The sequence below is a fragment of the Bubalus kerabau genome, chromosome 15 (genome assembly GCF_029407905.1).
Source record: "Bubalus kerabau isolate K-KA32 ecotype Philippines breed swamp buffalo chromosome 15, PCC_UOA_SB_1v2, whole genome shotgun sequence".
Classification (NCBI taxonomy): Eukaryota; Metazoa; Chordata; class Mammalia; order Artiodactyla; family Bovidae; genus Bubalus; species Bubalus kerabau.
Genome location: NC_073638.1, coordinates 81,447,939 through 81,592,117, shown reverse-complemented (window position 1 = coordinate 81,592,117; position 144,179 = coordinate 81,447,939). Strand labels below are relative to the sequence as shown.

Sequence of the window (144,179 nt, the reverse complement as noted above, 5' to 3'; positions counted from 1 at the left end):
GTAGTTGATATCTAATCTCATAGTATTGTGGTTGGGGCAGATGCTTGATGTGATTTTGATTTTCTTAAATTTACTGAGGTTTGCTTTGTGGCCCAGCAGGTGGTGAATCTTGGAGAATGTTCCCTTGTGCACATGAGAAGAATGTATATTCTGCTACTTTTGAGTGGAATGCTCTATAAGTATCAATTAAGTCTATCTGGCTTAACATGTTATTTAAGGTCTGTGTTTCCTTATTTGTTTTCTGGATGATCTGTCCATTAATGTGTTACTGTCATTTTCCCTTCTCCTATTTTGGCTGTATTTGACTTATGTATTGGGATGCTCTTACAGTGGGTGTGTCAGTTCAGTTCAGTTCAGTTGCTCAGTCGTTTCCGACTCTTTGCGGCCCCATGAATTGCAGCATGCCAGGCCTCCCTGTCCATCACCAACTACCGGGGTTCACTGAGACTCACGTCCATCGAGTCAGTGATTGCCACCCAGCCATCTCATCCTCTGTCGTCCCCTTCTCCTCCTGCCCCCAATCCCTCCCAGCATCAGAGTCTTTTCCAATGAGTCAACTCTTCGCATGAGGTGGCCAAAGTACTGGAGTTTCAGCTTTAGCATCATTCCTTCCAAAGAACACCCAGGACTGATCTCCTTCAGAATGGACTGGTTGTATCTCCTTGCAGTCCAAGGGACTCTCAAGAGTCTTCTCCAACACCACAGTTCAAAGGCATCAGTTCTTTGGTGCTCAGCTTTCTTCACAGTCCAACTCTCACGTCCATACATGACCACAGGAAAAACCATAGACTTGACTAGACGGACCTTTGTTGGCAAAGAAATGTCTCTGCTTTTGAATATGCTATCTAGGTTGGTCATAACTTTCCTTCCAAGGAGTAAGCGTCTTTTAATTTCGTGGGTGTGTATATGTTTACAATTATTGTATCTTCTTCTTGGGTTGATCACTTGATCATTATGTAGTGTCCTTCTTTGTCTTTTTTAATGGTCTTTATTCTAAAGTCTTGGAAAAGGCGATGGCACCACCTCCAGTACTCTTGTCTGGAAAGTCCCGTGGACGGAGGAGCCCAGTAGGCTGCAGTCCATGGGGTCGCTCAGAGTCGGACAGGACTGAGCTACTTCACTTTCACTTTTCACCTTCATGCATTGGAGAAGGAAATGGCAACCCACTCCAGTATTCTTGCTTGGAGAATCCCAGGGACAGGGGAGCCTAGTGGGCTGCCGTCTATGGGGTCACACAGAGTTGGACACGACTGAAGGGACTTAGCAGTAGCAGTAGCAGCAACATTCTAAAGTCTATTTTGTCTCACATGAGTATTGCTACTGCACCTTTCCTTTGATTCATATTTGCATGGGATCCCCTTTTCCATTTCTTCACTTGCAGTCTGTATTTGTCCCTAGGACTGAAGTGGATCTCTTAAAGACAACATATATACAGGTCTTGTGTTTTTATCCATTCAGCCAGTCTATGTCTTTTGGTTGGAGCAGTTAATCCACTTATGTTTAAAGTAATTATTGATATCCATGTTCTTATTGCCATTTTTGGTAACTGTTTCAGGTTTGTTTCTGTAGGCCTGTTTTCTTCCTCTTTTGTCCTCTTCTCTTGTGATTTGGTGGCTACATTTAGTGTCATGTTTGTGTTCATTTTTCTTTATCTGTGTGTGTATCTGTTGTATTGGGTTGGCCAAAGTGTTCATTTGGGTTTGTCTGAAGACCTGAATGAACTCTTTGGCCAACCCAATAGATTTTTGATTTCAGGTTGCCATGAGGTTTTGATATAGCAGTCTGCATATAAACAAAGTTGTTTGTCTTTTAATTCTAAATGCATTTCCAATATACTGCATTTCTGCTCTCCTCTATCACAGTTGCTGCTTTTCATATTATATTTGTGTGCAAATGAGTTCACACCTTTCCGGTAGTATGTAGCAATGTGGAGTTTGACCATAATCTAGGTTGAGTGCCGAAGAACTGATGTTTTCAAACTGTGGTGTTGGAGAAGACTCTTGCGAGTCCCTTGGACATCAAGAAGATCAAACCCATCAATCCTAAAGGAAATCAACTCATTGGGAGGGAATGGAGAGGAAATTTTTAAGGAAATCCCTCATTGGAGGGACTGATACTGAAGCCTAAACTCCAATACTTTGGCCCTAATGGAAAGAGCCAAGTTGTTGGAAAAGACCCTGGTGCTGGGAAAGATTGAGGGCAGGAGAAGAAGGGGGAACAGAGGATAAGATGGTTGGATGGCATCATTGACTCAATGGACAGGAGTTTGAACAAACTTTGACAGATAGTGAAGGACAGGGTAGTCTGGCATTCTGCAGTCCATGAGGTCACAAAGAATCAGGCACAACTTGGCAACTAAACAATGGCAACAACTCTGTTTGCCTTTACTGGTGAGCTTTTCCATTTGTAATTTTCTTGTTTCTGGTTGTGATCTTTTGTGTGTGTGTGCTTAGAGAAGTTCCTTTAACATTTGTTTGCAAAGCTGTGATGGTGGTGCTGAATTGCCTTAGTTGTTGCTTGTCTGTAAATCTTTTGATTTCTCCATCAAACTTGAGTGTGAGCCTTGCTGATTAGAGTATTCTTTCTTCTAGGGCCTTTCATTTCATTATTTTAATGTCATGCTGCTCCCTTTTGGCCTATAGTGTTTCTGCTGATAAATCAGCTGATAATCTTATGGCATTTCCCTTGTATATTATCTGTTGCTTTTCCCTTGTTGCTTTTAATAAATTTTCTTTAAATTTGGTCAGTTTGCTTACTATGTGTCTCAGCGTGTTCCTATTTGGGTTTATTCTGCCTGGGACTCTGCTGCCTGGACTTAGGTGAATGTTTCCTTTCTCATGTTAGGGAAGTTTTCAAGTTTTCAAGTTTTCAACTTTCAAGTTTTCAACTTAGGGAAGCTATTATATCTCTTCAAATACTTTTTCAGGTCCTTTCTTAGGTTATTTGTTTAACCTTAACAGCGTGACTTGCCTCATATAGAAAGCATTTTGAGTTGTTGTTCAGTCACATTTGGAGTAAGAATTTAATAAAATTTAAAGACTTTCTCAAAGAAAGGCCACTTTCCTGCTCCCTAGATCAACCTTCTACATTTAAAAAGACTTTCAGTGTTTCCCCTGCCTCTTTGCAATCTCACTCTGGTTTTGTTCCACAACAGACAGAAACCAAAGAACCATGTCCTCTCTAAGACGCAAACTCAGGGGGAGAGCAGCTTTGTAGCTGGTTGCACCTTGGTGTCAGATAATCACTTATAATTCATCTGCATATCTTATCAGAAACGAGTCTAATTATCTTCTCCCTCTACAAATTCTCCAGAGGGAAAACATTTCCCCCCCTCCCTAATAAAAGTAATATATTTGAGCTTAATTTCACCTTGGGGAAGCAGAAGAGAGAGAGACAAAAAATGTATTTTTTCCTTTTTCATGTAATTAGTTTTTTTTTTTTTAAATCCTGGTTTTCTGATTTTATAGAGAAATATTTAAAGTACTTAGACCCTAAACACAATATGCTATCAGGGAACCCCAGTATGTGTGCAGTGGTGTAAACTAAGTTCTAATTCACATATTTCTTCCTTTGAATTCCATTTCTCCCTATCCAAGCTCACTGGGGCCAGAGGGAGGCTTAACTTAAACTGTATATTATGATGTCATATTACATAACGTTTTATGTGTATGTCTGTGTGTGTCTGTGTGTGTGTAGCTTTAGCATAATGAGGTGGAGAGAAGCGTTTTTTCCCAATCATTTTGCCTAATGTCACCAGCTTAGATGAGTAATTCAGGCCTCTCAATGGCAAATTTTCAGGTGTTCATTATCTGGTTGATTACTTCAGTTTCCCACTACACAGATGTAGACTGAATTAATGAGGTGAACAAGATTACAGACATTATCAAGGGAGTCTTTAAAGATTCTGCTTTGCACTTAAGAGATTAGCAGAGATGTCCAAGATGTGAGTTTGGAGAGACATTTGTTTCTGTGAGATCCATTTCCATCGCCCTGCGTGTGTTATATTTCTCACCTACCTGGTGTGCGAGGAAATAGAATTTTGTGCGGGTGCTGCTTTCATGGGTCAGGGAGCTGGAGATGATCAAATGATTCATTTCAAGGTAAGGGACTGAAATCAAACCCTCTGATTGTCCTCAATTGGAATCTTTTTTTCCCCAGCATGAAGAAAACTGATTTCTGCTAAGCCAGAGCAGTAAGCAGAGAGTAAATCAGGTGAACTGTAACAGCATGACTGCACAAGGCAGGCAATGTGCCTTGTTCAGATTTGCACCTTCAGTACCATATAGCGGGCAATCAACTGATGGTATGTTTCAGTATCCATAATAGCAATGGCTTCAGCTTAAAAAGCATTTTGAAATGCACCCGTGTCTTTAATATTTATTACTTAATACAAGTGCCAGTAGAACAAAGTATGAGTATATGATCCTTATTTTGCAAATAAGGAAACAGACACTGATAATTTAAGAAATTGCTCCAAGTCACAGCTCAGTTCAGTTCAGTTGCTCAGTTGTGTCCGACTCTTTGGAACCCAATGGACTGCAGCACCCCAGGCTTCCCTGTCCATCACCAACTCCTAGAGCTTGCTCAAATTCACATTCATCGGGTCAGTGATGCAATCCAACCATCTTATCCACTGTCATCTCCTTCTCTTCCTGCCTCCAACCTTTCCCAGCATCAGGGTATTTTCCAATGACTCAGTTCTTTGCATCAGGTGGTCAAAGTATTGGAGTTTCAGCTTTAGCATCAGTCCTTCTAATTAATATTCAGAACTGATCTCTTTTAGAATGGACTGGTTGGATCTCCTTGCAGTCCAAGGGACTCTCAAGAGTCTTCTCCAGCACCACAGTTCAAAAGCATCAATCTTCAGTGCTCAGCTTTCTTTATACTCCAACTCTAACATCCATATGTGACCACTGGAAAAACCATAGTTTGACTATATGGACCTTTGTTGGCAAAGTAATGTCTCTGCTTTTTAATATGCTGTCTAGGTTGGTCATTGGTCTTCTTCCAAAGAGCAAGCATCTTTTAATTTCATGGCTTCACTCACCATCTGCAGTGGTTTTGGAGCTCCCAAAAGTAAAGTCTCTCACTGTTTCCATTATTTCCCCATCTATTTACCATGAAGTGATGGGACCAGATGCCATAATTTTAGTTTTATGAATATTGAGTTTTAAGACAACTTTTCCACTCTCCTCTTTCACCTTCATCAAGAGGCTCCTTAGCTCTTCTTCGCTTTCTACCATAAGGGTGGTGTTAACTGCATATCTGAGGTTATTAATATTTCTTTTGCCAATCTTGATTCCAGCTTGTGCTTCATCCAGCCTATCATTTCACATGATGTATTCTGCATATAAGTTAAATAAACATGGTGACATAGGTAAATAAGCCACCTTACTGTACTCCTATCCCAATTTGGAACCAGTCTGCTGTTCCATGTCCAGTTCGAACTTGCTTCTTGGCCTGCAAACATTTCCCAGGAAGCAAGTGAAGTGGTCTGGTGTTTCCATCTCTTCAAGAATTTTACACAGTTTAATGTGATCCACACAGTCAAAGACTTTGGCACAGTCAATAAAGCAGAAGTAGATGTTGCTCTGGAACTCTCTTGCTTTTTGATGATCCAACAGATGTTGGCAGTTGGATCTCTGGTTCCTCTCCCATTTTAAATCTAGCTTTCATATCTGGAAGTTCACAGTTCACATACTGTTGAAGCCTCACTTGGAGAGTTTTGAGCATTACTTTACTAGCATGTGAGATGAGTGCAATTGTGCGGTAGTTTGAGCATTCTTTGGCATTGCCTTTCTTTGGGATTGTAATGAAAACAAACCTTTTATAGTCCTGTGGCCACTGCTGAGTTTTGGAGACATACAGCAGGTATTTATTAGTACCTATGAGGGCTGGCAAAAGCTCTTCCATATTTCAGTTGATTCTTCTTGTTCTGCCTCTGCTGCCCTCATTTTTCTGTAAAGTTTGAAAGAAACATGAACGAATGAATGAATGATGGCTGGGGTAATATACCATGGCTCCAGATTGGAGAGATTACCTTGGCAATCTTATTTAACTTTTGCTGAATTAATAGCACCCTGCTTATCTAACTTCTTTGCAGAGTACCTCAAGCAATATGCCAGCATGGATGACTCACAAACTGGAGTCAAGATTGCCAGGAAAGTATTAGCAGCTTCAGATATGCAAATGATATGACTTTAATGACAGAAAGTGAAGAGGAACCAAAGAGCCTCTTGATGAAGGTGAAAGAGGAGCGTGAAAAAGCTGTCTTACAGCAAAAGAGACACTGATGTATAGAACAATCTTATGGACTCTGTGAGAGAGGGAGAGGGTGGGAAGATTTGGGAGAATGGCATTGAAGCATGTAAAGTATCATGTGTGAAACGAGTTGCCAGTCCAGGTTCGATGCACAATGCTGGATGCTTGGGGCTGGTGCAGTGGGACGACCCAGAGGGATGGTGTGGGGAGGGGGGAGGGAGGGGGTTCGGGATGGGGAACACATGTGTGCCTGTGGCGGATTCATTTTGATATTTGGCAAAACTAATACAATTATGTAAAGTTTAAAAATAAAATAAAATTAAAAAAAAAAAAAGAAAAAGCTGTCTTAAAACTCAACGTTGAAAAAATGAAGATCATACCATCTGATCCTATCATTTCATGGCAAATAGATGGGGAAAATGTGGAAATCATGTCAGATTCCATTTTATTGGGTTCCGAAATCCATGTAGACAGTGACTGCAGCCATGAAATTAAAAGATGCTTGCTCCTTGGAAGAATAGCTATGACAAACCTAGACAGTGTATTAAAAAGCAGAGACATCACTTTGCCGACAAAGGTTCATCTAGTCAAAGCTATGGTTTTTCCAATAGTCATATATGGATGTGAGAGTTGGACCATGGAGAAGACTGAGCACCAAAGAACTGACAATTTCAAACTGTAGTGCTGGAGAAGACTCTTGAGAGTCCCTTGGATTACAAGCAGATCAAGCCTGTGAATCCTAAAGGAAATCAGCCCTGAATATTCATTGGAAGCACTGATGCTAAAGCTGAAACTCCAATACTTTGGCCACCTGATGTGAAGAGCTGACCCAATGGAAAAGAACCTGATGTTGGGAAAGACTGAAGGCAGGAAGAGAAGTGGGTGACAGAGGATGAGATTATTGGATTGCATCACTGACTCAATGGACTTAAGTTTGAGCAAGCTCAAGGAGGTAATGAAGGACAGAAAAGCCTGGTGTGCTGAAGTTCATGGGGTCACAAGGAGTTGGACGCAACTTAGTGCTGAACAACAACAGTCACTAAGTGAAAGTGAAGTTGCTCAGTCGTGTCCGACTCTTTGAGACCCTGTGGACTGCAGCCCACCAGGCTTCTCTGTCCATGGGATTCTCCAGGCAAGAATACTGGAGTGGGTTGCCATGTCCTTCTCCAGGGGATCTAATTCTTTTACAACCACAAGGACTGCAGTCCCCCCAGGATCCTTTGCCCATGGGATTTTTTCAGGCAAGAATACTGGAGTGGGTTGCCATTTCCTTCTCTGGGGAATCTTCCTGACCAAGGGATTGAACCTACATCTCCTGCTTGGCAGGCAGATTCTTTACCACTGAGCTACCTGGGAAGACCTGGTGATGATGACATTGGTTAAAATAAGTGCAGAGATCTGGGAAGGGGCTGTGTGCCTATCAGTTCAGTCCAAAGATAGAGTCTGTATTCCTAAGTGTTGAAAGCAAAACAGACCTTGAGCTGTTTCTATTTATACTGTCAGGCCTGGGGAGCACCCTTTACCCAGCATCCCAACTTATCACATCTCTTCAAACTAGCTTCCATTGAGCTTACAGAGTTGAAAGGGAGAGGAAATGATGAAAATTCTCCTGGCTAGTCAAGGGATTTAGGGGGAGTAGTCAGTTACTCTTGAAGAAGGATTTGATTAGCATCCTAAACAGTCAGTTTTAGAGGGGCCACAGGGTCAGTGAACTCCAAGTTATGCAAAGAGGATTATAAAAGAGAGTAGTACACTCTCTGTGTACTACTTATCTTCTCAGAGTGTGCCTTATATAGGTGAAGTGACCTTTCTGAGTTAGGCAAGCACTGAGGGCCTTTGGTTCTTCAGGGTAGTGGCTGGATATTGGTTGCGGAGAAATACCTAGCTTTGACACAGAGTTGTGAACCTCAGAGTCTCTTGACCTATCCCAGGGAAATGTTTTGTAAATTCAGGGGTAGAGTGAGTGTGCTATGAGAAATTAGAGTAATTAAAATAAAAACCAATATTTATTAAATGTCTATGATGTGAAAGAACTAAAGTGAAAATAAAAGTTACTCAGTCATGTCCGACACTTTGCGACCCCATTGACTGTTGCCTGCCAAGTTCCTCCGTCCATGGAAATCTCCAGGCAAGAATACTGGAGTTGGTAGCCATTCCCTTATCCAGGGGATCTTTCTGACCCAGTGATTGAACCCAGGGACGGGGGAGCCTGGTGGGCTGCCATCTATGGGATCACACAGAGTCGGACATGACTGAAGAGACTTAGGAGGAGCGGCTCTGGTATTGCAGGCAGATTCTTCACCATGTGAGCCAACAGGTACTGACACTCTTCTAGACACTGGGGAAAAATCAGTGGAGTGAGAGTTGTGGAGTTAGGAGAAGAAAAATACGGGCACAAATATCTAACTTCATGAGGCATATATTCAAGAATGGATGTCAGATAATACATAAAATAACTAAATGAAATTTATAGTATGTTAACTGGTGACAACTATTGCAGGAAAAAAATAATGCTGTTAAGGAGGATGGGGAAGGCATTGCAATTTAATTGGTTTGATCAGAAAACATCTCACTGAGATGACATTTGAGCAAAAACTTAAGGAGATGAAGAAGTGAACCACATGGATATCTGGAAGATAATTTGAGAGAGAAGGTCGGGCTGTTTCAGGTAGATGGTGAATGAGCTGGAAGGTCAGTGGGGCTCAAAAGTAATGAGTCAAGAGAATAAAAATCGAAAATGAGATTAGAGAGATAAAAGGAAGGTAAGGCCATGATCATGCAAATAGATTTTAGTTATCATTCAGTTCAGTCACTCAGTCATGTCCGACTCTTTGTGACCCCATGGACTGCAGCACGCCAGGCCTCCCTGTCCATCACCAACTCCCGGAGTCCACCCAAACCCATGTCCATTGAGTCGGTGATCCCATCCAACCATCTCATCCTCTGTCATCCCCTCTCCTCCCACCTTCAATCTTTCCCAGCATTATGGTCTTTGCAAATGAGTCAGCTCTTCACATCAGGTGGCCAAAGTATTGAATTTTCAGCTTCAACATGAGTCCTTCCAATGAATATTCAGGACTGATCTCCTTTAGGATGGACTGGTTGGATCTCCTTGCAGTCCAAGGGACTCTCAAGAGTCTTCTCCAACACCACAGTTCAAAAGCATCAATTCTTTGGTGCTCAGCTTTCTTTATAGTCCAACTCTCACATCCATGCATGACCACTGGTAAAACCATAGACTGGACTGTAGGGACCTTTGTTGGCAAAGTAATGTCTCTGCTTTTGAATATGCTGTCTAGGTTGGTCATAACTTTTCTTCCAAGGAGTAAGCGTCTTTTAATTTCATGGCTGCACTCACCATCTGCAGTGATTTTGGAGCCCCCCAAAATAAAGTCAGCCACTGTTTCCCCATCTATTTCCCATGAAGTGATGGGACCAGATGCCATGATTTTTGTTTTCTGAATGTTGAGCTTTAAGCCAACTTTTTCACTCTCCTCTTTCACTTTCAGGGAGTGATTCTTTAGTCCTTCTTCACTTTCTGCCATAAGGGTGGTGTCATCTGCATATCTGAGGTTATTGATATTTCTCCCAGAAATCTTGCTTCCAGCTTGTGCTTCCTCCAGCCCAGTGTTTCTCATGATGTACTATGCATATAAGTTAAATAAGCAGGGCGACAATATACAGCCTTGATGTAGTTGCCAGTAGTTCTTCAGTTTGCTTTTATTCCTATATCCTGGGCATATTTCAAACTTAATATAGAAAGTGTCTTCATTAATTTTTTTATTGCAATATAGTCCATTAGTCCCACACTGATGGACACTTGGGTAATTTCTAATATTTTCTCCTACAAACAGTACTTCAGCAAATAACCAGTAATATGAGTTGATACACTTGCAGGAATATCTATCAGATAAAGTCCCAGAAGTAGAGTATCAGAGTCAAAGAGTAATTTATTTACAACTTTACTATATATTATAAAAGTGCACCCCTTAGATACTGAAACATTTTGCATCTTCACCAGCAGTGTGATCTAAGTGAATGGCTATTTCTCCACAGCTTCCGCAGAAGCTGATATAGTGTTAAACTTTTGCATTTTTGCCAGTCAAGTAGGTGAGAAATGTCATTTAAACATAGTCTTAATTTTCATTTTTAATTTTACGAGAGGGATGAGAACTTTTCATATGTTTTGGGATGCATTTATATTTCATTTTCTGAAAACTTTCTGTTCTCTACTTTTCAATTGGGATTTGGTTCCTTTGCATATTAATAAATTGTACAAATATGTGACTGAAGTGGTATATAAAGTTACTAAGATAAATATTATTAAAATTTATTCAATATGGCTCTGGCCAAGCTTCTTTTTCTTTTCCTTTCTTTCCCTTTCCTTTTCCATTCTTTCGTTTTTTACAGCCAACATGCCTGCAGTAAGTTCTTCTTATTATTCCTCAGTGCTGGAGAGTTTTCTTTCTTCATGGTGCGACACATCCAGCTTAATAATAAAGACTGTAGCATCACCTTCCAAAACTGAGTTAGCTGGCTCTAACTTGCTAACCTCAGGGGCTCATTTTTCCTTGGATATCTTTGTGTGCCAAAGCATTTTCATCTAATACAAGTATATTTTGTCTTGTATTAGATGATATTATATTAGATGATATGTTAGATATATGTTGAGCATATATCCTTATCCACACTTTTTCCACAATGAACTTTTTCAGCTTTTCAATTTAGAAAAAAAAAATAATGTTCCTTTTTAGATTGAATTTTCATTAAGCAAGCTAAAATGAATCTTACAAATTTCCCACCAACCTTTACTCAGTGGTAAACTTCGTTTCAGCAGATGCATTAGTACCTTTATCATTTATAGTTTAAGAATGAGTATTTACATATTCCCGACTTTGTCCTGAAGTACATTCTTACTGAGAGGCATTTGTTTCCTGTATTTATCTTCTCATGACAAGTCGACCACTTTTTCAGCTTCCACTACAATCATTTCTCTCACTTGTTGAGTAGTTTTTTCCTCTGGTGACAACACTTAACTGAAATAGCTCTGTTAAATTCCTGTATTTCTGACTAGAGAGTACTTGGACTTGAATATTCACCTTGGAGATGTGAATTATTACTAAACTTGATATTCTGATTTTACATTCAAGCAAACCTTTTGCTTTCAGGCTGAGGACTCTTATTTTCTCAGATTCTTCACATCCATCTCCAATACTAGAAGCTGGCTTTCTCTCTCTCTCTCTATTATTATTATTTTGTTAGTCTCTCAGTCGTGTCCTATTCTTTGTGACCCATGAACTGTAGCCCACCAGGCTCCTGTGTCCATGGGATTCTCCAGGCAAGAATAGTGGAGTGGGTTGCCATTCTCTCCTCCAGGGGATCTTCCCAACCCAGGGATCAAACCCAGGTCTCCTGCATTGCAGTGGATTCTTTACCATTTGAGCTATCATATCTACTTCTTCCTAAAAGGAGGTTTATCATGGCTAGATTGTCTCATGAGAACTCTCTTACAGTGTGATTAAAAATTTGTAACATAAGACAATAAAAGTGGCTGCATAGAGTAGGGCTGGCCATAAACCTATAAATATGATGCTTTCATTCTCACAAACCTCCAAATGGCAACAGGTCTTCTATTTCTATAATTAAACTTCCATCATTCTCGTACTGATATAAAGATGAGCGTCATGTTAATCATTTAGGGGCTACACTTGTATCAAGAGCATCCCTGCCAGAACATTTCTAACCGGGAGTGTAGAAGCTGCAAATGAACCACAAATTTACACAGCAGAAAATTTTAGTTGGAGTAATGAACCTCCTAAGGCTGAGATCCACAGGGGTGGCTACTTCATTAGATTCCTGCTGCAGTTTGCCATTTCCATAGGTCAATGAAGTCTTTTTAGTTTAATGCAGTTTTGTTTTAACACATTTTTCATGTATTAATAGGCATTCATACCTCCTCTGTGAACAGCTTGCTTTTTCTTTCTTTTTTTTTTTTAAAGAAATCTTTAGCTCTTCAAAGGAAGGAACTATGACTTTCACATTTACCAAAGGCCTACCAAATTTAAATTCAAGATCAATATTCTCCTCTGTCATCGCTCTCATTTTCTAACACTTACAACTTCCAGGAGTCACTGAGTTTTCCACTTGAGAAGAATTATCATTTTCTTTTTTACAAATATTTTTTTGATGTGGATTATTTTTAACGTCTTTATTGAATTTGTTATAATATTATTTTTGTTTTATGTTTTGGCTTTTTTGGCCCTGAGGCATGTAGGATAACTACCTGGTCAGGGATAGAATCTGCACTTCCTGCATTGGAAGTCCCAACCACTGGACCACCAGGGAAGTCCCTGAATTTTCCTTTTCATTCATGCCATCCCATCTCTGTTCTCCTTTCTCCTTCTGTTCTCCCATTGGATCCCTGCATTCTTCATGATGACCCTCTCACAGGGTCACAGCTCTCTGGAAAGGGTAATTCATCCCCCACTACCCTCCCCGACACCCCTGCCTCCCCCTGCCACCCCCCCACCTCCAGATCTACTTACACCACTACTGATCTTTCTTTTATATTTGCAAATAGGCTATGACTAAATGCTCTATTTGGGCTGGGGAGCTGAGTAGAGAAGGTTGCAAACCTACATACAACGAGGTTTTTTCCTCTCTGACTCTGTTTTTGACTATCTGACTGTTTTTATCTGTCCAACTGTCACCCTGATCCATCTTTGTATATTCCTGTGGAGCAATGTCTAATAAGCAGCTCGCTTCTCTAGCCTTTTATCAAAGTATCATCTACCATGATCTGAAATTGCTGCTCAGGGGAGCTTGGCTGAAGACAGTCCCTCCTGGAAAAGCCTGGAGGCTGGGAATAATTTTGTCCAGGAGCAAATTCATCAGAATTAGAATTCAGGCTCCCTTTCCAAGACCAGGCTTTCTGCTGTGAGTAGGAAAGGGGTCTAGGAGGAAAGCAGACACTAGACAGCCATCTCCATCTCTAACATATTGGGATCGAGTCCATGTCCTCTGGGTTCACAATTAATCAGAGACTGAGTGTCAATCAGTGTGATTCTGACCGTTCCCCTTCTGACCCCTTGTGTTCCACAGGCAGGGAGCCAGGGACATGCAGACTCCACGCTTCACTTAGGCTGGCTGTGGGGTGGGGATCGTGTTTACTCATCTTACTTGCTTGGGCCCTCCTTAAATTTCATCCCTCTGTTCTCCATTATATTGTGCATGAGATTTGCTCCCTTGTGTTCCTACATCCTGATCCAATTAATAGTTGGCTCTTGACAATACGATAGTTCACACTGCTCTATGACATATAGGAAAAATGTTAAGAGAGTACATCCTAAAAGGTCTCATCATAGGAAGAAATTTTTTCTTTTTCACCGTCTTCTTTCTTTTAATTCTCTTGTATCTATATGAGATGACGGCTATTAGTTGAAATGATTGCGATCTTTATTTCACAATATGTGGAAATCGAATCATCAAGTTGTACATCTTGAACTTATGCAATGCTAATTGTTTCTCAATTGACCTGGAAAAATAAATTTGTTCTTGGTATAGGAATAATTCTCAACATTGCTTAGTTAATCCTGACAATATATTGCTCAATCAAAAAGCCAGGTTGCTTCCTTATAAGCTTCTAAGTGTTTTTCTACTGTGGTTGGAGAAGGGCTTACTACAGTGGCTTTTCAAGTCAGGACCTGAATTGCTAACTTGTCCTTTGAATCCTAGTGACTGTCCACCCTGATAAACATCGTCTTAAATAGAGAAGGCAATCTTTCAGAGAAGCAGCAGTTTTAGTGGATTTGAGTTCATCAGCAGCAACATAGGAGAAGACCTTGCAAGCACACCTTCACAGAGACATTATAGGCACTGCTTGCTTTATGTTCTAACTTGACTCAAAATCCTTTTCATTTCAGCTGTGGCAAGTTCACCAAGTGAAGTCCTTTAATCTGAGTAGAGAACCACTTACAACAGTGGTGCTGAGCGTTTATGTGGCCAGTCCCACATTAGCAGCCAAGGTCCAGAGTGTCCAGTCTTAACTGGCAGGAATAAAACAGTGACTCTCCCTTTTGTGTCTGAGAACATCATCATTGATGTTGTTCATCAATGTGGCTCATCATTGATGAGCCATCATCATTGAGGCTGGAAAGAGAATCTTCTATCTCCAGCAACAGAGACGAGAGTAGTCAACCATCAATTGGATGTATTAATACTGTTTGGATGTACTTAGTGGCAACCAAGTCGGGTCCCAGGAAGAAAAGCAGGTCCCAGGCTCAGTTGCAGTCAGTGGCCAGAAGATTTCAGGGATCTTCAGAATGTTAGCCAGAGCTGAAAGGGAAATGTTTGAATAGGGACAGGTAGGGATGAGTTATAGGGATGGAGCCAAAAGCATTTCCTATCATTGTTTTAGCACTTCATTTTTAATTGTCTCCCCGTGGCCTGAAAGTGCAGGTTACATATGTGAGTACAGAATTAATCTCAGCTGACCTGTTAGAATTCTGTGCTTATTTCAGGGACACCTGGAGCCAAGGTGCTGCTCCTGGTTAACCCAGGATAAAGTCAACTAGCTAGTGATAGATATTCCTGTGCCAGGGTCTGACAGAGACATGGTGGGCAGTCTGTGCTAGTTTATTAATGTTGTTCATAGGAACAAACAAGAAAAAAAAAGCACTGGCTTCCCTGATGGCTCAGAGGTTAAGAATCCACCTGCCAATGCAGGACACATGGGTTCAATCCCTGATTCAGGAAGATACCACATCCCATGGAGCAACTAAACCCATGAACCTCAACTTTTGAGCCTCTGCTTTAGAGCCTGGGAACTACAAAAAGAGAAGCCACCACAATGAGAAGCCCATTTACCACAACTAGAGATTAGGTCCCACTTGATGCAACTAGAGAAAAGCCCACATAGCAATGAAGACCCACAGTCAAAAATAAATGAAATAAAAAAAACAAACAAACTACGATACTGATAGATGATTTGCACCCAGTTTCTGTAATTGTACCCAAACAGGACCCTATGTGCCCTTCCAGGGACCGGCCTTCCCCCATATTATGTGCTTTAGCATCTCTCCAGAAGTGTCTACTGTATAGATAACAGTATCAGATGGGCTTTTCATGACTTGTTTTACAGATGGGAAAACCCCTTACCAAAGAACTAAAAAGCTTCTTGATGAAAGTGAAAGAGGACAGTGAAAAAGTTGGCTTAAAGCTCAACATTCAGAAAACTAAAATCATGGCATCATGATCTTTCCATCGTGGCTTTCCAGGTGGTGAAGTGGTAAAAAAATCCATCTGCCATTGCAAGAGATACAAGAGATGGGAGTTCTATCCATGGGTAGGGGAGTATCCTGGAGTAGGAAATGGCAATCCATTCAATATTCTTGCCTGTAAAATTCTGTTATCTAAAAAATATGGTCACAACCTGAAAGTAGAGTTATTTTATTTGGTGGGAATGTTTAGGACTCTGAGGAGACAACAGCTCAGCAACTCTGAGAAAGCTGCTCCAAGGAGGCAGGAGGAGAAGTCAGGATATATAGAATTTTGCAACAGAGGGAGCAGGCAGTCTGAAAATCAAAGATCAGGTATCAAGTTAAAAAATGTAGCATTCTATGTATGGGAAGATGCAAGCTTTTTGGACTCATTGAATTCATTCCTTTCATATGCACCTCAAAATTCTCCAAGTCAGGCTTCAACAGTACGTGAACTGTGAACTTCCAGATGTTCAAGCTGGATTTAGAAAACGCAGAGGAACCAGAGATCAATTTGCCAACATCCATTGGATAATAGAAAAAGAAAGAGAGTTACAGAAAAACATCTACTTTTGCTTTATTGACTATGCCAAAGCCTTTAACTGTGTGGATTACAATAAACTATGTAAAATTCTTCAAGAAATGGGAATACCAGACCACCTTACCTGCCTCCTGAGAAATCTGTATGCAGGTCAAGAAGTAAAGTTAGAACTGGACATGGAACAGCAGACTGGTTCCAAATGGGAAAAGGAATATGTCAAGGCTGTGAGATTACTGCTCTTTTCTCCTGGATCCTGGTGCACACAAGGTTTTGTTTGTGCCCTCCAAGAGTCTGTTTCCCTAGTCCTGTGTAAGTTCTGTAATCAAATCCCACTGGCTTCCAAAGACAAATTTTGAACAGTATGAAAAGGCAAAAAGATATGACACTGAAAGATAAACTCCCCAGGTCAGTAGGTGGCCAATATGCTACTGGAGAAGAGTGGAAAAGTAACCCCAGAAAGGATGAAGAGACAGAGACAAAGCAAAAACAACCCCCAGTTGTGGATGTGACTGGTGATGGAAGTAAAGGTCAATGCTGTAAGAACAATATTGCATAGGAGCCTGGAATATTAGGTCCATAAATTAAGGTAAATTGGAAGTGGTCAAACAGGAGATGGCAAGAGTGAACATTGACATTTTAGGAATTAGTAAACTAAAATGGACTGGAATGGGCGAATTTAACTCAGATGACAATTATACCATTATACAGGAGTGGCAGCTGTGTCACGCAGGGGCGGTGGCTGCATGGCACAGGAGTGGCTGAGAGGAGATATCCCACATCCAAGGTCAGGAGTGGCGGCTGTTAGGAGCTGCCCTACTTCCAAGGTAAGGAGCAGAGGCTGCACTTTGCTGGAGCAGCCATGAAGAGATACCCCACATCCAAGGTAAGAGAAACCCAAGTAAGGACAGTAGGTGCTGAGAGAGGGCATCAGAGGGCAGACAGACTGAAACCAAAATCACAGAAAACTAGCCAATCTGACCACATGGACCACAGCCATGTCTAACTCAATGAAACTAAGCCATGCCATGTGGGGCCACCCAAGATGAACGAACGGGTCATGGTGGAGGGGTCTGACAGAATGTGGTCCAATGGAGAAGGGAATGGTAAACCACTTCAGTATGCTTGCTTGAGAACCCCATGAGCAGTATGAAAAGGCAAAAGGATAAGACACTGAAAGATGAACTCCCCTGGTCATTAGGTGCCAAATATGCTACTGGAGATCAGTGGAGAAATAACTCCAGAAAAATGAAGGGATGGAGCCAAAGGAAATACAACACAAAGTTGTGGATATGACTGGTGATAGAAGCAAGGTCCGATGCTGTAAAGAGCAATATTGATAAGAACCTGGAATGTCAGGTCCATGAATCAAGGCAAATTGGAAGTGGTCAAACAGGAGATGAAAAGAGTGGACGTCAACATTCTAGAAATCAGCAAACTAAAATGGACTGGAATGGGTGAATTTAACTCAGATGACTGTTATATCTACTATTGTGGGCAGGAATCCCTTAAAAGAAATGGAGTAGCCATCATAGTCAAGAAAAGAGTCCAAAATGCAGTACTTGGATGCAATCTCTGAAACGACAGAATGATCTCTGTTCATTTCCAAGGCAAACCATTTAATATCATGGTAATCCAAGTCTATGCTCTGACCAGTAATGTTGAAGAAGCTGAAGTTGAACGGTTCTATGAAGACCTACAAGACCTTTTAGAATTAACACCCCCCCCCCCGCCCAAAAACAAAACAAAACAAAACCAACATGTCCTTTTCATTATAGGGGACTGGAATGCAAAAGTAAGAAGTCAAGAAGCACCTGGAGTAACAGGCAAATCTTGCATTGGAGTACAGAATGAACTAGGGCAAAGGCTAATAGAATTTTGCCAAGAGAACACACTGGTCATAGCAAACACCCTCTTCCAACAACACAAGAGAAGACTCTACACATGGACATCACGAGCTGGCCAACACTGAAATCGGATTGAGTATATTCTTTGCAGCCAAAGATGGAGAAGCTCTATACGGTCAGCAAAAATAAGACCGAGAGCCGACTGTGGCTCAGAACATGAACTCCTTATCGCCAAATTCAGACTTAAATTGAAGAAAGTGGGGGAAACCACTAGGCTATTAAGGTATGACCTAAATCAAATCCCTTATGATTACACAGTGAAAGTGAGAAATAGATTTAAGGGCCTAGATCTGATAGACAGAGTGCCTGATGAACTATGGAAGGAGGTTCATGACATTGTATATGAGACAGGGATCAAGACCATCCCCATGGAAAAGAAAGGCAAAAAAGCAAAATGGCTATCTGAGGAGGCCTTAAAATAGCTGTGAAAGAAGAGAAGTGAAAAGCAAAGGAGAAAAGGAAAGATATATCCATTTGAATGCAGAGTTCCAAAGAATAGCAAGGACAGATAAGAAAGCCTTCCTCAGTGATCAGTGCAAAGAAATAGAGGAAATCCAATAGAATGGGAAAGACTAGAGATCTCTTCAAGAAAATTAGAGATACCAAGGGAACATTTCATGCAAAGATGGGCTCAATAAAGGACAGAAATGGTATGGACCTAACAGAAGCAGAGGATATTAAGAAGAGATGGCAAGAATACACAGAAGAACTATACAAGAAAGATCTTCACAGCCCAGATAATCATGATGGTGTGATCACTCACACTCACCTAGAGCCAGACATCCTGTAATGTGAAGTCAAGTGGGCCTTAGGAAGCATCACTATGAACAAAGCTAGCAGAGTGATAGAATTCCAGTTAAGCTATTTCAGATTCTAAAAGACGATGCTGTGAAAGTGCTGCACTCAATATGTGAGAAGTTTGGAAAACTAAACAATGGCCACAGGATTTGAAAAGGTCAGTTTTCATTCCAATCCCAAAGAAAGGCAATGCCAAAGAATGCTCAAACTACTGCACGATTACACTCATCTCACACGCTAGAAAAGTAACACTCAAAATTCTCCAAGCCAGACTTCAGCAATATGTGAACTGTGAACTTCCAGATGTTCAAGCTGGTTTTAGAAAAGGCAGAGGAACCAAAGATCAAATTGCCAACTTCTGCTGGATCATCAAAAAAGCAAGAGAGTTCCAGGAAAACATCTATTTCTGCCTTATTGACTATGCCAAAGCTTTTGACTGTGTGAAACACAATAAACTGTGGGAAATTCTGAAAGAAATGGGAATACCAGACCACTTGACCTGCCTCTTGAGAAACCTATATGTAGGTCAGGAAGCAACAGTTAGAACTGGACTTGGAACAACAGACTGGTTCCAAATAGGAAAAGGAGTACATCAAGGCTGCATATTGTCACCCTGCTTATTTAACTTATATGCAGAGTACATCATGAGAAACGCTGGGCTGGAGGAAGCACAAGCTGGAATCAAGATTGCCAGGAGAAATATCAATAACCTCAGATATGCAGACGACACCACCCTTATGGCAGAAAGTGAAGAAGAACTAAAGAGCCTCTTGTTGAAATTGAAAGAGGAGAATGAAAAAGTTGGTTTAAAGCTCAACATTCAGGAAACTAAGATCATGGCATTTTGTTCAGTCACTTCATGGCAAATAGATGGGGAAACAGTGGAAACCGTGTCAGACTTTATTTTTCTGGGCTCCAAAATCCCTGCAGATGGTGACTGCAGCCATGAAATTAAAAGACACTCCTTGTAAGGAAAGTTGTGACCAACCTAGACAGCAAATTAAGAAGCAATGACATTACTTTGTCATTAAAAGTCTGTCTAGTCAAGGCTATGGTTTTTCCAGTAGTCATGTATGGGTGTGAGAGTTGGAATATAAAGAAAGCTGAGTGCTGAAGGATTGATGCTTTTGAACTGTGGTGAGGAGAAGACTCTTGAGAGTCCCTTGGAATGCAAGGAGATCCAACCAGTCTATCCTAAAGGAGATCAGTCCTGGGTGCTCATTGGAAGGACTCATGTTGAAGCTGAAACTCCAATACTTTGGCCACCTGATGTGAAGAGCTGACTCATTTGAAAATACCCTGATGCTGGGAAAGATTGAAGGAAGGAGGAGAAGGGGATGACAGAAGATGAGATGGTGGGGTGGCATTACCGACTCAATGGACATGAGTTTGGGTAAATTCCAGGAGTTGGTGATGGACAAGGAGGTCTGGTGTGCTGCAGTCCATGGGGTCTCCAGGAGCTGGACACGGCTCAGCGACTGAACTGAACTGAACTGTACTGGGCCCTCATAGTCAACAAAAGATTCTGAAATGCAGTACTTGTGTGTAATTTCAAAAAGGACAAAACGATCTCTGTTCATTTCCAATGTAAAGCATTCAATGTAACAGCAATTCAAGTCTATACCTCAAGTACTAATGCCAAAGGAGCTGAGTGGTTCTATGAAGACCTACAATACCTTCTAGACCTAACACCAAAAAAGACGTCTTTTTCATCATAGAGGACTGGAATGCAAAAGATACCTGGTCAGATCAGATCAGTCGCTCAGTCGTGTCTGACTCTTTGCGACCCCATGAATCGAAGCACACCAGGCCTCCCTGTCCATCACCAACTCCCGGAGTTCACTCAGACTCATGTCCATCGAGTCAGTGATGCCATCCAGCCATCTCATCCTCTGTTGTCCCCTTCTCCTCTTGCCCCCAATCCCTCCCAGCATCAGAGTCTTTTCCAATGAGTCAACTCTTCGCATGAGGTGGCCAAAGTACTGGAATTTCAGCTTTAGCATCATTCCTTCTAAAGAAATTCCAGGGCTGATCTCCTTTAGAATGGACTGGTTGGATCTCCTTGCAGTCCAAGGGACTCTCAAGAGTCTTCTCCAACACCACAATTCAAAAGCATCAATTCTTCGGTGCTCAGCCTTCTTCACAGTTCAACTCTCACATCCATACATGACCACAGGAAAAACCATAGCCTTGACTAGACGAACCTTTGTTGGCAAAGTAATGTCTCTGCTTTTGAATATGCTATCTAGGTTGGTCATGACTTTCCTTCCAAGGAGTAAGTGTCTTTTAATTTCATGGCTGCAGTCACCATCTGTAGTGATTTTGGAGCCCCCCAAAATAAAGTCTGACACTGTTTCCACTCTTTCCCCATCTATTTCCCATGAAGTGATGGGACCGGACCCATTGGCCTTGGAGTACGAAATGAACCAGGGCAAAGGCCAATAGAGTTTTCCCAAGAGAACACACTGTTCATATCAAGCACCTTCTTCCAACAACACAAGAGAAGACTCTACACATGGACATCACCAGATGGTCAATACTGAAATCAAACTCATTATATCCTTTCAGACAAAAATGGGGAAGCTCTATACAGTCAGCAAAAACAAGGCGGGGAGCTGACTGTGGCTCAGATGATGAACACCTTATTGCCAAATTCAGACTTAAATTGAAGAAAGTTGGGAAAACCACTAGACCATTCATGTATGACCTAAGTCAAATCCCTACGATTATACAGTGGAAGTGACAAATAGATTCAAGGGACTAGATATGATAGAGTGCCTGAAAAACTATGGACAGAGGTTCCTGACATTGTACAGCAGACAGGGTCAAGACCATCCCAGGAAAAAGAAATGCAAAAAGGCACAATGGGTGTCTGAGGATGCCTTACAAATAGCTGAGAAAAGGACAGAAGTGAAAGGCAAAGGAGAAAATGAAAGATATATCCATTTGAATGCAGAGTTCAAAAGAACAACAAAGAGAGATAAGAAAGTCTTCCTCAGTGATCAATGCAAAGAAATAGAGGAAACAGAATGGGAAAGATTAGTGATTTCTTCAAGAAAATTAGAGATACCAAAGGAATATCTCATGCAAAGATGGGCACAATGAAGGACAGAAATGCTTCTAACAGAAGGAAAAGATATCAAGAAGAGGTGGCAAGAATACACAGAAGAACTAAAAAACAACAACAACAAACAAACAAAAAAAACCTTCATAAATCAGATAATCACGGTGGTGTGATCATTCACCTAGAGCCAGACATCCTGGAATGTAAAGGCAAGTGGGCGTTAAGAAGCATCACTACAAACAAAGCTGATGGAGATGATGGAATTCCAGTTGAGCTATTTCAAATCCTAAAAGAGAATGCTGCGAAAGTGCTGCATTCAATATGCCACAAATTTGGAAAATTCAGCAATGGCCACAGTTCTGGAATTCCAAGGACATTCCAATTCCAAGGAAAGGCAATGCCAAAGAATGTTCAAACTATCACACAATTGTACTCTTGTCACACTCTAGCAAAGTAATGCTCAAAATTCCCCAAGCCAGGCTTCAGTATTACGTGAATCATGAACTTCCGACTGTTCAAGCTGGATTTAGAAAAGGCAGAGGAACCAGAGGTCAAATTGCCAACATCCGTTGGATCATCAAAAAAGCAAGGGAGTTCCAGAAAAACATCTACTTTTGCTTTATTCACTATACCAAAGCCTTTGACTTTGTGGATCACAAAAAACTGTAAAATTATCCAAGAGATGGGCATAGCAGGCCACCTGATCTTTTCCCTGAGAAATCTGTATGCATGTGAAGAAGCAACATTTAGAACTGGACATGGAACAACAGACTGGTTCCAGATTGGTAAAGGAGTACATCATGGCTGTATATTGTCTCCTTGCTAATTTAGCTTACGTGCAGAGTACATCATTCAAAGTGCCAGACTGGATGATGCACAAGCTGGAATAAATATTTCTGGGAGAAATATCAATAACCTCAGACATACAGATGACACCACCCCTATGCTATAAAGTAAAGAACTATAGAGCCTCTTGATGAAAATGAAAGAGGAGAGTGAAAAAGTTGGCTTATTTCTCCATCTATAAGTGTCCTCTTTGATTTCTTTCACCAGTGTTTTATAGTTTTCTATATATAGCTCTTTAGTTTCTTTAGGTAGATATATTCCTAAGTATTTTATTATTTTAATTGCAATGGTGAATGGAATTGTTTCCTTAATTTCTCTTCCTTTCCATAATTTCTCTTTCTATTTTCTCATTATTAGTGTATAAGAATGCAAGGGATTTCTGTGTGTTGATTTTATATCCTGCAACTTTACTATATTCATTGATTAGCTCTAGTAATTTTCTGGTGGAGTCTTTAGGGTTTTCTATGTAGAGGATCATGTCATCTGCAAACAGTGAGAGTTTTACTTCTTTTCCAATTTGGATTCCTTTTATTTCTTTTTCTGCTCTGATTGCTGTGGCCAAAACTTCCAAAACTATGTTGAATAGTAGTGGTGAAAGTGGGCACCCTTGTCTTGTTCCTGACTTTAGGGGAAATGCTTTCAATTTTTCACCATTGAAGATAATGTTTGCTGTGGGTTTGTCATATATAGCTTTTATTATGTTGAGGTATGTTGCTTCTATTCTTGCTTTCTGGAGAGTTTTTATCAAAAATGGATGTTGAATGTTGTCAAAGGCTTTCTCTGCATCTATTGAGATAATCATATGGTTTTTATTTTTCAATTTGTTAATGTGGTGTATTACATTGATCTGTGGATATTGAAGAGTCCTTGCATCCCTGGGATAAAGCCCACTTGGTCATGGTATATGATCTTTTAAATGTGTTGTTGGATTCTGATTGCTAGAATTTTGTTAAGAATTTTTGCATCTATGTTCATCAGTGATATTGGCCTGTAGTTTTCTTTTTTTTTGTGGCATCTTTGTCAGGTTTTGGGATTAGGGTGATGGTGGCCTCATAGGATGAGTTTGGAAGTTGATCTTCCTCTGCAATTTTCTGGAAGAGTTTGAGCAGGATAGGTGTTAACTCTTCTCTAAATTTTTGGTAGAATTCAGCTGTGAAGCCGTCTAGACCTGGACTTTTTTTTGCTTGAGGATTTCTAATTACAGTTTCAATTTCCATGCTTGTGATGGGTCTGTTAAGATTTTCTATTTCTTCCTGGTTCAGTTTTGGAAAGTTGTACTTTTCTAAGAATTGGTCCATTTCTTCCACGTTGTCCATTTTATTGGCATATAATTGCTCATAGTAGTCTCTTATGATCCTTTGTATTTCTGTGTTGTCTGTTGTGGTCTCTCCATTTTCATTTCTAATTTTATTGATTTGATTTTTCTCCCTTTGTTTCTTGATGAGTCTGACTAATGGTTTGTCAATTTTATTTATCCTTTCAAAGAACCAGCTTTTGGCTTTGTTGATTTTTTGCTATGGTCTCTTTTGTTTCTTTTGCATTTATTTCTGCCCTAATTTTTAAGATTTCTTTCCTTCTACTAACCCTGGGGTTCTTCATTTCTTCCTTTTCTAGTTGCTTTAGGTGTAGAGTTAGGTTATTTATTTGACTTTTTTCTTGTTTCTTGAGGTATGCCTGTATTGCTATGAACCTTCCCCTTAGCACTGCTTTTACAGGGTCCCACAGGTTTTGGGTTGTTGTGTTTTCATTTTCATTCATTTCTATGCATGGATCGGAAGAATCAATATAGTGAAAATGATTATACTACCCAAAGCAATCTATAGATTCAATGCAATCCCTATCAAGCTACCAACTATTTTTCACAGAGCTAGAACAAATAATTTCACAATTTTTATGGAAATCCAAAATACCTCGAATAGCTAAAGCAATCTTGAGAAAGAATAATGGAACTGGAGGAATCAACATGCCTGACTTCAGGCTCTACTACAAAGCCACAGTCATCAAAACAGTATGGTACTGGCACAAAGACAGAAATATAGATCAATGGAACAAAATAGAAAGCCCAGAGATAAATCCACGCACCTATGGACACCTTATCTTTGACAAAGAGGGCAAGAATATACAATAGAGAAAAGACCATCTCTTTAACAAGTGGTGCTGGGAAAACTGGTCAACCACTTGTAAAAGAATGAAACTAGAACACTTTCTAACACCATACACAAAAATAAACTCAAAATGGATTAAAGACCTAAATGTAAGACCAGAAACAAACTCCTAGAGGAGAACATAGGCAAAACATTCTCCGACATAAATCACAGCAGAATCCTCTATGATCCACCTGCCAGAATATTGAAAATAAAAGTAAAAATAAACAAATGCAACCTAATTAAAATGAAAAGCTTCTGCACAACAAAGGAAACTATAAGCAAGGTGAAAAGACAGCCTTCAGAGTGGGAGAAAATAATAGCAAATGAAGCAACTGACAAAGAACTAATCTCAAAAATATACAAGCAACTCCTGCAGCTCAATTCCAGAAAAATAAATGACCCAATCAAAAAATGGGCCAAAGAAGTAAACAGACATTTCTCCAAAGAAGACATACAGATGGCTAACAAACACATGAAAAGATGCTCAACATCACTCATTATCAGAGAAATGCAAATCAAAACCACTATGAGGTACCATTTCACACCAGTCAGAATGGCTGCGCTCCAAAAGTCTACAAGCAATAAATGCTGGAGAGGGTGTGGAGAAAAGGGAACCCTCTTACACTGTTGGTGGGAGTGCAAACTAGTACAGCCACTATGGAGAACAGTGTGGAGATTCCTTTAAAAACTGGAAATAGAACTTCCTTATGATCCAGCAATCCCACTGCTGGGCATACACACTGAAGAAACCAGAAGGGAAAGAGACACGTGTACCCCAATGTTCATCGCAGCACTGTTTATAATAGCCAGGACATGGAAGCAACCTCGATGTCCATCAGCAGATGAATGGATAAGAAAGCAGTGGTACATATACACAATGGAGTATTACTCAGCCATTTAAAAGAATACATTTGAATCAGTTCTAATGAGGTGGGATGAAACTGGAGCCTATTATACAGAGTGAAGTAAGCCAGAAAGAAAAACACCAATACAGTATACTAACACATACATATGGAATTTAGAAAGATGGTAATGATAACCCTGTATGCGAGACAGCAAAAGAAACACAGATGTATAGAATAGTCTTTTGGTCTTTTGGACTCTGTGGGAGAGGAAGAGGGTGGGATGATTTGGGAGAATGGCATTGAAACATGTATAATATCATATAAGAAACAAATCACCAGTCCAGATTCGATGCAGGATACAGGATGCTTGGGGCTGGTGCACTGGGATGACCCAGAGGGATGGTACAGGGAGGGAGGTGGGAGGAGGGTTCAGGATGGGGAACACGTGTTATTCCCCTGGCGGATTCATGTTGATGTATGGCAAAACCAATACAATATTTTAAAGTAATTAGCCTCCAATTAAAATAAATAAATTTATATAAAAAATAGAGACAATCCCAAATGGGTGCTAAATGAAAAAAAAAAAAAAAAGAAAGAAAGAAAGAAAGAAAAGAAAGAAAAAGTTGGCTTAAATCTCAACGTTCAGAATACTAAGATTATGGCCTCTGGTCCATCAATTCAAGGCATATAGTTGGGGAAACAATGGAAACAGTGACAGACTTTATTTTTCTGGGCTCCAAAATCACTACAGATGCTGCCTGAAGCCATGAAATTAAAAGACGCTTGATCCTTGGAAGAAAAGTTATGATCAACCTAGACAGCATGTTAAAAAGCAGAGACATTACTTTGCCAACAAAGGTCCGTTTAGTCAAAGCTATGGTTTTTCCGGTAGTCATGTATGGATGTGAGAGTTGGAGTATAAAGAAAGCTGAGCACCAAAAAATTGGTGCTTTTGATCTGTGGTGCTGGAGAAGACTCTTGAGAGTTCTTGGACTGTAAGGAGATCAAACTATTCAATCCTAAAAGAAATCAGTCCTGAATATTCACTGGAAGGACTGATGCTGAAGCTCCAGTACTTTGGCCACTTGATGCGAAGAACTGACTCTTGGAAAAGACCCAGATGCAGGGAAAGATTGAAGGCGGGAGGAGAAGGGGCGACAGATAATGAGATGGTTGGATGGCATCACTGACTTGAGTACGCTCCGGGTGTTGGTGATGGACAGGGAATCCTGATGTGCTGCAGTCCACAGTGTCGTGAAGAGTCTGATACGACTGAGCAACTAGACTGAACTGAACTGAAGCTTACTCAGGCAAAGGAGAAACTATGGTGTGGTCAGGATATCAATGGCTAGTTTGGATGTTCTGTTGTGTTTTTGAGAAGGGAGAGAAAAAACATTTGAAGAAAGGAAGCACAGCTGACCTCTTTGTATGTGGATATACTGCCATCTATTGGTCTTTTCTTGTCATTGATCAGGTTTTGAAGGCTCCTGTTTCAGTGGCTTTTTTGTGTGTGTTGAAATATAATTGTCCCAGAGTATTATATTATTTCAGGTATACACATAATGATTTTATTACTAAATGACCATCACAGTCAGTCTAATCACGATCTATTGCCATACAACATTATTACAATATTATATTGACTATAGTCACCATATAGCGCCATGATTTATTTATTTTATAACTAGAAGTTTACCCTGGTGGCTCAGTTGGTAAAGAATCTGCCTGAAATGCAGGAGATCCGGGTTCGATCCCTGGGTCAGGAAGATGTCCTGGAGAAGTGATTGGCAGCCCACTCTTATATTCTTGCCTGGAAAATTCCGTGGGCAGAGGAGCCTGCTGGTCCATGGGATCACAGAGTCAGATGTGATTGAGCGACTAACATTTGCACCTCTTAATACCCTTTACTTATTTTGCTCAATTGACCACACTCCTCTTGTCTGTAAGTTTGTTCTCTCTATATATGAGACTGCTTTGGTTTTTATTATGTTTGTTTTTCTTTTTAGATTCCACATATAAGTGAAATCTTATGGTATTTGTCTTTCTCTGACTTATTTTTTTCAGGAAAAAACCTACTAGATCCATCCATGATGTTGCAAATGGCAAGATTTCATGGTTTTTGTGGCTAAGTAACATTCTATTGCGTTATATGCACCATGTCTTCTTTATCCATTTTTCTGCTGATGCACATTTAGGTTGCTTCTATATCTTGGCTGTATTAAATAATGCTGCGATGAACATTGAGGTGCAGATTTAGATTCACTCCAGTTACCACTTTTTGTCCAGAGATCTTAACATTCTCCTCAATGTCTTTTTTGCACTGTGTGAGAATCAGGAGACATGGATTCTAGTTCCAACAATGGTACTAATTTGCTTCATGATCCTGGACAAATCCCAGTGGTTTTGTATGGTTATATTCCCATTTGAAAATTAGCCAAAGATTGATCATGGGAATCAAATTTTCATTGTGTTTACAAAATGACATTTATTACATATTTTATTTTTTGAAATATAGTTGATATACAATACTATGCTAATTTAGGATGTACTAATGATTTAACATTTGCATGCTTATTATTATTATTTTTTTTTGAGGACATAGCACATTTTATTATTATTTTTTTAATTTATTTTATTTTTAAACTTTACATAATTGTATTAGTTTTGCCAAATGTCAAAATGAATCTGCCACAGGTATACCTGTGTTCCCCATCCTGAACCCTCCTCTCTCCTCCCCCCCCATACCACCCCTCTGGGTCGTCCCAGCGCACTAGCCCCAGGCATCCAGTATCGTGCATCGAACCTGGACTGGCAACTCGTTTCATACATGATCTTTTACATGTTTCAATGCCATTCTCCCAAATCTTCCCACCCTCTCCCTCTCCCACAGAGTCCATAAGACTGTTCTATACATCAGTGTCTGTTTTGCTGTCTCGTACACAGGGTTATTGTTACCATCTTTCTAAATTCCATATATATGCGTTAGTATACTGTATTGGTGTTTTTCTTTCTGGCTTGCTTCACTCTGTATAATAGGTTCCAGTTTCATCCACCTCATTAGAACTGATTCAAATGTATTCTTTTTAATGTCTGAGTAATACTCCATTGTGTATATGTACCACAGCTTTCTTATCCATTCATCTGCTGATGGACATGGAGGTTGCTTCCATGTCCTGGCTATTATAAACAGTGCTGCAATGAACACTGGGGTACACGTGTCTCTTTCCCTTCTGGTTTCCTCAGTGTGTATGCCCAGCAGTGGGATTGCTGGGTCATAAGGCAGTTCTATTTCCAGTTTTTTAAGGAATCTCCACACTGTTCTCCATAGTGGCTGTACTAGTTTGCATTCCCACCAACAGTGTAAGAGGGTTCCCTTTTCTCCACACCCTCTCCAGCATTTATTGCTTGTAGACTTTTGGAGCGCAGCCATTCTGACTGGTGTGAAATGGTACCTCATAGTGGTTTTGATTTGCATTTCTCTGATAATGAGTGATGTTGAGCATCTTTTCATGTGTTTGTTAGCCATCTGTATGTCTTCTTTGGAGAAATGTCTATTTAGTTCTTTGGCCCATTTTTTGATTGGGTCATTTATTTTTCTGGAATTGAGCTGCAGGAGTTGCTTGTATATTTTTGAGATTAGTTCTTTGTCAGTTGCTTCGTTTGATATTATTTTCTCCCATTCTGAAGGCTGTCTTTTCACCTTGCTAATAGTTTCCTTTGATGTGCAGAAGCTTTTAAGGTTAATTAGGTCCCATTTGTTTATTTTTGCTTTTATTTCCACTATTCTGGGAGGTGGGTCATAGAGGATCCTGCTGTGATGTATGTCAGAGAGTGTTTTGCCTATGTTCTCCTCTAGGAATTTTATAGTTTCTGGTCTTATGTTTAGATCTTTAATCCATTTTGAGTTTATTTTTGTGTATGGTGTTAGAAAGTGTTCTAGTTTCATTCTTTTACCGTTGGTTGTCCAGATTTCCCAGCACCACTTGTTAAAGACATTGTCTTTAATCCATTGTATATTCTTGCCTCCTTTGTCAAAGATAAGGTGTCCATAGGTGCATGGATTTATCTCTGGGCTTTCTATTTTGTTCCATTGATCTATATTTCTGTCTTTGTGCCAGTACCATACTGTCTTGATGACTGTGGCTTTGTAGTAGAGCCTGAAGTCAGGTAGGTTGATTCCTCCAGTTCCATTCTTCTTTCTCAAGATAGCTTTGGCTATTCGAGGTTTTTTGTATTTCCATACAAATTATGAAATTATTTGTTCTAGCTCTGTGAAGAATACTGTTGGTAGCTTGATAGGGATTGCATTGAATCTATAAATTGCTTTGGGTCGTATACTTATTTTCACTATATTGATTCTTCCAATCCATGAACATGGTATATTTCTCCATCTGTTAGTGTCCTCTTTGATTTCTTTTACCAGTGTTTTTTAGTTTTCTATATATAGGTCTTTAGTTTCTTTAGGTAGATATATTCCTAAGTATTTTATTCTTTCTGTTGCAATGGTGAATGGAATTGTTTCCTTAATTTCTCTTTCTGTTTTCTCATTATTAGTGTATAGGAATGCAAGGGATTTCTGTGTGTTGATTTTATATCCTGGAACTTTACTATATTCATTGATTAGTTCTAGTAATTTTCTGGTGGAGTCTTTAGGGTTTTCTATGTAGAGGATCATGTCATCTGCAAATAGTGAGAGCTTTTCTTCTTCTTTTCCAATTTGGATTCCTTTTATTTATTTTTCTGCTCTGATTGCTGTGGCCAAAACTTCCAAAACTATGTTGAATAGTAGTGGTGAAAGTGGGCACCCTTGTCTTGTTCCTGACTTTAGAGGAAATGCTTTCAATTTTTCACCATTGAGGATAATGTTTGCTGTGGGTTTGTCATATATAGCTTTGATTATGTTGAGGTATGTTCCTTCTATTCCTGCTTTCTGGAGAGTTTTTATCATAAATGGATGTTGAATTTTGTCAAAGGCTTTCTCTGCATCTATTGAGATAATAGTATGGTTTTTATTTTTCAATTTGTTAATGTGGTGTATTACATTGATTGATTGGTGGATATTGAAGAATCCTTGCATCCCTGGGATAAAGCCCACTTGGTCATGGTGTATGATCTTTTTAATGTGTTGTTGGATTCTGATTGCTAGAATTTTGTTAAGGATTTTTGCATCTATGTTCATCAGTGATATTGGCCTGTAGTTTTCTTTTTTTGTGGCATCTTTGTCAGGTTTTGGTATTAGGGTGATGGTGGCCTCATAGAATGAGTTTGGAAGTTTACCTTCCTCTGCAATTTTCTGGAAGAGTTTGAGTAGGATAGGTGTTAGCTCTTCTCTAAATTTTTGGTAGAATTCAGCTGTGAAGCCATCTGGACCTGGGCTTTTGTTTGCTGGAAGATTTTTGATTACAGTTTCAATTTCCGTGCTTGTGATGGGTCTGTTAAGATTTTCTATTTCTTCCTGGTCGAGTTTTGGAAAGTTGTACTTTTCTAAGAATTTGTCCATTTCTTCCACATTGTCCATTTTATTGGCATCTAATTGTTGATAGTAGTCTCTTATGATCCTTTGTATTTCTGTGTTGTCTGTTGTGATCTCTCCCTTTTCATTTCTAATTTTATTGATTTGATTTTTCTCCCTTTGTTTCTTGATGAGTCTGGCTAATGGTTTGTCAATTTTATTTATCCTTTCAAAGAACCAGTTTTGGTTTTGTTGATTTTTGCTATGGTCTCTTTTGTTTCTTTTGCATTTATTTCTGCCCTAATTTTTAAGATTTCTTTCCTTCTACTAACCCTGGGGTTCTTCATTTCTTCCTTTTCTAGTTGCTTTAGGTGTAGAGTTAGGTTATTTATTTGACTTTTTTCTTGTTTCTTGAGGTATGCCTGTATTGCTATGAACTTTCCCCTTAGGACTGCTTTTACCGTGTCCCACAGGTTTTGGGTTGTTGTGTTTTCATTTTCATTCGTTTCTATGCAAATTTTGATTTCTTTTTTGATTTCTTCTGTGATTTGTTGGTTATTCAGCAGCGTGTTGTTCAGCCTCCATATGTTGGAATTTTTAATAGTTTTTCTCCTGTAATTGAGATCTAATCTTACTGCATTGTGGTCAGAAAAGATGCTTGGAATGATTTCTATTTTTTTGAATTTACCAAGGCTAGCTTTATGGCCCAGGATGTGATCTGTCCTGGAGAAGGTTCCATGTGTGCTTGAGAAAAAGGTGAAATCCATTGTTTTGGGATGAAATGTCCTATAGATATCAATTAGGTCTAACTGGTCTATTGTATCATTTAAAATTTGTATTTCTTGTTAATTTTCTGTTTAGTTGATCTATCCATAGGTGTGAGTGGGGTATTAAAGTCTCCCACTATTATTGTGTTATTCTTAATTTCTCCTTTCATACTTGTTAGCATTTGTCTTACATACTGTGGTGCTCCCGTGTTGGGTGCATATATATTTATAATTGTTCTATCTTCTTCTTGGATTGATCCTTTGATCATTATGTAGTGGCCGTCTTTGCCTCTTTTCACAGCCTTTGTTTTAAAGTCTATTTTATCTGATATGAGTATTGCTACTCCTGCTTTCTTTTGGTCCCTATTTGCATGGAAAATCTTTTTCCAGCCCTTCACTTTCAGTCTGTATGTGTCCCCTGTTTTGAGGTGGGTCTCTTGTAGACAACATATGTAGAGGTCTTGTTTTTGTATCCATTCAGCCAGTCTTTGTCTTTTGGTTGGGGCATTCAACCCATTTACGTTTAAGGTGATTACTGATAAGTATGATCCCGTTGCCATTTACTTTATTGTTTTGGGTTTGAATTTATACACCCTTTTTGTGTTTCCTGTCTAGAGAATATCCTTTAGTATTTGTTGGAGAGCTGGTTTGGTGGTGCAGAATTCTCTCAGCTTTTGTTTGTCTGAAAAGCTTTTGATTTCTCCTTCATATTTGAATGAGATCCTTGCTGGGTACAATAATCTGGGCTGTAGGTTATTTTCTTTCATCACTTTAAGTATGTCTTGCCATTCCGTCCTGGCTTGAAGAGTTTCTATTGAAAGATCAGCTGTTATCCTTATGGGAATTCCCTTGTGTGTTATTTGTTGTGTTTCCCTTGCTGCTTTTAATATTTGTTCTTTGTGTTTTATCTTTGTTAATTTGATTACTATGTGTCTTGGGGTGTTTCGCCTTGGGTTTATCCTGTTTGGGACTCTCTGGGTTTCTTGGACTTGGGTGATTATTTCCTTCCCCATTTTAGGGAAGTTTTGAACTATTATCTCCTCAAGTATTTTCTCATGGTCTTTCTTTTTGTCTTCTTCTTCTGGGACCCCTATGATTCGAATGTTGTAGCGTTTAATATTGTCCTGGAGGTCTCTGAGATTGTCCTCATTTCTTTTAATTCGTTTTTCTTTTATCCTCTTTGATTCATTTGTTTCTACCATTCTATCTTCTAATTCACTAATCCTATCTTCTGCCTCTGTTATTCTAGTATTTGTCGCCTCCAGAATGTTTTTAATTTCATTTATTGCATTATTCATTATATATTGACTCTTTTTTATTTCTTCTAGGTCCTTGTTAAACCTTTCTTGCATCTTCTCAATCCTTGTCTCCAGGCTATTTATCTGTGATTCCATTTTGATTTCAAGATTTTGGATCAATTTCACTATCATTATTTGGAATTCTTTATCAGGTAGATTCCCTGTCTCTTCCTCTTTTGTTTGGCTTGGTGGGCATTTATCCTGTTCCTTTATCTGCTGGGTAGTCCTCTGTCTCTTCATCTTGTTTAAATTGCTGAGTTTGGGGTGTCCTTTCTGTATTCTGGTAGTTTGTGGAGTTCTCTTTATTGTGGCATTTCCTCGCTGTGTGTGGGTTTGTACAGGTGGCTTGTCGAGGTTTCCTGGTTAGGGAAGCTTGTGTCAGTGTTCTGGTGGGTGGAGCTGTATTTCTTCTCTCTGGAGTGCAATGAAATGTCCAGTAATGAGTTATGAGATGTCTATGGTTTTGGGGTGACTTTGGGCAGCCTGTATCTTGAAGCTCAGGGCTGTGTTCCTTCGTTGCTGGAGAATTTGCTTGGTATGTCTTGCCCTGGAACTTGTTGGCCCTTGTGTGGTGCTTGGTTTCAGTGTCGGTATGGAGGAGTTTGATGAGCTCCTGTCAATTAATGTTCCTTGGAGTCAGGAGTTCCCTGGAGTCAGGGTTTGGACTTAAGCCTCCTGCTTCCAGTTATCGGTCTTATTTTTACAGTAGTTTCAAAACTTCTCCTTCTATACAGCACCATTGATAAAACATCTATGTTAAAGATGAAAAGTTTCTCCACCATGAGGGTCACTCAGAGAGGTTCACAGTGTTACATGGAGAAGAGAAGAGGAAGGAGGGAGTTAGAGGTGACCCAAATGAGATGAGGTGGAATCAATAGTGGAGACAGTGGGCTAGCCAGTGGTCACTTCCATATGTGCAGTCCACAACTGGACCACTCAGAGATGTTCATGGAGTTATACAGAGAAGAGAAGGAGGAGGAAGGAGACAGAGGTGGCCAGAAGGATAAAAGGGGGAAATGAAAAGGAGGGGGACAGATCCAGCCAGTAATCAGTTCCCTAAGTGTTCTCCACCGTCTGGAATACACAGAAATTCACAGAGTTGGGTAGAGTAGAGAATGGTTAGGGAGGAGACACAGGCGACCTGGTGGAGAAAAAGGAGAGTCCAAAGGGAGAGAGAGCAGTCAAGCCAGTAATCTCGCTCCCTAGTGAAAAATGGGTCCTGTAGATTGGGTTCTTAAAGGTATTAAATTGGTAACAAATACATAAAAGCAAAAATTAAAAATCTAGAGTTTGGAATTTCAAAAATACGATGTTAAAAATATGAAGAAGGAAAAGAAAGAGAGAAAAAACAAACAAAGAAAAACAAACAAGGTTGCGAAAATTGTAAAGAAAATACAGGTACAAAATTGATAACTAACACCAAAAAGCAAAAATTAAAAATCTAGAGTAGTGTTTGGAATTTCAAAAATACAATGTTAAAAAAAAGGAAGAAGAAAAATAAAGAGAGAAAACAAAAAAACAAAAACAAATGTCACAAAAATTATAAAGAAAATACAGGTACAAAATTGATATCAAATACCAAAAAGCATAAAATAAAAATCTAGAGTAGAGTTTGGAATTTCAGATATACAATATTATATAAAAGAAGAAGAGAAAGAAACAGAGGGAAAAAAAAAGTCACAGAAATTATAAAAACAACTATAGGTACAAAATTGATAACATATACCAAAAAGCTAAAATTAAAAATCGAGAGTAGAGTTTGGAATTTCAAAAATACAATGTTAAAGAAAAGAAGAAAAAAAAACAAAAAAAAAACAAGGTCAAAAAATTATAAAATATATATATATGAAGTTTGCTGAAGAAGAAAAAAATAGTTTTTTTTTTTTTTTTTGCAAAGTAATAGGTTATAAAAGTGAAAATTAAAGGAACAATAGAGGACTTAAAAATTTTTTTTTTTAAAAATTTAAAAAAAGAAAGAAAGAAAGAATGATCGTAAGAATAGTAAAAATATATCTAGGACTTTCTCTGGTTTTGTTGTGAGTATTGTGGGTTCAGTTCATTTTTGGCTAGTTCCTTGGTCCAACTTATATTTCTCAAGATCTATAGGCCTCTTCCTATGTAGTCCATAGTAACCACAGGGTTTTAATCTATTGCCTGTGGCTTCCAAGGCGTTTCCCTCTGTTATAGCTTCTTCTGTTTGCTGGTCTCTTCAGTGTGTGGTTTCCGCCCTGACACAAAGGGGACGGTGGAGGACACTTTTTTTTTTTTTTTAGGCTCACTTATTCAGTCGCCCTGTGGGGAGGAAGGGACTCTGCAAACAAAAACACTGGCGTGTGCTCGCAGTGCCTCAGCCACACTGGGTCTGCCCCCGCTCACGGTGCGTGTAGCCTCCCTGCCCACACTGCTCGGGCTCTAGTTTGTTCTGCCGGGAACAATCCGAGGCCAGCCCTGGGCTGCATGCACCTCCCAGGTCCAAGCCGCTCAGGTTCAGGCACTTGGGTAGTCCTCAGAGGCACAGACTCGGTTGGGCCTGCGTTTTGTGCCCTTCCCAGGTCCAAGCAGCTCAGGTGATGAGGTGTTTGGCAAGCGCCAATGCTGCGACTTATCGCCTCCCTGCTGCTTGGTTATCTGGGTGTAAAACCGGTGCACCTTCTCAGGCAGATGTTGACCGTCCAGACCCCCAAGAAGTTTTAGTTAGCAAAGAAGCCTGCTTACAGTTTTATAGATAACGTCTCTCTGGGGCTGCGATTGCCCCCTTCCAGCTCTGGCTGCCTATCACTGGAGGGGGAAGGTCTGCAGCCAGCTATCTCTGTTCAGTCCTTTGTTCTGTGCGTGGGCCTGGCGGTGTCTTAGGTTAGGGCTGGCTTTTCGCATGGTAGATATCCCACAGTCTGGTTTGCTAGCCCAAATTATTTCGCTCAGATAGCTCTCGGGGTATTCAGGCCAGATTCTTACTCTAAGCAATGCAGCCCGCGCCACCCCTCCCTGCCCAGCCCCCTCTTGCTAATGGTGTGTGCAGGCGTCTGCACTGCTTCTCCGCTGGGGGAGTTACCGTAGGGCTCGCAATCTGTGAGTTTTAATTGTTTATTTATTTTTTCTCTTTGTTATGTTGCCCTCTGTGCATCCAAAGCTCGGCACAGATTCGGCAGTGAGAAGGTTTCCTGGTGCTTGGAAACTTCTCTCTTTTTAAGACTCCCTTCCCAGGACGGAACTCCGTCCCTCCCTCTTTTGTCGCTTTTTTTGTCTTTTATATTTTTTCCTACCTCCTTTCGAAGAGTTGGGTTGCTTTTCTGGGTGCCTGATGTCCTCTGCCGGCATTCAGAAGTTGTTTTGTGGAATTTACTCGATGTTTAAATGTTCTTTTGATGAATTTGTGGGGGAGAAAGTGTTCTCCACCATCTTGGCTCCTCCCTCCTGCATGCTTATTAAATGATCACCATGATAGTCTAATATCTGCACCTATACTCAGATATTACAGTATTATTGACCATATTGCTTATGCTGTATATTTCATCTTGTGATGCCAAAGAATGTTCAAACTATTGCACTATTGCACTCATCTCACATGCTAGCAAATTATTCTCAAAAATCTCCAAGCCAGGCTTCAACAGTTTGTGAACCAAGAACTTCCAGATGTTCAAGCTGTATTTAGAAAAGGCCGAGGAACCAGAGATCAAATTGCCAACATCTGCTAGATCATCGAAAAAGCGAGAGAGTTCTAGGAAAACATAAACTTCTGCTTTTTGACTATGCCAAAGCCTTTGACTGTGTGGATCACAACAAACTGTATAAAATTCTTCAAGAGATGGGAGTACCAGACTGCCTTACCTGCCTCCTGAGAAACCTGTATGCAGGTAAAGAAGCAACAGTTAGAACCGAACGTGGAACAACAGACTGGTTGCATATTGGGAAAGGAGTACAACAAGGCTGTATATTGTCACCCTGCTTATTTAACTTATATGCAGAGTACATCATGCAAAATGCCAGACTGAAGGAAGCATAATCTGGAGTCAAGATTCTGAAAGAAATATCAATAACCTCAGATATGCAGATGACACCACCTTTATGACAGAAAGCAAAGAGGAAGTGAAGAGCCTCTTGATGAAAGTGAAAGAGGAGAGTGAAAAAACTGGCTTAAAACTCAGCATTCAAAAGACTAAGGTAATCACATCTGGTCCCAACACTTTATGGCAAATAGTTGGGGAAACAATGGAAACAGTGAGAGACTTTGTTTTTTTTTTTTTTTTTGGGCTTCAAATCACTGCAGGTGGTGACTGCAGCCATGAAATTAAAAGACACTTGCTCACCAACTTAGATAGCATATTAAAAAGCAGAGACATCACTTTGCCAACAAATGTCCATTTAATCAAAGCTAGATTGTTTTTCCAGTAGTCATGTATGGATGTGAGAGTTGGACTGTGAAGAAAGATGAGTGCCGAATAAATGATGCTATTGAACAGTGGTGTTGGAGAAGACTCTTGATAGTCCCTTGGACTGCAAGGAGGTCAAGCCAGTCCATCCTAAATGAAACGAATCCTGAATATTCATTGGAAGGACTGATGCTGAAGCTGAAGTTCCAATGCTTTGGCCACCTGATGGGAAGAACTGACTCACTGTAAAAGACCCTCATGCTGGGAAAGATTGAGGGCAGGAGAAGGGGATGACAAGAGGATGAGATGGTTGGGTGGCATCACCGACTGGATGGACATGAGTTTGAACAAGCTCCGGAAGCTGGTGATGGATAAGGAATCCTGGCGTGCTGCAGTCCATGGGATCACAAAGTCTAACATGAGTAAGCAACTGAACTTAACTGAACTGTGGTTTATTTATTATATAAGTGGAAGCTTATACCTCTTAATCTGCCTCATCTGTTTCACCCATATCAACTTTACCCTCCTCCATTCTGGAAATCATTTTGTTCTCTATGAGATTATTTTAATTTTGGTTTGTTTTGGTTAAATTTCATATATAAGTGAAATCATGCTGTATTTGTTTTGTTTATTGCTGTCTTATTTCATTTAGCATAATATCCTCTAGATCCATTTGGGTTCTCACAAATGTCAAGATTTCATGCCTTCCTGTGGCTGAATAATATTCCATTGAGTGTGTGAGTATGGGTATATATACACATATTTCTATATATATATGTCTGTATATACACCAAGCTGTGAACACTTAAGTTGTCTCCCTATCTTGGCTAATGTAAATAATACTTCAATGATATTGGGTGTGTATGTATTTTTTATACTTAATTTTTATTTGGAAGCTAATTGATTTACATTATTGAGTTGTTTTCTGCCATATATCAACATGAATAAGCCATAGGCATACATATATCCCCTCCCCCTTGAACCTCCATCCCACCTCCCTGTATATGTATTATGAATTAGTTTTTGTTTTCCTTTGGGTAAATATCCAGAAGATTCAGATCAAATGGCAGCTTTATTTTTTTTAATTTTTTGAGCAACGCCTATATTCTTTTCCATAATGGCTACATTGATCAATAATCCCACCAACAGTGCACAAAGTGTTCGTTTTCTCTGTATCTTCACCAATACTTGTTATTTTTTATCTTTTTCTTGATAGTTATTCTGAAAAGTGTGAGGTGGTATCTCATTTGGTTTTCCTTGTTGATTAGTAATGTCGAGCATCTTTTCATGTGTGTGTTGGCCATCTGTATGTCTTTTTTGGAAAATATCTATTTTTTTATCTTCCCTTTTAAAATCAGATTTTGTTTTTGTTGTTGAGTTATATGAGTTCTTTAAATATCAAACTCTCATTTGCATTTCTTCTCCAACCCAGTACGCTGCCATTTTTTTTTTTTGAGAGTTCCCCTCATTGTGAAAATCATTTTAATTTGATACAGTCCTATCTGTTTAATTTTGCTTCTTTTTTTCTGGCCTGAGACATATCCAAAAGAATATTGTGAAGACCAGTGTCAAAGATGGCACTGCCTATGCTTTCTACTAGCAAATTTTTGGTTTCTGGTCTTAAATATAAGTCTTTTCTCCACTTAGTGTTTATTTTTGAATGTGGTGTAAGGAAGTAGCCCACGATTCTTTGGCATATAGCTGTCCAGTTTTCCTAACACAGTTCACTGAAGGGAATGTCTTTTCCTCACTGTATATTCTTGCCTCCTTTGTTGTAGGTTAATTGCCTATATAAGTGTGCCTGTCTCTGAGCTTTCTCTTTTGTCCCATTGATTTACATGTCTGTTTTTGTGCCAGCACCATATGGTACTGACTACAGTAGCTCTGTAGAATAAGTTGAAATCAAGAAGTGTGATATTTGTAGCTTTGTTCTTTCTCAAGATCGATTTGACTATTTGGGGTGTTTTGTATTTCCATACAAAGTTTAGAATCATTTATTCTAGTTCTGTGAAGAATGTCATTGGGATTTTGATAGGGATAGCCCTAAATCTGTAGAATGATTTGGGTAGTATGATCATTTTAACAATATTAATTATTCTAATCCAGTTGCTTTCCATTGGTTTGTGTCATCTTCAGTTTCTTTCATCAGTGCCTTATAGTGTTCCAAGTATAAGTCTTTTATCTCCTTGGTAATATTTATTTCTAGTTATTTTCTTCTTTTGGTGCATTGTAAATGGGATTGCTTCCTTAATTTCTGTTTCTGATAGTTTTTATCAAAAAACACAATGGATTTCTGTATATCAATTTTGTAGTCTGCAACTTTACTGAATCCATTTAATAGGTTTAATAGTTTTTTTTTTTTTTTGTGGTGGCATCTTTAGGATTTTCTATATATGCTTTTGAACTGTGGTGTTGGAGAAGACTCTTGAGAGTCCCTTGGACTGCAAGGAGATCCAACCAGTCCATTCTAAAGGAGATCAGTCCTGGGTGTTCTTTGGAAGGAATGATGCTAAAGCTGAAACTCCAGTACTTTGGCCACCTCATGTGAAGAGTTGACTCATTGGAAAAGACTCTGATGCTGGGAGGGATTGGGGGCAGGAGGAGAAGGGGACGACAGAGGATGAGATGGCTGGATAGCATCACTGACTCGATGGACGTGAGTCTGAGTGAACTCCAGGAGTTGGTGATGGACAGGGAGGCCTGGCGTGCTGCAATTCATGGGTTCGAAAAGAGTCAGACACCACTGAGTGACTGAACTGACTGACTGATATCCCCTATATGCCTGATTTCTGGAAAGTTTTTATGGTAAATGGATGTTGAATTTTATCGAAAGCTTTTTCTGCATCAACTGAAATGACCATATAGGTTTTATTCTTCAATTTGTTCATATGGTGTATCACATTGATTGATTTATGGATATTGAACAATTCTTGCATCCCTGGGGGTGAATCCCACTTGATCATGATGTATGATCTCTTTACTGTATTGTTGGATTCCATTTGCCAGTATTTTATTAAGAAATTTTGCATCTGTGTTCATCAGTAATATTGGCCTCTAATTTTCGTTTTTTTTTGTGTGTGACATATTTGTCTGGTTTTGGTGTCAAGGTGATGGTGGCCTCATAGAATAAGTTTGGAAGTCTACCTTATTTTGAAAATTTTTTGGAATAGTTTCAGAAGGATAAGTGTTAACTTGTCTCTAAATGTTTGGTATAGTATAATCTTTTAATGACCTATTGGTGTCTTCATATTTGAAGTAGGTTTTTCTTAGGAGTTTTTGTATTGATGATCTTGCTTTATTCACAGTGATAAAAATTTTGACTTTTAGTTGGGGCTCTTTAGAGTGAAAAGACCCTGATGCTGGGAAGGATTGAAGGCAGGAGGGGAAGGGGATGACAGAGGATGAGATCGTTGGATGGCATCACTGACTCAATGGACATGAGTTTGAGTAAACTCTGGGAATTGGTGATAGGCAGGGAAGCCTGGCATGCTGCAGTCCATGGGGTCACAAAGAGTTGGACATGACTGAGCGACTGAACTGAACTGATTTAGAGTGATTATTGATATGCTTAGACTTAAATCTGCCTTCTTTCTTCTTGTTTGCTTTTTGCCTCATCTGTAGTTGGTTCATTTTTGCTTCATTTTCTCATTTCTTTGAATCAGTATTTGGCTGAAGTTTATTCCTGAGAACTTTATTCTTTTGGCACATCTGGCTTGTTGGGTGGTAGAGAAATACATGTGTTTGTGTTTTCTCAGTTGTGTTTAACTCTTTGAGACCCCCTGGCCTGTAGCCTGCCAGGCTCCTTTGCCCATGGAATTCTCCAAACAAGAATACTGAAGCAAGCTGCCATTTCCTCCTCCAGGGGATCTTCCTGACCCAGGGATCAAACCTGTGTCTTCTAGGTCTCTTGCACTGGCAGGCTGATTCTTTATCACTGAGTCACCTGGGAACCCTGGAGGAAAAGTAGTGGGAAGACAAATTCTCAAGTAAAGAAATGCAGGTGGTGTGCACTGAAATGATGAGTGAGACAGCGAGTCTGCCATGCTAACCAATGTAACCATGGGGAGCAGTGTATGCACTACACTTTCTTTAGTGCCTGAAGTTAACTTAGTTGTGATTTTAAAATCTCACTGGCTAATAATTGAAAAGGAAATCTCATGATGTAGTAGACAGCCCAATGAGTAAGTAACTGAGGCTTCTTTTAAATTATTGTTTCAGTTTGGAAGAAACTACAAATATGATTCCAATAAACTGCTGAGAATATTAGGATGTGGCATTAGTTTAATTTATCATGTCAGCTGCACTAGCTTTATGACTACTACTTGGCTGCATACCAGAATAGATATTGAATATGAAAGGGATTATAGAGCAAAGAATTAAAGATGGTGATGTAATGTGAGAAATTGACAATCAGAAGCACTCTAAACTAGGACCACCTCTACTAACACATATACATTTTTTAGAAAAGTAAATTTATTGTTTTAGGGATGGTAGCTTACATGTTACATTTATTTTTGGTAAAGCTGTAGGAAGAAAGTAAATTATAAGGTTTAGAGGTGAAGACATAGGTAAAATAGTAAATTTGAATAAAATCCCTTTGATCATGCATATTATACATGCTGTTTCTTCTTCTGTTTTTCATAAATACATGAATACATCTGATTAAATATTAAATATCAAATATTAAATATTACTTCCAACAAGACTTTTAGTGTCTGTTCCTTTTCAGTTATGCAGTATGATTGCACTTAGTACAAAATTAAATTGCATGACAGCAAAGGTAAATAAATGCTGCTTCCCATCCACTTTACATAGATTCCTATGGAGAGATTTCCTATCAAGAAGTTTTTCTCTGCATATAAAAGCATCAGTTCAGTTCAGTTGCTCAGTCGTGTCTGACTCTTTGTGACCACAGCACACCAGGCCTCCCTGTCCATTACCAACTCCTGGAGTCCACCCAAACCCATGTCCATTGAGTAAAAGCATACACAGATGTAAATTTGTGTGCTTTCATAATAACACAAATGAAAGCTTGCCTTGTACACACTTCTACTCCTTCCTTTTTAGAGTCAAATACTTTAGGATATTATGTTGAATCAATACACATAGCTCTAACTCATTTTGAGAACTATTTAATATATCCCTTATTGATACTCCCAATCTTTTGTTATTATAAATGATTGTGCTGCAACAATAAATACGTTCTGTTTTAAATGTGCTATTTCATTTAAAAGCTTTTTTGCTTTTAGTATTTCTTTTAAAAATATTTTACTTTATAGTATAAATTTTTCATGTTTTTGGCATGTATAAAATATGTGAATTTCTTCTGGTAATTTGAAAATTTTACAATTCATTTTTATCCATTCTGATATTAATCTTTAGAAGCAATATTATACATTTTGGTTTCTAGAATTATTACCTTAAGATCATATTGGTATGAAAGATCTTAATATTAGTACATTTACATTCTTTACGTTCTTTCCATAGCCTGATTTTGATAGTTTACATTATTATCCCTAATGCCCCTAGGGGCTTCCGTGGCAGTTCAGTGGTTAGGATTCTCTGCTCTTAGTGGTGGGGCTCCATGTTTGGGCTTCCCTGGTGGCTCAGATGGTAAAGAATCCACCTGCAATGCGGGAGAACTAGGTGTGATTCCTGGGTTGCGAAGATCCCTTGGAGAAGAGAACGGCCATCCACTCCTGTATTGGGACAGAGGAGCCTGGCAAGCTACTCTTTGTCATGGGGTGACAAAGAGTTGGACATGACTGAGCCACTCTCACTTTCACTTTTCAATGCCCCAGTGGCAAATTTTCCATCTTAGAATATACTTACATATAAAATGATATGTGTTACACTTAAGCAATATTTAACAATTTCCTACACCAAGAGGTGGAGAAGGAAATGGCAACCCACTCCAGTATTCTTGTCTGGAAAATCCCATGGACAGAGGAACCTGGCTGGCTAGAGTTCATGGGGTAACAGAGTCGGGCACACACAAGAGGTGGAGGCTGGTGGGCTGTACAGAGTGCCTGCAAAATTCCTTATTTTTTATTTCAAGTTTGTTGTTTGATTATATTACTATATTATTAGTCTTTACTGGTTAAATTATTATTGTCATACCACCATTTCCTGTAAACGGAGTTTTGCAGTCTTGGTTCCATCAATAAGAGTATTCATTGCAAAGAATGTAGTGTGGAATGATATCGTGGAGAAGTCTGAGAACAGTTTGAGTTTTATCCTACAGTTAAGAAAAAAATGAAGTCCACACACTTTACTAGAATAAACCATGAGCTATTTAATTTATATTTTTTTCTTTCAAGACAATTTGTACACTTTTATTCCACAGAGATCTTATGTGTCATTCATGATTGCTTTCAGAAGCATCTATGCTCCTTTTTTTGTTTTGTTTCATGTGACTAAAAAATTCTCATATAATTTTCTTTCTTGGGCTCAGCTGGCTCACCTTGCATTACCTGATATCATTTTGCTATTTCTTTTTTTAACCTTGCTATTCCATTGAGTAGATATTACTTTTATTTTAATGTGACAAACAAGGATTTCCCCAAAATTGTTTAATTGATTGAAAATGTTCTGTTATTTTTCATATTCCTTTTTTGGTTGGTTTAATGTACTATCGTTCTCTATTAAAAATCTGTTTTCATTGCTTTCTCATTGATTTTAGATCATTTTAAGAAAAATAGCAGAAGTATTTTTCCATCAGTATCTTTAATTATAGCAAAAGTTATGTGTACTTATAGCTGATTCACATTGTTGTAAAGCATAAATCAACACAGCATTATAAAGCAACTATCCTCCAATTTAAAAAGAATATAGCATAATTTTAATTGCAAAACATGAACCATTATGAATATATAGATTTTATAGGTTTGTTTCCATAAATTCAACAAATATGTACAGAACACAATTATTGACAGCCTTCTGAGTTAGATACTTAAGAGGAGTTATCAATGAACTAATAGTGAAGTGTTATGGCAGTGATATCTGCCCTTGTTGAGGGGGATGAGCAATTAGGATTCTCAGAGAGGTGGTGATTTAGAGAATTCACCCAATGTCATCAGACTCTGCATGTTCTTCTCTCTCTTCTGCAACCATTCTATGCAAAACAAAACCCTTGCCTTTGTTCTTGCCTCCCTGCTTCTTATCAACTCATCAGCACTGCCTGGAATGCCTTTGCTCTTAACTTCAGTATATCTAAATTGTACTTTTCAGACCAACTTCTTTTTTTGAAAATTTCCTTCTTTATTCCTACAGTGACCTGTCCTCCTTTCAAATCCAGAGACTTTTTTTTTTTCCCCATCTTTTGTCTAGAGATAAGAATATGCTACTTTGAACTGGTGTCTTATTTTTATATCTAGATCAGTTCAGATCAGTTGCTCAGTCATGTCCGATTCTTTGCAACCCCATGAACAGCAGCATGCCAGGCCTCCCTCTTCATCACCAACTCCTGTAGTTTACCCAAACTCATGTCCATTTAGTCGATGATGCCCTCCAACCATCTCATCTTCTGTTGTCCCCTTCTCCTCCTGCCCTCAATCTTTCCCAGCATCAGAGTCTTTTCAAATGAGTCAGCTCTTCACATCAGGTGGCCAAAGTATTGGAGTTTCAGCTTCAACATGAGTCCTTTCAATGAACACCCAGGACTGATCTTCAGGATGGACAGGCTGGATCTACTTGCAGTCCAAGGGACTCTCAAGACTCTTCTCCAACACCACAGTTCAAAAGCATCAATTCTCGGTGCTCACCTTTCTTTATAGTCCAACTCTAACATCCATACATGACTACTGGAAAAAACATAGCCTTGACAAGACAGACCTTTGTTGACAAAGTAATGTTTCTGCTTTTTAATATGCTGTTTAGGTTGGTCATAACTTTCCTTCCAAGGAGTAAGCATCTTTGAATTTCATGGCTGCACTCACCATCTGCAGTGATTTTGAAGCCTAGAAAAGTAAAGTCAGCCACTGTTTCCACCGTTTCTCCATCTATTTCCCATGAGGTGATTGGACTGGATGCCATGATCTTAGTTTCTGAAGGTAGAGTTTAGGCCAGCTTTTTCAGTCTCCTCTTTCACTTTCATCAAGAGGCTCTTTAGTTCTTCTTCACTTTCTGCCATAAGGGTGGTATCATCTGCATATCTGAGGTTATTGATATTTCTCCCGGCAATCTTGATTCCAGCTTGTGCTTCTTCCAGCCCAGCATTTCTCATAATGTACTCTGCATAGAAGTTAAATAAGCAGGGTGATAATATACAGCCTTGACGTACTCCTTTTCCTATTTAGAACCAGTCTGTTGTTCCATGTCCAGTTCTAACTGTTGCTTCCTGACCTGCATATAGGTTTCTCAAGAGGCAAGTCAGGTGGTCTGGAATTCCCATCTCTTTCAGAATTTTCCACAGTTTATTGTGATCCACACAGTCAAAGGCCTTGGCATAGTCAATAAAACAGAAATATATATTTTTCTGGAACTCTTTTGCTTTTTCGATGATCCAGATGTTGGCAATTAGATTTCTGGTTCCTCTGCCTTTTCTAATACGAGCTTGAACAACTGGAATTTCATGGTTCACGTTTTGCTGAAGCCTGGCTTGGAGAATTTTGAGCATTACTTTACTAGCATGTGAGATAAGTGCAATTGTGTGGTAGTTTGAGCGATCTTTGGCATTGCCTTTCTTTGGGATTGGAATGAAAACTGACCTTTTCCAGTCCTGTGGCCACTGCTAAGTTTTCCAAATTTGCTGGCATATTGAGCACAGCACTTTCACAGCAACATCTTTTAGGATTTGAAATAGCTCAACTGGAATTCCATCACCTCAATTAGCTTTGTTTGTAGTGATGCTTCCTAAGGCCCATGTGACTTCGCATTACAGGATATCTGGCTCTAGGTGAGTGATCACACCATTGTGATTGTCTGGGTCATGAAGATCTTTTTGTACAGTTCTTCTGTGTATTCTTGCCACCTCTTCCTAATATCTTCTGCTTCTATTAGGTCTATACCATTTCTGTCCTTTATCAAACCCATCTTTGCATGAAATGTTTGTTCCCTTGGTATCTCTAATTTTCTTGAAGAGATTTCTAGTCTTTTCCATTCTATTGTTTTTTTTTTTCCCCCATTCTATTGTTTTCCTCTATTTCTTTGCATTGGTCTCTGAGGAAGGCTTTCTTATCTTTCCTTGCTATTCTTTGGAACTCTGCATTCAGATGCTTATATCTTTCCTTTTCTCCTTTGCTTTTCGCTTCTCTTCTTTTCACAGCTATTTGTAAGGCCTCCTCAGACAGCCATTTTGCTTTTTTGCCTTTCTTTTCCATGGGGTGGTCTTGATTCCTGCCTCCTGTACCATGTCATGAACTTCCGTCCTTTGTTCATCAGGCATTCTGTCTATCAGATCTAGTCCCTTAAATCTATTTCTCACTTCCACTGTATAATGGTAAAGGATTTGATTTAGGTCATACCTTAATGGTCTAGTGGTTTCCCCCAATTTATTCAATTTAAGTTTGAATTTGGCAATAAGGAGTTCATGTTCTGAGCCACAGTCAGCTCCTGGTCTTGTTTTTTTCTGACTGTATAGAGCTTCTCCATCTTTGGCTGCAAAGAATATAATCAATCTGATTTTGGTGTTGGCCATCTGGTGATGTCCACTGTAGAGTCTTCTCTTGTGTTGTTGGAAGAGGGTGTTTGCTATGACCAGTGTGTTCTCTCTCTCTATTAGCCTTTGCCCTGATTCATTCTGTACTCCAAGGCCAAATTTGCCTGTTACTCCAGGTGTTTCTTGACTTCCTACTTTTGCATTCCAGTCCCCTATAATGAAAAGGACATCTTTTTTGGATGTTAGTTCTAGAAGGTCTGGTAGGTCTTCATAGAACCGTTCAACATCAGCTTCTTCAGCACTACTGGTCCGGGCATAGAGTTGGTATCATGATATTGAATGGTTTGCCTTGGAAATGAACAAAGATCATTCTGTTGTTTTATATCTAGATATTGTCTCCTAAATACTCTTATCATTCCCTTATGATAGTAAATGACTAGTGAACAGTGATTCTATGATGGACCTTGTTTTTATTTCTTTTAATGTTTTGCTTTGTTAAGTCCTTCCAACATTTTTGTGAGCTAGAAACCATTTTTATTTATTTATTTATCATATTAAGAGAATGAGGCATGGACAGATTTAAAAACTTGCTCAGAGTGACACAGCCAGTAAACAATGAAATTAAGATTTACACCCAGGCAGTGTGGCTCTAGAATCAGATAGCAGACTGTTATCTGGTAGCACCAGATCCAAGCTGGTGCTGGGTGCTCAATGGATCACTCCTCACTGATAGAAAAGAGACCTGTCTTTTGGGAGGATCCAAAAGGGGAAAAACATACACTGTTTTCCTAGGAATCTTCTTTCCAGGGAAGACAGGATATAACACTTGGTCCAGATGCCTCTGTGATCATGTTAATTTTGTGACTCCAGGTGTAAACTCTTGTCACTTTAGTTCTTTGGGGACCTGGCTCTAAATTATTGTAAACTCCCAAGGGAAAGTATCTTCTTCTAGGCAGTATATGAATCAATATGCAGGTCAAAGAGTATCTCTTTACTCCTAGAATGTTCAAGATGACAGATTTGTCTTCTTCACCAATACTCAAAAGTCATGCCTCTTAGAAAAAGTTGTCACCATGAAGGAAATTGAATATTCCATCCTTATATAAAGAAAATGGTTATTTACTTGAAGCAATCAATGGACCTACATAAATAATATCTTTAAGGAAGTGAGTACATTGCATTCTAGATAATATGACATTTCTGAAGTACGATGGAGAAGCTTCAGGCTGCGCTTGAAAGTTGGGAATATAACCCTTCCAGACCAAGTTCTCTTTTAAAGAGAGCAGACTGGCACTTTGTTTACTTCCTTAAACAGACAAAGTAACTGTTTTCTGTGACTTTTTCCAGAACTTATTTTCTTGTTTATTTCTGTATAATATAGAGATACTACAAAGTCCATAAAGAATTCTAAGGTCACAGAATGTTAGCTGTGAAAGTGGCATAAAGACCATCTTCCTTGCTTTATAAAGGACCTAAATTGACTCACATTCAAATAAATAAAAAGTTCTTGGACTAAAACTTGAACTAAACAAAAGCATTTATGCAATGGATAATGCTCTTAATCTATGCTGAGAAATATCTTTGTGACTGCTGAAAATATACTCCATCTTAGCATTAGCAGAAAATCATAATGATAGATAATCACAAATTGAGTCACTTTTGTTTTTCATTTGTCAAGCTCTACATATAACTATTATATAATTCGAGTAGTTTGTTGTATTTATTTATCACTGTAGTGATAATAAATGTTATTTAAAACGTTATTTTTCATATAAATTATCCTACATAGTGATCTTCTTGTAGGAATTTTAAACAGTTTGATTCCTAATTCCTTAATTAATGAGTCTGAAAGCAACATATCCTTGAATGTATTTCATGCATAAAGTCTCATGCATTTGATATATTACATATAACATTACCATAATTGATATTGCCTGGTAGATTTCAGGATAAATTCCCTAAAAGAAGTTTATATAAAATATATCATATAAAATAATTCTCCATTGTTTTGGTGCAGAGATGCTAAATTTTATATATAGTTTCCATGACAACTTGCTGTCCAACATTGCCAGATCATTTGATTTTACAGGCAAGGCATCCTCATTCTTTCCATGGGTCATATTCTTTTAAATTAGTAACCTCTGTCATTTGTGTATATTACCCTTTCCACATCTTTGTATAAGTGGTAGTAGGGAATGGACTGATAAACACATATGTGAATTGTGTGTTAAAAATATTAGGATGCGTGTGATCATTAAAATCAAGAAATCCCCTGTTTTGCATTTCTCAGATGTCATATGTTAGGATCTGAATATCTCATTGGTTTTACAGTATTCCTAGCAAGGTTTCTTTAGCTGAGGTTTTACATCCAATTATGCAATAAGATGAAACATGAAAGGTAGTTCGTATACAAATTTGTAACTTGAAAGAGTTTTAGATTACAGGGTTAGACTCTTTGTGGTGGCAAACAATAGAGATTAAAGGTAAACTACCCAAGTTTACACAGGATCTTTGCACAAACTGCCAGGATCTAGTATGTGTGTGTGTGATCAGTCGTTCAGTCATGTCTGACTTTTGCAACCCCATACTGTAGTCCATCCGGCTCCTCTGCCCTTGGGATTTTCCAGGCAAGTATCCTGGAGCAAGTTGCCATTCCTTATTCCAGGGGGTCGTCATGACCCAGGGATTGAACCCACATCTCTGGTGTCTCCTGCATTGGCAGGTGGCTTCCTTACCACTGCACCAACTGGGAAGCCTAACTTAGAATCTGGGAATATTATTTTCTAGTTCCAGAGTGTTTCAGTAATTGTCTATTATAGACCTAGTTAACAGAACCTTTTATTGGCTTAATATGTTATTTGTAACTCAATGATTGTTTTTCATCAATAAAAATCTTTCTTATAACAGATTGCAGATGACCAATGGAAGATCAGAATCAGACGGCAGTGACTGAATTTCTTTTCTTGGGCCTCAGAGATCATCTCTATCAGCAGATTGTTCTCTTTTTCATTCTTCTTTTTGTCTATCTTGCCACTCTGGGTGGTAACTTGGGGATGATCACTCTCATATGGATTGATCCCAGACTCCATACTCCTATGTACTTTTTTCTTAGCCACTTGTCCTTTGTAGACTTGTGTTCCTCTTCTTCCATTGCCCCCAAGATGCTGTGTGATATCTTTGCAAAGAAAAGAAGCATCCCTTTCATGGGTTGTGCTGCACAGATGTTTTTCTTTGGTCTTTTTGTGGCCACTGAATGTTTCCTGCTGGCTTCCATGGCCTATGATCGGTATACAGCCATCTGTAAGCCCTTGTTGTACACACTCATTATGTCCCAGAGGGTCTGTGTGCAGCTGGTTATAGGCCCTTATGCTGTGGCTCTTATAAGCACCATGACTCATATGAGTCTCACTTTTTGCTTACCCTTCTGTGGTCCAAATGTTATCAATCACTTTTTCTGTGATATTTCACCACTGCTTTCGCTTGCGTGTGCAGACACCTGGATCAATAAGTTGGTGCTTTTCACCTTGGCTGGAGCAATAGGAGTGCTCAGTGGCCTGACCATCATGATCTCCTATGTTTGCATCTTGGTGGCCATCCTGAGGATCCAGACTGCCAATGGGAGGAGGAAAGCTTTCTCTACTTGTTCTTCTCACCTGGCAGTTGTATCCATCTTATATGGAACCCTTTTCTTCAATTATGTTCGACCAAGCTCAAGTTCCTCTCTAGATATCAATAAAGTGATTTCCCTCTTTTACACCATGGTGATCCCCATGTTGAACCCCCTCATCTACAGCTTGAGGAACAAAGAGGTGAAAACTGCATTCAGTATGAAATTTGAAAGGAAGAATTGCTTAGTAGCTAGGTAAAGTAGAACTCTACTTGTATTGTACCATAGATATTGGTACAGAATGCTTAGTAAAAAGAATACTAGCCTGGAAATCTGAAGCTTCATGTGAGTCCTGGCTCTGTCTCTTCAAGATAATCTGAGAAATGGGCAGTTCTTTAATAATTTTCTGCTTCAATCTTGTTCTCTGTGACATGAGAGTGGCTTTAAAATAATACAGAGATGGAGTGAGAATATAAATGTATAAATATACTAGAAGAGAACTCAGGTGAATATTGTACAGTCATACATCTGTGAATCATGTTTAATCTAGACATGAAAAATAGAAGTTATAACGGAAAGCTTAAAGTATGACAAACAATATTAAAAGGCAAATAAAAAAGAGAGAAAATATTTGTGCTCCTGTAACAAAGAGTGGGATAATATCCCTAATATTCAAATAAGTCTAAAGTTCACAATGAGAAAAACAATAGGTAAGTGTCAACTAAATGAACTGGCATTTTACAAAGATGGAAATGCAAACTGCCAAAGGTGCATGGAGAAAATGTTCAGCATCATGATTGGTCAAGTAAATGAAATAAAATTAGAATGCCAAGGCAGTTCCTTTCAATGCAGGTGAAATGTTAACAGTTTCATTCCATGCCACTGATGGAAGAAGAGATCTTTTTTGGTATGTAGTGATGCATTCATTATTTTCTACTGGTAGCAAGAATCTACTCCACTATTTCCACAAGGCCATTTGGTAGTTTTCATTTAAAATGATACATTTATATGACTTTTGACTGAGAGATTCCTTTATTAGAAATCTAGACTGCTGCTGCTGCTGCTAAGTCACTTCAGTCGTATCCGACTCTATGCAACCCCATAGATGGCAGCCCACCAGGCTCCCCTGTCCCTGGGATTCTCCAGGCAAGAGTACTGGAGCGGGTTGCCATTTCCTTCTCCCAAAAATCTAGACTACAGATGTATAAATGCCAAAACATAAGATTTCACGTATTTAAGTGCTATGTGTTGTGGTGAATAAAATAAAAGAAATAACTTGAATACTAATCATCGAAGAAAGGTACATATTTTTCAGTGTAATGTTGTGCAGCAAATAAAGACTGAATTAGGTATTGATGGATTGAATTGGCAAGACCTATTGCATGCAGGCTACTGCTAGTTTAGAAAAAAATCAGGTTGAAGATCAGTGCTTATGCTGGTCATTAAGGAAAAGAGCAAAACCTATATAATGAAAAAAATGTATATGTGTGTGTAGGTGTAAGTGAGCACAGGGAAAATTATAAACAATATATAATGAGCTACTGACAATGATTATTTCAATGTGAATGGCATTGGAGGTAGGAAAGGAGAGCTCTTCCTCATAAACAGTTGTTGTTGGTGTTCGGTCACTAAATTGCATCTAACTGTTTGCGACCCCAAGAACTGCAGCATGCTAGGCTCCCCTGCCCTTCACTATCTCCCTAAGTTTGCTCAAACTCAAGTCCATCGAGTCAGTGATGCCATCCAACCATCTCATCCTCTGTCATCCCCTTCTCCTCCCACCATCAATCTTTCCCAGCATCAGGGTCTTTTCCAATGAGTCAGCTCTTCACATCAGGTGGCCAAAGTATTGGAGTTTCAGCTTCAGTATCAGTCCTTTCAATTAATATTCAGGACTGATTTCTTTTAGGATGGACTGGTTGGATCTCCTTGCAGTCCAAGGGATTCTCAAGAGTCTTCTCCAACACCACAGTTCAAAAGCATCAATTCTTCAGTGCTCAGCCTTCTTTATGGTCTAACTCTCAGAACATCCATACCTGACTATTGGAAAAACCATAGCTTTGACTATACATACCTTTGTCAGCAAAGTGATGTCTCTGCTTTTTAATACATTGCCAAGGTTTGTCATAACTATTCTTACAAGGAGCAAGCCTCTTTTAATTTCATGGCTGCAGTCACCATCTGGATTGATTTTGGAGCCCAAGAAAATGAAATCTGATACTGTTTTTTCACATTTTCCCCATCTATTCACCATGAAGTGATAGGACCAAATGCCATGATTTTTTTTTTAATGTTGAATTTTAAGGCAGCTTTTTCACTCTCTTCTTTCACCTTTATCCAAGAGGCTCTTTAGTTCCTCTTCATTTTCTGCCATTAACGTGATATCATCTGTATATCTGAGGTTGGTGATATTTCTCCCAGCAATCTTGATTCTAGCTTGTGATACATCCATTCTGACATTTCCTATGATGTACTCTTCCTATAAGTTAAATAAATTGAGTGACAACATACAGCCTTGATGTACTCCTTTCCTAATTTTGAACCAGTTTGTGGTTTCATGTCCAGTTCTAACTGTTGCTTCTTGACCTGCATACAGGTTTCTCAGGAGGCAAGTAATGAGGTCTGGTATTACCATTTCATTAAGAATGTTTCACAGTTTGTTGTGATCCACACAGTCAAAGGCTTTAGCATAGTCAATGAAGCAGAAGTATATATATATATATATATTTTTTTTTTTTTTGAATTCCCTTGCTTTTTCTATGATCCAACAGATGTTGGCAATTTGATCTCTGGTTCCTCTGACTTTTCTATATCCAGCTTGAACATCTGGAAGTTCTTGGTTCACATACTGCTGAAGCCTAACTTGAAGGATTTAGAGCATAATCTTGCAGGCATGTGAAATGAGTACAATTGTATGGTAATTTGAACATTCTTTGTCATTGCTTTTCTTTGAGACTGGAATGAAAACTGAACTTATCCGTCCAGTGGCCACTGCTGAGTTTTCCAAATTTGGAAATTTGCTGCACTCATTGGTATAATGAGTGCAGCACTTTAACAACAGTATCTTTTAAGATTTTAAATAGCCCAGCTGGAATTCCATCACATCCAGGAGCTTTATTCATAGTAAAGCTGTCTAAGGCCCACGTGACTTTACACTCCAGGATGTCTGGCTCTAGGTAAGTGACCACATCATTGTGGTTAACTGGGCTTTTTGGTATAGTTCCTCTTTGTATTCTTGCCACCTCTTCTGTTCCTGTTAGGTTCTTGCCTTTTTTGTCTTTTATTGTGCCTATCTTTGCATGAAATGTTCCCTTGGTATCTTCAATTTTGTTAAAGAGGTCTCTAGTCTTTCCCATTCTGTTGTTTTCCAAAATTTCTTTACATTTGTCACTTAAGGCTTTCTTATGTTTCCTTGCATTTCTCTGGAACTGTGCATCCAGTTGGAGATATCTTTTCCTTTCTCCTTTGCCTTTTGCATCTCTTCTTTTCTCAGCTATTTGTAAGGTCTCCTCCTAGATTCAAGGGACTAGATCTGGTAGACAGAGTGCCTGAAGAACTATGGATCAAGGTTCATAACATTGTACAGGAGGTGATATCCAAAACCATCTCCAAGAAAAAGAAATGCAACCAAGGCAAAGTAATTGTCTGAGGAGGCCTTATACATATGCAGTTGAGTTGTGTCTTATTTATGCTCTCTTGAGAGTCCCTTGGACTGCAAGGAGATCCAGCCAGTCCATCCTAAAGGAGATCAGTCCTGGGTGTTCATTGGAAGGACTGATGCTGAAGCTGAAACTCCAATACTTTGGCCAACTGATGCGAAGAGCTGACTCATTTGAAAAGACCCTGATGCTGGGAAAGATTGAGGGCAGGAGGAGAAGGGGACAACAGAGGATGAGATGGTTGGATGGCATCACCAACTTAATGGACATGGGTTTGGGTGGACTCCGGGAGTTGGTGATGGACAGGGAGGCCTGGCATGCTGCAATTCATGGGGTCGCAAAGAGTCAGACACGACTGAGCTACTGAACTGAACTGCACATGCTCTCTGGTCTTGCTTGGATGTGATCTTGATGCACCACTTTCATCTTATTACACATTGCTGCTGTGCCTTTCTGGTAATGGGAGGACCTGACAGGTTCCAGGTTATTATGGCAGACTGTATGCTTATTCCCATGATGTCATTTATTCAAGTGTTGAAGTTCTTTTTCAGAAGCCATAGCGTTCTTTGCTGTAAATGGCATAGAATTGCTCCTGAAGCCCTAGGACCTGAGTTATTGCCTTACTGAAGCTTGTAATAAGCTCCACACTGCTTCTTTCTTCCCAGTATACCTTTGATCACAGAGTCTGTTATAACATGTAGCCCAAGTGGCCATACTGCTTGTACTGTGACTGGGACCTGCAACAGAGCCCTTTCCTCCTCTGATTTGCTTAATACTGGCAGCCTTCTCTGCCATTCAACATATGGACTAGAGACACAGTCGTAACTGTGGAATACACTGCCACTGAAATGCAAAGAGAGCTTCCAGGACCCTCTGGTTCTTTTTTCATGGATTTTAGAATCTTATGTCTTCCTTTCTCTATATTAATAATTTTCTCTCTAAATGTGTAGTTTATACTCAAATTTTGTGTTTTAATTTCTCAAATATTCCATCATTGTTTTAAGCGGTACGTATATTCCTTTTGTTTTGTTTTGTTACATGTGACTGACAATTCTGATAGTCTTTCCTTTTCTGGGCTTAGCCAGTTAACTTCCTATCACATGATATAAGTTTGCTATTTCTTTTTTCAATATTGCAGTTTCACAGAACGTATTTTTTGATTTTTATAAAAATGAAGTAAAGAATTATTTTCCTATCTTTTTTTGCTAATGGGAAACTTCTTCTTGTTCTTTTTCTATATTCCATTTTTTGGTAGGTGTAATGAAGTATCATTTTCTTTTTTTTTTAATCTGTTTTTTCTCTTTTCTTATTGTTTTTAAATGGTTTTAAGAAGAATAAGAGGCAGAAATATTTTTCCCCTGACATTTTTAATCAAAATGTTATGTAGCATAATTGCTAAACATGAACCATCAAGAATTATATAGATTTTATGGGTTTGTTTTCCAATAATTCAACAAATATGTATGCAACACCGATTATTGACAGCCTTCTGAGATAGATAATGAATAAGAGTTATAAGTGAACCATCAGTGAAATGTTTTGGGGGTTGATAAATTGAATTATCCACTCTTCTTGAAGGTATAAAGAACTAGGTTCTCAGAGAAGATGGTGATTGAGATAGTTCACCCCATGTCATCAGACTCTATACATTCTTCTCTCTCTGGTGACCCTTCTACTCCATATAACCTTCTTTCCTTTGTTCCTGCTTCCCTGCTTCAGATCATCTCATATAGCACTGCCTGGAATGCCTTTCCTCTTAACTTCAATTTATCTAAATTATGGTTATCTTTTCAGACCAATTCCTTCTTTAAAAAATTTCTGGTCTATTCCAGCTTGCAGTGATCTGTCCTTCCTTTGGAGTCCAGAGACTGGTGTGTGTTTTTTTTGTTGTTGTTGTTGCTTATTTTGTTTATTTATTTTTTAAAATTTGTGTTTAGTTGGAGGATAATTGTTGTACAATATTGTGTTGATTTCTACCTTACAACAAAGTGAATCAGCTATAAGTATACGTATATCCCCTCCTTCTTGGGACTCCACCCCACCCCCATATCCCAGCTCCCTAAATCAGATACTGTTTTCTACTTTTGCCTAGATATAGACAAATGTTACTTTGAACATATGTTTTGTTTTTATATCTAGTTATTATCTCCTAACTATCCTGTAGACCCCTTTTGATACTAAACTTTGATTCTGTGCTGGATACTCCTTTAAATAAAATTATTGCCTCATTAAATCATTCCAACATCTTTGTGAACTAGAAACCACTTTTATATATTTAAGAGAGCAAGCTACAGAGAGATTTAAAAACTTGCTCCAACTGACACAGGCAGTAAGTGATGAAATTAAGACTATGCCCAGGCAGCAAATTCCAACTGGTGCTGGGGGCTTAATGCATCACTCCTCACGGATAAAAAAGACAGCTCTTTTTTGGCAAGGGAGGCTCCCAACGGAGAGCATCTACACTGTTTTCCTAGGACTCTTCCCTATGAGAAAAGATACAGTTAGGAAATAATGTTGGTCCAAATGCCACTGAGATCATGTTAGTTTTGTGCCTCCAGATATAAGCTCTTGAAGCTTTAGTTCTTTAGGGACATGGCTCTAAATTATTGTAAACTCCCAAGAAACTGTCCCTTATTCTATGCAGTATGTTAATCAATATGCAGGTCAACGAGTATCTGTTTACTCCCAGGATGTTCAAGATGAGGGATTTGTCGTCTTCACCAAGTACCTAGAAAGTCATGCCTCTTTAGAAAAAGTTGCCACCATGAGCGAAGTTGAAAGTTCCATCCTTATTTCTAGAAAATGGTTAATTCCTTGAAGCAATTAAAGGACCTACATAAAGGATATCCTTAAAGAAGTGAGTACATTGTGCTTTGGATAACATGAAGTTTTTGAAATGTGATGGAGAAACTTCAGGCTGTGTTTGAACTTTGGGGATATAACCATTCTGGATCAGGTTCTCTAAAGAGAGCAGACTGGCATTTTGTTCACATCTTTATGAGACTAGTCAACTTTTTTTGTGTGTGACTTTTTGTAAACTGATTTTCTTGTTTATTTTTCTATAATACAGAGATACAACGAAAGGAATTCTAAGGTCACAGAATGTTAGCTGTAAAGTGGCATAAAGACCATCCTCCTTGTTTTATAGAAGCCTGAACATGACATACATTAAAATACATAAATAGTATTTGGATCAAATATAGAATTAGTATGGTCAACCCCTTACCTCCATACACCTATATCGGTATATTTGAATGGATATAAACAAAAACATTCATGCAATGGCTAATGCTCCTAATCCAAGCCTAGAATTGTATTTGTGACCACTGAAATTGTACCCCACATAGCATTAAGCAAGTAATCATGAAAATGATGAATAATCAAATAGATATAGTCATGATTTTTTTTATCAAACTTGACATATGATTACTATATAAAGAATAATAGTACACTGTTTTTGTTTTACTTAAATAGGAAATTAATTACAGTAATAATAAATAGTATTTAAAACAAGATTTTTAAAATATGAATTACCTATGTAGTAATCTCTTAGAAATTTTAAACAACTTGATATTTTCTTCCTTGTCTAGTGAGTCAGAACATATGTATTATTAAATGTATTCCCTGCATTAAAAATTATATATTTGATATTTTGCATAAATTATTTCTGTAATTGATATTGCCTAACAGATTTCAAGATAAGTGCCCTAAAAAGTAGTTTATATGAAAAAGTAAGTCACATAATACAATTCTATAATATTTTGGTGCAAAAGATGCTTAATTTTCTATACAATTTCCATGACAAGTTGCTGTCTAACATTGTCAGATCAATTTGATTTTACAGACAAAGCATCCCCATTCCTTCCATGGATCATATCATTTTGTATATGATATAAAATATATGAGTAAACTCTGTCATTTGTGTATATTGCCCTTTCCACATCTTTGTATAAGGGGGAGTAGGGAATAGAATTATCAACACATACGTGAGTTGTATGTTAATAATATTAGGATGGTTGTTATCATTCAGTAAGATCAAGAAATTCCCTGTTTTTCATTTCTCAGATGTCATATAATAGGATCTGAATATCTCATTGATCTTACAGTATTCCTAGCAAGGTTTTTCTAGCTCGGGTTTTATATCCAATTATGCAATAAGATTAAACATGAAAGGTAGTTCATATACAAATTTGTAACTTGAAAGAGTTTTAGATAACAGGCTTGGACTCTTTGTGGCAAACAATAGGAATTAATGGTGAATCACCCAAGTTTATACAGGATCTTGCGCAAACGGCCCTGATCTAGTATCTGTGTGTGTGCTCAGTCATTCAGTCATGTCTGACTTTTGCGACCCCATACTGTAGCCCATCAGGCTCCTCTGCCCTTGGGATTTTCCAGGCAAGTATCCTGGAACAGGTTACCATTTCTTACTCCAGGGGTCGTCATGACCCAGGGATTGAACCCACGTCTCTAGTATCTCCTGCATTGGCAGATGGATTCCTTACCACTGCACCAACTAGGAAGCCTAACTTAGAATCTGGGAATATTATTTTCTAGTTCCAGAGTGTTTCAGTAATTGTCTATTATAGACCTAGTTAACAGAACCTTTTATTGGCTTAATATGTTATTTGTAACTCAATGATTGTTTTTATCAATAAAAATCTTTCTTATAACAGATTGCAGATGACCAATGGAAGATCAGAATCAGACAGCAGTGACTGAATTTCTTTTCTTGGGCCTCGCAGATCATCTCTATCAGCAGATTGTTCTCTTTTTCATTCTTCTTTTTGTCTATCTTGCCACTCTGGGTGGTAACTTGGGGATGATCACTCTCATATGGATTGATCCCAGACTCCATACTCCTATGTACTTTTTTCTTAGCCACTTGTCCTTTGTAGACTTGTGTTCCTCTTCTTCCATTGCCCCCAAGATGCTGTGTGATATCTTTGCAAAGAAAAGAAGCATCCCTTTCATGGGTTGTGCTGCACAGATGTTTTTCTTTGGTCTTTTTGTGGCCACTGAATGTTTCCTGCTGGCTTCCATGGCCTATGATCGGTATACAGCCATCTGTAAGCCCTTGTTGTACACACTCATTATGTCCCAGAGGGTCTGTGTGCAGCTGGTTATAGGCCCTTATGCTGTGGCTCTTATAAGCACCATGACTCATACGAGTCTCACTTTTTGCTTACCCTTCTGTGGTCCAAATGTTATCAATCACTTTTTCTGTGATATTTCACCACTGCTTTCGCTTGCGTGTGCAGACACCTGGATCAATAAGTTGGTGCTTTTCACCTTGGCTGGAGCAATAGGAGTGCTCAGTGGCCTGACCATCATGATCTCCTATGTTTGCATCTTGGTGGCCATCCTGAGGATCCAGACTGCCAATGGGAGGAGGAAAGCTTTCTCTACTTGTTCTTCTCACCTGGCAGTTGTCTCCATCCTAGGTGGAACTCTTTTCTTCAATTATGTTCGACCTAGCTCATGCTCCTCCCTAGATATCAATAAAGTGATTTCCCTCTTTTACACTCTGATTACCCCCATGTTGAACCCCCTTATCTATAGCTTGAGGAACAAAGAGGTGAAGTATTCATTCAGTACAAAATTTGAAAAGAAAAACTGTCCAATTGGTAGGTGAAATAGAAGTCTATTAATGTTTTAGTGTAGATGTTGGTGCAGAACATTTAGTGATAAGAACACTAGCCTGGAAATCTGAAATTTCATGTGAGTCCTGGTTCTGCCTGTTGAAGACGATTTGAGAAATGGTGTAGTCCTCAAGGTTTTTTTTTTTTTTTTTCTGTTCCAATCTTGTTCTTTGTCATATGAGAATGGTTTAAAAACAATATAGAAATGAATTGAGAATATAAATATAAAAATATACTAGAAGAAACTGAATATTTATACAATTGTGGATATGTGAATTCTATTTAAACTGGGAAAACTCAACGTTACAAGGAAACTTTAATGTACCACAGTCAGTGTTAAAGAAAAAATAATGAAACAAAAGAGAATATTTATGCATGTGACCCAAGTGACGGATCGTATCTCTCTTCAGTTCAGTTCGGTTCAGTCGCTCAGTCATGTCCGACTGTTTGTGACCCCATGAATCGCAGCACGCCAGGCCTCCCTGTCCATCACCAACTCCCGGAGTTCACTCAGACTCATGTCCATGGAGTCAGTGATGCCATCCAGACATTTCATCCTCTGTCGTCCCCTTCTCCTCCTGCCCCCAATCCCTCCCAGCATCAGAGTCTTTTCCAATGAGTCAACTCTTTGAATCAGGAGGCCAAAGTACTGGAGTTTCAGCTTTAGCATCATTCCTTCCAAAGAACACCCAGGGCTGATCTCCTTCAGAATGGACTGGTTGGATCTCCTTGCAGTCCAGGGGACTCTCAAGAGTCTTCTCCAACACCACAGTTCAAAAGCATCAATTCTTCGGCGCTCAGCCTTCTTCACAGTCCAACTCTCACATCCATACATGACCACAGGAAAAACCATAGCCTTGACTAGATGGACCTTTGTTGGCAAAGTAATATCTTTGCTTTTCAATATGCCATCTAGGTATAGTCCCAACTGTGGAATATGCTGTCTCCAAACTGAAAGAAGCCTCCCTGGACACTCAAGTTCTTTCTTCATGAATTTTTCTTTGTAGGAGGTGTTCTAGCATGAGCACTAGACTTAACCCCTACATCTGTAAATATTTACCTAATGTGTCAAATTTCTGAATCTTAATGAGTTTTCTCTCATCCTTTGGAGAATGTATGTTGCCAATTGGGAAGAGCCTATTGTGACTCCACATTAGATCTGTTTCTTTTACTTTTACCTTGCTTCCCATTCCTTTTGTTTATTAAAAGGATACTGTTTATACCTAATGGCCTGGGCCTGGGAACCCTACCCCTCTGCCAGAAAATTAAACCAAAATGCCTTTGTTTGGGACCCTGTCCACCCGTGAATGGCTACAAGAAGGAAAAAATTAACACATCCCCTCCCTGAGTCTTGCCATTCCAGAGATATTTACAAGATTAATGGTCTTTTTACTTTGTTTCCTCACCTCTCCCTACCTCATCTCTTTTCTATAAAAGAAACTAGCATCCAGGCCACAATAAGATGGTTATTTTGAGACATCAGTCATGTTCTCGGTCAGCTGACTTTGTGAATAAAGTAGTAATCTTTGCTTCAACTCCTGGTCTCTCAGATTTACTGGCCTGTCATGTAGTGAGCAGAGCAAGATTGAACTGGGTACCACATGCGTTTTACCAAGACCTCCAATATTGGAGCACCTGTTTGTGTGACCTGCTGTATTAATGTGATGTTATCAGTGTAAAGGACATTAAGTGTTGTATCCACTAAGTGTAGTGGATGCGGAGTGGGGTCAGATATCTGCAGACTATATCAAGCAATGAAATAGGGTTAACACAGCCTTAAAGCAATATTGTAAATGAATATTTTTGTTCATCTTACATGAAAGTAAACTGTTTCTGATTATTTATTTTTTCTAATCAGAATGGAAAAGACTACATTCCTCAAATCATGACTGCATGCCGTGTACTGGAGCTCCATTAAAGTATCCTGTATTTGTGGAGCACTGTCAGAGGTACTAATGCTTATTGGAACTTGAAGCAGTCTACAGGCATCCTTTTTTTTTTTTTTAATTCATTAATAAAAAAAACAACTGAAGTATAGTTGATTTACAATGTTACGTTTGTTTCACGCCCTTACTTTCCTTGCATTATGGTAACCATAATGTCTCTAGTCTGTGAATCTATTTCTGGTTTTTAAATGCATTCATTTTTATCATTTTCATACATTCTCTTAAGATTCCACATATCAGTGATATCATATGATATTTGTCTTTCTTTGTCTTATTTACTTCACTTCATATGATAATCTGTAGGCCCATCTATGTTGCTGCAAATGGCAATATTTCATTCTTTTTACGGCCAAGTATTATCCCATAGTATATATAAATATCACATCTTGTTTATCCATTCATTGATGGACAAGTAATGTGCTTCCACGTCTTGGCTAGTGTAAATAGTGCTGCAGTGAATATTGAGGTACATGTATTTTTTGAATTATGTTTTTTTTTTTTCTTCTGGATATACGCCTAGAAGTGTTATTGCAGAATCTTATGTTAACTTTAATTTTAGCTTTTAAGGAACCATCATACTGTTTTATATAGTGGCTAAACAAATTTATATTCTCACCAACAGTAGAGTTCCTTTTTCTCCACATCACTTCCCGGATTTATTATTTGTAGGCTTTTTAATGACAGCTATTCTGACTGGCATGAGGTTATACCTCATTGTAGTTTTGATTTGCATTTCTTTTATAATTGCAATGCTGAGCGTTTTTCTACATGCCTGTTGGCTCTATGTATGTCCTTTTTGGAGAAATGTCTATTCAGGTCTTCTGCCCATTTTTTTTTTTTTTTTTTTTGAGGTGAGGGTTTCCTAGTGGCTCAGGAGGTAAAGTATCCACTTGCAATGCAGGAGATCTGGGTTCGATCCCTGGGTTGGGAATATCCCCTGGAGAAGGGAATGGCAACCCACTCCAGTTTTCTTGCATGGATAATTCCATGGACAGAGGAGCCTGGATAGCTATAATCTATGGAGTCTCAAAGAGTCAGACATGACTGAAGCAACTTAGCATGCATGCACATCCATTTTTTGATTGAGTTACTTGATTTTTTTTTTTTTTACATTAAACTGTATGAGACGTTTGTATATTTTGGAAATTAGTCAATCCCCTGTCAGTCACATCATTTGTAAATATTTTCTTCCATTCCATAAGCTGTCTTTTCATTTTATCATTTCCTTTACAAAATCTTTTAAGTTCAATTGGGTCCCATTTGTTTATTTTTGCTTTTATTTCTGTTACTCTAGGAGGCAGTTTGAAAAAAATATTGCTATAATTTATGTATTTATGTCATAGAGTGTTCTGCTTATGTTTTTCTCTAAGAGTTTTAGAATATCCAGTCTTACGTTTAGGTCTTTAGTTCATTTTGGGTTTATTTTTGTATTTGGTGCTTCGAATCTTCTAATTTCATCTTTTACATGTAGTTGTTCAGTTACAGGCATTCTTTTAGAGTCATCTGGTTTCTGGATGGTCTAGACTGCTGAATTAAATAGAGAAATAATGCGACTACCTCTGAAGCAGCCTTTATATCTTTGGTGAAGGCATTAATTTCTCGTTTCAAGTATCCTGGAATCCTATCATCTCCATTGACTCTAGGAAGTTTAGATCCACAACAGAACGTTCTACCACTGAGTTTCTCATGAAACTTGAGTCCTTTCCATTAGTGTCTTTAAAAAATTCCTTTAGTGGAAGACATGCCTTCTCAGGAAACAGTCACCCAATACCTTCTCTGCTCTTACATCCTTGAGTTGGAAATTACCTGGCCTAAATGTTATTTTCTCATCATTTATCATATTAGTGGAATCTCACAATTGTCAGCTTCATTGTGCAATGGTTACCACTGCTCTCAATAGTTCTCACATGTTAGAAAAAATTGCCAAAGCCAATGCACAGTTTTCAACTGTACTCTACCCCATTTCGATGCTGGTGAGTTTTAGTAATGCTGTGCTAGGGCATGCTGATGGTTATGACCACCTCATTCCACCAACAATAGACTCTCATTTCCATTTGTCTGTGAGTGGTCTGATTCCAGGATCCCATTCCAAGAATCTGCTGAATGAACTAGTCAAACAATTTACTAAGATAAGTTGTTAGAATTACAAAACCTAAACAAAATTTTCTACATATATTATAAACAAACAAAAACATTAGTGTTTAATGTGGTGAAAGCTTGGATTTTTAAAATAGTTAATCTGCCACTGCTTCATCTGAATAATTTCAATAATCTGAATTAACTCAATCTATTTACATATATGGTTCGGCGAATTTCTAACACAAAGACACGGAAAACACTTTCCAATAAAATTTGGAAACTGAATTTCAGAAAACTATCCTTCTGGAATGGCTTGCTCTAAGAAATTTTAGTCCTTATTTACCCCTTGAATTCAAGAAAGAACTCCAAGAAGAACAGATCACTTAAGACTTGAGCTCATATATGGTCCTGTAAAGACTGGCTACAGATTTAAAGATCAATTCAGTTAAGAACTCTAGACCTCACTATTCATCAGGGAAATGCAAATCAAAACCACAGTGAGACATCACCTCACATTTATCCAAATGGCTAATATGAAAAAGATGACAAATAACGAGTGCTAGCAAGGATGTGGATAAAAGGGAACCCTCGTGCACTGTTGGTGGCATTGTGGATTGGAAAACTAGTGTCGATTGTACTTTGGAAAACACTATGGAATTTTTTCAAATAATTAAAAGTAGAACTGTCATACGATCCAGGATTTTCACTTCTGGGTATTTACCTGAAGAAAACAAAAACTCTAATTTGAAAAGGTATTTATTGTAGCATTATTTACGGTAGCCAACATATGAAAGTAACCTACATGCCTTTCAACAGATGGATGAATAAAGAAGATGTGATATGTAAGTATGTATATATATACACACACATTATGAAATACTACTCAGTCATAAAAAATGAAGTGCCCATTTGTGACAACATGAATGGATTTAGAGGGTGTCATGTTAGGTGAAATACTGCATGATCTCACTTATACATGGGATCTAAAAAATAAAATGAACAAACAAACCAAAGCAATATAAAAACAGACTCAGAGATACAGAGAACAAATGGGTAAATGCCAGAAGGAAAGAGGCTGAAAGGAGTGGGCAAAATAAGTGAAGGGGATTGAGGTACACACCTCCAGTTATATAAAAGTCATGGTGATATGATACAGAGCATAAGGAATATGGTCAATAACAATGTAATAACTTTGTATAGGACCAGATGGTTACTAGACATATCTTCATGGTGATAATTTCATAATGTAGGCAGATAGCAACATAATATAACACACATCTGAAATTGAAAGTCACTCAGTCTTGCCTGAATCTTTGCGACCCCATGGACTATACAGTCTATAGCATTCTCCAGGCCAGAATACTGGAGTGGGTAGCCTATCCCTTCTCCGGGGGATCTTCCCAGCTCAGGGATCGAGCCCAGATCTCTCGCATTGCAGGTGAATTCTTTACCAGCTGAGCCACCAGGGAAGCCCAATACATCTGAAACAAGCGTAATATTGTAGGTCAGTCTATATTTCAATTTAAAAAAATCTTTAATTTCCTAATTAAAAAAAGAATAAATTTCAGAGGCGAGTTATTTTATTATAAAGGCAAGCAGTTAATGACCACCAATTTCTTATGTGCCAAGCCTGGTCTTCTCCTGGGAAGGTGACAGAATCCTGAAGAAGCACTGGTTGGTTTTTGCCGTCAAAACAAGGTTGGCCCTTCAGTAGTTTGAAGTTTCACACCGTAAGTTTCTCTAAGCATTTTATTAGCACTATTTTCAATTTTTATTTTATATTGGAGTATAGTTGATTAACAGGCTTTCTAGATGGCTCAGTGGTAAAGAATCTACCTGCCAAAGCAGGAAACACAGGACACATGGATTTGATCCCTGGGTCAGGAAGGGCCCCTGGAGGAGGAAATGTCAACCCACTCCAGTACTCTTGCCTGTAAAACCCATGGACAGAGGAGCCTGGCAGGCTACAGGCCATGGTGTCGCAGAGTCTTATAGAACTGAGTGACTGAACATGCACAATAGTTGATTAACAGTGTCATCTTAATGTCAGATGTACAACAAAGTGATTCATTTATACATGTACTTTCAAACTCCATACATTGGAGAAGGAAATGGCAACCCACAACAGTGTTCTTGCCTGGAGAATCCCAGGGATGGGGGAGCCTGGTGGACTGCTGTCTATGGGGTGGCACAGAGTCGGACATGACTGAAGTGACTTAGCAGTTCAAACTCTTAATTAGATTACTACAGAATACTGAGCAGAGTTTTCTGTGCTATATAGTAAGTCCTCTTTGATTATCTATTTTAAATATAGCAGTGTGTACATGTCAATCCAAAACTCCCAGTCCATCTGTCTCTCCACCCTTTAACCTTAGTATCCCTAGTATAAATTCATTTTCTAAGCCTGTGGGTCTGTTTCTGTTTTATAAATCAGTTCATTTGCATCATGCTTTTTAGATTCCACATATAAGCATTATCATATAAGTCTTTGTCTGACTTACTTCACTTAGTATGAGATTCTCCAAGTCGATGTTGTTGCAATTGGCATTATTTCATCCTTTTTAATAGCTTAGTAATATTCCATTGTATATATGTACCACATCTTCTTTATTCTTTCATTTGCTGACGGACATGTAGATTGTTTCTATGTCTTGGCTATCTTGGTTATTGTAAACAAAATTGCAATGAAAAAAAAAAAAAAGAATCCCCTCTTTGATTTTAAGCTTTCTATCAAAAATGTGAAAGCTCGTTACTTAACAGTGCAAAACTTGATGTCAAGGGACAAGATTACAAAATTTTAGACTTATTACAGTGAGAAAAATTGTTCTGTTATTATTTCTATCTTAATACTATAGCTTATATGGTTGGAAAAGACCATGTTTATTTCTAATGAATTGGCATGGAAGTTTCTAACAAAAAAAATCTATTAAATTCACTTTGAAAGTGTTAGTTGCCCAGTTGTGTCTGACTCTTTGTGAACCTGTTCTCCAGGCAAGAATACTGGAGTGGGTTCAGTTTATTTCAATTCAGTCGCTCAGTCATGTACGACTCTTTGCGACCCCATGAACTGCAGCTCACCAGGCCCCACGTCCATCACCAACTCCCAGAGTCCACCCAAACCCATGTCCATTGAGTTAGTGATGCCATCCAACCATCTCATTCTCTTTTGTTCCCTTCTCCTCTCTCCCTCAATCTTTCCCAGCATCAGGGTCTTTTCCAATGAGTCAGCTCTTTCCATCAAGTGACCAAAGTATTGGAGCTTCAGCTTCAACATCAATCCTTCCAATGAACACCCAGGACTGATCTCCTTTAGGATGGACTGGTTGGATCTCCTTGCAGACTCTCAAGAGTCTTCTCCAACACCACAGTTCAAAAGCATCAGTTCTTTGGCGCTCAGCTTCCTTTATAGTCCAACTCTCACATCCATACATGACTACTGGAAAAACCATAGCCTTGACTAGATGGACCTTTGTTGGCAAAGCAATGTCTCTGCTTTTGAATATGCTATCTAGGTTGGTCATAACTTTCCTTCCAAGGAGCAAGCGTCTTTTAATTTCATGGCTGCAAGCACCATCTGCAGAGATTTTGGAGCCCAGAAAAAGTCAGCCACTGTTTCTACTGTTTCCCCATCTATTTGCCATGAAGTAATGGGACTGGATGCCATGACCTTAGTTTTCTGAATGTTGAGCTTTAAGCCAACTTCTTCACTCTCCTCTTTCACTTTCATCAAGAGGCTCTTTAGTTCTTCTTCACTTTCTGCCGTAAGGGTGGTGTCATCTGCATATCTGAGGTTATTGATATTTCTCCCATTGGGTATCCATTCCCTTCCCTTCTCTTTCAAGCCCAGGGGTGAAATCCGAGCTTCCTGCATTGCAGGCAGATGCTTTACTGTCTAAGCCAACAGAGAATCTTACTTTCGTGTAGTAAAACTAAAAGACTGCATTTCTCTCATAGTCTTTTTTTTCTTTTTTTTTTGGTAAGTCTAGCCAAGATGGAATTCTTAAGTAATCAAAGACCTAATCAAAACAATGTGGCGTTCAGGAAATTATTTTTATAAAACATAGAATCTTTTTTTCTAGGCATTAATGAGTGCTTATGTGGCATGTAATCTTGTAAGTGCTTTGCATGTAATAATTCATCTAATTCTTCCAGTGTGAGCAAGCTATCCATCATCCCCATTTTATAGTTAAGGATACTGAGGAACAGATAGTTAAAAACAAATAGAAAATAGAAAAAAAAAAAAAAAGCAAAACCCCACTAGCTCAAAGGGACAAGCCATGGAGCTGTGATTTGAACCTAGGCTTCAGGATCCAGGCAGAGCACTACTCATCTCTGTCGGTGCTCAGTTTTTTAGCTCATCACTCTCTATGGATGCAAATGCTGCTGCTGCTGCTGCTAAGTCGCGTCAGTTGTGTCCGACTCTGTGCGACCCCATAGACGGCAGCCCACCAGGCTCCGCCGTCCCTGAGATTCTCCAGGCAAGAGTACTGGAGTGGGGTGCCATTGCCTTCTCCTTGGATGCAAATGAGGTCCTGTTTTTTTCAAAGAGTATCTAAAGGGGGAAAAACATTTTTTTTCCCCCTCAGGAATCTTCTATTTGAGAAAAGACATTATTTTGGAAATAACCTTGGCACAAAGTCCAATGATAGTGCTTTAATTTTGTCCCTCAGGTGTACACTCTTGAGGCTTAGTTCTTCAGAGACCTGGCTTTAGAGCAGTTAAAACTATAGGGACATGCATCCTTTAATTGCGCTGCACGTGAGTCGGTGTTCAGGACAAGGTGCCTCTCTTGATCCGCAGACTCATCAGCATCCAGACTTATTTTTCTTACCAAGTGTTGAGGGCATCGTGCTTGTTGTAGAAGCTGTCTGCCAAGCTGGGAATTAAATCTTCCACACTGACTTTCTGATGGAAACCAGAAATCCCTGGGTTTTGCTATTCCTCTTGAAGCAGTGAATGGAAAAACAATTCTTTTAATGAAGTGAGTATTCCATAGTTTGGGAATAAAAAGAAAATTTGAAATATAGTGGAAAGACTTTGGATGAACTTGGAGATTTAGGAAATATAAAACTCACCTTCCAAGTACTCCAAAGAGAGTGCTCTTTGGTGTTTAGTCCAGCTTTTCAGAGCACTAAGCAACTAATCTTCTGACTTTTTAAACTGAATTTGTTCTTTTTTTTTTTTTTAAACATTATAGAGATAGCATAATGTCCAAGAAGAATTCTAAGGTCATAGATGCCAGAAATGGAAAGTGCATAGAGATCATTCTCCTTGTTTGCAGAAGTGGATATGTGTCCTGTTCAGGTTCACATGCTGGTTAGTGGCAGGTGTGGCATCCTACCCTCATGACACACACTTGCCTGCAATGCCCATAACATCCACAACCACTGCTTGAAAGCTATGCTTTGAGAAATGTTTCAGATGAGAAATTTCACCAACCACTTCGGCTCACAGTGACCCTTCCTTCTTCTGAAACCCTAGGGCATGTTTCATCTTGGATCTGTCTGAAATGTAAGTTTTCTTTTTCTTTCTAAGTCCTGTCTCCCCAACCAAGTTTAAATTCCTAAAAATAATAACTGACATTATTAGTTGACATTTAATAGGCAATTGCCTTGTGAAATGAATCCTATAGATAATTTCTTAAATTATAAAAATAAAATAGAGATGTAGACTTTTTTGAACTATTGTTTTATACCATACCATTTCATGTTCCACATCCTAATTATTGTATCTTCAAAATGTGGTATGTTTTGTTTTACTTTTAGAGGGAAGTGAGTTGATTATACACATGATTTGAAACTAGAATCTTTGCTATGGATACTGATACACCTTGGGCTTCTTACTGTAATTATAACAGCTTGGTATCGTCTTCCTCAATTGATGAGTCAGAAAAATAATATTTATCTTAAAATGCTGTCAGGGTTTCCCAGGTGGTACTAGTGGTAAAGAATCTCCTGCCAAAGCAGAATAATAGGCAATGCAGTTTTGATCCCTGGTTTGGGAAGATCCCTTGGAGGAGGAAGTGGCAATCCACTCTAGTATTCTTGCCTGGAGAATCTGATGGACAGAGGAGCTTGGTGAGCTACAGTCCATGGAGTTGCAAAGAGTTAGATGTGACTGAAATGACTTAGCATGCACGCATGCAAAAATTGTGTCTAAATAAAAATTTTAAACATTTGACATTATACACATTTTCCTAATAACAGAGATATTACCTGTTAAAATCTACATCTTAAATGTTTTTAAATATTATAAAATTTTGGAAATAATCTTATTATTCTGGTTAACAGAATATATTTATACATTTATAAAATTAAAATTATAAAATTTAATTATAATATAAATTTATAAATTTAGAATATAATATAATAATATAATATATAATATAATAATAAATTTATAAATTTATAATATAAAATTATAAAAAAGAAATCTAGAGATTAAGTCAGATGAGCTTAATGCAGGTGTTTTTTTTAATATAGTTTCCATAAAAAGTTGTTATGTGTTTTTTGACAGATTAGTTAATCTTGAAAGAAGGGCATCTAAGTCTCTCCTAGGCATTATATTCCAGTATTCAAATTATATGGTTGGTGAAATTTTCTTCAGGCTAACCCCGATTTTAAATCCTTTTGCTTTTTGTGCCACTCCTATCTTCAGAATTGTCAAAGAGTAAACGAATCCAGTCTCTATTTTCAAGAAAACCCTACATAAACATAAATATAATTGTCATGTGTTACAACATAATGTTCTTCATGCTAAACAACACTCTGGCAGTTGTATACATTTACCTTTAGAATACTTTCTTTTCATAAGGGAATAGATTAATGTACACAGATATGAATGTTGTCTTCATAATATCTGAATGACACTATTCATTCCATCAGTAGAGGAACTGAAAGTGTTTTATATCTGTTCTACTTAGCTTATCCCAGTGTCTGTTATCAAGATCTAAATTTTCTTTTGTGTCTTACAATATCACTGGTAACTGTATTCTTAGGGGGTGTTCTTTTCTATCATGCAATAAAGATGAAATACAAAGATTGAATCTCATATCGAATACAATTTTAGAACCCATGGGAGTTTTTGATATTGCAGTTAGACTCTTGAAGGCAGAGAATGCTGAACCCGAAAAGATCAACTATAAACTTGCCCAAGTTTACAGGGTCTGTGCACAAGTGACAGGGTCTAGTCCCTAGAAATATTGCCAACCAGTCTAACGCTATTTCTGTAACTGCCACCTATCTAGATTAGAATAAAAAAACTATAATTAGTTTAAAAGACTATTTTATATGTGCTTATGGATTAAAAAAAAGCCATGTGTTTTTCATTTCTTACATAGGTTACAAATGACCAGTGGAAGATCAGAATCAGACAGCAGTGACTGAATTTCTTTTCTCGGGGCTTACAGATCATCTCTATCAGCAGATTGTTCTCTTTTTCATTCTTCTTTTTGTCTATCTTGTCACAGTAGGGGGTAACTTGGGGATAATCACTCTCATAGGGATTGATCCCAGGCTCCACACTCTTATGTACTTTTTTCTTAGCTACTTGTCCTTTGTAGACTTGTGTTCCTCTTCTTCCGTTGCCCCCAAGATGCTGTGTAATATCTTTGAGGACAGAAAGGGCATCTCTTTCATGGGTTGTGCTGCACAGATGTGGTTCCTTGTTTTTTTTTTTTTTTTTGTGGCAACTGAATGTTTCCTGCTGGCTTCCATGGCCTATGATCGGTATACGGCCATCTGTAAGCCCTTGTTGTACACACTCATTATGTCCCAGAGGGCCTGGGTGTAGCTGGTTATAGGCCCTTATCCTGTGGCTCTTATAAGCTCTATGATCCATACCACACTGATGTTTTGCTTACCCTTCTGTGGTCCAAATGTTATCAATCACTTTTTCTGTGACATTTCACTACTGCTTTCCCTAGCATGCACAGACACCTCAGTGATTAAATGTACCCTTTTCACCTTGGTTGGAGCAATAGGCGTACTCAGTGGCCTGATCATCATGATCTCCTATGTTTGCATCCTCGTGGCCATCCTGAGGATCCAGACTGCCGATGGGAGGAGGAAAGCTTTCTCTACTTGTTCTTTTCACCTGGGAGTTGTTTCCATCCTATATGGGACTCTGTTCTTCATTTATGTTCAACCTAGCTCAAGTTCCTCCTTAGATATCAGTTAAGTGATTTCCCTCTTTTACACGGTATTAACTCCCATGTTGAACCCTCTTATCTACAGCTTGAGGAACAAAGAGGTGAAGAATCCATTCAGTAGAAAGTTTGAAAGGAAAACTATTTTTAAAGGTGAATAAAATAGAATTCTAATTGTGCTCCTTCAAAGATGTTGATTTGATTATGTGTGGTAAAAAGAATACTGGACTGAGAAATAGACTCTTTTTAATCCCTAGGTCTGACAGTTGTATATACTGAAACTACTGTTTATATTGTTTTTTCTTCAGTCTTCTCCTTTGGAAAATAATAGGGAATACAAAATATTATATATATATATATATATATATATATATATATATATATATATGGTAAAAATGTAACATAATCCAGAAGAACATTAATGCATTCTTTCGTCCTCCCATCGGCAGTCTGGATCCTCAGGATGGCCACCAGGATGCAAACATAGGAGATCATGATAATCAGGCCACTGAGTACGCTTATTGCTCCAGCCAAGGTGAAAAGTGTACATTTAATCACTGAGGTGTCTGTGCACGCTAGGGAAAGCAGTGGTGAAATGTCACAGAAAAAGTGATTGATAACATTCTAATCTTTGATTAGATTGTGATTGATTAAAAAGTGATTGATAACATTCTAATCTTTGATTAGATTGTGATTAATTGATTAAAAAGTGATTGATAACATTCTAATCTTCCCCAGAAAATCAAATGGTATAAGGGAAAGTTCACCAGAGTTAATTAATAAAGGTTTCATGGACCTTGGTAAAAGCTGAGCAATGGAAAGTGAGTCAACAATTGTTGAACATGTGAAAATGCAAATATGAAATTTGAATGGTATACAAAATATTATCTTAAGTTTATCCAGATATGAAACTACCATCACTAATTGTCAGTCTTGTAAAAATTTCCAATATCATTTTACTAACCCTGGAAATTATCATAGTAAGTGTAGACAGTCAAAGAGGGAAAGACAAATACCATAGGATATCACTTATATGCACAATGTAAAAAAAAAATGATACAAATAAACTTAATTACAAAACAAAAACATGATCACAGTTTTAGAAAACAAACTTATGGTTATCAAAGGGGAAAGGTGGGTGGGGGAAGGAATAATTTGGGAGTTTGGAATTGACCTATACACACTACTATATTTAAAATATATTTAAAAAGGATTACCAATAAAGACCTATGTATAGCAGAGGGAACTCTGCTCAATATTCTGTAATAGCCTAAATGGGAAAAGAATTTGAAAAGGAATAGATATACGTATGTGTATAACTGAATCACTTTGTAGCACATCTGAAATTAGCACATTGTTAATCAAACATACTCCAATATAAAACAAATATTACAAGAATTGTTAAAACGTGGACTAAGGTATGACAAGGGGAAACATACATTCTTCCTGTTTTTATCTAGAAAGATCAACAGCTTCTTTTCCATCAAATTTTACCTTAAAATTCATCTGTTCTGTGTATTTGTTATATAGCATATCACAAATCACATTACCTTTTGAGATTTCCATTTCTTAATATGACACCTGAAGTAGTTCAGGTCTGTTTAATTTTTACTTAAATATTTATGATGCAACATATTTTGAAAGGGGATTGAGAGAAGAATGATAGGAAACAAATGATAATTATAAGTTTTCTCAATGTCTCTGTGTTCCTTCCCCAAGTATATGCAAATATATTCAAAACCAACTGTCCTCTCTAGCTCTAGCTGTTGCTGTTTCTGAAATCCTAATGTATCGTCTGTCTAGAATACTTTTTGTATCATATTTACATGGATAACTACTTTTTAAAAATACTGGCTAATGTGGCTTTCATTCTGAGAATAACCCTAACATTTCAATCTCATTTGAGCCAGTCTGTATTTTTCCCTTACAGCATCATATTCTTTTCCTTCAGACTTTATAAGTGTAACATGTTGCTTGTTAAGATCATTTTTATTTTCCTTTGCTTTTATTAGTGAGAAATGTTTGTAGCTGATTCTTCATGTTAGGAAGTGACAGAAATTCAGTTGGAGCTGCATTTTTGTTCACGCTATAAGTCTGTAAGTGGTTCTCCTTATTTTGTAAAAAAAAGGCTGAGTCTCAATATCAGTAGCAGGAAAATTAAATGTCAATTATGGCATCCACACACTTATTCACCTGATTGGCAGTGCTAGTGCCTGGGAGGAGGTAAGTAATTTTCATAAGGTATAGTTTCTCAGAAGAGTTCCGATGTAATCCCTACTTTTGTTTCTCTGTAGGTGATATTTTTTTTGCCCCTGGCTTCTTTCCAGATTTTTTTCTTTACTATTGATTTTCAAAGTTTGAAAATTTTATAAGTATAGTTATCATTCATTTTTGGCATTTATCCCACTTCTGTTCTCTGAGTTCCCTGGATCTGTGGTTTGGCGTCTGACATTAGTGGGGAAATTCTTAGTCATTTTGTTTGAAATACTTCTCCAGATATTACCATTGTGCATGTGTTACACCTTTTGAGTTATCCCACAGTCCTTAGACATTCTGTGTTTTTTTTTTTTTTTTTTTTTTTCTCTTGATAGCCAGACATAATGCACTGAGTAAAAGGAATTGCTGTAAATAGGTCTCTGCTACTGTGGTGTGAGGTGTGTGGGGAAAGAAGTATTCTATGTCCTATGATTAGGTCTCAGTCTTTTAGTGAACTGATGTATCTGAATTGTAAACTTCACAATTGTTTCACAGGGTCTCCTCACGCCCATAAGTTGGCCTAAGAAGGTTAGAGTGAGCTGGAGTTGGGTATTTCCCTTCTCCCACGTGGAAGTTCAGAGGAAGCTGAAGTGGGCCCTCTCCCTTCCCATAGGTCAGTTAAACTCTAATAATACCCTGTCAAGTTAGGCTTTGATTAACTAGTTTCTCCTAGAAGTACCAAGTACTGTGGTGTATTTGAAAATAAGTTTTGGACCCCTAACAGCTTCCCAGGTGGTGCTAGTAATAAAGAACCTGCCTATCAGTGCAGGAGACCCAAGAGATGCATGTTTGATCCTGGATTGGGAACATCCCCTGGAGAGGGCGTGGCTACTCACTCCATTATTCTTGAATGGTGAACCCCACGGACAGAGGAACCTGGTGGATTACAAGTCCATAGGGTTGCAAAGAGTCAGACATGACTGAAGCAACTTAGTATGAGTACATTATATACTTAAAAGTATATTGGCAAGTGGTCTCTGGGAGCCCATTCCTCAACTGGGGATTTCCCCTGTTGTTGTTCAGTTGCTCAGTCATGTCCGACACTTTGTGAACCCATGGACTGAAGCACTCAGGCTTCCTTATCCTTCACCATCTCCTGGAGCTTGCTTAAACTCATGTCCATCCATTCCATGATGCCATTTAACCATCTCATCCTCCGTCGTCCCCTTCTCCTCCTGCTTTCAGTCTTTCCCAGGATCAGCGTCTTCTCCATTGAGTCAGCTCTTCACATCAGGCGGCCAAAGTATTGGAGTTTCAGCTTCAGTCCTTCCAATGACTATTCAGGACTGATTTCCTTTAGGATTGACTGGTTTGATCTCCTTGCAGTCCAAGGGACTCTCAAGAGTCTTCTCTGACACCACAGTTCAAAAGTGTCAGTTCTTTGGTGCTCAGCCTCTATGATCCAACTCTCACATCTATACATGACTACTGGATGGACTTTCCCTAGTCGGTCTAAATAAACCTAAAGCAAGATATTCCAAAGTGTTGTGTATAGTTAGTGTTATATATTTGATTTTCCCTCATTTATGTTCCATCTCCCAAAGCAATCTGTATCAACTTTCAGAAATAGTTTTTTAACTTTGAGTTTTTATCTCAGCATTCAGTGCTTCATTTTCAGTAGAAATCTGCTTCACTTTTAAAAGATGGTCCCAAAATGAGAGTATTTTTTTTCTTTAGAGATCTTCTTTTGAGAAAAAAAGTCCTATTGTGAGGTAATGTTGGGTCAAACTCTGTATCTGTTTTACTTTAATTTCTCTTCTATGGATATAGACCCTTGAGGTTCAGGTTTCTTTGGGGAACAAGTGCAATTGACTCAAAACTTTCAAGGAAAATAGGTGCATCATACTGTGCAGTATGGGAGCCAGAAAAGGGCAAGGAATTATTTTGCATGTGTTAGGAGAACCCAGGTGAATCAGGACAGAGGCCACCCATCTTGAAGGGAACACAGTAAGAATTGATGATGCTTAAAGAACAGTGTACTAGAGATAATTATGCTTGCCTAAGGCTAGAAGTCCACACATTTTGGTATCATTCTGAAGTAATTAAAATAGATGAATAAAAGACTTTACCAAAGAGGTGAGCTTGCTGATAAGCCAGATTCATAAAATGATATGATAAGTACTTGGCCAAAATTAGTTTTAAAAGCCCTCCAAACAGAACAGCTTAACTTAGATATTCTCTTGTGTGCTTCACACTAAACAAGTGATTCTTAAACATGGATAGCAGGTTAATTTGGCCTATTTGAGTTGTTAAAATATTCATAAATCTCTCCATTTTAATGAAGATCTAGGGATGTAACTTGACTGGTATTCCATTACTGGTGTGTTTTGACAAACGCTTTGTCAAAACTGATTATTTAAAAACTGTATTTCATTATTTTTCCTATATTATATTCACTAATTTGTAAGCAAATAAAAATACAATCTGAAATGGCTCATGCTTCTGTTGGAAGCTTAGACTTCTGTAAGAACTATCATGAAATGACAGTCACCATTTGACTAAAGCAAACACAATCCCCACGGATCTTCCACAGATAATTTATGGCAGAGATAAAATATGCAACTGCAAATACTTTGGCCTACCATGATTACTCTATAAAGGGAATTCGATTTTATATTTAATATTGTTCAATGTCATAAGACAATGACATTTCAGTGCCCTTGTTTACACAGGTGATTCACTGGGAAGCTCACATGTAGGGAAATGTGGGTGATTATGCTTGTGCTTAAATATTTAATGTGTGTATGTATCATCTGTGGATCTTGTTAAAATGTAGGTTCGGTTAAGCTGGAGCACAGCTTGAGATTCTGCATTTCTGATACGCTTCCAAGTGATGCAGGTGCAGCTGACTCCCACACTGAGTACTGAGGCTTCCAGGGCTCAGATGACCTTCCCAGTGTCCTCTGCCTTGACTTTCTGTTGGTCATTTGAAATAATCCATTCCTCTTTTCCCTTTCCTCTTGGATGAGTCAAAAACACTGATTAGGGATTTATCCATGTTAATAGGCTCTGTATCTATTACATCTTGAATTATGTTCAGATGGAATTGAGAAAATAAAATAATTCTGTTACTTTGAATTAGAATAACGTACTTAATAAGATGACAGAAGCTCAAGTTCTGCTGATAATTTCTCAACTTCTTTTCCTCATTGGTTCTGAAATATTGCTGTTAAATTGCCATCCAATCACTGCCTGTCTGGGTCCCCTAAAATGTTGTGGATCTTTGTACCTCCAAAAGCAACTACTCTTGGAATTTTCTAATTGTTGAAAATATCCTTACCTTCTTAGCTTAAGTAAATGACCTTATGGCTGAAATCCTCAAGGATACCATCTGTCTTTGGGGGTGGCTCAATGAAAAAAGTGAAACCATTGTTGTTCACAACAGCCCTTTGTCATAACATCTCTTTCAGTATTTGAAGACAAGATGGCATGTTTTCGAATCTTGTCTCCAGCCTAAAGCTCCTATTTCCAGTAAGATCACAGCAACACCTAAGATTGTGTCACTGACTTTATTGTTGTTTGTACTTTTGTTGGTACTCTTGCTCTCTCCATATTTCTTTGTTGAGAATCAGACATATGTATTGTCTTCATAACTGCACAAAGATACTGTCCAGGGATGATGTGTGATCGGTGAAAGCATGGTTGGAATTATAATGCTAATTTTCTCTACTTCTAATTTATTTATTCAAGTATCTAGCACATCTCCCACGCCCTCCAGGTACTCTGATAAGCACTGAGGAAGCTCACATTGTTTTATGTTGGGAAATAATATTATGATCTGAAATTCTTTAATAAAGGTATGTTATGATGCCATGGAATCACAGTGAATCAGAAACAAATGGTGACCTCAGATTTACGAAAAACCTACTAGATGAAAGAATAAAAGGAGCAGTGAGTTTTAGTGAGCACTTAATATATAGGAGGCATTTTGCATGTTTTATTTAATCCACTTTTTCAAAAATAGCTCTCTGAGCTAAGTATACTTTATTACTTTTTAACATATATTAATAATACAAAGCTATATATGTATATATAAATGTTAGGTAGGTAGAATAGGGAAAAAGAGTCCAAAATGGCAGTGGCTAAAAGACAAGGAAGGTCAAAGGAAGGTCCGAGGACCAGAGTGAAGACTCCAGGCAGAACAAACAGCACTCCTGGCTAAGCCCAATTTGCATAGGGCAGGCCCAGGTGGAGGAAAAAACATATAAAAGGAGGAGCCAAAGCACTTTCTCTTGGATTCTCTCTCCTGCGTGCATGCGCTCTTTTCTCTCTCTCTCTCTCTCTCTCACTCTCCTGCTATCTTCTAAATAAAATAGAGCTGTAACACTGATTTGCCTAAGAGCTGTAGCACGGTTGGTCCAAGACCCAAGACCTGTGACACGCCGAGGGCTTTAATGTCCATCACTCCAAATCTTTGTTGTGATAAGACAAAGAACCGAGGAACATACACTCGCGTGACATCTATGGTGCCGTGACTCGGATATAACCTGGCTGAAACAATCTCTGCGTGGAAGAGGCCAAGCACAACAGGAGCCCAACTCAGCGAAGCTCCTGTGCTACAAGTGGAAGGCGAAGAAACCCAGCACAAGGGAAGGCCCATCGTGCTGGAAAACAGGACAGCAAAAAACGAACTCAGCAGAAAGCTCACGCAGCCCAGTCAGATTCCAGAAGACCTCCAGTTAAGGTAAGAGGTCCTCGATCCTATGGCTAGAGGGACCTTTACAATCTCTCGTTTCTTGTTTCCTCAAACCTCCCGTGAACAGGCAGGCGGCAGGGGCACAATTGAGGGACTCTGGAGAGGCTACTCCTCAGCATGTCCCAAAGGCGCTATCTGCTGAGCCCCAGTAGCTGTTACACAAGTCGGTGGGGGTTCTTCTGTCCTTTTTCTTCTCTGTGCCAAGGATCAGACCAATGAAACTGTGAGCACCAGCCAGATATTTAGCAAATTTTCCGGCGGGCTATGAAGGGGATTCCTTGGCACGTTTTTCCCACTGCTTTTTCCTCCTGTCCTTCAGCTCTCTCCCAGGACTCAAGCCCGGCCAAAACTAATGAAACTCAGGCTCTGATGTCTCATTGCAAAAATTCATTGAGAGACAAAGTGATACGAGGTAGATTTGTAAGGATCCAGAGAGAAGCCACCCTTCAGGGTGTGAACCATTGCCAAGGGCAAGGGCTGCGGCCACGGTATTAGGCCTGGCTAAGTTTTGTGAGGGGATGGAATTCATATGCTAATGAGTGAGAGGATCATCCCAGCCATTGGGGAACCACCCACTCCTCCCTCTTTTGACCTTGTGCCTTGGAGCTGTCCTGCCACCTCTGGGTGGGTCTGTTGGCTTATAGATTGGGGATTAAGGTTTACTTGAATTTGACTTGTCATCTTGGACCCAATTGATCTTAATTGGTTTACATTATACCCTTGTGCTATGTCATTCTTTCAAAGGTTGTGCTCTGCCCCCTTCCCTCCTGTTTCATGCTTTTTTTCCTGAGCCCCATCCAGACCCACAAGACTACCTCTACAATCTTCTAGAGAGACAACCAGAAAATAGCTGGCCTTGGGAGGGAAATACTCTATAATATCTGACCCCCTAATCCTACCCAATACTGGTCACACTGGAGATCTTGGGGACGCCCAAACTCCAGCCCGGGGGGCCCCAGGAGGTCATCACGCCTTGACCTGCCTAAGGATCAGTCTTCGAAAGGTTGTCACGCCTCAACCTGCTCGGGGATCCTTTAGTCCCAGGGGTCCCAACAGGTCATAATGCCTCGACCTGCCCAGGGACCCAATCCTCGGGAGGCCATCACGCCTCAACCTGCCCGGGGATTCAATCTCTAGGAGGCTGTCATGCCTCAGCCTGCCTGGGGATCTGCACCCTGACCCGGGGATGCCTGGCTCTCAGGTTGCAACAGTTCTGGATAGGATGAACTTACATCATATGTATTCCTGTCAAATCTCTTAATTCTACCCAGCACTGGTCACACTGGAGATCTTGGGGACACCCAAACTCCAGTCCCGGGGGTCCCAGGAGGTCATCACGCCTTGACCTGCCTAGGGATCGGTCTTCGAAAGGTTGTCACGCCTCAACCTGTTTGGGGATCCTCTAGTCCCAGGGGTCCCAGGAGGTCGTCACGCCTCGACCTGCCCAGTTCTGGGTAGGATGAACTTACATCATATCTATTCCCATCCACGGTAGGCAAACTAGCAATGAGTTACAAACCTCTTAATTCTACCCAGCACTGGTCACACTGGAGATCTTGGGGACGCTCAAACTCCAGTCCCAGGGGTCCTAGGAGGTCATCACACCTTGACCTGCCTAGGGATCGGTCTTTGAGAGGTTGTCACGCCTCAACCTGCTCGGGGATCCTCTAGTCCCAGGGATCCCAGGAGGTCGTCAAGCCTCGACCTGCCCAGGGACCCAATTCTCGGGAGGCTGTCATGCCTCGACCTGCCCGGGGATTCGATCTCTAGGAGGCTGTCACGACTCAGCCTGCCTGGGGATCTGCACCCTGACCCAGGGATGCCTGGCTCTCAGGTTGCAACAGTTCTGGGTAGGATAAGCTTCAGAAAGATTCACCCTTAAGGAAATCTAAAGAGGTCTTTTTCTTTTCTCCCTGTCATGACTGTCTTTCAGATGGGAAATAACCAATCCACTTCCCGGCAGACGCCCTTGAAGTGTATCCTTGATAACTGGAAGCTGTTTGACCCTCTAGCTCTAAGGAGAAGTCGTTTGAAATTCTTTTGTGCCACTGCGTGGCCACAGTATCCACTGGGGGATGAGGAACACTGGCCTGAGGATGGAACTTTAAATTACAATACCATCCTGCAATTAGAATTATTCTGCAAAAGATGAGGGAAATGGACAGAGATCCCCTATGTCCAAATTTTCTTCCGACTTAGAGATATGAAGGAACTCTGTCTTAAGTATGGGATTGTAGTACGCCCTAAAAGTGAGCCCACTAGGCAAATGGTGTTAGGCACAGGCAACCAAGAAAAGGAACCCCCTCGTGAAGGCTCACCTCCCACAGCTCCCGAGTTGCCTGGTGCTCCTTCCTCATACCCAAACGTGCCTCCATATCCGGGAGCACCTCCTCCACAAAAGCCAGGTCGAGTATGTCCCTTAATTGAAACTGGAGGAAAATTCGGACCAACCCTGGTCCATAAGCCCTTCTCCCTCTTAGAACTAAGGCAGATCAAACAAGACCTGGGAAGCTATACAGATGACCCAGGCAAATATATAGATACATTCCAACATATTACCTTGGCCTTTGACTTGACGTGGAAAGACATCATGGTCATATTTAGCCAAACTTTATCTGATCCTGAACATACCAGAGTCTTAAAGGAAGCCCAGAGGTATGCAACAGGGCTCCACATGTCCAGTGACAGATACCCAGTAGGGGAAACTGCAGTCCCCTCCTCTGATCCTAATTGAAATTATAATGACCCTGAGCACATCTGGGAAAGAGATAATTTTCTAATCTGTGTGAAGGCAGGACTGAAAGCAGCCCAACAAAAAGTAATTAGCTATGCCCGGGTCTCAGCAATAACTCAGGAGCCCAATGAGAACCCCATTGCCTTTCTAGAGAGGCTAAAAGAGACACTCCAAAAGTTTACCAATCTGGACTTAGACTCTTATGAGGGATGGGTGATTTTAAAGGACAAATTCCTGTCCCAATGTACATCAGATATCAGAATTAAGTTACAGCAGCTACAACAGCAGGACCCTGCTGCCTCTTTAGATGAGATGGTCCAGACAGCCACCAATACCTTTTATAACAGAAAACCAGAGAAGGAGGCCAAGGCCCAGGAGAAGGAGAGAAAGAAAGACAAGGCATGCCCAGATGCTGGCCGCCCTCCAGAGAAGCCCTATGGCAAACCCCAAGTCCTTGAGGGACAAGGCACGAGACAGATGCCTGATCTGTAGACAGATGTGACATTGGGCCAAAGAGTGTCCAAACCGTGACAAGTCTCCTAGAACGGCTTGCCACAAATGCCATCAACTGGGACATTGGGCGGCACTCTGCCCTCGGGACCCAAGAGACTCAAGGTCAAGCGCCAAGCCTACCTCACGATGGTTCAAGAGGACTGAAGCAGCCCACTCCAGCCAGCCCACCTGTCACAGATAACCATCACGGGGCTAGAGCTAAGGGTGCAACTGGATGTGGCAGGTAGGTCCGAGAATTTCTTGGTTGACACAGGGGCTACCTACTCTGTCTTGATCTCCTAATCTGGAGGCTTCTCTTCCCAAACCTGTACCATTTTGGGTGCTACAGGAAAAGCAACTACTAAAAGATTCACCCAAGCACTTCTTTATTGCTGGGATGGGCAAATATTTTCCCACCAGTTTCTGGTGGTCCCTGAGTGTCCTACCCCCTTATTGGGAAGAAATATACTCACTAAACTGGGGACCACCCTTGTGATGGGAAGTTTTTCAGCCCCTAGAGCTCTACAGCTCCTGGTTACTACTGAAGAACCCATTACACCTTCAATAGAGAGGGACCAAAAACTATGGGAAGACAAATTTAGCCCCCAGGTGTGGGACCAGGGGATTCCTGGATGAGCCCACCAAGCTGAACCAGTCATCATTGTCCTCCGAGATCCCACTCGGTTTCCTAACCAGAAACAATATCCTCTCAAAAGAGAGGCTCGGGAGGGACTACAGCCTTTAATAAATAAATTCCTTGCTTGTGGGCTATTGGTCCCCACCAGTTCGCCATGTAACACCCCAATCCTCAGTAAAGAAAAAAGATGGAACCTGGCGAATGGTTCAAGATCTCCGGATTATAAACGAAGCTGTAGTCCCCCTCCATCCCACAGTACCCAATCCCTATGTAATCTTGGGTGAAATCCTACCCAGTGCCAAGTGATTTACAGTCTTGGATCTCAAAGGTGCATTTTTTTGCATACCACTGGCTAAAGAATCCCAATACCTTTTTGCCTTTGAGTGGGAAGCTCCAGGAGAAAAACACCAACAGATGACTTGGACAGTATTACCTCAGGGGTTCAGAGATAGCCCCCACCTGTTTGGACAGGCCCTTAGCCAGGACCTCCTAGATCTGGACCTGGGACCTAATGGGAAAATTTTACAACACATAGATGACCTACTAATCTGCTCTCCAGATGAGAAAAGTGCCCAAGAACATGCAATTCAGGTTCTAAACTAATTGGCAGAAAGGGGATATAAAGTCTTCTGTGCTAAGGCACAGATGGTCAATACAAAGGTCACTTACCTGGGAGTTCAGATTACACATGGGTCCAGGAGGCTGTCCTCTGATCGGGTACAAGGAATTCTCCAGTTGCCCTCCCCCACGACTCGAAAACAATTGCGAGCTTTCCTGGGGCTACCTGGTTATTGTAGAATCTGGATACCCAATTATGGTCTAATTGCCCACCCTTTATATGAAAGCTTAAAGGGACGAGATGATTCAATCCCACTGATGTGGGGAACTCCTCAAAAGAAGGCAGAGGCTACACTAAAACAGGCCTTAACTCAGGCACCTGCCTTGAGGTTGCCAGACCCAGAAAAAGCATTCCAACTTTATGTCCATGAAAGAGAGGGAATAGCCTTGGGAGTGTTAACTCAAAGGTTGGGATCTGAGCCCCAGCCTGTAGCTCACTTATCCAAGAGGCTCGATCCAACTGCCCAAGACTGGCCCCCCTGCCTTCGAAATCTTGCAGCTATTGCAATCATGATAGAAGATGCTTTAAAACTCTCCTTTGGGGACAAACTAACTATTTTTACCAGCCACCAAGTAAAACAACTCCTAAATGGGAGAGGCCATTTATGGATGTCTGATCAAAGAATCCTCAGATACCAAGTAATGCTGATGGAAAATCCAGGCCTCACTATATCCCCTTGTGAGGTTCTTAACCCAGCCACCCTCCTACCTACCCCCAGGGGTCTCTCCCCTTTCACTCTTGTCTAGAAACCTTGAACCACTGGACAAAATCCCGAGAGGGATTGTCAGAATCCTCTGACCAATCCTGAGGAAATCTGGTACACTGATGGAAGCAGCTTTGTCTTGGATGGAAAAAGAAGAGCCGGGTATGCAGTAGTCTCCAATTTTGAGACCATAGAGGCTAAGCCTCTGCCACCAGGTACTTCAGCCCAATTAGCTGAGCTCATAGCCCTGACTCGAGCTTTAGAGGTGGGAAAAGGAAAAAGAATAGCCATTTACACTGACTCCAAGTATGCCTTTCTGGTGCTACATGCACATGCAGCTGTTTGGAAAGAAAGGGGCCACTTGGCCACCCAAGGGTCCCCAATCAAATATGGTGATCAAATTCTTCGACTCTTGGAGGCAGTCCATCTGCCTACTGAGATTTCAGCCTCCCACTGTAAAGGACACCAAAAAGGGAACACAGAAGTGGCAAGAGGGAACCAAGCAGCTGATCAGGCAGCTAGGAGAGCAGCATTACAGAACCATGACCTAATAGGGATTGCCACCTTAGTTCCACAGACTAATTTGCCAGAAACTCCTTCATATACTGAAGGTGAAATTCTTAAAGCTAAGAGCGAGGGCTTTCAAGAAGATCATATGGGGTGGTTCCAAAAGGAGGGACTCCTTTTTCTGCCTGGAAACCTCCAATGGAAGTTGGTTAACTCCTTACATGCCACTACTCATTTAGGAGAAAAGGCCCTCCAAAGATTACTAGAAAGGTCCTTCAGAGGAACAGGCCTCCAAACAACTATAAGACAGGTGGTCTCCTCTTGTCTCACTTGCCAATTAAACAACCCGCAAGGAGCTCAAAGACCCCAGCTGGCCCAGCCCATCCAACGATGTGGGGCCTACCCAGGAGAGGACTGGCAGATGGACTTCACCCAGATGCCAGTTTCTCAAGGGTATAAATACCTATTAGTTCACAGGATGGATTGAAGGCTTTCCCACCCGGACCGAGAAGGCTGAGGAGGTAGTTAAAAAACTGCTCCATGAAATCATTCCAAGATTTGGTCTGCCTAGGTCATTACAAAGTGACAATGGGACACCATTTACTTCTAAGGTCACCCAAGGGGTCTCGAAAGCATTGGGCATTACTTATTATCTCCATTGTGCCTGGAGGCCTCAATCTTCAGGAAAAGTAGAAAGAGCCAATCAATTCTTAAAATCAGCGATAAAAAAGATAACCCAGGAGACCTCACTGGGATGGAAGGAAGCTTTACCAATAGCTCTCCTCCGTACCGGCATTGCCCCTAAGGAACAGGTTGGTCTTAGTCCTTATGAGATGCTATATGGGAGACCTTTTTTTTTATGTCAAGGATCTCTTCCTAGATCCAGAGGTTCAGACCCTCCAGTCTTATACCATAGCCATTGGGCAATTCCAACAGGATATACGCTTGTGGGGTATGAACCAGGACCCAAAAGATTCTAAAGAGTCACCACTATATGCTCCAGGAACTCAAGTCCTAATTAAAGTCTGGAAAGATGGGTCCCCAAAGGCTCAACTCCAGCCCTCATGGAAGGGCCCCTACCCTGTAATACTTTCTACCCCCACAGCAGTCAAGGTACCAGGACATGACTCCTGGATTCACTACTCATGAGTCAAGCCATGGAAGAAAACAGAAGAGGACACTCAATACACCTGTGAGCCCCTGGGAGATCTCAGATACCTATTCAGAACTACCAATGAGTGCCATTCTAATGAACACACCCAAAATCTGGTTTCTGGGGATAAGATTTCTCAGGATAACTCTAAGGAGTCAACACAGCTTGACAGAGATTGTACTCCAAGACAGACAGGAGATAGATCTTCTGATCCCTGAATAAGGAGGGACTTGAGCTATCCTGGTAATGTGAATTTAAAATTGACTAATGTCCCTTGTTATGCTATATTGATGATGCTTATGATTATTCCATGTACTGTCAATTGTCTAACCTGTTTTGTCTCTGCCAAGGTCAACCAGCTACAACATGCAGTGCCAGTTCAACAAAGATATAAAACTACAGCTGACCACGGAAAATATCACACACCCTTGGACATTGCTATAAGGACTCTGAGGATTGAGACTAGCAAGAGGGGGAGGCCCAATACCCCTCGCCATCCCAGTTCAGCAGGAAGTAGCCAGAAAGACCTCAACGCCCCTATTCCCAAAGAATTGGGCCTCCCATCTCTTGAGGGGGGAATGTTAGGTAGGTAGAATAGGGAAAAGGAGTCCAAAATGGCGGTGGCTTAAAGACAAGGAAGGTCAAAGGAAGGTCCGAGGACCAGAGTGAAGACTCCAGGCAGAACAAACAGCACTCCTGGCTAAGCCCAATTTGCATAGGGCAGGCCCAGGTGGAGGAAAAAACATATAAAAGGAGGAGCCAAAGCACTTTCTCTTGGACTCTCTCTCCCGTGTGCGTGCACTCTTTTCTCTCTCTCTCTCTCTCACTCTCCTGCTATCTTCTAAATAAAATAGAGCTGTAACACTGATTTGCCTAAGAGCTGTAGCACAGTTTGTCCAAGACCCAAGAGCTGTGATGTGCCGAGGGCTTTAATGTCTGTCACTCCAAATCTTTGTTGTGACGAGACAAAGAACCGAGGAACATGCACTCGCATGACATAAACAAGCAGCAAGTGAAAAGTGAAAGTGAAGTTGCTCCATCGACTCCGACTGTAGTCTACCAGGCTCCTTTATCCATGGGATTTTACAGGCAAGGGTACTGGAGTGAGTTGCCATTTCCTTCTCCAGGGGAACTTCCTGTCCCAGGGATCGAACCCAGATCTCCTTCATTGCAGGAAGATGGTTTACTAACTGAGCCACCAGGGAAACCAGAGAAAGTAGAGCCGAGTCAGTATTTAATTCTAAATCCCTTTGGTTCCAGCCTTGTGCTGATCCCCTCTGCTGGGAGCAGGAGCTCCGCCCATGGCAAAGGTCATGAGGAAGGAGGCTCGGCATATGCAAAGGCGGGATCGAGCCTCAGGAGTCCCCCTGGAAATTCTCGAGCATCTACCCCCAAAACCAGAGTCTGCCTACTTTCTGCTCTCACCTACACCTCTGACTTTATGGGGGGCTGTCCCCCACTACCTCTCTCTGAAAAAAGAGTTAACTTACAGCTCCAGTTAATAAAGTTCCTGGGTGTGATAGTGTTTCAACCTACAAACTCCTTTGGAAGTCCTTTAGCCTGCCTGAATAGGTTTTTCTGGCCACATGTGATTGTTCAGAGCCTCCCAACTGTGAGAGGCATGAGATGTTCTAAACTGTCTAAATACAGATTCCTTTGAGCAGTTAAAAGATTGATTAGAAATTGTATTGGTGAAAGGCTTTTCACTTGTTGGGCCAATGTTTGCTGCTAAGTTTCCATATCCCTTACCTGCTGTGTCCCTGGCAGTGTATTGATTAATATACTCGGTGTAAGTAGTAGCTTTAAAGTTTGTAACCTTGGACCCTTGAGTTAATTCTTTTTCTTGTTGTAGCCCACCATACCTTTGCCCTATAGGAATGCAACTTTATCGAATGCTTTTGGAGGATGGCACCTGACTAATTACCTTTAGAGAAAAATAAGTTTTCTGAAGAAAGGGTCTTAAAATGTTAACAGGCCTCCGGGCCAGAAGATGATGTAAATCACCTAAATTTTGCATATGATAAGTTTGCAGGAAGAAAGCCTGGCTTACTGCATGACTCTACCCCTTCCCCCATTATCCTCTATGCATAACTTAAGGTATAAAAACTACTTTGGAAAATAAAGTGCGGGCCTTGTTCACCGAAACTTGGTCTCCCCATGTCGTTCTTTCTCTCACCTTCTGGCTGAATTATTCAGCCTCTTTTCTCCACTAAATTTTCTCACTGAGCTATCCTTATTTAACCACTCTTTATATCTTTAATTAACATTTAAATAAGTTGTTGTTTCCTGATCACCGATGCCATCTCCCCTTCAAAACCCCTGACTCCACCGGGGCTGGACCCCGGCACCCCTCCACTATACTATCTGCCACAGACAGTGACATTTGAACTGAGATTCCTTCTTTTTTTTCATAACACTTCTTGCTCCCTGTGGTGGTATATGTTTAAATGTTGCAGTGACTGAATGCGTGTATGTGTGCTAAGTCGCTCAGTCATATCTGATTATTTGAGACCCATGGACTGTAGCCTGCCAGGCTTCTCTGTCCATGGGATTCTCCAGGCAAGAATACTGGAGTGGATTGCTAATTCCTTCTCCAGAGGATCTTCCCAACCCAGGAATCGAACCCTGGTCTCCTGTGTCACAGGCAGATTCTTTACCATTTGAGCTATACAGGGAATGGCTAAAGTGTTTATTAAAAAGAAAAACCAGATTTGGCCTAAGAAGGTCACCAAATATTAAAAAGACTAAAAACAGATAAATCCTGTATCATTTCTGGTTCTCAATATCTTAATTTGTAAAATGAGGGTAATAGACAATGCCATCTAAATGACTGCCTTCTCTAAAGTTCTATGATTCTATATAATATATCCAAGTTTCTATGAATGCCATCTTGTAAAATTTAGCTTTATTGAAATATAGTTGATTTACAATGTTGCATTAATTTCTATTGTACAGCAAAGTGAATGAGCTATACACACATATATGTATGTATATATAGTTTTTCAGTTTTTTCCCTATAGAGGCCATAGCAGAGTATTGAGTAGAGTTCCCTATGATGTACAGTAGGTCCTTATTAGTTAACTATTTTATATATGGTAGTGTGTATTTGTCAACACCAGTCTCAAAATTTATCCCTCCCCCCATTCCCCATTGATAACCTGAATGCTATCTTTTCATATACTGACTGAAAGAAAGAGCTTCCCAGCAATGTTATGCTCCAAGTTTCTAGTTTTTCCTTCTAGGGATGTGGTCTCCCTATATAATCCTTCAGGATATTACCTGGAAGGTTTTTCAACTCAGTAATTTATCATGCTAATACAAATCTGTTAAAAAAGATTGATGATAAAAAAAATGGAATGATATTTTAACACTTTATAAACAGTACACTGAAGACCTTGATGAAAATTGTGAGGGAGAAAGCATCACATGTGGTTTTCACAGAAATGAAGAGCACCTGGCACATTGTAAATTCTCAGGAGAAAATGTTAAATGGGTGAGTGAATAAACATGCAGTTACTTTGCTGCTGCTGCTGCTGCTAAGTCGCTTCAGTTGTGTCCAACTCTGTGTGACCCCATAGACGGCAGCCCACCAGGCTCCCCCGTCCCTGGGATTCTCCAGGCAAGAACACTGGAGTGGGTTGCCATTTCCTTCTCCAATGCATGAAAGTGAAAAGTGAAACTGAAGTCGCTCAGTCGTGTCTGACTCTTAGCGACCCCATGGACTGCAGCCTACCAGGCTTCTCCATCCATGGGATTTTCCAGGTAAGAGTACTGGAGTGGGGTGCCATTGCGTTCTCCAACAGTTGCTTTAAGTCATAATTATAATATCTTCTTAACAAACTAGAAAGAGAGATGGTTTAGAGAAATACTTCTATTCCAGTTCTCCCTGGATCAGTTTCTTTCATCATTCTGCTCATTGATGTCTTTTCACCATAAGTTGATTTAAGATTCACATCACTCATCATTGGAATGTTCACTCACCTTATAGGATTATTGATTTTTAGTCTCTCTGTTCGCTTTTAGCTTCCAGTCTAGCTTCCCTCATGGCTCAGAGAGTAAAGAGTCTGCCTGCAATGTGAGAGACCCAGGTTCGATTCCTGGGTCAAGAAGACCCCTTGCAAAGGGAAACAGCAACTGACTCCTGTATTCTTGCCTGGAAAATCCCACAGGTGGAGGAGCCTGGCAGGCTACAGTCCATGGGGTTGCAAAGAGTCCAACAGGACTGAGCGACTTCACTTTCACTACATATACTCCTGACAATTCTTTATTCTACTCCTTTAGCTATGAAAGTGAAGGTCACTCAGTCGTGTCCCCATGGACTATACAGTCCATGGAATTCTCCAGGCCTTAACACTGAAGTGGGGAGCCTTTCCCTTCTCCAGCGGATCTTCCCAACCCAGGGATTGAACCCAGGTCTCCCACATTGCAGGCGGATTCTTTACCAGCTGAGCCACAAGGGACTAAGGTTGTTATAAATGGCTTACTCTTGTTACATGAGATTTTTGAGACTAAGAATGCTTTCTTTTTCTTTTACTTTTCAAAATATCAGCATGGCCATAGTCCTCCCCAAACAACATTTTATTCTTTTCTCCACTTCCTTTGCTCCTTCCTGCTCCTCTCCCTTCCCTTTCCATACTTTTCTTTCTCATGAGATCTTGTATGAGAGATTTTGGAGACTGCCTTGATTTTAGAGGAAATGTATTACATCTAAGTTGAATCCTCCTCAAATAGATGAAAACATTAACTCTATTTCCTTCTTTAATGTTTAACCATCTAGCATTTTCTTATAGTGGATTTTTTTTTTTGTCATTTTATTTCCACTGAGTGGGGTCCATGATGAGGGGATACTATAGCAGACACCTGAATAAAGTGAAGGAGAAAACTGTGCAGATGTAAGTTAGAGATGCACTGTAAACAGAAGGAAGAGAGAGTAAGTTTGTGAGGCAGCATTTTGCTTTACTTGTTGCAAGAGTAGAAAGTATCTGAGGGTACTGGTGACAGGAGAATCTAGGACTTCGTAGTAATCTACTTCATTGGGCTCTTGTGAGATTATATATGAGTTAATTACCTTAATCTCTTTGAAGGATGCCTAGTTCAGTTCAGTCACTAAGTCATGTGCAGCTCTTTGCGAGCCCACAGACTACAGCATGTCAGGCCTCCCTGTCCATCACCAACTCCCAGGGTTTACTCAAACTCATGTCCACTGCATCGTGTCCACTGCATCATGTCCACTGCATCAGTGATGCCATCCAACCATCTCATCCTCTGTTGTCCCCTTCTCCTCTTGCCCTCAATCTTTCCTAACATCAGGGTCCTTTCCAATGAGTCAGCTCTTCACATCAGGTGGCCAAAGTATTGGAGTTTCAGCTTCAACATCAATTCTTCCAATGAACATGCAGGACTGGTTGGATCTCCTTGCAGTCCAAGGGATTCTCAAGAGTCTTCTCCAACACCACAGTTCAAAAGCATCAATTCTTCGGTGCTGAACTTTATTGATAGCCCAACTCTCACATCCATACATGACTACCGGAAAAACCACAGCTTTGACTAGATGGACCTTTGTTGGCAAAGTAATGTCTCTGCTTTTTAATATGCTATCTGCTGCTGCTGCTAAGTCGCTTCAGTCATGTCCGACTCTGTGCAACCCCATAGATGGCAGCCCACCAGGCTTACCCATCCCTGGGATTCTCCAGGCAAGAACACTGGAGTGGGTTGCCATTTCCTCCTCCAATGCATGAAAGTGAAAAGTGAAAGTGAAGTTGCTCAGTCGTGTCCGACTCCTAACGACCCCATGGACTACAGCCTACCAGGTTCCTCCATCCATGGGATTTTCCAGGCAAGAGTATTGGAGTGGGGTGCCATTGCCTTTTCCAAATATGCTGTCTAGGTTGGTCAAAACTTTTCTCCCAAGGAGCAATCATCTTTTAATTTCATGGCTGCAATCACCATCAGCAGTGATTTTGGAGACCTCAAAAAGAACGTCTATCATTGTTTCTATTGTTTCCCCAACTATTTGCCACGAAGTGATGGGACCAGATGCCATGATCTTAGATTTTTGAATGTTGAGTTTCAAGCCAACTTTTTCACTCTCCTCTTTCACTTTCACTGAGAGGCTCTTTAGTTCTTCACTTTCTGCCATAAGGGTGGTGTCATTTGCATTTCTGAGGTTATTGATATTTCTCCCCGCAATCTTGATTCCAGCTTGTGCTTCATCCAGCCCAACATTTCTCTTGATTTACTCTGCATATAAATTAAATAAACAGGGTGAGAATTTATGGCCTTGACAGACTCTTTCCTGATTTGGAACCAGTCTGTTGTTCCATGTCCAGTTCTAACTGTTGCTTCCTGACATGCATACCAGTTTCTCAGGAGGCAGGTCAGGTAGTCTGGTATTCCCATCTCTTTAAGAATTTTTCACAGTTTATTGTGATCCACAAGGTCAAAGGCTTTGGCATAGTCAACAAAGCTGAAGTAGATGTTTTTCTGGAATTCTATGCTTTTTTGATGATCCAAGAGATATTGGCAATTTGATCTCTGGTTCCCCTGCCTTTTCTAAATCCAGCTTGAACATATGGAAGTTCACAGTTCACGTATGGTTGAAGCCTGGCTTGGAGAATTTTGAGCACTACTTTATTAGCATCTGAGATGACTGCAATTGTACTGTAGTTTGAGCATTCTTTGGCATTGCCTTTCTTTGGGGTTGGAATGAAAACTGACCTTTTCAAGTCCTGTGGCCACTGCTGAGTTTTCCAAATTTGCTTGCATATTGAGTGTAGCACTTTCACAGCATCATCTTTTAGGATTTGAAATAGCTCAACTGGAATTCTATCACCTCCACTATTTTTGTTTGTAGTGATGCTTCCTAAGGCCCACTTAACTTCACATTCCAGGATATCTGGCTCTAGGTAAGTGATCACACCATCATGATTATCTGAGTCATGAAGATCTTTTTTTTGTACAGTTCTGTGTATTCTTGCCACCCCTTCTTAATATCTTCTGTTTCTGTTAGGTCCATACTTTTTAGGTCCTCTATTGTGCCCATCTTTGCATGAAATGTTCCCTTGGTATCTTGAATTTTCTTGAAGAGATCTCTGCTGCTGCTGCTGCTGCTAAGTCGCTTCAGTCGTGTCCAACTCTGTGTGACCCCATAGACAGCAGCCCACCAGGCTCGCCCGTCCCTGGGATTCTCCAGGCAAGAACACTGGAGTGGGTTGCCATTTCCTTTTCCAATGCAGGAAAGTGAAAAGTGAAAGTGAAGTTGCTCAGTCTTGTCTGACTCCTAGCGACCCCATGGACTGCAGCCTACCAGGCTCCTCCATCCATGAGATTTTCCAGGCAAGAGTACTGGAGTGGGTTGCCATTGCCTTCTCCATGAAGAGATCTCTAGCCTTCCCCATTCTATTGTTTTCCTCTATTTCTTTGCATCGATCACTGAAGAAAGCTTTCTTATCACTCCTTGCTATTCTTTGGAACTCTGCATTCAAATGGGTGTATCTTTCCTTTTCTCCTTTGCCTTTCACTTCTCTTTTCACAGGGACTTCCCTGGTGGCTCAGATGGTAAAAGTATCTGCTTACAATGTTGGAGACCTGGGTTTGATCCCTGGGTTGGAAAGATCCCCTGGAGAAGGAAATGGCAGCCCACTCCAGTATTGTTGCCTGGAAAATCCCATGGACAGAGGAGCCTGGCGGGCTGCAGTCCATGGGATCGCAAAGGGTCGGACACGACTGAGCAACTTCATTTTCATTTTCTCTTTTCACAGCTATTTGTAAGGCCTCCTCAGACAACCATCTTGCCTTTTTGCATTTCTTTTTCTTAAGGATGTTCTTGATCCCTGCCTCCTATACAATGTCATGAACTTCCATCCATAGTTCTTCAGGCACTCTGTCTATCAGATATAATCCCTTAAACCTATTTCTCACTTTCACTGTATAATCATAAGGGATTTGATTTAGGTCATACCTGAATGGTCTAGAGGTTTTCTCTACTTTCTTCAATTTAAGTCTGGATTTGGCAATAATGAATTCATGATCTGAGCCAGAGTCAGCTTCTGGTCTTGTTTTTGCTGACTGTATAGAACTTCTCCATCTTTGGCTGCAAAGAATATAATGAGTCTGATTTTTGGTATAAAGCATTTGGTGATGTCCATGTGTAGAGTCTCCTCTTTTGTTGCTGGAAGAGGGTGTTTGTTACGACCAGTGTATCCTCTTGAGGGATGCCTAGTATGCATCTCTAATGACAAGATGAATGACCTGGGGTGACGTTTATGTGAATAGATATTATCTGTTTTCTGTAATACCTTGAAAGATTCTTCATTTCTTAGAGTAAGAATTTTTTACTCTAAATGTTAAAATGCTTTGAAGTTTGAGTCCAATATTTTTCTTGTTTTTGAAATTTTAATATATACAGCATGTACTGATTTTGTCTTTCAAAGATGTTGTCCAAATTTTAGCACTCCACTGCTGCATAGATACCATCAGTCCACCTTATTTTTACTTACCTATACCTTAATCATACTGTTCACGGGGTTCTCAAGGCAAGAATACTGAAGTGGTTTGCCATTCCTTCTCCAGTGGACCACATTCTGTCAGATCTCTCCACCATGACCAGTCTGTCTTGGGTGGCCCCACGGGCATGGCTTAGTTTCACTGAGTTAGACAAGGCTGTGGTCTGTGTGATCAGATTGGCTAGTTTTCTGTGATTATGGTTTCAGTGTGTCTGCCCTCTGATGCCCTCTTGCAACACCTACCGTCTTACTTGGGTTTCTCTTACCTTGGATGTGAGGCATCTCTTCATGGCTGCTCCAGCAAAGCACAGCCACTGCTCCTTACCTTGGATGAGTCACCCATCCTGACTTTGAATGTGGAGTAGCTCCTCTTGGTCCTCCTGCACCCGTACAGCCGCCACTCCTTGGACGTGAGGTTGCTCCTCTCGTCCACCACCCCTGTCCTCGGATGTGGAGTAACTCCTCTTGGCCACTGCCCCAGATAATCATGATGGTGAGAAACCTATATGCAGTTCAGGAAGCAACAGTTAGAACTGGACATGGAACAACAGACCGGTTCCAAATAGGAAAAGGAGTACGTCAAGACTGCATATTGTCACCCTGCTTATTTAACTTATATGCAGAGTACATCATGAGAAACGCTGGGCTGAAAGAAGCACAAGATGGAATCAAGATTGCCGGGAGAAATATCAATAACCTCAGATATGCAGATGACACCACCCTTATGGCAGAAAGTGAAGAGGAACTAAAAAGCATCTTGATGAAAGTGAAAGAGGAGAGTGAAAAAGTTGGCTTAAAGTTCAACATTCAGAAAACAAAGATCATGGCATCTGGTCCCATCACTTCATGGGGAATAGATGGGGAAACAGTGGAAACAGTGTCAGACTTTATTTTTTTTGGACTCCAAAATCACTGCTGATGGTAATTGCAGCCATGAAATTCAAAGATGCTTACTCCTTGGAAGAAAGTGAACAACCTATACAGCATATTCAAAAGCAGAGACATTACTTTGTCAACAAAGGTCCATCTAGTCAAGGCTATGGTTTTTCCAGTGGTCATGTATGGATGTGAGAGTTGGACTGTGAAGAAAGCTGAGCACCAAAGAATTGATGCTTTTGAATTGTGGTGTTGGAGAAGACTCTTGAGAGTCCCTTGGACTGCACGGAGGTCCAACTGGTCCATCTTAAAGGACACCAGTCCTGGGTGTTCGTTGAAAGGACTGATGCTAAAGCTGAAACTCCAGTATTGTGGCCACCTCATGTGAAGAGTTGACTCATTGGAAAAGACCCTGATGCTGGGAGGGATTGCAAGTAGGAGCAGAAGGGGACGACAGAGGATGAGATGGCTGGATGGCATCAGCTAGTCGATGGACATGAGTTTGAGTGAACTCTGGGAGTTGGTGATGGACAGGGAGGCCTGGCGTGCTGCGATTCATGGGGTTGCAGAGTCAGAGACGACTGAGTGCCTGAACTGAACTGAACTGAATACCTTAATCACCTTTTGAGATTGCTTATGTCCAGGAGACTATTTCCAAAACTTTTGTTGCAATGATCCCACCCTTTTAGTTTAGCTCACGAACCAGTTTTGGGGTCCTTAGTGCTGCTGTGGACTCAGACTCCCCTTCTAATTGTAATCTCTCTGAAGCAGGACTTTAGCTTACACTCTCAAACTGCACAATGTCAAGGGCTGGTGATAATTATGTGGTAGTTGAAGGTTCAGAGTTGGAATTTCAAAGAGGCAGATGGTCCCAAATGGAGGTGTAGTTTTACTTTGTGCAAGTACATTTGATTCAAAGTCCCAAAATTATTTTCTCATAAAATAACTTTAATTTCTTCCCTATAGGCCTGATCTCCTGAGCTACCATTTCCTTGTGGGAGTTATTGCTAATTTACACAACAGCTCTCTAGAAAATCCTCTGGTGAGGGTTGTGCAGAATTGAGTCAATGAATTCACTAAAGTACCATTAAGAAGGTCCAAAAATCAAGATGGTATCAGAATATTATCTATCCTCCTAGTCAACATGAAGAAGCTGAGAGAAAAATGGCATGTCTACATTTGTAGAGTAATTCATTTTCATATAAGGGAATGTTAATTTCATAATTAATTTTGACATAACTAGTTTTGGTCATGTCTGTTTTTAATTTATTTTTAATTGAAAGATAATTGCTTTACAATGTTCTGTTGGCTTCGGTCATACATCAACACGAATCAGCCACAGGTATACATATGTCCCCTCCCTTTTGAACCCTCCTCTCACCTCCCTCCCCATCCCACCCCTCTAGGTTGTCACAGTAGGGCATTTTTTCTTTTCCTTTTTAGGAAATTTCCCAAATTGCCATCAGGAAGCCAGACGTGGAAGATGAGTTTAGAAGCTTAGGAAAGCATTATCTTTAAGCTTATTCTGAGGGATAATTTGGTAGAAATAGAACGTTTCGTCTTTGTCTTTTGGTTTAAATGACCTAACTTGAATGTACATTTTGTTTGAATTTTGTATTTGGCATAGAGATGCTGAATGTGCTTGAAGACATATGGGCTCATAGAATGTTAGAATGATGAGACCTTGGTTGGTTTCTCTGGGTCTTAATTTCTTCACATTACATATACTGGAATATTATATGTAGAAAACAAACCTATGAATCAGCTAACTTACATCTTATGCTACTCATATCCAAAGATCATGAGTTTTCTGAACTGGAAAATTTTATCTGGGCAAGGCTGGGAAAAATAAAGTGATATGCATTTTGACCATCAAAAACTGTTGTTTTCACATAATAATTTGAGTTGGTTGAGATCACAGAGAAGCGTATTCTAGTTACATCTTCATAGATTTTTTTTATCACCTTAATTTATTTTGACACTTAAAATGCTTAGTTTCCATCTTTGAGTGAGAGCAAACATAAGTATAAATGACCTGAAATGAATTCTGTGTTTACAAAGAAACATGTCACTACTTAGGTATGATTTTTTGACTAATCTGAAATTCCACCCCTCCAGGCCTTTTCTTTTCTGAGCTCCATTGCCTGTGAGACCACAGGAGATCTGTTGCTTTTATTTCATTAATTTCCTGTTAAGTAAAATCCTTTTCAAGGTGTCTTACCAGGGAACACTGGCATTCATTTTCTGTCAACACATCTGCTGCACACACTGCACTTAATATTTCTGTGTGATTGTGTTGCATCACCGCCATTATTTCCATGTCCAAAATGCATACCTCCCTTCTCCAGTTTTTCTTTTTCTTTTTGGTGCTATACTCACTTCCCCTTCTTCTAACTTTCTATTCATTTTTTTTCTAAAACCTTTTTATTTTTAAATAAATATTCACAGGAAGCTTTAAAGATAGTAGAGAGAGGTCTCATGTACCTTTCCCTCAGTTTTACCCCAGTTTACTACTATGCTAAGTCACTTCAGTTGTGTCCGACTCTGTGCGAACCCACAGACGGCAGCCCACCAGGCTCCCCCATCTCTGGGATTCTCCAGGCAGGAACACTGGAGTGGGTTGCCATTTCCTTCTCCAATGCATGAAAGTGAAAAGTGAAAGTGAAGCTGCTCAGTCATGTCAGACTCTTAGCGACCCCATGGACTGCAGTCTATGAAGCTCCGCCCATGGGATTTTCCAGGCAAGAGTACTGGAGTGGGTTGCCATTGTCTTCTCCCGTTTACTACTATAGTACAATACAAAAACCAGGAAATTGACATTGGTATGTTATGTGTATAATTCTGTATTGTTTTAGTACTCAATGTAGATTTATTTAACCACCAGCACAATCAGGATACAAAACTATTCCATCTCCACAAAGATCTCCTGTATGTTATCCTTTTATAGTAACACCACCACCCTCCTTCCCAACATTCTTTTTTTTTTAATTTAATTTTTATTTTTTTAAAATTTAAATTTATTTATTTTAATTGGAGGCTAATTACTTTACAATATTTTATTGGTTTTGCCATATATCAACATGAATCCACCACGGGTGTACACGTGTTCCCCATCCTGAGCCCCCTCCCACCTCCCTCCCCATACCATCCCTCTGGGTCATCCCAGTGCACCAGCCCCAAGCATCCTGTATCATGCATCGAACCTGGACAGGCAATTCATTTCTTACATGATATTATACATGTTTCAATGCCATTCTCCCAAATCATCCCACCCTCTCCCTTTCCCACAGAGTCCAAAAGCCTGTTCTATACATCTGTGTGTCTGTTGCTGTCTCGCATACAAAGCTGTGGTACATATATACAATGGAGTATTACTCAGCCATTAAAAAGAATACATTTGAATCAGTTCTAATGAGGTGGATGAAACTGGAGCCTACTATACAGAGTGAAGTAAGCCAGAAAGAAAAACACCAATAGAGTATACTGCTACTGCTACTGCTAAGTCACTTCAGTCGTGTCCGACTCTGTGCGACCCCATAGACAGCAGCCCACCAGGCTCCCCCGTCCCTGGGATTCTCCAGGCAAGAACACTGGAGTGGGTTGCCATTTCCTTCTCCAATGCATGAAAGTGAAAAGTGAAAGTGAAGTCGCTCAGTCGTATCAGACTCTTAGCGACCCCATGGATTGTAGCCTACAAGGCTCCTCCATCCATGGGATTTTCCAGGCAAGAGTACTGGAGTGGGGTGCCATTGCCTTCTCCGCCAATACAGTATACTAACACATATATATGGAATTTAGAAAGACGGTAACCTTCCCAACATTCTTAATCCCAGGCAATCTCTTCTCCATCTCTAAAATTCTGCCATCTGAGAATGTTTTATAAATGGAATCATAGAGTACATGGCCTTTTCAGATTTTTTTTTTTTATCAACTCCGCTATTGACACTCAGCCAGATTGTTGCATGTATCATATTTTGCTCCTTTTTATTACTGAATAGTATTCTGTGGTATGTATATACCACAGTTTGCTCAATTATTTTTGTTATTTCAAGTGTTTGGCCATTATGAATAATGCTTCTATGAATACAGTTGTCCAGGTTTTTCTGTCAGCAGAGGTTTTTAGGGGGATAAATGCCTAGGTGTGTCATTTTCATGCTTAAGATATTATTTTTCTCTCCAAGATTCTGATAAGTCACAATTGATTTCAGCACCTATTAAATGTTTAAGAACTCGTCTCTCTAATGGGCTGAAAAGAGAATGGAGTTTGATAAAGTAATCAGCATGTGCATTAATAATATGAGGAATACAGGTGTTTTGGAGAAGGCATCACAGAGTAGACACTGCTGAGGACTTTGAACTCTGTTCGAAAGCCAACTTCATTTGTCTGAGTTTGCGTTCCTTCTTAGACTTCAAAAGTAATCTTTTAGACAACACACTGACAATTTTTTCCAGAATCTGAAGAAATTAGCAAGGAAATTATATTTCTTACAGCCTTTATCTAAGGTGAGAGTGAGAACTATCAGCCTGAATTCATCAAATGCACATGATACCTTATCTGTGAAACATGTCTTAAAATATCCTTGGTTCAAAGGCAGGGATTTTTAGAAATGTCATCTGGCACAGTTAGAGGAATTGCTTTAGATAATCTCCAAAAGCTACTTCTACACCTAAAAATCTATGATTCTCTTCAAAAATTTCTGTTTTAATCAAGAAGAAATTGAGGTTTAGTGACTTAATATCATGCAAACAATAAGTGGATGGATGACCACTCAGAGGTAGAAGTCAGGAATGTTGTCTTTCGATCTACCCTGTAAATGTAAAAAAGATAAAAGATTCATTCATTTTTAAAATGAGGAAACCCAATTATGAATTGACTTATGAATTATGAATTATGAAAGATCTCTCTCTTTCAGAGAAATGGATTATGGAAAATGAAACTCTGGTGACTGAGTTTGTTCCCATGGGCTTGACAAATCGTCTCCAGCTCCAGGTTGTTTTTTGTGTGTTATTTCTCCTGGTCTATGTTGCCACTTTTCTGGGAAACTTGGGGATGATCACTCTCATTTGGATGGATTCTTGACTGCACAGCCCCATGAACTTTTTTCTCAGCCACTTGTCCTTTGTGGACATCTATTCCTCTTCTGTCATTGGTCCCAAGATGTTAACTGACATCTTTGTGGAGAAAAAAGTCATCTCTTTCTTCGATTGTGCTGCCCAGATCTGTTTTTTTTTTTTTTTTTTGGTCAGTGTATAGTGACTGAGTGTTTTCTCCTGGCTTCCATGGCATATGACTGGCATATGGCCATCTGTAAGCCCCTGTTGTAGACACTAATTATGTCTCAGCAAGTCTGTGGGCAGCTGGTGGTAGCTCCTTCTATAGAGGGCCTTATAAGCACCATGATCCACACAACTTTCACCTTTTGACTGCCTTACTGTGGTCCAAAAATCACCAATCACTTCTTCTGTGACCTTCTTCCTGTTCTCTCCCCGGCATGTGCAGATACATGGGTCAATGAAGTTTTACTTCTCTCTTGGCTGGAGCTCCAGGAGTACTCAGTGGCCGGATCATTTTGGTCTCCTACATTTAGTTGTCATCACTGTCCTGAGGATCCGTCTGCTGACAGGAGGTGGAAAGCCTTCTCCACCTGCTCTTCACACCTGAGTGCTGTCTCCATCCTTTATGGGACACTCTTCTTCATCTATGTACGTTCAAGTTCCAGTTTCTCCATGGATATTAATAAAGTGGTTTTTGTGTTCTACACAAAAACCTGATTCCCATGTTGAACCCACTTATCTATAGCCTGAGAAACAAGGAAGTAAAAGAATCATTCAGAAAAGAAGTTTCTTATGGGTAAATAAACTGGAACACCATTTATACTACAGATTGAGAGTAATCTGAATGCAAGATGTAACCACATGGGCTGGGTATAGAGAATCTTTATTTTATGTTGAGATTTTGGGTCATTGACAAGTCATACAATGTCTTGGGTTATACTTTTCTCACTTTGTTTTTCTCATTTCTGATTCAGTAGGGATGGATTTTTAGAACTTTTAAACTTAAAAGAGTAGATTATTGAATCCCAAGACTTAAAAATATTCTTATTCATATAAAAAATTTTATGACTAGGATATCAGAAGTTCTTTGTTAAGTCCTGAGTAAATGTTGTAATCATAGCAGTGACTTAGCAGTACTTTCGTTTTCCTTACAGTGTGTTGAGATCTCTTGTTGTCTGTAATCTTGACCTTGACTCTTTAAACATAGACTGTTAAAAAATGTATTAAGGTCAAAAGCTTAAAGCTTTCAATTATAAGATAAATATGTTCTGGGGCTGTAAAATATAGCACAGTTTCTATAGCTAACAACACTGTATTTTATATTTGTAAGTTGCTGAGAGAGGAGATTTTTTAAAATTTTATTTTATTATTTAACTTTACAATATTGTATTGGTTTTGCCATATATGAACATGAATCCACCACAGGTATACATGTGTTCCCCATCCTGAACCTTCCTCCCTCCTCCCTCCCCGTATCATCCCTCTGGGTCATCCCAGTGCACCAGCCCCAGGCATCCAGTATCGTGCATCAAACCTGGACTGGCGACTCGTTTCATACATGATATTATACATGTTTCAATGCCATTCTCCCAAATCATCCCATCCTCTCCCTCTCCCACAGAGTCCAAAAGACTGTTCCTTTAATCATTCTCATCATGAGAAATGAAATTTAGAACTCTGTTAGGTGATTGATAAGCTAATTGGGGTAATCATTTTGCAATATACACAAATATTGAATCATTATTGTGTATACCTTGGACTAATAAAATATTATGTTAATTATATATCAATAAACCTGAAGAAAGTGAGATATTCAGAAACATGTAACCATAGCACTCTCTAATATTACCTTCATGTTTAGCATAGATTTATTCCCAAGGCCTTTTATATCCTCTATACTCTTTAGTCATAGTAATAACTTATTGGGATTTTGCTGCTGTAATCATATGCTTTGTGCATATGAAGTACAGAATGCCTCCATGTTCTTTAATAAAGTATTAGCTATTATTGTTATTATTTATTGATCTTTGTGACATAGGCAGGATATTAGTTCTATATTTACAGATAATGCACCAACAGCCATGAAGAGTCAATGCATTATCTGTGACTTCATAATTCGGTCTCATACTTTTATTTTCTCCAGTTACAATATTCCTTCAGCCGTATTTTTGTGTTCTATTTTCTGGAACATGGCAACAAATGCAAAAAATGGGGGAATAAATGATGTTTTTGTACTAGTATAAGACTTATTGAGATCTACACTTTGTCATCCTTAAAGACTTTCTTTAAAATGTATTTAAACTTTAATTTAAAAAATTAAAGAACAACAAAAATGCATTTAATTTTAGTTCAGTAACTTTGAAGGATAAAAGTAGTTAGTAATACCCTAGAATTTTTGTTTTATGTATTTTTCATCATGTTTTCTGCCAGTTTTGGTGACTATGTTGGTTAATTACACGGCAGTATATGTTAGAACTGGACATGGAACAACAGACTGGTTCCAAATAGGAAAAGGAGTACATCAAGGCTGTATATTGTCACCTTGCTCATTTAACTTATATGCAGAGTACATCATGAGAAACGCTGGGCTGGAAGAAGCACAAGCTGGATCAAGATTGCCAGGAGAAATATCAATAACCTCAGATATGCAGATGACACCACCTTTATGGCAGAAAGTGAAGAGGAACTAAAAAAATCTTGATGAAGGTGATAGAGGAGAGTGAAAAAGTTGGCTTAAAGCTCAACATTCAGAAAACAAAGATCATGGCATCTGGTCCCATCACTTCATGGGGAATAGATAGGGAAACAGTGGAAACAGTGTCAGACTTTATTTTTTTGGGCTCCCAAATCACTGCAGATGGTGACTGCAGCCATGAAATTAAAAGACGCTTACTCCTTGGAAGGAAAGTTATGACCAACCTAGATAGCATTGAAAATCAGAGACATTACTTTGCCAACAAAGGTCCGTCTAGTCAAGGGTATGGTTTTTCCAGGGGTCATGTATGGATGTGAGAGTTGGATTGTGAAGAAAGCTGAGCACCGAAGAATTGATGCTTTTGAAGTGTGGTGTTGGAGAAGACTCTTGAGAATCCCTTGGACTGCAAGGAGATCCAATCAGTCCATTCTAAAGGACATCAGCCCTGGGTGTTCTTTGGAAGGAATGATGCTAAAGTTGAAACTCCAGTACTTTGGCCACCTGATGTGAAGAGCTGACTCATTGGAAAAGACTCTGATGCTGGGAGGGACTGGGGGCAGGAGGAGGAGGGGACGACAGAGGATGAGATGGCTGGATGGCATCACTGACTCAAAGGACGTGAGTTTGAGTGAACTCTGGGAGTTGATGATGGACAGGGAGGCCTGGCGTGCTGCGATTCATGGGGTAGCAAAGAATCGGACACAACTGAGCTACTGAACTGAACTGACTGATACTGAGGTGAGAAAAGATTTGAAAAAATGGTATTGGATCCATGGGATCTGCATGGGAAAAAAGTGATCATTTACTCTTACCTCACAGCACATACTAAGGTCATCTCAAGATGATTTGGAATACAATTATGTAAAGTTTAAAAATAAAATAAAATTAAAAAAAAAAGAATGACACAAAAAATAAATAAATAAATAAAATAAAATAAAATTAAATTAAAAAAAATAAAATTATAGCAAGACATATATTTCTAAAAAAAAAAAGTGTGTTGAGTGTTGAATAAATGGAATAAAATGATCTATTATGATAGCAAAAAAAAAAAAAAGATGATTTGGAGATCAAAATGTGAAAGGCAAGGGATTAAAACATTTAGAAAATAATACGGGAGAGGATCTCTGTGATATGTGGTTGCAAATTAAAAAAAAATAAGCTACAAAAATACTAAACATGAAGGAAAATATTGATTCCCTAAACCACATTAAAATTGAGACCATAGGCTTGCCTTTAAGAGCATAAACATGTAAGACACACCAAGGAAAGATGTATTTACAGTGAATATAGCTGGGTATACCTGAAATACATGAATAATTACCATATATTTTTTAAACAAGTCAGGCAATCTAGTGAAAAAATGTGGGCCAACACTTGAATAACTATTGGTTATGTAAATGTCCTGTAAATATTGCAAAGTTGCTCAATCTCACTAGAAATCGGCAATGGCTGGTAAAGCTCCAATGCAGCATTAGATTTGCCTTTGTCAGTGAAACATCTCTCAATTTCTCATGGAAAAACCTGTATATACAGTAGAAATTCTTCACACATTTTGATTTTCAGTGATTTTTTTTTTGTCCGTATTGGAAAAAGACACTAATTAAAATGATCACAATGTCAAATAAGGTATCCTGTGGAAAATTCTCTATTATAATGAACTTTAGATAAACAGTTCCAGAAATTGTGTCATCATTACTCTGAAGTTTACTCTGTAAATACCTAAAGAAGGAGGTAAGAAAAGGAGTCAAACACAGAAAACAAATATTTTGATCCCAGAGGATTTTTAAAAGCATTTAGAGGCAGCAATACGTTTTAATTTACTTTCCTTTTAATAAAATTCCCAAGGTATGGCATACTTTAGGGAAACAAATTCTCCCAGAACAAAAAATGATGTAATTACTTCTTAAAACCTTAATTCACGTGGAGATTTTTTTTTTTTTTTTTTTTCAGAGTGGAATCTTCCTATTTCCTTGGGGGAAAATCTAAGAATACAACCAAGTGACTGCTAGACAGTCGGACTTCCTCTCTGTGCAAAGGCACAGGTCTGGGTGGGAAGATGAAATGTGTGCTGAAAAAAGAGCACAGTTTGTACTCCAATGTTAATTCTCTAAAGAAGAAAGGAACTCACTGCCATGTAAGTTTAACTCACTTTTTAAACCTATTTCTGCTTCTCTATATCTTCAAAAGTTCAATATGAGTTAACTGGATTTATGGGAAAATAAGATTGACCAACATTTAAAATATTTTATAGGTTTTCTAATGTCGAACAAACTCTTAGTTAAACCCTAATTTTCTCTCTAAAACGTTTAAGCCATATTGCTCTTTAGAACTGTATTTGCTTTGCTGGCATTTTATTCTAGCTTTTGTATGCCAAGGTTCCCAAACTGAAAACCTGCAATTTCTTTTCTTATGGATAATGTTATGCTTCTAAGTAATTTAAAGCTTTGTGCACGATAAATTTCTTGTTTTTTTTTTTTTTTTTTTTTTTTCCTCGCTCTAGTGACTGAGCTAACCAATGGCTGGTGAAAACTATACAAGGATCACAGAGTTTATTTTCACAGGCTTTAAGTACCATCCGCACGTGCACGGCTTCCTCTTCTTGCTCTTCCTTCTTTTTTACCTTGTCACCATGACAGGAAACCTGGGCATGATTATCCTCATCCGGATGGATTCCCGCCTGCACACACCGATGTACTTTTTTCTCAGTCACCTGTCCTTTGCGGATGTCTGCTTTTCATCCGTGGTTGGCCCCAAGATGCTGAGAGACTTCTTCGCTGAAGGGAAAGCCATTTCTTTCCTGGGCTGCGCCTTGCAGCAGTGGTCCTTTGGGTTCTTTGTGGCCATCGGGTGCCTTCTCCTGGCGTCCATGGCTTATGACCGCTATGTGGCCATCTGTAACCCATTGCTGTATTCCGTCATCAAGTCCCACAGACTCTGCATACAGCTGGTGGTCGGACCCTACGCTGTTGGATTTCTGAACACCATGACCCACACAACAGCTGCTTTCCGACTTCCCTTTTGTGGTTCCAACATTATCATCACTTCTTCTGTGACATGTCCCCGCTTCTATCTCTGGTATGTGCTGACACGCGGATCAATAAATTGCTAGTTTTCATCGTGGCTGGAGCTGTACTGGTCGTCAGCAGCCTGACTATATTAATCTCCTATTGTTACATCCTCATCTCTATCCTGAGCATCCACTCTGCTCATGGGAGGCACAGGGCCTTTTCCACGTGCTCTTCCCATCTCACAGCTGTCTCCATCTTGTATGGGACTCTCTTCTTTACCTACGTGAGGCCGGGCGCAGTTTTTTCTCTGGATCTCAATAAAGTGGTGGCAGTGTTCTACACAGCAGTGATTCCCATGTTGAATCCTCTCATCTACAGCTTGAGAAATAAAGAAGTGAAAGCTGCTATGTGCAGGACCATCGCCAGGAGAAAGTTTTGCCTCAAAAGTTAAATTTCCATCTAAAACAGAAAATAGATTAAAAAGTAAAGCTTCCAGACATGGCTAGACTATCTGACCATCATCTAAAGATGCTAAAAAATTTGAAGAATTTGGGAGATGCTATCCTTCCATTCTTCTACATGATTTTTAAAGATTCCCTCAAAATGACCTTATTTTCTAAACTGTTATAAACCCAATTTTAATTTATTTTTTACATTTTTTAAAATTAAATTTATTTATTTTAATTAGAGGCTGATTACTTTACAATATTACTTGAAAACAAGAGGGTCAAAGTTTATTAAAATTTGTTGTACCTTCAGTACCATGAGATGCGCTATTTCACATTCTTAATGAAAGATTCCCCTCTGCTTTTTTATTCATCTCCTATTTAACAGGGTCTCAGTGAATACAGTGAAGTGAAAGTGATAATCACTCAGTCGTGTCTGACTCTGTGACCCCATCGACTGTAGCCCCCCCAGGCTCCTCTGTCCATGGAATTCTCCAGGCAAGAGTACTGAGCTGGGTGGTCATTCCCTTCTCCAGAGGAACTTCCTGGCCCAGAGATTGAATCTGCATCTCCGGCATTTCAGACAGATTCCTTACAGTCTGAGCCACCAGGGAAGCCCACTTTCTGCTATATTGCCCCTATATTGAATATAGGGTGTGTTCAAATAAAGTGTAGGCAAGGTTCTTAGTGAAGTAACATTGTTATAGTTCTTTTTCAAGGTGGTGTTAAACGTTGCCACGAGGTGGCAGCATCAGCTTATCAATCACAATAAAAGCGTGTTCACATTTCCTTCATTATTTTTTAAGATTTTTTTTTTTTTTTTGGATATGGATCATTTTTAAAGTCTTTATTGAGTTTGTTACAATAATGCTTCTATTTTACGTTATTTTATTATTATTATTATTATTTTTTTTGCCACAAAGCACAAGGCATCTTAGTTCCCCGACCAGGGATGCCTCCTGCATCAGAAGACAAGGTCTGGATACCGGATACCACTGAATACCAGAGAAGTCCCCTCTACTACTTTAATTTACAAAGGATTCCATAGAGTTTCCTGTGTAGCTTGGAACTAGAGAAAATGGAGAGCCTATATCCGGTTAGAAACAAATATAAAATTATCAGAAAATAGATCTCATTGGACTGACTGAGGTTATTGAGCAGAATTTTAATTGCACTTCCCCTTAACTGTTCTTTCCCAAGATACAGTACACTTTGGGGACAGGAAATCTTCAATAAGAACAAGCAGAAAATGATGCAGCTAATTCAGGGGACTTTCAGCTAGTTGACTAAGACTCTGTATGTGTCACAGTGGAGTCTCCCACACTTTCTTTCTGGAAGAAAGTAAAAAGTAAAATCAAATGACTGCTGAAAATTTGGACCCATTCTATGTGTGAAGGTAAGGGAAGAGATGAAAGCTAACCAACTTGATTTGTTTTTACTTTAGTTCTTATTGCCATCTTTAAACAAGAGGGACCCCATTGAAACGTTAAGAACTTCTAAATCATTATTCCTACCTGATTTTTTAGCAAGTTCAGGAGAACATAAATGAAGTAAATTGAAAATAAATTTTATATTTGATTCATGGCCACGATGGCATGATCCTTGTCTTTGATGGTTAAGGAAGGTCTAAGAAGAGATAACCTAGGTAGAGAAAAGTTTAGATTCTGCAACTGGACCAAAATATTATAACATGAGTATAAAATGGGTCAGAGATGCCTTAGCAGCAGGAAAAGGGGAAAAGAAAAGCGCTGAATTCAATTCACATTCCAGTCTGAGCCGTCTGGGTGATTCCTTTCTCCTTGCTGAAAGAAGGTTATTGTGGGCTGTGCTGTTGTTATCCTAAGTGCTCTGAACCCCAGGGAGACCTGTGTTCCTCATCCTGCGTGGTCTCACCTGTTGGAGCACAGTAGTCTATTTTAGGCATCAAGCCACATCGAAAAACTGAGAAATTAAAATGTCATGCAGAAGGCTTGGGCAAGGGCTTCTTTGGTTGCTCAATGGTAAAGAATCAGTCTGCCAATGCAGGAATCATGGGTTTGATCTCTGACCTGGGAAGATCTAACTTGCTGTGGATCAGCTTAGTGGGTGCTCCACAACTATTGAGCTTGTGGTGGAGTCCACACGCTGCAACCATCGAGCCCATGGGCTGCAACCACTGAGGCCCGAGCACCCTAGAGCTGGGGCTTAAGAAGAGGAGAAGGGCCACAGTGAGAAGCCTGAGCACCACAACTAGAGAGGAGCCTCCGCTCGCCGCACCCAGGGAAAAAGCCGCTCAGCCATGAAATCCCAGCACGGCCAGCAATGAATGCTTGAGCAACTCAGGTTCAAGGAGATCAGTTGACTTAACCAAGGCCATTCTTACAGTGCATGAAAAAAGAATACATAGAGGATATAGAGGTGGGCTAATTCAGGCTCTTCTCATGGTTTCTTCCATGTACTGTTTCCATAAAGTGATGCTTCAACTCAGCATTCTATTATCCTATGGGCTTCCCACTAATGACCATTGGCTATAACCTCAAAAAAATAGGAAGCCAAAATGCATTATTGTGTACTCCTATTGCAATGTACAATGTTTAAGCTCTTTAAGATGAAAGGATTTATGAAGACACAGTAAACACTGTTACAGTGTGAAAAAAGAAAGATTACAGTCTGTTTTGACAGGTAAATACTCAATGCCCACTTCTGCCAGTCACTAGAATAGGGAACACAGATTAAACTTTTATTTTGCTCCTATGTAAAAGGAAATAATGATGTTTAGCTTGCAGGCTTGTTAAAGACAATATGTAAGGCACAAATGCCAATAATTAGTGTGCACTTACTAGGAAGTCAATAAGACTCTGTTAAATGTTTGCACGCATTAACTCATTTAATCCTCACAGCAATTTACAAGGTAGGTGTTACTATTATTACTCCTATTTCACAGGTGAAGAAAAGTAACTTTCCTAGGGTCAGAGCACTTGCAGAGTGTGCACTATGGCTTAAGCTGTAATCCCAAAGTGCACAGCACATGGCCTGAAACTGAGCAGCGGCTCATTCTTCTCTGCTTGTTTCATTTCACTCTCCCACATCACTTCACCAGGCTTGTACCCACCTGGTGAACTCAGGTAAACTTCACTGAAGTTAGAATTACTGGAAAGTTATTCTGGAATTTTCTCTGCTATCGGTTACGGGAATTTGAGTTTCTAAGCTGTGGTTTTCTCACCCATATATTGATTGATTCCTATGGAGCCTTGTAATATTATAGCTTCAAATCCGATCCTTTGCTCTGGTCTCTATTTCACTACTGTTTCCTTACCCACAGCATGCACCTAAAAGTCATATGCTCTCCTAGGGACTAGTTTATTTTCTCCTGTGTCCCCTTTTTGAAGACATGTTTACCAAATATCTCTTCTCTTCTCCAGTGGAATCCAGAGTCTGTCCCCAGCTAATGAAAGTGACATGAGGCTCACAGAGTTCACCTTCAGAGGTTTGAATTTCAGCCCTCAATTGCAGGTCTGCCTTTTCCTGCTCTTTCTGAGTTTCTACCTCATCAACCTAACAGGATACTTGGGTGTGATTATTCTGATACACATGGATTCCCGCCTTTGCACCCCATGTACTTTTTCCTCAGTCATTGTCTGTTGTGGACATGTGCTTCTCTTTGGTCATGAGCCCCAAGATGCTCTCCGACTTCTTTGTGAGGAAGAAAGCCATCTCTTTCCGGGGCTGTGCTTCGCAACAGGGGTGCTTTGGGTTCTTCGTCGCAACAGGGTGTTTTCTCTGGCGTCTGTGGCCTATGGCCGCTGTGGCACCATTTGAAACCCACTGTGGTATTCTGTCGCCATGTCCAAGAGACTCTGAGTCCAGCTGGTGGTGGGTCCCTATGTCACTGGGGGTTCGTGAACCCCATGACGCACACATGATGCTTTTCGCCTTCCTTTCTGCAGCTCCATGTCATCCATCGCTTCTTCTGTGACTTGCCCTTTCTGCTTCCCCTTGTGTGCTGACACCAGTCTCAGCAAGTGGGTGGTTTTTGTTGTGGCTGCAGCTGCGGGCATCTTCAGTGGCCTGACTGTCCTGGGCTTCTCCACAGACATCCTCATCCCCATCCTGAAGATCCACTCTGCTGATGGGAGACGCGAAGCCTCGTCTACCTGCTCTGCACACTGGACAGCCATGTCTATCTTGTATGGCCCTCTTCTCTTTATTTATGTCCAGCCTAGTGCCTGTGTCTCCCTGGGTCTCGACAAAGTGGTGTCCGTGGTTTATACTGCAGGCATCCCCATGTTGAACCCATTTACCTATAGCTTGAGGAATAAGGAGGTCAAAGATGCCATCCATAGGGCCGTGTTTAAAAGGACGTTTTCTAGGGCATAAATTCTTATCTAGAATGGAAATTGGAGGAAAAAGCTAAAAATGACAGACTGTGTGGATTCCTAAGGTTCCAGGCCTCTAGCAAGTATTTGGGGACGTAGTGGTACCCCTTTATCCATTCATCCATCCAATTATTCATTCATCTTGTCAATCAACGTGGATTCCTTAAGCCTTGATCTTTTCTGTATAATAAGCCAAAGTTATAGTTTAAATCCACAGCCCATTTAATTTGGTTCCTTTCAGCCACCTCATAGTCCAATCATTTTCAGAAAAAGCTTATTATTTACTATTAGCTACTATTTTAAATAAAAATTCTGTATATCTATTTTCTTTTTCTGCTGACTCTTTGGAATTCGACTTTTAAAATGCCAGTGTTTGCACAAGGTTTTGCACTCACATTTGGCTCCCATCGATAGGAATTGGTACAATAAATGATGTGGGGTTTTACGTTCAACCTCATAAATGGAATGAAATCCCTGGCTGTACACACCACTTTTTGGAATGGCCTTGATAAAAGGAGCTATGTGTATCTCAGGAACTAAAGATCTATTTGTGTTCAACCCTGACAAACGGAGTGGTCCACAGAGCCTGTTTATAGTAATACAGGCCCTTGGGATTATAGCTAATGAATTTCATGCTTGAAAGACCTTCTGATGGAATGGACTAAAATTATATGTGTGTGTGTGTGAGAGAGAGAAAATATACAGCATCTGTCTTTTTCTATCTAACTTATCTCACTAAGCATTAAACCTTCCAGGTCCATCCATGTTGTTACAAATGGCAAATTTTCATTTTTTTTATGGTTGAGTAAAACCACAATGAGTTATCACCTCACACCTGTTAGAATGGAAAATTAAAAAAGAGAAGTAATAACAAGTGTTGGTGAAATGTGAAGAAAAGGGAACCCTTTGTGCACATGGGTGGGGATGTAAATTAAAGCAACCACTATGAAAAACAATATGGACGTTCCTCAAAAGATTAAAAATGGGACTACCATACAATCTGACAACTCCATTCCTGGGTATCTATCCTAAGAAAACAAAAACACTTATTTGAAAATACATATGTACCCTAATGTTCATAGAAGTGTTATTTACATAGCCTAGATATGGAAGCAACCTAATTGTTCATAAATAGTTAAATGAGTAAAGAAAATGTGGTACATATATTTAACGGATATTTTGTGGGGGTTTGGTTTGAAAATCATGATGAGTAAACATAAGCATAACATAATACCAATAAAGATACATGGGGGTAGTGGTGCATTTTTTAAGCTTAAAATAACTGTAGAAAAAAACCTGATAGATTTGACCATATATTGACATGAGTTTGAGCCAATTCCAGGAGATAGTTCCAAAGAGTCGGACACGACTTAGTGACTGAACAACAACAATGGGAATATTAATAAAACCAGTTTGGTAGGATGGAATAGAATAGAATTGTTTAAAGGGATAGAATAGAATAAAGAAGGAATAAAGTTTAACAGTTCAATTCAGTTCAGTGACTCAGTCATGTCCAACTCTTTGCGACCCCATGGACTGCAGTACGCCAGGCTTCCCTGTCCATCACCAACTCCTGGAGTTTACTCAAACTCATGTCCATTGAGTTGGTGATGCCATCCAACCATCTCATCCTCTGTTGCCTCCTTATCCCCCTGCCCTCAATTTTTCCCAGCATCAGGGTCTTTTCCAATAAGTCAGTGCCGGGAGCCGGCGAGAGGCACTCCACTCATGACAAAGGTCATGAGGAAGGAGGCTCGGCATACGCAAAGGTGGGATCGAGCCTCAGGAGTCCTCCTGGATAGTCTCGAGCATCTACCCCCCAAAACCAGAGTCTGCCTACTTTATTGCTTTGTGCTCTTACCTCTGACATTACTGGGGGCTGTCCCCCACCACCATCTCACTCTCTCTGACAAAGAGTTAACTTACAGCTCCAATTAATAAAGTTCCTGGGCATTAGGAGTGTTTAAATCCAAACCCCACAGATAGCTCTCTAACTCGCCTGACAAGTTTACCTGTACTCCTACAGCTATGCATACAATTGTTTACAGTCTCCCAGCCTCGAGAGGCACGGGAAGCTTAAGATATTCAAATAGCTTGGAGCCTCTCAGAGAGTTAGAAACTGTCAGAATAAAACTAGTAAAAGATTTCATTGATGAGCCAATGCTTGCTGCCAAGTTTCCACATCCCCTGTATTGTATCCTTGAATGTGTATTAATTAATATAGTTGGTAGGTAGAAAAAATAAGTAGTGGCCTTGGTATTAGCAACTTTAGACCCTTAAGGTAAATTCTTTCCTTTGTTGTAAACCCACTGCACATCTGCCCTATAGGAATGTAACTTTATCTAACACCTTCGGAGGATGGCGCCAAACCTTAAAATAATTACTCTTAGAGAAAATAAGTCTTACGGTTGATAAACCTTTGTCAAGAGTCATAAAATGTTAATAGGCCTTTTGGCCAGAAGATGCTGTAAATCACCTAAACCATTTGTATACGATAAATTTGCAGGAAAGAAACCCTGGTTTTTGATAAGGATCAAAGACTGCTGACTTTGCATGATTTCACATCCCCTATTATCCTCTATGTGTAACTTAGGGTATAAAAGCCCCTGTTGAAAATAAAGCTACGGGCCTTGCTCACCAAAGCTTGGTCTCCCCATGTCATTCTTTCTTTTCACATTCCGGCTGAAGTTTCCATCTGGAGTGCGGAGGTCCTCTGTGACCATTTATTTGCCTGGGCTTCTAAGACCCACTCGAGAAGGTGTCTAAGGTGGGGCACCTTCCGCTATTCAAGAGGGTGCCTGTGGCCTCCGTGGTCAGAGCTAAACTGGTGTCACAGGTTATATTGATTTTCCGTGTAAACCAAGCTACTCAGCCTCTTTTCTCCACTGAATTTTCCTACTGAGCTATCCTCATTCTATTACTCTTTATATCTCTAATTAATATTTAAATAAGTCACCGATGCCGTGTCTCCTTCGAATATCCTGGATCAGCCAGGGCTGGACCCTGGCAAGTCAGTTCTTCACATCAGGTGGCCAAAGTATTGGAGCTTCAGCTTCAGTATCAATCTTTCCAATGAATATTTGGGGTTGATTTCCTTTAGGACAGACTTGTTTGATCTCCTTGCAGTCTAAGGGACTCTCAAGAGTCTTCTCCAGCATCACAGTTCAAAAGCACAAATTCTGCAGTGCTCAGCCTTCTTTATGGTCCAACTTTCACATCTGTACATGACTACTGGAAAAACCATAGCCTTGACTATATGGACATTTGTAGATAAAGTGATGTTTCTGCTTTTTAATATGCTATCTAGGTTTGTCATAGCTTTTCTTCCAAGGAGCAAGCCTCTTTTATTTATTTATTTATTTATTTTAAGTTGACCAATATCTTTTTTTTTATTTTAATTTAGAAAGATGGTAACGATAACCATGTAAGTGAGACAACAAAAGAGACACAGATGTATAGAACAGTCTTTTGGACTCTGTGGGAGAGGGAGAGGGTGGGATGATTAGGGAGAATGACATTGAAACATGTATAATATCATATATGAGATGAATAGCAAGCCTCTTTTAATTTGATGGCTGCAGTCTCCATGCACAGTGATTTTACTCCCATGGATAGAACTTAAATTGCAGTTTGAAAAACACTATTCTTATTCATATCTAGAGAAGAAGTATATTATTAATACATATTAATTAAGATCATATACATTAAAACAGAATTTGGGTTTACATTCTTACTTTTATACTTAATAGCTGTGTGATCCTGGGCAAGTTACTTAATACCTCTGAGCTTCTATAACCACATATATAGAGTGAAATGATAATAATAGTAGTTACATAGTTAATTTTTGTAAAGTGACTGGAATAGTGTCTTGTTACACAAGGAACTCTAGTTGTTTGCTGTTATCATTTGTGTTTGTACTAGTCAGGGTCCTCCAGAGAAACAGAACCAATAGCATGTGTGTGTATAAGTAGAATGGCATTTATTTTAAGTAATGAACTCATGATATTGCAGAGGCTGGCAAGTACAAACTCTGCAGGGTGGAGATTCAGGAAAGAGTTGATGTTATAGTTCAAGTCCAACCATCAGGCTGAAGACACAGGAAAACCCATTGCTGGAGTTTCAAGTCTGAAAGGAGTCTGCCACAGGATTCTCTCTTGTTCAGGAAAGATGAGTGTTTTAGTATATTCAGGCCTTCAACTGATGAGATGAGGCCCAGGTGCTTGCTGGAGGGCAATCTGATTCAAAATTCACTGATTTGAATGTTATTCTTATCCCCAAACACCTGCACAGAATCATCTAGTATAATGTTTGACCCCAGATGGGCATTGTGACCCAGCCAAATTGACACATATAATCAGTCATCATAGAGCTGAATAGATTTCATGTCATGGTAAAATAAAGAAACATGTTAATTGTTCAGCACACTGAAGACACTGGGAACCGACTGGGATATCCAAGTGGAATATTATATTATTTTCAAATATCATATTTTAATGAAGCAAATACAATTCAAAATGATAAAGGCGATTTGAATTTGTATAAAAATTACAAATAATTTTTTTCCCAAATGTTCGAATGGAAAACTTGAGTGTGCTTCCAACAGTTTACCTCAGCCTTTTCAGTTGAAATGACTATGAAAAATTTCTGAAGAATAATCTTTTAAATTAAAAAAAAATATTTTTTTATTGAAGTATAGTTGCTTTACACTGTTGTGCTAGTTTCTGTTATACAGCAGAGTGGATCAGCTCTACATATGCATATTATCTCCTCCTCTTTGTTTGATTTTCTTCCCATTTATTTCCCCACAGAGCAGGGAGTAGAGTTTGCTATGTAGTCAGTTCTCATCAGTTTTCTACTTTATTTGTTTGAGTTGTTTAGTCGCTAAGTCATGTCAAACTCTTTGTGACCCCATGGATTGTAGCCCACTAGGTTTCTCTGTTCATGGGATTTCCCAGCCAAGAATACTGGAGTGAGTTGCCATTTCCTTCTCCAGGGTATCTTCCTGACCCAAGCATCGAAACCAGGTATCTTGCATTGCAGGCAAATTCTTTACCACCTGAGCCACCAGAGAAGCCCTATCAATTTTGTCCATAATAATTTGAAATTTAATTTTTGTCTCATTCAAATACTTAAGGGGCCTGACATTAAATTTAAAGAAATGATGCTAAAGCTTTTCATTTCCTCCTTTTGAGAAACACAGTGTTGAGATTTCTTCTTACAATGCAAATGAATTTCAAATCCAGCCTCGTGTTCACATATAGGATATTTCAAAAGCTGATGAATCTCCAAACTGCAAAATGTTCACGAGATGTCAGATAGTCATGTTGCAGCCTAGATATCAATAACACAAGTCAGCCAAAGGTGCGCATGTGTCTGATGAAAGTGAAGACAGACTTGGGAGCCCAGGTGGAGCTGTATTTGCCAGGAAACTTCACCAGACACACTTATTTGTTAAATGAATGTTCATAAACTAGCTAATATTTTATATTATCATATTCATCCTAATTTCAGTAGAAAATCTTTTCTTTGTCCTTGCATGGCTAGAAAGCTTACTGACAATAGCTGGACTATTCATCATAGTCAAAAATGTGGGGAAAAAACCCCCAAATATCCATTGACAAATAAATGGATAATCAAATTGATATATCCATATAGTGAAAGTGAAAATGAAATTTGCTCAGTCGTGTCTGACTCTTTGCGGCCCCATGGACTATACAGTCTATGGAATTCTCCAGGTCATAATACTGGAGTGGGTAGCCTTTCCGTTCTCCAGGGGATCTTCCCAACCCAGGGATTGAACCCAGGTCTCCCACATTGCAGGCGGATTCTTTACCAGCTGAGAAACAAGGGAAACCCAATAATACTGGAGTAGGTAGCCTATCCCTTCTCCAGCGGATCTTCCCGACCCAGAAATCAAACCAGGATCTCCTGCATTGCAGGCAGATATACATATTGTGGAATATTATTCAGCCTTATAAAGGAATGGGATTCTGATACATGCTACAACATGAATGAAATTTAAAATATTCAGCTAAGTGAAATAAGCCAGACACAAAGGACAAATATTGTATGATTCCACTTAAGTGAGGTACTTGTGCCAAGTTGCTTCAGTTGTTTTTGACTCTGTGTAACCCTATGGACTGTTGCCCGTCAGGTTCCCTCTGTCCATATGGGACCCTCCAGGCAAGAATACTGGAGTGGGTTGCCATTTCCTTCTCCAGGGGATCTTCCCAACCCAGGAATCAAACCCGAATCTCTTACATCTCCTGCATTGGCAGGCGAGTTCTTCACCACTAGCGCCATCTGGAAAGCTAAGAGTAGTCAAATTCACAGAGATGGAAAATAGAATGTGGACACCAGCAGGTAGGGGAGGGGACAGCATGGAGTTATTGTTTGATAGGTACAGGTTTTAGTTTCGAATGGTGAAAAAATAATTCTGGAGTTGGATGGCAGTAATGGTTGTATGACAGTGTTATTTACCTTATGTTACTTAAACACTGTCAATTATGTATAATGTCAATTATATATTGAATGGTTAAAATGACAATTTTATATGTGTTTATGTTATTTTACTACGATTTTTTTAAAAAAATTGATAAACAGGATTTATACAGAATAAGGGTATATGTTCTGCCTTAAAGCAGTATCCAGGTCTCTACCTTTTCTCTACAAAAAACAAAAATTAAAAAATGAGAACCTCAATACGATTTTAAAATGGCTTTTATGAATTTTATCCTTAAAAGTACAAGCTTTGGGCTCAGATTCACCTGGCTACAGATGGAATGATCAACTACTAAAATAATAATTTTTCTCTGTTGAATATTTAAGCCCAATAAACTGTAGCATTTTGTCCTCTTTATAAAACTACTTTTCAGCTATTGCCAGTCTTAAACAAGTGCTTATAAACCACGAAGATATTATTCTCTGGCTAAATATGTAGTAAAAATAAAATGTTATACAGATGTTTTCAAAACACTAAACAGAGGGGAAAGGTTTAAAACAAGGAAGATCAGAAATGAACCACCTAACTTAGTAGCAGTTATATTTGTGTGATGAGATCATTGAAAAATTTTTTCTATGTTTCTGTGTTGCTTAAGCTTTTTATAATGAGTACATTTCTATAATATCTACTTAAAAAGGATCCTAGAATACCCTTAAGAATGTCCACTTAATTCTTTATTGTCCTTTTCAGGGTAGTAATTCTGCTTTTATTTATTTTTAATTGAGATTGGGATTTCAAAATAAACCTGTTTAACATATTTATTATTCAGTATCAGTCAATAACAATGCTTTAAGCATTCCCTTGCCAATTTATAGCCTTCCAATTTTTAATTTACTATTCTTGGTATAAAAGACACATTCACCATTCTCATTTCATACTTTGATTTACCTGGTTTTAAACTTGAGGCCTCTGTGGCATGGATTTTGCCCTTGATGAGGTACTTCTAAGGGCTTTTAGGAGATTTTGGGCTTGTGGACCCTTTGGTGGGAAAACAAAACAAAACAAAACAATGGGAATAGAAGACAGGACTGGAGAAGTTAAATGACTATAATCTTTGCATAATTTTACTTGTAAAATTGAGATGAAACTAATACTCTGGCAAATGTGTAAGAGTTTATGTGGGAAGCCTGAGAGCATATGGACTGTTGACAACGTTGACAATACAGGACTGGTGATCTTGTCCAGGTAAGATTAAGAAGATATTGGTCTGGGAAGCTTACTGGATAGGAAGTCAAAGGGGAGAGTATCAGACTGAACTTTGTCATTAATTTTTTCTTTAACCTCCAGATACCTTGCTCCTAGGAGGACTTCATTTTCACATTTATAAAATAGACTTACAACCGTTTCTGAGCAACACAATAGGGCTTATTTACTAAAGTTAAAATACTATAGTTTGTTGGCCTTTATTGTTGCTATTAATAACAATAACTAGAAAAATATAGTCTCTATCCTTACGAAAGTCCCAATTGAATAATGCATGGCTAATGTATAATGACTAAATTTATTACAGAATTGTTAATAGTCATAAGAAGGAAACACAGGGTTTGATGAAGACTCAAAGGAAGGAAGGAAAGAAGGAAGGAATATTCATTGTGTATTAGATTAGGCAGTAAATAATCATTGTGGAGGAGGTGACCTTTGAGACGGGCATGGAAGGTAGATTTTGGATGTCCAGCTGTGATGAGAGGAATAGCAGGTGAAGGGAATGACCCAAGGAGGGGCCTGGAGATGTGACAAAGTGGGGGTCACATTTAGCTGAGATTGTGGAAACAGTAAAGTCGAGTGGTATGGGATATAAACAGAAAAATAGGTGGAGTCATATTATGATCTAATTGGTATAGTGAGTTGGAACATTACTCTCTAGAAAGAGGCTAATTTTTATCACATTAGGGCTACCCTGTTGGAAAGGTGGCTTTGTGTAGGATGGTCAGAGTGTCTAGAGGTGATAAGACCAGGTAGGAGCTACTGCAATAGCCTGGGTGAGAATATTAGTGATAGTTAAGCAAGAACGATAAGACAGACAAGAAGACAAGATAAGAATGATAAGATAGATAAGAAGAAGAGGTGGCAAGAATACACAGAAGAACTGTGCACAAAAGATCTTCACTACCCAGATAATCACAATCGTGTGATCACTGACCTAGAGCCAGACATCCTGGAATGTGAAGTCCAGTGGGCCTTAGAAAGCATCACTATGAACAAAGCTAGTGGAGGTGATGGAATTCCAGTTGAGCTATTTCAAATCCTGAAAGATGATGCTGTGAAAGTGCTGCACTCAATATGCCAGCAAATTTGGAAAACTCAGCAGTGGCCACAGGACTGGAAAAGGTCAGTTTTTATTCCAATACCAAAGAAAGGCAATGCCAAAGAAGGCTCAAACTACCACACAATTGCACTCATCTCACACACTAGTAAAGTAAGCTTAAAATTCTCCAAGCCAGGCTTCAGCAATACGTGAACCATGAACTTCCATTTGTTCAAGCTGGTATTAGAAAAGGCAGAGGAACAAGAGACCAAATTTCCAACATCTGCTGGATCATGAGAAGATCCAGCAACTCTCTTTGCCAGCAAGAGAGTTTCAGAAAAAACATCTATTTCTGCTTTATTGACTATGCCAAAGCCTTTGACTATGTGGATCACAATAAACTGTGGAAAATTCTGAAAGAGATGGGAATACCAGACCACCTGATCAGCCTCTTGAGAAATTTGTATGCAGGTCAGGAAGCAACAGTTAGAACTGGACATGGAACAACAGACTGGTTCCAAATAGGAAAAGGAGTACGTCAAGGCTATATATTTTCACCCTGCTTATTTAACTTATATGCAGAGTACATCATAAGAAATGCTGGGCTGGAAGAAGCACAAGCTGGAATCAAAATTGCCAGGAGAAATATCAATCACCTCAGATATGCAGATGACACCACCCTTATGGCAGAAAGTGAAGAGGAACTCAAAAGCCTCTTGATGAAGGTGAAAGTGGAGGGTGAAAAAGTTGGCTTAAAGCTCAACATTCAGAAAACGAAGATCATGGCATCCAGTCCCATCATTTCATGGGAAATAGATGGGGAAACAGTGGAAACAGTGTCAGACTTTATTTTTCTGGGCTCCAAAATCACTGCAGATGGTGACTGCAGCCATGAAATGAAAAGACGCTTCCTCCTTGGAAGGAAAGTTATGACCAACCTAGATAGCATATTCAAAAGCAGAGACATTACTTTGCCAACAAAGGTCCGTTTAGTCAAGGCTATGGTTTTTCCAGTGGTCATGTATGGGTGTGAGTGTTGGACTGTGAAGAAAGCTGAGCGCCGAAGAATTGATGCTTTTGAACTGTGGTGTTGGAGAAGACTCTTGAGAGTCCCTTGGACTGCAAGGAGATCCAACCAGTCCATCCTAACGGAGATCAGCCCTGGGATTTCTTTGGAAGGAATGATGCGAAAGCTGAAACTCCAGTACTTTGGCCACCTCATGTGAAGAGTTGACTCTTTGGAAAAGACTCTGATGCTGGGAGGGATTGGGGACAGGAGGAGAAGGGGACGACAGAGGATGAGATGGCTGGATGGCATCACCGACTTGATGGACATGAGTCTGAATTAACTCTGGGAGTTGGTGATGGACAGGGAGGCCTGGCGTGCTGCAATTCATGGGGTCGCAAAGAGTCGTACACGACTGAGCAACTGAACTGAACTGAACTGAACTGAAGCAAGAATGAGAATTAATATTTATTGAGCAGTTACTATCTACTAGGCATATTATATACACTGTCTTATTTAATTCCTGTCTGTGAGTACCACTAACTTGCTGCTCCACTGTAAGAAACAGAAACTCAGGGGTTTTAGATAACTTGCTCAAGATCAAGAGCTGGTGTTCCATATATATGCATTAGTATACTGTATTGGTGTTTTTCTTTCTGGCTTACTTCACTCTGTATATGGAATTTAGAAAGATGGTAACAATAACCCTGTGTACGAGACAGCAAAAGAGACACTGATGTATAGAACAGTCTTATGGACTCTGTGAGAGAGGGAGAAGGTGGGAAGATTTGGGAGAATGGCATTGAAACATGTAAAATATCGTGTATGAAACGAGTTGCCAGTCCAGGTTCGATGCACGATACTGGGTGCTTGGGGCTGGTGCACTGGGACGACCCAGAGGGATGGAATGGGGAGGGAGGAGGGAGGAGGGTTCAGGATGGGGAACACATGTATACCTGTGGCGGATTCATTTTGATATTTGGCAAAACTAATACAATTATGTAAAGTTTAAAAATTAAAAAAAAAAAAAAAAAAGAGCTGGTGTTCCAACCTGAAAGTGTCCTCCTGAGGTACACACACTCTTCTGTTTTTGTTTTTAATTAAGTTTTTATTTGATATAATTGTTGACACACATGCAGCAGCAGGAAATAATACAGAGAAATCCCATGCACTTTTTACTTAATTTTTCTAATGTAACATCTCCTCTGCTTCACCTACTTTACATATCTACCCACCTCCAAACCCTTGACAATCACTGATCTTTTTCTGTCTGTATATTTCTGTCTTTTCTATAATATCATGTAATGGGAATAACAAAATATGCAGCCATTGAAGACTAGGACCCATGTTCTTCAACTAGCAAAGAGTTTGAATTACAGCCTTTCCTATAGCTTCTGATTTTTATAAAGTAATTTATTCCTGTAGCTTTGCCAGTTTTTGCTAAATGGGAGTAAATTTTCTTTTGTTTGTTTTGTAGGGCAAACAATCTAACTTCAAGAAAGCAGGATAACAATCAATAAACTCATAGTGCTAGAAAGAACTACCCTGCACCTTACGTTAATTTACAAAGTCATTGTGATTCCCCCGGGGTCAGTTCTTCTTTGCTGCCTCACTGTATCAGGCCTCAAGAGCTACATTTCAGAGTTGAACAGCAATTATCACCCAGGGAGTTTTCTTATTTAAGACTGGCTTCATTAATTAGTTCCTCTGAAACTTGTTTAGGAGTGAGGCAAATAATTTCTTTCAAGGTTAGTAATCGCCCATCTCTGAACACTCAATCAGTCTTAATAATGCCCAAAGCATCTTGTTAGACAGAAGATTAGTAAAAATGTTGGGATGAAAAACTTAAGTTAGTTTTCTGCTGTAATAGCTTCTCCGAAGATTTAACTACTGATTGCTCAGGTTTGAAACTCATTCAGTTTTTTTGAATCCCAGAAGTGTTAGAAGTGAAAACTACCTTAGCAACAATCTGGGCTGATACTTATGTTTGTGAGATAAGGGAACTAATAAATAAAGAATCGATTGGCTTAAGGTCATGGAGATAGAAGTGCAATATTAAGAACCTGGGCCTCCTGATGATTAGGGTGGTTACTCCTTGTAGGGTCCCATGATACTTAAAAAAACAGAGGAAAGAAGCAAGGAGGGAAGAAAAGAAAGCTCAAATAACTAATCACACTGAAAGAGAATATTAAAAATTTTATGATTAACTCATGACTAGTCCCAAAGGACATTCTATTAAAAAAGACAATCTTATTCTTGTGGAATTTTAGAAATATGTGATAGAGAAATAAAGGAGAATTTTTTTTAAAAGAAAGTCAGAGCTTCCTGGTACTTTTTGACAGAGGCAGTAAGGGGAAGGAAATAGTCTTGAGCACTCAGGGAAATAATGACCCTTGCTCTCAATTAAATCAACTTTGCTTTTTTTTGGCCAGCTTTTTAAAAAAAATAAATTGAATATTTTCTCAGAGATAGTTGATGGTATAATCTGCTGAATGGATATAGGAAATATATGCAAATATACTTTATATATTTTCAATGTATGTAAACTTTGTATGTGTATATGCTGTATGCTGCTGCTGCTGCTAAGTCACTTCAGTCGTGTCCGAATCTATGCGACCCCATAGACGGCAGCCCACCAGGCTCCGCAGTCCCTGGGATTCTCCAGGCAAGAACACGGAGTGGGTTGCCATTTCCTTCTCCAATGCATGAAAGTGAAAAGTGAAAGTGAAGTCGCTCAGTCGTGTCCGACACACACACATAAACACACTCAGAGCAAATATACGACACAGCAAGCATTCTACTAGCTTAGGGGGAGGTTCTGAATTGATAAAACAATTTTGAATAGGTATTACAAGGCATAACAATGCTAAGTTTTAAGATAAAAGTGAGAGGGTTGCAATAAAAGCCATGAGTAATCAAGCAAAAGAGAAATATGGGTAGGATCCTGCTGTTACAGCACATGCAATAGTCAACCCAAAATGGATTAGAGACTTAAATGTAATACTTTATACTGTAAAAACTAGAAGAAAACATAGAGGGAATTATCCTTGACATTGGCAATGATTTTTTGAATGTGGCACCAAAAGCCCAGAAATCAAAATATACAAAAGTGTACAAGTGGACTATATCAAAATGCTTCTGCACAGCAAAGAAAACTGTTATCATAATGAAAAGACAACTTGTGTTTGGGAAAATATTTGCAAATCATACATCTGATAAGGAGTTCATGTCCAAATCATGCAAGGATCTCAAACATCCTAGTAGTAAAAAGTATCAAAGAAGTTGATTTAAAAAATGGGAAAAGGACTTGAATAGACATTTTTTTTCCCCAAGGAAGACATACAAATGACCAACAGATATATAAAAATATGCTCCACGTCACTAGTCATTAGGAAAGTGCAAATTAAAACCATAATGAGGTATGGACTCTTACTTGTTGGAATGACTATTGTCAAAAAGACAAAAGATAACAAGTGCAGTCAAAGATGTAGAGAAAAAGGACCCTCATACATTTTGGGGAAGGAAAATTGTCATAGGCTTTATGGAACAGAGTTTGGAGGTTTCTCTAAAAACTGAACTACCATATGACTCAGTAATTTTATTTCTGAATATGTATCCAAAGAAAATGAAATCAGTACATTGGACATTCTAAATGTCCATTGATGAATGAATGGATAAAGAAATTGTGATATATGTTTATCTATACCTATAATTTTAGAATGAAGGGAATCCTGCGTTTTGCAACAACATGGGTGAATCTGGAGGATAGTGTGCTCAGTCACTGAGCACAATTGTGTCCAACTCATTGCGACCCCATCAGCTGTAGCCCACCAGGCTCCTCTGTCCATGGGATTTCCCAGGCAAGAATACTGGAGTGGGTTACATTTCCTCCTTCAGGGGATCTTCTGGTCCCAGAGCTTGAACCCGTATCTCTTGTGTCTCCTGCGTTGCAAGTGGATTCTTTATCACTAGTGCCAACTGGTAAGCCCCTAGAGGACATTATCCGAAGCAAATGAGCCAGGCATAAAAAGAGAAACACTGCAGGACCCCACTCACATGTGAAATCTCAAAAAGTCAAATTCATAGAAATGGTGAGTAGAGCGGGGACAGGGAGTTGTGGGAAACAGGGAGGTGTTTGTCAAAGTGTGTGAAGTTTCAGTTATGCAGGATGAATAAGTTTGAGAAACCCAAAGTGCTGCATGGTGATCATAGTTAATGATTATATTATATTGGAAACTTGCTAAGAGAGTAGATCTCAGGTGATCTCAACACAGGCACACACACCCCACACACACGATGATGATGTGAGAAGGTGGATGTGTTAATTAGCTTGGATATAGTACTCATTGCATTATATATCGGAGAAGGCAGTGGCACCCCACTCCAGTACTCTTGCCTGGAAAATCCCATGGGCAGAGGAGCCTGGTGGGCTGCAGTCCATGGGGTCGCGAAGAGTTGGACATGACTGAGTGTCTTCACTTTCACTTTTCACTTTCATGCATTGGAGAAGGAAATGGCAACCCACTCCAGTACTCTTGCCTGGAGAATCCCAGGGATGGGGGACCCTGGTGGGCTGCCGTCAATGGGGTCGCACAGAGTTGGACACAACTGAAGCGACTTAGCAGCAGCAGCAGCACTATATATATGTGTGTATCAAAACACTGTGTTTTACTTCTTGCATGCGTGCTCAGTCATATCTGACTCAGGGCAAAAATCACCTAGCGTTCTTGGGGGTTTGTGATTTACAGAAGATACAGGGAAATATACAACTGCAAATAAATGTAAATTATTCAGTATTATAAATACTACAAAGTTAGGATTCTAGATTATGGATACTTGGAAGGGTATGGATTCTATAAGTAACTAGGGCAGGAGAGCCTGGCTAAAGGACAGTGCTTTTGTTGAACACGTGTGAATTCTTTAAGCACAGTATTATTTTTAGACACCACAAGGTGGCAAGATTTCTCCAAGAAAAGCATATTTCCTTGTTATCCTGAAGTTGGACTGGGTATTGTATGACTGTACACATATGGACAAAAATAATTCTATAGAAAAATAAAAAATATCATTCATAAATGTCATTAATTGTATTTAATATGTTTATAAATAGAAGTAAATGATTCTTTTAAGTTTTTATTAGAATGTTATATTAATTCATGCCTGTTATTAAAGAGTCAAAATCCCTAGAGTATGTAGAAAGAAAATGAAAACTCCATTCAACTACCCCTTTACATTTAACCTGCCTCAGGTTCAACTTTCTTTTCAGATAACAATCACCTTCTTTCATCTTTTTAAATAGACTATTTTTTTTTTAAGTTTAATTTCAGCATGAAATTTATTGGAAAGCACTGAAGATAAATCCTTTTAACAGATTGTTTTCCTTTTATATTTTCCTGCAAAAGACAGAGTATTATAATGTTGTTGTCTAGTCACTCAGCTGTGTCTGATTCTTTAGTGACTCCATAGTGAGCCTGCCAGGCTCCTCTGTCTATGGGATTGTCCAGGCAAGAATTCTGGGGTGAGTTGCCATTTCCCCCTCCAGGGGATCATCTGACCAAGGGATTGAACCCGTGTCTTCTGCATTGGCAGGCAGATTCTTTACCACTGAGCCACTTGGGAACCCTGGTGTTATAATATTTGCTTTCAATTACATTTCCATGATTGATTATGTTATCTTTCTTGAAGTCAGGGACTACATGTTTGTTTGCTTTTGATTTTTAAAATCAGCAATGCCTATTTGTCTTACCATTCATATATCTCTAATATTCTTGTCAGAGCACTACTTGATAAAATTTATGGAATTAGGTAGGAATTTCACATTACCAGAAAAACTGCCATTTCTCAGATTTTATGGCATCTTCCCTAAAGGATATGAAAAGCACCTCAGTGTTCAAAATAAAGAAATCAAACAATATTAATATTAATTCTAAAATTATATATTATCTATTTAAACAAGGTTCTAAACACTTTATGTGTTTTAACTTATTTTGCAAATTATTCATAGAATGCTTAAATACAGTTGCTATTTGTTGTTTTTAAAAACAATTTTACTTCTTAGAGAAATGTATATCTTATACACTTTTTATTTTAGTTAACTGAGGTTTAAGAAAGTTTCCCACTGCCCTAAGCAGGATTTTATCTCTTTCAATTGTTTGAGGTTTGAGTGAGATGATATCCATAAAATTATCAACCCTGTGCCTGGAATTCAGCAAGAACTTGCCATAGTAACCATTCTTTTTATTAAGTGTTGAGAGTCCAGGACAGATGTGGAGGGAATCCTGAGTTCTTGGTGCTGATGGTGCTTTGCACATGTGTCTTTTTGAATCATGGTTTTCTCAGTTACATGTTCAGTAGTGGTGATTCTATTTTTAGTTTTTTTTTTTTTTTTTTTAAGGGATCTCTATACTGTTCTTCAAGTAGCTGTATTAACTTACATTCCCATCAACCATGCAAGAGAACTCCCTTTCCTCCACACCCTCTCCAGCATTTATTGTTTGTAGGTTTTTTGATGATGGCCATTCTGATCAGTGTAGCTTTGATTTGCCTTTCTCCTGTATGGATATGAGAGTTGGACTACAAAGAAAGCTGAGAGCAGAAGAATTGATGCTTTTGAACTGGAGAAGACTCTTGAGAGTCCCTTGGACTGCAAGGAGATCCACCCAGTCCATCCTAAAGGAGATCAGTCCTGGGTGTTCATTGGAAGCACTGATGTTGAAGCTGAAACTCCAGTACTTTGGCCACCTGATGTGAAGGACCGACTCATTTGAAAAGACCCTGATACTGGGAAAGATTGAAGGTGGGAGGAGAAGGGGACAACAGAAGATGAGATGGTTGGATGGCCTCACTGACTCAATGGACATGAGTTTAAGGAAACTCCAGGAGTTGGTGATAGACAGGGAGGCCTGGTGTGCTGTAGTCCATGGGTTCACAAAGAGTCAGACATGACTAAGCGACTGAACTGAACTGAACTGAACTGCAGTGATGCTGAGCATCTTTTCTTATGTCTCTTGGCCATCGGTGTCTCTTAGACCTTCAGCCAATTTTTTGATTGGTTGTTTGTTTTTAGATAGTGAGTGGCATGAGTTCTTTGTATATATTGGAGATGAATCCTTGTCAGTACCTTGTACGGAATTGCACCTCGTTGGGAATCACCATTACAAAGAACAGTGAGTGATTCATACTATTTTTGCAAGATGGTGGGGGAATGCCAAATGGTTTAGGCTAATTTTCGACTTGAATTATGTGGCGTGACTAGAAACATGCAAGGTGGAGTAGCTTGCAAAAATATTGCAAGCTCAAGGAACAACATGCTCAAATCCAAGAAGAGGTGCTCATGGTGGAGGCTTTTCCAGGTAATAAGACAGATTTCTAAGGGTCTGCGCCATTGAAAGCATGGTGGTGATGACTAGCAGAAGACATGACTGGGAAGGAAGGCCATAATTTATGAGCCTTTTTGTGTCATGTAGGGAAGCATGAACTATTATCTTGTCAAGTTCCAAGACTGGTCCGAGGTTACTTAGAGGGACTGTGATTTACAGTAGCGTCATAAACAGAACTGAAGCAACTTAGCAGCAGCAGCAGCAGCAGCAGCATAAACAGAAATATTTTTCTTTGATTGAGGTTCTGTTTATAGAAGTGTAAATGACTCAGCCTTAATTTGTCCAGCCTTGTACAGGGATCTCTTCTATTATGCAGCTTAGTTGGTAAAGAATCCACCTGCAATGCAGGAGGCCCCAGTTCAATTTCTGGGTTGGGAAGAACTGCTGGAGAAGGAACAGGCTACCCACTCCAGTATTCTCAGGCTTCTGTTGTGGCTCAGCTGGTAAAGAATCTGCCTGCAATGTGGGAGACCTGGGTTCAATCCCTGGATTGGGAGGATCCCTTGGAGAAGGGAAAGGCTACTCACTCCAGTGTTCTGGCCTAGAGAGTTCCATGGACTAGTCTATGAGGTTGCAAAGAGTCTGACACGGCTGAGCCACTTTCACATTCCCCTATTTTGCAAGAGTATTTCATAAATTTAAAAACACAATCAGTTATTATGACCTGTTCCTTTTTCCTCTCCTTCCAAAAAATGGCCCCTGTGCCTGACATAGTTACACTTAAGCAGCTTTGACCTCTTGCATTCTCTGAGTATATTGGCATGACTTGTTTAGTTGTGTCTGACTCTGTGATCCCATAGATTGTAGCCCACCAGGCTCCTCTGTCCATGGAATTCTCCAGGAAAGAATACTGGAGCTGGTTACCATTTTCTTCTCCAGGGGATCTTCCTAATCCATGGATAGAACCTGGATCTCCTGCATTGGCAGGGGTTCCTTATTATCTGAGCTACCAGGGAAGCCTCATTCTCAGAGTGGTCCTTAGGGATCCTAGGCACACAGTGACATTTTCTGCCCCTTTGCCTTAGTTCCCCTCCATCTTTTGTCTCAAGGTTGGGCATGTGTGGATGGCACTGAGGGGGTGTTTAGATAGAGGAGGGCTCTCCTATCTCACCTGCAGTGGTGAAAGCCTCCAAGTCACAGGATAGGAGTGCCGGGGTCCATCCCCAGCAGATCCAGGGAATTTGAAGGGGAGACGGCATCAGTGAAACAATAGCTTAATTAAGTATTAATTAGAAATATGAAGTGTGGTTAAATAGGGATAGCTCAGTAAGAAAGTTCATTGGAGAAAAGAGGCTGAATAGCTTGGTTTACACGGAAAACCAATAAAACTTCAAGCCAAGAAGCTTGCACCACCTACATAGGCCACAGGCATCTTCCCGTTCTCCTGAGGGAGAGGAGACACTAAGGCCTCCCCGGTCAGATCTTAGAAGCCCAGGCAAAATTAATAGGCTTGGTGGGCCTCCACGCTCCAGATGGAAATTCAGCCAGAAGGTGAAAGAAAGAATGACATGGGGAGACCAAACTTCGGTGAGCAAGGCCTGTAGCTTTATTTTCAACAGGGGCTTTTATACCATAAGTTGCACATAGAGGATAATAGGGGGTGTGAAATCATGCAGTCAGCAGTCTTTGATCCTTTTTGAAACCAGGGTTTCTTTTCCACAAACTTATCGTATACAAATGGTTTAGGTGATTTACATCATCTTCTGGCCAGAAGGCCTGTTAACATTTTATGACTCTGATAAAGGTTTGTCAACCATAAGACTTATTTTTTTCTAAGAGTAATTATTTTAAAGTTTGGTGCCATCCTCCGAAGGTGTTAGATAAAGTTGCATTCCTATAGGGCAGAGGTGCAGTGGGTTTACAACAAAGGAAAGAATTTATTACCTTAAGGGTCTAAAGTTGCTAACACCAAGGCTACTACTTATTTTTTCTACATACCAACTATATTAATTAATACACATTCAAGGATACAAAACAGGGGATGTAGAAACTTGGCAGCAAGCATTGGCTCATCAATGAAATCTTCTACTAGTTTTATTTTGACAGCTTCTAACTCTCCGAGAGGCTCTAAGCTATTTGAATATCTTAAGCTTCCCGTGCCTCTCGCAGTTGGGAGACTGTAAACAATCGTATGCATAGCTGTAGGAGTCCAGGTAAACTTGTCAGGCAAGTTAGAGAGCTATCTGATGGGTTTGGATTTAAACACTCCTATTATGCCCAGGAACTTTATTAATTGGAGCTGTAAGTTAACTCCTTTTCAGAGAGAGTGAGATGGTGGTGGGGGACAGCCCCCTGTAAAGTCAGAGGTGAGAGCACAAAGCAGTAAAGTAGGCAGACTCTGGTTTTGGGGGTAGATGCTCGAGAATATCCAGGGGGACTCCTGAGGCTCGATCCCCCCTTTGCGTATGCCGAGCCTCCTTCCTCATGACCTTTGCCACGGGCGGAGTTCCTCACTCTGGCTCCCGGCATAGGAGTGACTCATAGGTTTTGTAGAGACTCTAAGAGCACTTTGCCTGACCAAGTACTATTTCTTCCTTTTTCCTTCCAGGTCTCAGATGTGAATACTTGAGTACATCATCAAAAGGTATTTTTTAAAAATGGACAAAAAGTTTTATATATTTAAGGTGTACAACATGACGCTTTGATATACATATACATTGGGACATGATTATCACAATTAAGCTAATTAACACATTCATTACTTCATATAGTTACCATTTTTTGTGAGTGATAAGAGCACTGAAGATTTATTCTCTTAGCAAATTTCAAGTATATGATATACTTGTTTTCTACAGTACTTTTTAAAAATTAGTTTTAATTGGAGGATGATTGCTTTACAGTGTTGTTTGTTTATGCCATAAATGGACATGAAGCAGCCATAGATATGCCTCCATCGCCCTACTCTTGCACCTCCCTCTCACTTCCCCACACCATTCCACCTCCCCACCCCATCATGCCTCCTCAGCCCATCCCACCCCACCCCTGTAGGTTGTCACAGAGCCCCACACCCCTTTAGCTTGTCACAGAGCACTGGGTTGAGCTGCCAATGTCATACAGCAGATTCCCACTGGCTGTCTATTTTGCATATGGTAATGCATATGGTAATATATATGCTTCCATGCTCCCCTCTCAATTTGCTCCACCCCCTCCTGCCCCCACTGTGTCCACAGGTCTGTTCTCTATGCCTGTGTCTCTGCTGCTGCCTGCAGAGATGCAGAGGAGCCTGGCGGGCTCCAGTCCATGGTGTCACAAAAAGCTGGACATGGCTGAGCATCTGCGCACATAGGTTCATCAGTACCATTTTTCTGGAGCCCATATATATGCATTAATATACAATGCTTGTTTTTCCCTTTCTGACTTACTTCACTCTGTTTAGAAGGTTTAGGTTCATTCACCTCCTTAGAACTGACTCAAATGTGTTCCTTTTAGTGACTGAATAATATTCCATTGTGTATATGTACCACAGCCTCTTTATCCATTCATCTGTTGATGGGCATCTAGGTTGCTTCCTGGCTATTGTAAATAGTGCTGCAATGAACACTGGGCTACGTGTGTACTTGCATTAGTATTTATTACAGCCATCATGCTGTACATTGGATCCTCAAAGCTTCTGGATCTTTAAACTGAAAAGCTGTCCTCTTGGACCAAAGTCCTCTCATTTGCAGCAATGCCCAGTCCATGACAACCACTCTTGAATTCTACTGTTTTGATTTAACATATAAGTGATATTCTGCTGTATTTTTTTCTGCGTCTGGATCTTTCACTTTGCAATATGCCCTCCAGGTTCATCCAGATAGCAAGGTTTCCCTCTTTCTTCTGGCTGAATAATAATAGACTTTATCTACAATGTTCTACAAGTCACCTCTGTCTGCTCCCATGCTCTGGGATCAGATTTTCATGATTAATCTCTTTTCCCTCCAAGGCTGAGTGTTGTGCAAGGACACTCTCTTGTTCTTTGTGTAAATTTGAATTTATGTGCCCACGTTTGTGTTATCCTTATACTTCGTGAAATAGCAAGAATTAAAATAGGCACACAGCCTAAGCTTACCCATAGCCATACCTGTTTCAATTCTGGAGGAAATGAGGAAACAATGTGATATGTTTTAAAGCACTGGAGTAAAAATATGACACAAGATTCTAGAGAATTATTAGAGCAGCTGTGAAGAGGAAGGATTCAAAGCAGGAGCCACCAGGAGCCAGAAGTTTAGTGCCAGGAGAATCCCAGGGACGGGAGCCTGGTGGGCTGCCGTCTATGGGGTCGCACAGAGTCGGACACGACTGACGTGACTTGGTAGTTGGTAGTGAAGAGGAAGGATTCAAAGCAGGAGCCAGAAGTTCAGTGCCAGCACAGTAGTCTAAGCATGAAGCAGGCGGCAGCCAGATGGGGAGGGTGTTTTTGAGATAATGCGTTGCAGTAGGTTTAACAAGAGGTGTAGGAACTGAAAACTGAAAGAAAAAATAGATATAAGAGAAAATTCTGGGGGGAAATCAGACAAAACCTGCTGTTTTCATGTAAATAGTCTACTTGGATTTCCATATAGGATATTGTATAAGCTGGCAAACGACAGCCCCTCCCCTCCAGTTGGGGAAGTAGAAGTAAAAACAGTTCCATATATAAATTTTTAATATATTATTATAAGCTGTTATGAAATTATGAAAGCATTCTCCAGAAAGATTTTTTTTTTTAATTTGGAATGTCTACAGACATTGTGCATGTGTATGCTTTTTCATGTCTAACTCTTTGTTAGACAAAGACTAACAAACAGTCTCCATGTTCTGTAGCCTGCCAGGCTCCCCTGTCCAGGGATTCTCCATGCAAGAATACTGGAATGGGTTGCCATTCCCTTCTCCAGGGATATTCCCAACTCAGGGATTGAACTTGTGTCTCTTACATTGGCATGCAGATTTTGAGACCCATGTGGTCTTTTTTTTTTTTTAATTTAATTGTATTTTATTTTTTAACTTTACAATATTGTATTGGTTTTGCCATGTGGTCTTTTATTTAAAATTTATTTATTTTAATTGGAGGCTAATTACTTTACAAATTGTAGTGGATTTTGCCATACATTGACATGAATCCACATATTTGAGGCTTTGTGTCTCTGAGGTGCTGAATTAAGGCTGTTTCAACCAAGGTACTCTTGCCTGGCACATCCCATGGACGGAGGAGCCTGGTGGGCTGCAGTCCATGGGGTCGCTAAGAGTCGGACACGACTGAGTGACTTCCCTTTCACTTTTCACTTTCATGCATTGGAGAAGGAAATGGCAACCCACTCCAGTGTTCTTGCCTGGAGAATCCCTGGGACGGGGGAGCCTGGTGGGCTGCCGTCTATGGGGTTGCACAGAGTCGGACACGACTGAAGCAACTTAGCAGCAGCAGCAGCAACCAAGGTAGGAAAAGTTGCAAGCTGTAACCAAATGCAAAACTACTGGAATACAATTGCTAATTAAATGAAGAAGAGTTTCTAAGGTGACACTGACAGGGACAGGGAGTAAAAACAGAAAGGAACAAGGCTTTTACCCTCTTCTAGCTTGCTAGCCTCCTTCACCATGTGTTCAGCTCCCTTAGTATAACTTCCAGGCAAACTTCCCAGGTCTTGCATGAAAATTTGCATAATCCCACTGCTCTTCAGGTGTGTAGCAGAGTAGTCCTTGTACTCTCCCTCTGAGTTCTGCTTGGATATTATCTCTTGTACTTGGAAGCAAGGAAAGATGTTGTATGATTTCTATTTCATTATTGTAATTGATCTTCAGTAGCTAATTTGTGTGCAACTCTTTGCAACCCCATGGACTGCAGCAGCCAGGGTTCCCTTTCTTTCTCTATCTCCTGGAGTTTGCTCAGACTTGTGTCCATTGAGTTGGTGATGCCATGCAACCATCACCTCCTCTGTCACTGTGGTGGTGGTTGAGTCTCTAAGTCGTGTCCGACTCTTGTGACCCCATGGACTGTAGCCCGCCAGGCTCCTCTGTCCATGGGATTCTCCAGGCAAGAATACTGGAGTGGGTTGCCATGCTCTTCTCCAGCAGATCGTCCCAACCCAGGAACCGAACTCGGGTCTCCTGCGTTGCAGGCAGTTTGTTAACCGGCTGAGCCATGGGCTACAAATAATTCTTGAGCATTGGTTGTGTGCTTTGGGCTACTCCTTTCTTCCAAACTCTTTTATCACAAATGGATGCACAAAAGTCACAAAGCTGAAGGGTTTTACAGATTAACCGGGCCAATTATATTGATGATGAGAGTTCTCTTCCTACTTCATCCCAGAGAGATAACTGGGATTAAAATTGGTCACTTGGCACCAGGACAGCACGTGGCATGTTCTTTGCTTGTAGCAGCAAATCCCAAAGGGATTCTCAGGCTTATATTTTCTCCCAGTATTGTTATCTTTGGAAACAGGATTCCTGTGGAGTGAATAGAAGACACTTTTTATTCTAAGGTAATCTGAAAAAATTTGGGCTTTAGTTGAAATTAAAGTGAGAAAACTATAATTCACAAAGCAACTACCTTGTGGAATTGACCAGGCGAAAAAGGTCAGTAAATCACCATATGGGCAAAAACAAAACACTTTACAATAGAATCAAATAATAATATAATTCCATTTCAAGAAATACAGTAAGGTTTTCTTTCCTATAGTTATAATTGATGAAGAAAGCTGAAAGAAAGAAGTGAAGTCACTCAGTTGTGTCCGACTCTTTGCAATCTCATGGACTGTAGCCTGCCAGGCTCCTTCATCCATGGGATTTTCCAGGCAAGAATACTGGAGTGGGTTGCCATTTCCTTCCCCAGGGCATCTTCCTAACCCAGGGATCAAACCCTGGCCTCCCACACTGCAGGCAGACTGAAATGCCTTCAAATGTCTTTTCTTTCATTCTTGTTCTCCTTTTCAGTGAAACAGATAATTAGATGTATACTTTGTGGATGTTTTCATTCTCATAAACCCTGAGTAGTTGCATGTAGCTCTGTGTGGCCCAATGTCTCCCTTTATCTTGTAGTAAGCTGATCCATCCTTAATGTTGGTAAGAGTATAGAAATACTAATATTGGTCAATATTTTCATGACTTTGAAATGTTTCTTTTTGTATGTTGTGAAGTTCATTGGATAGAAGCTCTTTAAGAGAAAGAGAAAACTTTTATATGTCTATCAATCTAGCTCTATGTATATCTATATCTTTGTCTATATTTATATCTATTTCCATATATAATATATCAATCTATACTTATAGTTCTATATATATTTCACTTTTTAACATCTAAGAATAACATATAAAATACAGATATAGATTAATATATTTAGGCATTTCTTTGGGATCGTATTATGCTATTATAACTACAACTCAAGAAGTACCTGATTAAATTATCAAACTGAATGACACAGATTGCAAACACATTAACCCTGGTGAGGGCTGGGAGATCACAAAGACCTCAGATTCTTTTGGATAGCCACCCCCAGAACCACCTACCTCTTAAATGGGTCTCCTGATAATGAGAGATGTTTTAGAGATGAGGAGAGATATTCTGTGGGAAAAAAGTTTCTGAGTGTTCCTTCTAACAAGGCATGCAGCCAGCTTTAAGTCTAAGAATGAATGGCAAGTAAGGGTACCTCAAAAATCTCTCTCTTGTGTTTTTATATATAAGATTATTGTGTAATATATTATGAGGGCTTCCTTGGTAGCTCAGTGGTAAAGAATCGGCCTGCAATGCAGGAGATGCAGGTTTGATTCCTGGGTTGGGAAGATCCCCTGGAAGGGGGCATGACAACTTGCACCAGTATTCTTGCCTGGAGAATTCCATGGACAGAGGAGCCTGGCAGGCTATAGTCTGTGGGGTCGCAAAGAGTTGGACACTATTGAGTGACTAACACTTTCACTAAAGTCTCACTGAATTGAGAAGGTACGTGAGAAAATAAAGCTTTAGAGGTTATCATTTTATTTCAAATGGCAACAACCAACTCAGATCAGAATCCAGATTTATTGATTCTTGATCTTAAGCAGCTTCCAGGAAGATGCTTTGTTAAAAAGGATCGTGGCTCCTGGCACTCCTGAAATTCTAAAAGAATGGAAACATTATTTACTCCAATCCTCGTTTGCTTATTCTGAATAAATTCTACTTTGATAATAAAAGTAGCATTAACATTTTTAATTAAAATTATGGATTCCATTCATCAAAAAGATACAGTTTCAAGAGAGCAATTATTTATATTTTTTAGCTTAAATCCATCACCTAAAGCTTCCTAGGTGGTTCAGTGGTAAAGAATCTGCCTGCCAATGCAGGAGATGTAAGATATGCAGGTTCCATCCCTGGGTCAGGAAGATCTCCTGGAGAAGAAAATGGCAACCCATTCCAATATTCTTGCCTGGGAGATTCCATGGACAGAGGAGCCTGGCAGACTACACAGTACATGGGGTCACAAAGAGTCAAACGCAACTGAGTGTGCACACTCATGCACACACACACACACACACACTCATCACCTAAAAATATATATTTTATTTTTTCTTGAGTATAAGAGGTTTTGAAAGCCTTGGCTCTAATAGAAATATATCCATGCCTGTTCAGAGCCCTGAAAATCCTGATTTAGCCCTTTTTTGATTGTGCTATGTGGTGTTATGTTTCTTGAAAGTTGTACCATAGACAAGCCGAGATGGTTCTTCCCCCATTGCTGGTGGCAGAAATGCTTCTACTTTCGAAGGAAAGAAGACTATTAGAGGTTGAATTCTTTAATTTCATGTATTAAATGATCATAAACTGGGTGGCCTAAAGCAGCAAGAATTTATTCTCTCATAGTTCTGGAGCTCAGAACTCAATGGCACTAGGTTAAAATCCGGGTGCCAACAGAGGCACAATCCACCCAGAGACTCTAGTGGAGCTTCTCTTTCTTGTCTCTTAGGCTTTGTGAGGTTGCTGGCATTCCCTGTGGTCGTATCACTCTGAACTCTGCTTCTCTGGTCACACTGTTCCATCTCTGGGGTCTGTGGTCAAATCCCTCTCTACCTCCTTTCTATAAGGATATCTGTGGTTGGATTTAGGGCCCACACTGGTAAATTTCTTATTTCAAAATTCTTAATTTTTAACTTAATGATCCTTTCCCCATAAAGTACATCCCCATGCACCAGCAATTAGTAAAACACTAATTTGAAAAGATACGTGAATCCCAATGTTCCCAGCAGCACTATCTACAAAAGACAAGATAAGGAAGCAATGCAAGTGCCCAGCAACAGATGAATGGGTAAAGATGTAATATACCTATGTACATAGCAGAATATTGCTAGCTACAAAAATTAATGAAAGTCTGCCATTTACAACAATGTAGATTAATCTAGAAAATACTAAGTGAAGTAAGATGAAGATAAATACTGTATGGCATCACATATGTAGAATTTAATAAGTAATACAAATGAATATATATGCAAAACAGAAATAGACTTACAGCTACAAGAAACAAACTAGTGGTTACCAATGGGGAAACGAAGGTAAAGGGACAAATTAGGGATATGGGATTAAGAGATACAAATTACTATATACAAAATAGATAAGCAACAAAGATACAATGTATAGCACAGAGAATCATAGCAAGTATCTTGTAATAATTTTAATAGCATATAATCTGTAAAAATGCTGAATCATTATGCTGTACACTTGAAATTAATGTAATAATGCAAATCAACTAAACTTCAACTTTAAGAAAAAGAACTTGAACATCTTAATGGGCCATATTCTGCCCACCACATTCCCCCAAATCATTCAGTTTGATAAGTTTAGTTTTTTGTTTTTAATTCTTATTTCTGTAGGAAATTAAACCACATTTTGAACACAATTATCCATTGATTAATATTTTAACTTCCTTTCAGCATGCATTTGATGTCATACATACATAGATATGGTTTCAAATTCCTATTATCTAAGTAAACCTATTGTATTATTCAAGTTATACATTTTATTATTAATTTTTTAAACTTTATTTTTAGCTGTTTTATTGGTTTTGTGGATAAAAAGTTAAATAAAATATAAGTATTGCCTTCAAAGAAACTAGCATAAATGCACTTTCAAGGTTATTCCAAAGTGTGGCCAGACTAATAAAAGTATGCTTCTTCCAGTAATTCATTAGAAAAAACAAAGATTTAAGAGCTTAAATGCAAACTCCCTTTTTTATGTCTTCCACGTGCTCCCCAATCACTCTAGCTGCAAACAAAAAAGAAGATGAACAAATTACCATCTCTCAAAAGGAGAATGATTAGAAAAAAGCATATGGTGACAAACTATATTATGTTCATAATCTGGTCTTTCAAGGCAGCATAGAAAGATTTCACAGTTTTCTAACAGGAATAATTTCCAGTTCAGCATAAACAATTTTTTTTAAATGAACATGGTATATGCATCAGTTGAGTATTAAACAATCTAAAATGACATATAATGGGGAAGCTGATAACATCAATACCTTAAATCATGACATATTGATCATTTTTTTACAGAAAGGAATGAAAAAAAAAAAAACAACTCAGACTCAATGGATGAAAAAAATTATACCACGGTGAAGGAGTTCATACTTTTAGGATTTACGACAGACCCGTGTTTACAGAGAGTTCTCTTTTATATCTTCCTCATCATATATATCAGCAGTCTTTTAGGGAACATCACCCTGATTTCTCTGATCTGTGCTGATTCTCGGCTCCACACACCCATGTATTTCTTCATTGGGAATCTTTCGTACCTGGATCTCTGGTATGCTTCCGTCTATGCCCCCCAAATCCTAATGACCTGCATCTCTGACAACAAGCGCATCTCTTTTGCTGGCTGCCTAGCTCAGTTCTTCTTCTCCGCTGGACTGGCCTACAGCGAGTGTTACCTGTTGGCTGCCATGGCTTATGACCGCTATGTGGCCGTCTCTAACCCGCTGCTTTACTCCCAGGCCATGTCCCCAAATTTATGTGTCAGTCTTCTTGCAGCTTCCTACTTTAGTGGCTTTGTGAACTCAACCATCATCACCAGTGAGACATTTACCTTGAGCTTCTGCAGGAACAACATCATTGATGATTTCTTCTGTGACCTGCCCCCCCTTGTCAAGTTGGCCTGTGATGTGAAGGAAAGCTACCAGTCTGTGCTGTATTTCATACTTGCCTCCAACGTCATCACTCCTGCCGTGCTTATCCTTGCCTCCTATTTCTTCATCATTGCTGCCCTCTTGAAGATCCGCTCCACCCAAGGCCGCTTGAAGGCCTTCTCCACCAGTGGCTCTCACCTGACAGCTGTCACCTTGTACTATGGGTCAATTCTCTTCATTTACTCCCGGCCAAGCACGAGCTATGCCCTGGAGAGGGATAAAGTGGTGTCTGTGTTCTACACAGTGGTGATTCCCTTGTTGAATCCCTTGATCTATAGCTTAAGAAATAAAGATGTTAAAGATGCCTTGAGGAAAATGTTAGATAGAGCAAAGTTTCTTTAGCAAAGGCTTTGTAAACAGTAGATATAATGGTTATCTGAGTTAAATTCACCCATTCCAGTCCATTTTAGTTCGCTGATTCCTAGAATGTCGATGTTCAGTCTTGCCATCTCCTGTTTGACCACTTCCAATTTGCCTTGATTCATGGACCTAACATTCCAGGTTCCTATGCAATATTGCTCTTTACAGCATCAGACCTTGCTTCTATCACCAGTCACATCCACAACTGGGTATTGTTTTTGCTTTGGCTCCATCCCTTCATCATTTCTGGAGTTATTTCTCCACTGATCTCCAGTAGCGTATTGGAAACCTACCGACCTGGGGAGTTCCTCTTTCAATATCCTATCATTTTGCTTTTTCATACTGTTCATGCGGTTCTCAAGGCAAGAATACTGAAGTGGTTTGCCATGGGAGAAGATACTTGAGAGTCCCTTGGACTGCAAGGAGATCCAACCAGTCCATCCTAAAGATCAGTCCTGGGTGTTCATTGGAAGGACTGATGCTGAAGCTGAAACTCCAATATTTTGGCCACCTGATGGGAAGAGTTGACTCATTGGAAAAGACTCTGATGCTGGGAGGGATTGGGGGCAGGCGGAGAAGGGGACAACAGAGGATGAGATGGCTGGATGGCATCACTGACTCGATGGGCATGAGTTTGAGTGAACTCTGGGAGTTGGTGATGGACAGGGAGGCCTGGTGTCCTGCAGTTCATGGGGTCGCAAAGAGTCAGACACAACTGAGTGACTGAACTGAACTGAACTGAACTTGGAAAACAGAGTGGGTTTTTTTTTTTTTTTTTTGCTTGTTTTGTGTTTTGCAGATTAGTTTCTATTTTATTGATAACAGTCTGTAAATCTCAGAAATAAATAAATTAAGCAAAAGATAAAATCACTGAATAATGTAGAAATACCAGCCTGTATTCGTCTTTTTAAGTCAGCACTGATGTTCTTGAATATTTTTTAAAATAAATCAGTCTGTGGCAATTGGAAAAACTACTAGGCATGCTAGCTCAGAACAGAGTCTATAGTATTACTGGAATTCTGAGAGTTTTTTTTTTTTAAATTACAATTGACAGCTTATTAATTAATTGTAAGTATAATATTATAATATAATATAGAATAATAGTATTGGTTATGCGATCACTGTCATGACTAGACAGATGAAATCTCTTGGTTCCAATCAGATAAATCATAGGTAAGATAAAAGAATGCAAACACAGATTTTTTTGATTCCAGAGGTACTTATTCATTTGTTATGAGTTAGTGCTAGTTGAAAGTTCATAAGTACAATATCTACTGTAAAATGCCATTCAAAATAAATTTATTTTTCTTTTCTGATTTTCATAATTTTGCTTACTGTGAAACAAAGATTTTCTTGACAGCATATATAGGAAAGAATGACTATATTTAGAGTCACAGCAAGCTTCCAATAAAATAATATTTTCCCAAAGAAATAAAAGAATGAAGGGCAAAAGAAGAGCTGCTCTATGAAACAGAAATGGAGAAGGAGATAAAGATGGATAATTAGAGAGGTAAAAAGATTTCAAAAGCTTTACATCCAAGAGAGGATTTAGAGTTTGTCAGGGCTGCCATATCAAAATGTCAGAGACTGACTGTCATAAACAATTGAAATATATTTCTCAGAACTCTGGAGGCTGAAAGGCCAAGATCAATGAGCCAGCATGGGTTGGTTTGTTCTGACTTCTTTTTCCTTTGCTGGCACTTGGTCACTTTCTTACTTTCTCCTGGCTTGGATCTGTGTGTGTGTGTGTGTGTGTGTGTGTGTGTGTGCGTGTGTGTGTGTGTGCAAAAGCATCTCTGGTATCTCTTTTCCTGTATCCATTTTTGTTTGTTTTTATAAAGATACCAGTCAGATTGCATTAAGGTTCATTCTAACCATCTCATTTTAACTGAATTTCCTTTATAAAGGCTCTATCTCCAAATTCAGTCACATTTGAATTTACTGGAGGTTACATCTTCAATATATGAATTTTAGAGGGTTGCGATTCAAGCCATGGCCCCAAGAATGGGTAGTGTTTCCTGATGAATGAGACAAGGAAGTGTAGCCTGGACAGATAGTGAAACACAGGAGAGGGAAAAACACGATGAATCACATGATAATATCTAGAAAAGTCCAACTAGTACAATTTGGAGAATTTTGTTTGTTTGTTTTTAATCATGAAAATGCTGTGTGTGCCTAGTCAATTCAGTCGTGTCCAACTCTGCAACCCTATGGACCATAGCCTGCCAGGCTCCTCTGTCCGTGTGATGCTCCAGGCAAGAATACTGTGGGTTGCCATGCCCCTCTCCAGGTAATTTTCCCAACCCAGGGACTGAAACTGTGCCTCCAAGTCTCCTGCATTGGCAGGCAGGTTCTTTACCCTAGCACCACCTGGGAAGCCCACACACACAATCACACACAGTTATGATTACATTTGACATATTCATTTTGAGAGTGGACTTTTAATGAAATGCTCCTCATTTTACCCTATCCTAATTAATATATTATCCCCAAGCTCCAAATGAGCTCTGATTGTGTCTTTGGAGAGGGAGGCAGATATTTCTGGGATGCTCTGTGGAAGAGGTCCCAGTGGACCATTGAGGAAACACTTATATTAGATCTAACACAGCTCCCCAAAGCATCAGAGGAGAGGGAAGAGGGTGTTGCTTCCAGGAATGTCCTTCCTGATCAAGGGTAAGCAACCAGGGTCAGGGGCAGCTAAGTGCTCTGGCTTTCTGTGACCTCAGACAGAGTCTGGCCTGGCTCTCAAAGGGTCATTTTTATACACACACACACACACACACAGTCTTCTAACTTGAATTTCGTTCGTGTTATATGTAACCCTCATTGAGAGTTCTAATTCAGTCTGGTAGCTATGCTGGGTCATCATATATTCATGTACACAGTAGAGAAAATAAGAGGCAAAAAAAGACATGCTTTCTTGACTTTAGTGGTTCTGAGAATGCTGTGCTGTTCAAACAGCTAGTGTGTGATATTTTCCTTCTTGGTCCTCATTTTCTGGTGCTAGAAGGATGCATTCTTCCCTCGAATTTTAAGTGCTCCAGTGAAGGGGGAAAGGGACAGAGGTGCTTCAGGGATCACACAACATATGAAGTCCTTTTATATGGGAGGCTCAACAGGACTGGTTCTGACGTTTTCTTTGTTGCTTATTTTATTCATTTTTTAATTGCAAATTATCTCAAATTCAGAAATTATTTTAGTCCATCTTGGTGGTTATGAATCTTCTCTTTATTTACTCTTCCTTTTCATGTGACGTAATACACTGACCAATTGAGGGACGATGTGTCCTGGGGAGTTTGAGCAAGGTTAGAAAGGAGACATCTTTAAATTATAAAGGTACTTACTCATTAATTAATTTTAGAAATATTAATCAGGTGCCAATTACATGCTAATAACTGTTCTGTACTTTGGAATACAGCAGTAAACAAAACAGAAAAGTCTTTCTGACCTGTGTTGTTACATTCTGGTGAAGGAAGAGGGACAATAAACTTAAGCAAAAGGACAGGATTGCAGTTGTTGTCCAGTCACTGACTGACTCTGTAAATGACCCCATGGACTGCAGCATTCCAGACTCCCAGGTCCTCCCCTGTCTCCTGGAGTTTTCTCAGATCCATGTCCATTGAGCCAATGATGCTATCTAGCCATTTCAACCTCTGCTGTCCCCTTCTCCTTTTGGCTTTCAGTCTTTCCCAGCATCAGAATCTTATGTCTGGGGAAAAAGGGCAGGATCTGAGCAGAATAAGAAGGATGAGGATTGTTGATGGGAAGGGAATATAAAATTTCAAATAGATTAATGAGGATGGGCAGAAATGCCAGAAAGTGTCATTTGATAGAAACTTAAAGAAGATGAGAGTGTGAGTCTTGCAAACATCTGGGGAATAGTGTTTACACTGGGGAGCAGATAGATCCAATATATCTGATGCTGGGCCAGGGCTGCTATTCTTAAGAAACATTGGGAAAGTCTATGAGGTTGAAACAGAAATAAAGGAGGAGCGAGTTGTAGAAGGTAAGGATCTGTAGGTAATGGAGGGCCTGCTTGTGAAGGACATTAGGGCCACTGCACAGACTTTGACTTTAAATAAATTAGTAAATTCATATTTTTTTTAAGAACAAGACTTACATGAATTCCCTTATTTTTGTAAACAACACTGACTGATACATTGAAAATAAACTATAGAGGAACAAATGTGTAGACCAGTTTGAAGGATTTTGCAATATTTTTGGCAAAAATGGTAGTAGTTTGACCAAGATGCTGCCAGTGGAGGTGGTGAGAAGGGCTCAATTCAGGGAATGTTTTAAAGGCAGGGACATGAGGATTCCTTGGAATTGTGAAGAGGAGGCAGGAGAGAAGGAGAGTAGGTTGATTCCAAATGTGCGACTTCAGTAGAATTTACTAATAATAAGAGAAATGAGCAGTTCAATCTGCTTGGGGGAGTGAGGGCTAGGAATTCAGCTGTAAACATGTGAAGTTCAAAATACTTATCACTCATCTCATAATTATAGAATATTAGCATTGCAAAGAACTTAGGACTCTTTTAGGAATTGAGTTTTTAACCTAAGAATCATAACTACTGAATCAACTAATAGATATCTAGGCATTTGCATCTCTCAAAACTTTTGATTGTTTCA

The 144,179-nt window shown here is 39.6% G+C and overlaps 4 protein-coding genes and 3 pseudogenes across 4 annotated transcripts; all 7 read left to right on the top strand.

Moving 5' to 3' along the window:
• Positions 1-50,069: 50,069 nt before the first annotated feature.
• On the top strand, positions 50,070-51,014 carry LOC129628560 (olfactory receptor 5G3-like). The gene has a single exon (XM_055548020.1). The coding sequence runs from the start codon at positions 50,070-50,072 to the stop codon at positions 51,012-51,014; it is 945 nt and encodes a 314-aa protein (XP_055403995.1).
• A 7,882-nt stretch (positions 51,015-58,896) lies between these two features.
• LOC129628559 (olfactory receptor 5G3-like) lies at positions 58,897-60,049 on the top strand. Its single transcript, XM_055548019.1, has one exon. The coding sequence runs from the start codon at positions 59,105-59,107 to the stop codon at positions 60,047-60,049; it is 945 nt and encodes a 314-aa protein (XP_055403994.1). The 5' UTR covers positions 58,897-59,104.
• A 9,239-nt stretch (positions 60,050-69,288) lies between these two features.
• On the top strand, positions 69,289-80,316 carry LOC129627942 (olfactory receptor 5G3-like; annotated as a pseudogene).
• Positions 80,317-85,611: 5,295 nt separating this feature from the next.
• Positions 85,612-106,786, top strand: LOC129627686 (olfactory receptor 1009-like). Its single transcript, XM_055547154.1, is given in 6 exon segments — positions 85,612-89,786; positions 100,318-100,394; positions 100,905-101,107; positions 105,105-105,288; positions 105,655-106,189; positions 106,192-106,786. Coding segments are annotated over 2 exon segments (942 nt in total). The 5' UTR covers positions 85,612-89,786; positions 100,318-100,394; positions 100,905-101,107; positions 105,105-105,288; positions 105,655-105,669; the 3' UTR covers positions 106,614-106,786.
• LOC129627687 (olfactory receptor 1002-like) lies at positions 100,455-103,016 on the top strand (annotated as a pseudogene).
• Positions 106,787-109,177: 2,391 nt separating the features above from the next.
• On the top strand, positions 109,178-111,196 carry LOC129627941 (olfactory receptor 1009-like; annotated as a pseudogene).
• A 27,400-nt stretch (positions 111,197-138,596) lies between these two features.
• On the top strand, positions 138,597-139,532 carry LOC129627940 (olfactory receptor 1013-like). The gene has a single exon (XM_055547377.1). It carries the CDS (start codon positions 138,597-138,599, stop codon positions 139,530-139,532), a length of 936 nt encoding a protein of 311 aa, XP_055403352.1.
• Positions 139,533-144,179: the final 4,647 nt, after the last annotated feature.

Bases quoted from the DNA above. Each gene is read 5' to 3' on its own strand.
- LOC129628560 (XM_055548020.1), top strand. From the start codon at position 50,070: ATGGAAGATCAGAATCAGACGGCAGTGACTGAATTTCTTTTCTTGGGC.
- LOC129628559 (XM_055548019.1), top strand. From the start codon at position 59,105: ATGGAAGATCAGAATCAGACAGCAGTGACTGAATTTCTTTTCTTGGGC.
- LOC129627940 (XM_055547377.1), top strand. From the start codon at position 138,597: ATGGATGAAAAAAATTATACCACGGTGAAGGAGTTCATACTTTTAGGA.